Here is a 112,835-nt window from a genome sequence, read left to right as displayed (position 1 = left end):
CCAGCCCCAGAGCCGCTGTCCCAGGACATGGTGAACTTCATCACAAACTCAACACAACTTGGAAGGTGAGTGATTGGCTGAGGGTGGGGCTGGGGGGGGGGGGGGGGTTCTGTTTCTCTGTGTTGTTGGGGGGGGGGGTGGCTGTAGAGGGTCGCTGTGATTGGGGGTAGCAGCACATGGCTGTGGGGTGGGGAGTGTTGTGGAGGGTGGGGGTAAGGTTGGGGGAAAGGATTGTGTGGGTTTGGGAGGAGTGATTCTGTATGTGGGAGGGGGGGGGGTCGGTTTGCTCTGGGTGGGGGTGCTTGGAACTGATCCGTGATTCTGAGTTTGCTCCTGTTTTACAGGCTGGTCATAATTTCCAGAATGTTCCTTTCAGTTACGTGAAGCAATTATGTGGAACATTCCTCAATGGACCTCAACTGCCTTTAAGGTGAGGCCAGACCGAGAGAGAGACCAGTGATCTTATATTCATTGCTAACATGGGCCTGACTGTCTGGGCCAACATTTATTCCTCATCCCTAATCGCTCTTAAAAAGCTGGCGATGAGCTGGTTTATTAAATCGCTGTAGGTACATCCACAGTGCTATTAGGGAGGAAGTTGTGGGATTTTGACCCAGTGGCAGTGAAGGAATGGCTGATGCATTTCCAAGTCAGGATGGGGAGTGAGGTGGAGGCGAACCTCCAGGTTGTGATCCTTCCATCTGTTTGCTGTTCTTGTCCTTTTCGATGGAAGTGGTCACGGGTTTGGAAGGTGCTGCCTAAGGAGCCTTGGTGAGTTCCTGCAGTGCATTTTGTAGATGGTTCACACGGCTGTCACTGTCCATCAGTAGTGGAGGGATTGAATGTTTATTGACATGGTGCCAATCCTGGATGGTGTTGAACTTCTTGAGTTATTGGAGCTCCACCCATCCGGGCAAGTGGAGGGTATTTCATTATACTCCCTGTGCCTTGCAGATGGAGTCAGGAAGTGAGTTCTCATTGCAGTATTCCTAGCCTTTGACTTGCTCTTGTAGCCACAGGATTTATAGGGGGGTATTCCAGTTCCGTTTCTGGTCAGTGGTAAACCCAGGAGGTTGATAGTGTCCAGGAGGTGGGGTAATAGAGATACTGCTGTCCAGGGGTTGGTGTATTGGGAAGGGAGGCTGAAGGTTATCTGGTTCATTCCCCTCTCTCCCGCCAGACTTAGGGCCTAGATCAGAAGGGACCTTTGTTAGGGCCTTGGATCAGAGGCCTAAGATTCGACCCCAATGAGTTTTTTATTTTAGCATAAATGTGAGGAAAGAAAACTTTACTCCAGGAGTAATTACACTGACAAACCAGGGATCTTTTATCAAAACAAACTTTATTAATAACACAGTTTAACTATAACAAATTAACTTTGAACCATTGAACAATCTTTAAAGCTGAAAAGATACAACTCTAATTTTTAATTTATCATTGTTTCAGTTCCAAATAAAAACATTCTTCTCACAGATTTAAACCCCACTTTAAATATAGTTAGCAATCACAAATATACTTGCTATATTGAACGTAAGCACCCTTGGAGTTTTCAGAGATATATAGAGCCCTCAGAAGCCTGCAAAATTCTCCTAACTTCAAACAGAACAGCCAGATCCAGGGCTACACATAAACCATAAGATCACATGACCCTGTTACTCACTTTAATCTGGCATCTCAGGGAAAATTAAGGAAACAAAAGTCCATTAACTCAATGAACATAACTATGCTGAATTGAGTAATTATTCTGCTTTCCCAGCATTTGAGCTGTTTCCTACCAGACATATTAACTACCTATACAAAAAGGCTGAATTTTAAGACATTGTCCTGATACATAAAAGACATGCAATATATATAAATAATTTACAGACCTTCAAAGAGTACAGATCTGTTGAGAATTAATCTCCAACACATGAGTAGAGTGAATGTTGGACCCTTAGAGGATGAGAGGGGGGATTTAGTGGTGGGAGATGAGGAAATGGCTGAGGCCTTAAATAAGTTTTTGGCTCTGTCTTCACGGAGGAGGACGCGAATAGTTTGCCAGATATTAAAGATAGAAGGATGGTAGGAGTTGAGGGCCTGAATGTGATTACTGTCACTAGAGAACATAACATAAGAACATAAGAAATAGGAGCAGGAGTAGGCCATCTAGCCCTTCGAGCCTGCCCCGCCATTCAGTAAGATCATGGCTGATCTGTCGTGGCTCAGTTCCACTTTCCCGCCCTCTCCCCATAACCCTTAATCCCCTTGCCTACCAAAAACCCATCTACCCGCGTCTTAAAAATATTTAGCGAGGCAGCCTCCACCACTTCAACGGGCAGAGAATTCCAGAGATTCACCACCCTCTGAGTGAAGAAGTTCCTCCTCAACTCCGTTCTAAACTGCACCCCCCCCTTATCTTGAGGCTGTGCCCCCTAGTCCTACTGTCCTTTCTGAGCGGGAAGAGCCTCTCCACTTCTATCCTATCCATCCCATTCATCATGATCTTATGAATGCCATGATCTTATTGAATAGCGGGGCAGGCTCGAAGGGCTGAATGGCCCACTCCTGCTCCTATTTCTTATGTTCTTATCATCTTATATGTCTCAATAGAGAGGTAGTGCTTGATTGACTAACGGGACTGATGGTGGACAAGTCCCCAGGACCGGATGGAATGCATCCCAGGGTTCTGAAGGAAATGGCAGAGGTGATAGTGGATGCTTTAGTGATTATTTACCAAAATTCACTGGATTCCGGGGAAGTGCCGGAAGATTGGAAAACGGCTAATGTTACGCTGTTGTTTAACAAAGTTAGCAGGCAAAAAGCAGGGAATTATAGGCCAGTTAGTTTAACGTCTGTAGTTGGAAAAATGCTCGAATCTGTCAAAGAAGAAATAGCGAGGCACCTGGAAAGGAATGGTTTGATAGAGCAGACGCAGCACGGATTTGTTAAGGGGAAGTCGTGTTTGACGAATTTATTGGATTTCTATGAGGATGTGACTAGTGCGGTAGACAGAGGGGAACCGGTGGATGTGGTGTTTCTCGATTTCCAGAAGGCGTTTGATAAGGTGCCTCACAAAAGGTTGTTGCAGAAGGTTAGGGGGCATGGAGTTGGGGGTAAGGTGTTAGCGTGGATAGAGGATTGGTTGTCTAATAGGAGGCAGAGAGTGGATGTCAATGGGTGCTATTCTGATTGGCGGTTGGTGACTAGTGGAGTGCCGCAAGGATCGGTGCTGGGGCCTCAGCTATTTACCATTTATATAGATGATCTGGAGGAGGGGGCTGAGTGTAGGGTAACGAAATTTGCTGATGACACGAAGATGAGTGGAAAAGCAAATTGCGCGAAGGGTGTGGAAAGTCTGCAGAGGGATCGGGATAGGCTGAGCAAGTGGGCGAGGACCTGGCAGATGGAGTACAATGTTAGCAAGTGTGAGGTTATCCACTTTGGCAGGAATAATAGTAGGAGGGATTACTATTTAAAGGGCAAAAAGCTGCAGCATGCTACGGTGCAGAGGGACCTGGGGGTCCTTGTGCATGAGTCGCAAAAACCCAGTCTGCAGGTGCAGCAGGTGATCAAGAAGGCGAATGGAATGCTGGCCTTCATAGCGAGGGGGATAGAATATAAAAGCAGGGAGGTCTTGCTGCAACTGTACAGGGCACTGGTGAGGCCGCAGCTGGAGTACTGTGTGCAGTTTTGGTTGCCACACTTGCAGAAGGATATTTTGGCCTTGGAGGGAGTGCAGAGGAGGTTCACTAGGCTGATACCGGAGATGAGGGAGTTGGACTATGAAGAGAGACTAAATAGACTGGGTCTGTACTCGTTGGAGTTTAGAAGGATGAGGGGGGATCTTATAGAGATGTATAAGATAATGAAGGGGATGGATAGGGCAGAGGTAGAGAGATTCTTCCCGCTGAGAAAGGACAGTAGGACTAGAGCGCACAGCCTCAGGATAAGGGGGGGGCAGGGGGTGCAGTTTAGAACGGAGTTGAGGAGGAACTTCTTCACTCAAAGGGTGGTGAATCTCTGGAATTCTCTGCCCGTTGAAGTGGTGGAGGCTGCCTCGCTAAATATATTTAAGTCACGGGTAGATAGGTTTTTGACAGACAGGGGAATTAAGGGTTATGGGGAGAAAGCGGGAAAGTGGAACTGATTCACTTCAGATCAGCCATGATCTTATTGAATGGCGGGGCAGGATCGAGGGGCTGGATGGCCTACTCCTGCTCCTATTTCTAATGTTCTTATATTCTTATGACTAAGTCATCTTGTCCCTCCATTTCTAATGCCTCTTCCAAAATGTGAAGCTCCCACTCTCCTACCCCCATATCTACTCTCTAATACAGAATCACAGAATTTTTACGGTGCAGAATGAGGCCATTTGGCCCATCATGTTGCCGATTCTCCAAACGAGCATTGTGACTAAGTGCCATTCCCCTGCCTTTTCCCCTGTATACCTACACATTGGTTCTATTCAAATAATCATCTAATGTGCCCTTCAAAGCCTTGATTGAACCTGCCTCCACCACACCAGGGAATCGGGGGAAATCTCTCCACTGGCTGGAGTCATACCCAGCACAAAGGAAGATAGTTGTGATGGTTTGAGGTCAGTCATCTCAGCTCCAGACATCACTGCAGCAATTCTCAGGATAGTGTCCTAGACCAAACTTCAGCTGCTTCATCAATGACGATAGCTCCGAGAAAACTACGGTGGTAATAGTCGGTGGAATTTAACTTTCCCAACATTAACTGGAACAGTAATGTTATTAGGGGCTTGAATGGAGAGAAACTTGTTGAGTGTATTCAGGAGGAATTTCTCATTCGGTATGTGGATGGCCGGACTGGAGAGGGGGCAAAACTTGACCTCCTGTTGGGAAATAAGGAAGGGCAGGTGAGAGAAGTGTTAGTGAGGGATCACTTTGGGACTTGGGCCATGATTCCATTAGTTTTAAGATATCTGTGGAGAATGATAGGTCTGTCCCAAAAGTTAAAATTCTAAATTGGGGCAAGGCTAAATTTGATGGTACCAGGCAGGAACTTTCAAAAGTGAATTGGGGGGGTCTGTGGGAAGGCAAAGGGATGTCTGGTAAGTGGGAGGCTTTCAAAACTGTGTGAACCAGGGTTCAGGGTAAACACATTCCTTACAGAGTGAAGGGCAAGGCTGGCAGAAGTCAGGAACCCTGGATGACTCGGGATATTGAGGCCCTGGTCAAGAGAAGAAAGAGGCACATGACATGTTGTGGTTGTATTATAGACCACCCAATAGTCAGCGAGAATTGGAGGAGCAAATCAGCAGAGAGATAACTGACAACTGCAAGAAATAGAAAGTTGTGATATTCGGGGATTTTAATTTTCCACATATAGATTGGGACTTGCAAACTGTTAAAGGTTTAGACGGAGTAGAGTTTGTAAAATGTGTTCAGGAGAATTTTCTACATCAGTATATAGAGATGCCAACTAGAGAGGATGCGATACTGGATCTCCTATTGGGAAATGAGTTAGGGCAGGTGATGGATGTGAGTGTGAGGGAACACTTTGGATCCAGTGATCATAATGCCATTAGTTTCAACCTGATCATGGATAAGGATAGATCTGGTCCTCGGGTTGAAGTTCTGAACTGGAAAAAGGCCAAATTTGCTGAAATGAGAAGGGATCTGGGAAGTGTGGATTGGCACAGGCTGTTCCCTGGTAAGGATGTAAATGGAAAGTGGGAGGCCTTTAAAGGAGAAATTTTGAGAGTGCAGAGTTTGTGTGTTCCTGTCAGGATTAAAGGCAAAGTAAATAGGAATAAGGAACCTTGGTTCTCGAGGGAGATTGTAACACTGATTAAGAGGAAGAGAGAGTTGTGTGAAATGTACAGGCAGCAAGGAACAGATCAGATGCTCGAGGAGTATAAAATGTGCAAGGAGCTACTTAAGAGGGAAGTCAGGAGGGCTAAAAGAAGACATGAGGTTGTTTTGGCAGACAGAGTGAAGGAAAGTCCAAAGAGCTTCTATAGGTATGTTAGGGGCAAAAGGATAGTGAGGGATAAAATTGGTCCTCTTGAAGACCAGAGTGGTAGACTGTGTATGGAACCAAAAGAGATGGGGGAGATACTGAATGGGTTTTTTGCATCTGTATTTACTGAGGAAACAGGCATGGAGTGTACGGAAACAGGGCAAACAGGTCGGGAGGTCATGGAACCTTTACAGATTAAAGGGGAAATTTGCCGATGATACAAAGATTGGAGGTGTAGTGGACAGTGAGGAAGGTTTTCAAAGCTTGCAGAGGGATTTGGACCAACTAGAAAAATGGGCTGAAAAATGGCAGATGGAGTTTAATGCAGGCAAGTGTGAGGTATTGCACTTTGGAAGGACAAACCAAGACAGAACATACAGGGTAAATGGTAGGACACTGAAGAGTGCAGTAGAACAGAGGGATCTGGGAATACAGATACATAATTCCCTAAAAGTGGCGTCACAGGTAGATAGGGTTGTAAAAAGTGCTTTTGGTACATTGGCCTTTATAAATCGGAGCATCGAGTATAAAAGTTGGAATGTTATGGTGAGGTTGTATAAGGCATTGGTGAGGCTGAATTTAGAGTATTGTGTACAGTTTTGGTCACCTAGTTACAGGAAGGATGTAAATAAGGTTGAAAGAGTGCAGAGAAGGTTTACAAGGATGTTGCTGGGACTTGAGAAGCTGAGTTACAGAGAGAGATTGAATAGGTTAGGACTTTATTCCCTGGAGTGTAGAAGAATGAGGGGAGATTCGATAGAGGTGTATAAGATTTTGATGGGTATAGATAGAGTGAATGCAAGCAGGCTTTTTCCACTGAGGCTAGGGGAGAAAAAAACCAGAGGACATGGGTTAAGGGTGAAAGGAGAAAAGTTTAAAGAGAATATTAGGGGGGCTTCTTCACGCAGAGAGTGGTGGGAGTGTGGAATGAGCTGCCGGATAAAGTGTAAATGCAGGATCACTTTTAACATTTAAGAAAAACTTGGACAGGTTCATGGATGAGAGGGGTGTGGAGGGATATGGTCCAAGTGCAGGTCAGTGGGACTAGGCAAAAAAATGGTTTGGCACAGACAAGAAGGGCCAAAAGGCCTGTTTCTGAGCTGTAATTTTCTATGGTTCTCTGGCACAGGCAGCTGGGATCAAGTAAATCCTTTGAAGAGTGTAGAGGGTTGTAGGAGTAGAATTAAGAGAGAAATCAGGAGGGCAAAAAGGGGACACGAGATTGTTTTGGCAGATAAGGCAAAGGAGAATCCAAAGAGCTCCTACAAATACATAAAGGGCAAAAGAGTAACAAGGGAGAGAGAAGGGCCACTTAACGATCAACAAGGTCGTCTATATGCAGATCCACAAGTAATGGGTGAGATCCTAAATGAATAATTCTCTCAGTATTTACTGTTAAGAAAGGCATGGATATGAGGAAACTTGGGGAAATAAATAGTGATGCTTTGAGGAGTGTATATATTACAGAGAGGGAGGTGTTTCTTGATTTTCAGAAGGCGTTTGATAAGGTACCTCACAAGAGGTTATTACAGAAGGTCAGGGGGCATGGAGTTGGGGGTAGGGTGTTAGCGTGGATAGAGGATTGGCTGTCAAATAGGAGGCAGAGAGTGGGGGTCAACGGGTGCTATTCGGATTGGCGGATGGTGACTAGTGGAGTGCCCCAGGGGTCGGTGCTGGGGCCTCAGCTTTTTACCATTTATATAGATGATCTGGAGGAGGGAACCGAGTGTAGAGTGTCGAAATTTTCTGATGACACCAAGATTGGTGGAACAGCAAATTGTGCGGAGGGTGTGGAGAGTCTGCAGAAGGATCTAGATAGGCTGGGCGAATGGACCAGGAACTGGCAAGTGGAATTTAATGTTGGCAAGTGTGAGGTGGTCCACTTTGGTAGGAATAATGGTAGGATTATTACTTACGTGGCGAAAAACTGCAGCAGGCGACGGTGCAGAGGGACCTCGGGGTCCTTGTGCATGAGTCGCAAAAACCCAGCCTGCAGGTGCAGCAGGTGGTCAGGAAGGCTAATGGGATGCTGGCCTTCATAGCGAGGGGGATTGAATATAAAAGTAGGGAGGTCTTGCTGCAGCTGTATAGGGCATTGGTGAGGCCGCAGCTGGAGTACTGTGTGCAGTTCTGGTCGCTGCAGTTACGCAAGGATATTTTGGCCTTGGAGGGAGTGCAGAGGAGGTTTACTAGGCTGATACCGGAGTTGAGGGGGTTGAGCTATGAGGAGAGGTTGAATAAACTAGGCTTGTACTCGTTAGAGTTTAGAAGGATGAGGGGAGATCTCATTGAGATGTATAAGATGATGAATGGGATGGATAGGATAGAGGTGGAGAGACTCTTCCCGCTCAGAAAGGACAGTAGGACTAGGAGGCACAGCCTCAAGATAAGGGGGGGGGCGGTTTAGAACGGAGTTGAGGAGGAACTTCTTCACTCAAAGGGTGGTGAATCTCTGGAATTCTCTGCCCGTTGAAGTGGTGGAGGCTGCCTCGCTAAATATTTTTAAGACGCGGGTTGATGGGTTTTTGATAAGCGAGGGGATTAAGGGTTATGGGGAGAGGGCGGGAATGTGGAACTGAACCACGACAGATCAGCCATGATCTTATTGAATGGCGGGGCGGGCTCGAAGGGCTAGATGGCCTACTCCTGCTCCCATTTCTTATGTTCTTATGTGCTGGAAGTCTTAAAGTACATCAAGGTAGATAAATCCCCGGGGTCTGATGAGGTATATCCCAGGACACTGTGGGATGTTAGGAAGGAAATTACAGGTCCTCTAGCAGAGGTACTCGGTGAGATGCCTGAAGATTGGAGAGTGGCAAATGTTGTTCCTTTATTTAAAAAAGAGCTCCAGGGAAAAGCCTGGGAACTACAGGCCAGTGAGCATCATATCTGTAATGGGTAAATTGTTGGAAGGTATTTTGTGAGACAGGATCTACAGGCATTTAGAGACACAAGGACTGGTTAGGGACAGTCAGCATGGCTTTGTGAGGGGAAAATCATGTCTCACAAATTTGATTGAGTTTTTTGAAGGGGTAACAAAGAAGATAGATGAGGGCAGTGCAGTTGACGTTGTCTACATGGACTTTAGCAAGACCTTTGTCAAGGTACCGCATGGTAGGTTGTTGCATAAAGTTAAATCTCACAGGATCCAGGGTGAGGTATCTAAATGGATACAAAATTGGCTTCTTGACAGAAGCCAGAGGGAGTTTTTTTTCAAACGGGAGGCCTGTGACCAGCAGTGTTCCTCAGGGATCAGTGCTGGGCCCACTGTTATTTATCATTTATATTAATGATTTGGATGAGAATATAGGAGGCATGGTTAGTAAGTTTGCAGATGACACCAAGATTGGTGGCATAGTGGACAGTGAAGAAAGTTAACTTGGATTGCAATGGGATCTTGATCAATTGGGCCAGTGGGCTGACGAATGGCAGATGGAGTTTAATTTAGATAAATGTGAGGTGATGCATTTTGGTCGATTGAACCAGGGCAGGACTTACTCAGTTAATGGTAGGGCATTGGGGAGAGTTACAGAACAGAGAGATCTCGGGATACAGGTTCATAGCTCCTTGAAAGTGGAGTCACAGGTGGACAGAGTGGTGAAGAAGGCATTCGGCATGCTTGGTTTCATTGGTCAGAACATTGAATACAGGAGTTGGGACGTCTTGTTGAAGTTGTACAAGACATTGGTAAGGCCACACTTGGAATACTGTGTACAGTTCTGGTCACCCTATTATGGAAAGGATATTATTAAACTAGAAAGAGCGCAGAAAAGATTTACTAGGATGTTACTGGGACTTGGTTGTTTGAACATAGAACACAGAACCTTCGGCCCTCGATGTTGCACCAACCTGTGAAACCAATCTAAAGCCCATCTAACCTACACTATTCCAATATCATCCATATGTTTATCCATTGACCATTTAAATGCCCTTAACTTTGGCGAGTCCACTACTGTTACAGGCAGGGCATTCCACATCCTTACTACCCTCTGAGTAAAGAACCTACCTCTGACATCCGTCCTATAATTACCACCCCTCAATTTAAAGCTACGTCCCCTCGTGTTAGCCATCACCATCCGAGGAAAAAGGCTCTCACTGTCCACCCTATCCAATCCTCTGATCATCTTGTATGCCTCAATTAGGTCACCTCTTAACCTTCTTCTCTCTAACAAAAACAGCCTCAAGTCCCTCAGCCTTTCCTCATAAGACCTTCCCACCGTACCAGGCAACATCCTGGTAAACCTCCTCTGCACCCTTTCCCGTGCTCCCACATCTTTCTTATAATGCGGCGACCAGAACTGTACACAATACTCCAAGTGTGGCCGCACCAGAGTTTTGTACAGTTGCAACATGTCCTCACGACTCCGAAATTCAATCCCTCTGCCAATAAAAGCTAACACACTGTACGCCTTCTTAACAACCTTATCAACCTGGGTGCCAACTTTCAGGGATCTATGCACATGTACCCCGAGATCTCTCTGCTTATTCACACTACCAAATATCTTACCATTAGCCCAGTATTCTGTAATCCTGTTACTCCTTCCAAAGTGAATCACCTCACACTTTTCCACATTAAACTCCATTTGCCACCTCTCAGCCCAGCTCTGCAGCTTATCTCTGTCCCTCTGTAACCTGCAACATCCATCCACACTGTCCACAACTCCACCGACTTTAGTGTCATCCGCAAATTTACTAACTCGTCCTTCTGTGCCCTCATCCAGGTCATTTATAAAAATGACAAACAGCAGTGGCCTCAAAACAGATCCTTGAGGTTCACCACTAGTAACTGAACTCCAGAATAAACATTTCCCATCAACCACCACCCTCTGTCTCCTTACAGCTAACCAATCTCTGATCCAAACCGCTAAATCACCCTCAATCCCATGCCTCCGTATCTTCTGCAGTAGCTTACCGTGGGGAACCTTATCAAACGCTTTACTGAAATCCATATACACCACATCAACTGCTTTACCCTCATCCACCTCTTTGAGAAGGTGATCAAAGAACTCAATAAGGTTTGTGAGGCACGACCTACCCTTCACAAAACTGTGTTGACTATCCCTAATCAAATTATTCCTTTCTAGATGATTATAAATCCTATCTCCTATAATCCTTTCCAAAACTGTGCCCACAACAGAAGTAAGGCTCACTGGTCTATAATTCCCAGGGTTGTCTCTACTCCCCTTCTTGAACAAGGGGGCAACATTTGCTATCCTCCAGTCTTCTGGCACTATTCCTGTAGACAATGACAATCTAAAGATCAAAGCCAAAGGCTCTGCAATCTCCTCCCTAGCCTCCCAGAGAATCCTAGGATAAATCCCATCTGACCCAGGGGACTTATCTATTTCCACACTTTCCAGAATTGCTAACACCTCCTCCTTATAAACCTCAATCCCGTCTAGTCTAATAGCCTGTATCGCAGTATTCTCCTCGACTACATTGTCTTTTTCCTGTGAATGCTGACGAAAAATATTCATTTAGTGCCTCTCCTATCTCTTTGGACTCCACGCACAATTTCCCACTGCTGTCCTTGACTGACCCTAATCTTACCCCAGTCATTCTTTTATTCCTGACATACCTATAGAAAGCTTTAGGGTTTTCCTTGATCCTGCCTGCCAAAGACTTCTCATGTCCCCTCCTGGCTCTTCTTAGCTCTCTGTTTAGATCCTTCCTGGCTAACTTGTAACTCTCAAGCACCCTAACTGAACCTTCACGCCTCATCTTTACATAAGTCTCCTCCTTCCTCTTCACAAGCAATTCAACTTCTTTAGAAAACCACGGTTCGTTTGCTCGAGCACTTCCTCCCTGCCTGACAGGTACATACTTATTGTGATTGGTACGTGGGAGGCCTTCAGAGGAGAGATTTTGAGAGTGCAGATTTTGTATGTTTCTGTTAGGATTAAAGGCAAAGTGAATAAGAATAAGGAACCTTGGTTCTCAAGGAATATTGGAACTCTGATAAAGAAGAAGAGAGAGATGTATGACATGTGTAGGCAATAGGGAACAAATAAGATGCTTCAGGAGTATAAAAAGTGCAAGAAACTACTTAAGAAAGAAATCAGGAGGGCTAAAAGACATGAGGTTGCTTTGGCAGTCAAGGTGAAGGATAATCCTAAGAGCTTCGACAGGTATATTAAGAGCAAAAGGATAGTAAGAGATAAAATTGGTCCTCTTGAAGATCGGAGTGGTTGGCTACGTATGGAACCAAAAGAAATGGGGGAAATATTAAATGGATTTTTTGCATCTGTATTTACTAAGGAAACTGGCATAGAGTCTATGGAAATAAGACAAACAAGTAGGGAGGTCACGGAACCTTTACAGATTAAAGGGGAGGAGGTGCTGGCTGTCTTGAGACAAATCAGAGTAGATAAATCCCCAGGACCAGACAGGGTATTCCCTCGGACCTTGAAGGAGACTAATGTTGAAATTGCAGGGATCTGGCGGATATATTTAAAATGTCGGTGTCCACGGATGAGGTGCCAGATGATTGGAGGATAGTTCATGTGGTTCTGTTGTTTAAAAAAGGCCCAAAAAGTAATCCAGGAAATTATAGGCCGGTAAGTTTGATATCAGTAGTAGGTAAATTATTGGAAGGAGAACTAAGAGATAGAATCTACAAATATTTGGATGGACAGGGACTTATTAGGGAGAGTCAACATGGCTTTGTGTGTGGTACGTCATGTTTGACCAATCTATTGGAGTTTTTGAGGAAGTTACCGGGAAAGTGGATGAAGGGACGGTGGTGGATGTTGTCTACCTGGATTTCAGTAAGGCCTTTGACAAGGTCCCGCATGGGAGGTTAGTTAGGAAGGTTCAGTCGCTAGGTATAGATGGGGAGGTAGTAAATTGGATTAGACACTGGCTCAATGGAAGAAGCCAGAGAGTGGTTGTGGAGGATTGCTTCTCTGTGTGGAGGCCTGTGTCGAGTGGTGTGCCACAGGGATCGGTGTTGAGTCCATTGTTGTTTGTCATCGATATCAATGATCTGGATGATAATGCGGTAAATTGGATCAGCAAATTTGCCGATGATACAAAGATTGGAGGTGTTGTGGACAGTGAGGAAGGTTTTCAAAGCTTGCAGAGGGATTTGGACCAACTAGAAAAATGGGCTGAAAAATGGCAGATGGAGTTTAATGCAGGCAAGTGTGAGGTATTGCACTTTGGAAGGACAAACCAAGACAGAACATACAAGGTAAATGGTAGGACACTGAAGAGTGCAGTAGAACAGAGGGATCTGGGAATACAGATACATAATTCCCTAAAAGTGGCGTCACAGGTAGATAGGGTCGTAAAGAGTGCTTTTGGTACATTGGCCTTTATAAATCAAAGTATTGAGTATAAGAGTTGGAATGTTATGGTGAGGTTGTATAAGGCATTGGTGAGGCTGAATTCAGAGTATTGTGTACAGTTTTGGTCACCTAGTTACAGGAAGGATATTAATAAGGTTAAAGGAAGGTTTACAAGGATGTTGCCGGGACTTGAGAAGCTGAGTTACAGAGAGAGATTGAATAGGTTAGGACTTTATTCCCTGGAGCGTAGAAGAATGAGGGGAGATTTGATAGAGGTGTATAAGATTTTGATGGGTATAGATAGAGTGAATGCAAGCAGGCTTTTTCCACTGAGGCTAGGGGAGAAAAAAACTAGAGGACATGGGTTAAGGGTGAAGGGGGAAAAGTTTAAAGGGAATATTAGGGGGGCTTCTTCACACAGAGAGTGGTGGGAGTGTGGAATGAGCTGCCGGATAAAATGGTAAATGCGGGGTCACTTTTAACATTTAAGAAAAACTTGGATGGGTTCATGGATGAGAGGGGTGTGGAGGGATATTGTCCAAGTGCAGGTCAGTGGGACTAGGCAAAAAATGGTTCGGTGCAGCCAAGAAGGGCCAAAAGGCCTGTTTCTGAGCTGTAATGTTCTATGGTTCTATGGTTATCAAGGACACGTAGTAGCTGTTCCTTAAACAAGCTCCACATTCCAGTTGTGCCCATCCCTTGCAGTTTCTTTCCACTTCCTATGTATCCTAAATCTCACCTAATCGCATCATAATTTCCTTTCCCCCAGCTATAACTTCTGCCCTTCGGTATATACCTATCCCTTTCCATCACTAAGGTAAACGTAACCGAATTGTGGTCACTATCACCAAAGTGCTCACCTACCTCCAAGTCTAATACCTGGTCTGGTTCGTTACCCAGTACCAAATCCAATGTAGCCTCACCTCTTGTTGGCCTATCTATATACTGTGTCAGGAAACCTTCCTGCACACATTGGACAAAAACTGACCCCTCTAAAGTACTCAATCTATAGCGTTTCCAGTCAATATTTGTAAAGTTAAAGCCCCCTTGTCAACTACCCTGTTACTTTCACTCCTATCCAGGATCATCTTTGCAATCCTTTCCTCTACATCTCTGGAACTTTTCGAAGGCCTATAAAAAACTCCCAGCAGGGTGTCCTCTCCTTTCCTGTTTCTAATCTCAGCCCATACTAGCTCAGTAGACGAGTCCTCATCAAACGTCCTTTCTGCCACCGTAATACTGTCCTTGACTAACAATGCCACACCTCCCCCTCTTTTACCATCTTCCCTGATCTTACTGAAACATCTAAATCCCAGAGCCTGCAACAACCATTCCTGTCCCTGCTCTATCCATGTCTCCGAAATGGCTATAACATCAAAGTCCCATGTTAGCAATGGGACGTTATAAGGAGAGGCTGGATAGACTGGGACATTTTTCCTTGGAGTGTAGGAGGCTGAGGGGTGATCTTATAGAGGTCTATAAAATAATGAGGGGCACAGATCAGCGAGATAGACAATATCGTTTCCTAAAGGTAGGGGAGTCTAAAACTAGAGGGCAGAGGTTTAAGGTGAGAGGGGAGAGATACAAAAGTGTCCAGAGGGGCAATTTTTTCACACAGAGGGGGTGAGTGCCTGGAACAAGCTGCCAGAGGCAGTAGTAGAGGTGGGTACAATTTTGTCTTTTAAAAAGCGTTTAGACAGTTACATGGGTAAGATGGGTACAGAGGGATATGGGCCAAAGGAGAGCAATTGGGACTAGCTTAATTATTAAAAAAAAGAGTGGCATGATAAGTTGGGCTGAAGGGCCTGTTTCCATGCTGTAAACTTCTATGAGCTGCGAAAATCGGGATTGATTGGATGCCAGTTGCGACTCCTGTTACATTTCCTGGTCCATTGCGCTCCTCGAGCAGCACAGCTGGCCTGGGAAAGTCACTCCTGTTGTCTTTGAAGTATGTCTGTCTGTGTGTCTTCTCTTTGTGTCGGTGTGTGTGTCGGTGTGTGTGTCGGTGTGTGTGTCGGTGTGTGTGTCTGTGTGCGTGTCAGAGTGAACACATACATTGGGGTGTGAGCGCACGTGTCTCTGTGTGTCGGTGTGCGCGCATGTGTATGTTGAGGTGTGCGTGCTCATCAGTGTGTGTGTGTGAATGTGTCTATCTGTACACAGATATGTCTGTGTCTGTGTGTATGTGTTTGTCGAGACTGGGACACTGCACAAAAATCCAAGCATTTCTCATTGATTATTGCTTGTACTCCAGACCTCCAATGATTTCTGCCTTGAACCTACCGAAAAACTTTGACTCGCGGAAGCAGTGGCCAAATTGTCCGACCATCAAGGAGATCCGTGACCAGGGATCGTGTGGATCGTGCTGGGTAAGGAGTAACATAGACAGCAGCTGCAACACTCTCACTTTATATTGTTGCAATCCCCCGATATCAATAACTTTTAAAAACAGAAAGACCCACAAGCCAACTGAAAGGAAACTGCTGAACAAGATTTCACTTTTTAAAACTTTTACTTAAACAGAGCAACTAAAATGAACATAATTCAAACTCTAATTTTCAGGAAAATTATCAAATAAAAAGGTAAATTTTGTTTTAGTTAATAAAGCAAATAAGCACCTCATGTAGTTAAAAATTGAGGAGATTGTAGTTTAGTGACTATACATGTGACTGTACCAGGAATGCAGAGATTGGGGACAATAAATTAATTAATAAATCTGGAATAATAAAATTGGGCTCAGTAATGGTCACAATAACTATCATAAATTTTGTAGAAACCCATCTGATTGACTAATGTCCTTTAGGGAAGGAAATCTGCCATCATTAACTGGTCTGGCCTACGTAGGACTTCAGATTCACAGCAATGTGGTTGACTCTTAACTACCCTCTGAATTGGTCCAGCAAACTGCTCAGTTCAAGAGCAACAAATGCTGACCTTGTGAGTAACATCTCGGCAATAACAATGGCATCCGAGGGCTTCAGGTGAAATACACTCGCTGGTGAATGTGACTCAGATTGGATGGAAAGTGAGGGATCCTCAAAAGGAGTTTTGTGTGCAGCTTATTGGTTTGATTTGATTTGATTTATTATTGTCACTTGTATTAACGTACAGTGAAAAGTATTGTTTCTTGTACACTATACAGACAAAACATACTGTTCATAGAGAAGGAAACGAGAGTTATAGTTAGGGTGCAGAGAAAGATCAACCTAATGCAAGGTAGATCCATTCAAAAGCCTGACAGCAGCAGGGAAGAAGCTGTTCTTCAGTTGGTCGGTACGGGACCTCAGATTTTTGTATCTTCTTCCTGAAGGGAGAAGGTGGAAGAGAGAATGTCCGGGGTGCGAGGGGTCATTAATTATGCCGGCTGCTTTGTTGAGGCAACGGGAAGAGTAGACAGAGTCAATAGACGGGAGGCTGGATTGGGCTACATTCACAAACTTTAGCAGTTCCTTGCAGTCTTGGGTAGAGCAGGAGCCACATTTGGAGTATTGCATGCAGTTCTGCTCACCACACTATCAGAAGGATGTAGAGGTCTTGGAGAGAGTGCAAAGAAGGTTCACTAGGGTGTTGCCTGGTCTCGAGGGTGTTGGCTATGAGAAAAGGTTGAATAAACTAGGATTATTTTCACTGGAATAACAGAGGCTGAGGGGAGACCTGATAGAGGTCTACAAATGACGAGAGGCACAGACAGGTTGGATAGTCCGAGGCTTTTTCCCAGTAGTTGCTCTCTACTTTACTTTTCCATTATCTGCCTCCCTTTATAGGAAGTTATACTAGCATTTTTCCAATCCACTAGAACCTTTCCCACATACAGGAAATTTTGGAATATTGTAACCAACGGGTCCACTATTTCCACTGCCACTTCCTTTAAGATGCGAGGAAGTAGCCTATCAGGTCCTGGGAACTTGTCTACTGCAGTAATTCAGCCAAACCCAGTTTCCAAGGAAAAGGTAATGCCTGTGGTTTACATTCAGGATCCTGCAACAACAGTTGGGGTAAAAACCTTCACTGCTGGCCTCTTCCCATCGGGTAACATTCCGCTCACTCAATAAGGCGGCTCAAACCCTACAAAGGGCACAAGGAGATCAATTTATTATCCCTGTGGCCTTCATGGTTGTCATAACATCCCTAACCCCTTAGGTCTATGTCTCTCCAAGCACCCCCCACTGTGAGGGGGTCTGTTCTGTCACTTTTGCAGACGTCTATTGAAGGCAGGACTGGGTCAGGCGTGTAAACCGAACAAGGGACCTTCTCTTTTGGAGAGATCATCACAGGGTTACTGAAGCAGGATTCTCCTCAGTTCCACTTCAGTCCAGAGGCCCACTTCTTCACATTCCATCTCCAAGTCCATACTTTTGCTGTTTGGAGGGGCTAACGTACAGTCAACTACAAGCTGAGGCCTGGCATTGGCAGTAGTTATTTCCATAGCCGTTGATGGGGTAGCTCAGGCAAGGACACCCTGGTCCTGTGATGGTCTATGTGCTTCAAGGTTTTACCCTGAAAGTTGACCTTGCAAGATACTGGTCCTGTTTTCTCCATGATGATTCCAGGGACCCATGTGAGATCTCCCCAGAGTTTCTCGTGTGACCAGATCACCTGCTCAAACGTTCTTCCTGTCCTCGCAGATTAGCCATTTTTTTCTTGGTTTTTCTGTTGGGATTTCACTCATCCTGCCAGGTTTAGGAGCAGCAGGCTCGATCTGTCTCACCAACAGCTCCACTACGGCAACAGCTGGTGTTGGAGGGAGGGTTTCAGATATCTGGACCATTGGGGTCTCTTCTGGGGCAGATGGGGCCTGTACAAGAAGGACGGGTTGCATCGAAACCAGAAGGGCACAAACATTCTGGCTGGGAGGTTTGCTGGTGTCACACGGGAGGATTTAAACTAGTTTGGAGGAGGATGGGAACCAATGCAAAGGTGAATTAGCTGAAGGGGAACCAGAGAGTAGGGCCTGTAAGACTCAGAGAAACAGCAGGCAGGGTGGGATTGCTAATCAGAGAGGGTCTGGTGGACTGAAGGGCATCTGTTTCAATGTGAGAAGTTTGACAGGTAAGGGAGATGAACTTAGAGCTTGGATTAGTGCGAGGAACTACAACATTGTTGCATTAGAGACTTGGTTAAGGGAAGGATAGGATCGGATCGGCAACTTAACATTCCAAGATACAGATGTTTCAGGCAGGATACAGGGGGATATAAAAGGGGTGGGGGAGTTGCACTACTAGTTGAGAATATTACAGCTGTACTCCGGGAGGACATCTTGCAGGGCTCATACACTGAGGCAATATGGGTAGAGCTCAGGAACAGGAAAGGTGTAGTCACAATGTTGGGGGTTTACTATAGGCCACCCAACTGCCAGCAGGAGATAGAGGAACAGATATGTTGGCAGATTTTAGCAAGGTGTAAAAGTAACAGGGTTGATGTGGTGGGAGATTTTCATTTAGAACATAGAACATTACAGCACAGTACAGTCCCTTTGGTCTTCAATGTTGTGCCGAGCTTTGTCCAAACCCAAGATCAGGCTATCCCACTCCCTATCATTCTGGAGTGCTCCATGTGCCCATCCAATAACCATTTGAAAGTTCCTAAAGTGTCTGACTCCACTATCACAGCAGGCAGTGCATTCCACACCCCAACCACTCTGATAAAGAATCTACCTCGGACATCCCTCTATTATCTCCCACCATGAACCTTATAGTTATGCCCCCTAGTAACAGCTACATCCGCCCAAGGAAATAGTCTCTGAACATCCACTCTATCCCCCTCATCATCATCTTATAAACCTCTATTAATTCGCCTCGCATCCTCCTCCGCTCCGAAGAGAAAAGCCCCAGCTCCCTCAACCTTTCCTCATAAGATCTACCCTCCAAACCAGGTAGCATCTGGGTAAATCTCCTCTGCACTCTCTCCAATGCTTCCACATCCTTCTTATAGTGAGGTGACCAGAAAACTCAACACAATATTCCAAATGTGGCCTCAGTAGCGTCTGGTACAGTTGACCATAACCCCACGGCTCTTAAACTCAAACCTCCTGTTAATAAACATTAACGCACTATAAGCCTTTGTCATGCCTTTATCCACTTGAGTGTCAACCTTCAGAGATCTGTGGATATGAACCCCAAGATCTCTCTGCTCCTCCACATTCCTCACAACCCTGCCGTTGACCCTGTAATCTGCATTCAAGTTTGTCCTACCAAAATGAATCACCTCACACTTATCGGGGTTAGAACATAAGAAATAGGAGCCTATTTCTTATGAGCCTGCCCCACCTTAATTAACCTCAGTGGAAAAAGCCTGCTTGCATTCACTCTATCGATACCCATCAAAATCTGATACACCTCGATCGAATCTCCCCTCATTCTTCTACGCTGCCGTGTGATCCTATCCCTCTCCATTGCAATAATGAAAGACACTGAATTGTGGTCACTATCTCCAAAGTGCTCCCCCACAAACAAATCTAACACTTGGCCCGGTTCATTACCCAGTACCAAGTCCAATGTAGCCCCACCTCTTGTCGGCTTATCCACATATTGTGTCAGGAAACTCTCCAGCACACACTGTACAAAAAGTGTCCCATCCGAATTATTCAACCTATAAAGGTTCCAATCAATATTTGGAAAGTTAAAGTCACCCATGATAACTACCCTGTGACCTCCACACCTATCCATAATCTGCTTTGCCATTTCCTCCTCCACATCTCTATTACTATCTGGGGCCTATAGGAAACTCCTAACAATGTGACCGATCCTTTCCTATTTCTAACTTCAGCCCATATTACCTCAGTAGGCAGATCCCCCTCGAAATGCCTTTCAGCAGCTGTTAAACTCTCTTTGATTAACAATGGGAGTCCTCCACCTCTTTTACCACCTTCCCTACTCTTACTGAAACATCTATACCCCGGAACTGCCAACAACCATTCCTGTCCCTGTTCTAACCATGTCTCTGTAATGGCCACAACATCATAGTCCCAAGTACCAATCCAAGCTCCAAGTTCACCTTCCTTATTCCTGATACCCTTTGCATTGAAGTAGATACACTTCAACCCACCATCCTGTCTGCCTGTACACTCCTGAGACCTTGGTACCTTCCTCAATACCTCACTACCCTCAACACTGGCTTCTGGACTACAGCTCATTTTCCCATCCCCCTGACAAATTAGTTTAAACCCCCCCTGAAGAGCCACAGCAAATTTCCCTCCCCGGATATTAGCACCCCTCTGGTTCAGGTGCAAACCGTCCTGTTTGTACAGGTCCCACCTTCCCCAGAATGTTCTCCAATTATCCAGGTAACTGAAACCCTCTCTCCTACACCATCCCTGCAGCCACATATTAATCTGCACTCTCTCTCTCTGTTCCTCAACTCACTAGCACATGGCACCAGCAACAAACCAGAGATGACAACATGCTTTGTCCTGGCTCTCAGCTTCCACCCTAGCTCCCTAAATTCCTGTTTTAAATCCCCGTCGCTTCTCTTACCTCCATCGTTGGTGCCGATGTGCACCATGACCTGTGACTGTTCCCCCTCCCCCTTAAGGATCCTGAAAACACGGTCCGAGACGTCACGGACCCTGGCACCTGGGAGGCAGCATACCATAGAGTCAACAGTCAGAGAGGTTTACAGCATAGAAACAGGCCCTTCGGCCCAACTTGTCCATGCCACCATTTTTTTTAAAAACCCAAAGCTAATCCCAATTGCCCGCATTTGGTCCCTATCCCTCTATACCCATTGTACCCATGGAACTATCTAAATGATTTTTAAAAGATAAAATTATACCCGCCTCTACTACTACCTCTGGCAGCTTGTTCCAAACACTCACCACCTTCTGTGTGAAAACACTGCCCCTCTGGACACTTTTGTATCTCTCCTCTCTCACCATAAACCTCTGCCCTCTAGTTTTAGACTCCCCTACCTTTGGGAAAAGATATTGTCTATCTCGCTGATCTGTGCCCCTCATTACTTTTTAGATCTCTATAAGATCACCCCTCAGCCTCCTAGACTCCAGAGAAACATGCCCCAGTCTATCAGCCTCTCCTTATAACTCAATCCATCAAGTCCCGTAACATCCTAGTTAATCTTTTCTGCACTCCTTCTAGTTTAATAATATCCTTTCTATAATAGGGTGACCAGAACTGTACACAGTATTCCAAGTGTGGCCTTACCAATGTCTTATACAACTTCAACAAGACGTCCCAACTCCTGTATTCAATGTAGGAGAGAGGGTTTCAGTTACCTGGATAATTGGAGCACATTCTGGGGAAGGTGGGACCTGTACAAACAAGACAGTTTGCACCTGAACCAGAGAGGCACCGATATCTTAGGAGGGAAATTTGCTGCGGCTCTTTGGGGGGGGTTTAAATTAATTTGTCAGGGGGATGGGAAAATGAGCTGTAGTCCAGAAGCCAGTGTTGAGGGTAGTGAGGTACCAATGAAACCAAGCATGCCGAATGCCTTCTTCACCACTCTGTCCACCTGTGACTCCACTTTCAATGAGCTATGAACATGTACCCTCAGGTCTCTCTGTTCTGTAACTCTGCCCAACGCCCTACCATTAACTGAGTAAGTCCTGCCCTGGTTCAATCTACCAAAGTGAATCACCTCGCATTTGTCTAAATTAAACTCCATCTGCCATTCCTCAGCCCACTGGCCCAATTGATCAAGATGCCGTTGCAATTGGAGATAACTTATGGAGGACATGCCACTGTCTACATAGAAGAAGTAGAAAGGGTCGAGAGCTTCAAGTTGCTCGGTGTCCAGATCACCAACAACCGGCCCTGGTCCCTCCATGCTAACACAATAGTTAAGAAAGCCCACTAACACTTCTACTTTCTCAGGAAGCTAAGGAAATTCGGCACGTCCACTATAACTCACCAATTTTTACAGATGCGCCATAGAAAGCATTCTTCCAGACATATCACAGCTTGGTATGACTCCTGCTCTGACCAAGACCATAAAGAACTTGGGAAAACGGGATCAAAGGTTATGGGGAAAAAGCAGGATTAGGCTATTGAGTTGGACAATCAGCCGTGATCGTGATGATTGGCGGAGCAGGCTCGAAGGGCCAAACGGCCTTCTCTTTACTCCTATCTTCTATGTTTCTACGTAAATAGCTGTGAATGAAGCCCAGTCCAGCTTTGTAATCCACTGTAATCCAGCCTCCCATCCACTGATTCCCTCTACACTTCCTGTTGCATCAGAAAAGCAGCCAGCATAATCAAGGACTCAACGTAACCCAGACATACTGTCTTCCACCTTCTTCTGCTAAGGAAGGATATAGAGGTCTCAGGTCACATACCAATCGACTCAAGAACAACTTCTTCCCCTGCTGCCATCAGACCTTTGAATGGACCTACCTTATATTAAAGTTGATCTTTCTCTACACCCTAGGTGAGACTGTAACATGACATTCTGCATCCTCCCCTTTCCTTCTCCCCACCCCCCCCATGTACTTTATGAATGGTATGCTTTGTCTGTTGAGCATGCAGGAAACAATACTTTTGACAATAATAAATCAAATCAATTCTGTGCTGGAAGGCTTGAGAGTCAGCAGATACTAATTTAAGGTGCCTGGCAGTGAATCGTTTGGATCTGGAATGGACTCCCCTGGGGGCTTGGTGGAGGCAGGTTCATTTCCTGACGTGGAAATGGCAAAGTACCTGAAGAAAGAATAACATACAAGGTTGCAGGGGAAGGGCTGGAGAATGAACCAGCCCTTAGAGAGAGCCAGCATGGTTTTGTCAAGTTGAATGGCTTCCTAAATTGCAACCAGTTACATTCAGCAAGATTCCTTCTGCGGTGTGGAACTAAGGGCATTTTCAGTGAGAGTACATCACACCCCTCTGTTGAAACCAGAGCATTTAGTCAGATTCTCACCACTTGAGTATACTGCCGAATCATCCCTTTCACAGCCTCCATGTTGGTTGCTTCCAACATCAGAGTCACAGCCTGACCTTTCCGGATCTTCACCACACCACGGAAAACCTGTGGGTTGTTATAACAGGCAGCCAACGTGGCAATAGCCATCACCTGAAACATACAGGCAGACTGTCAGACACATGCAGATCCAACATGTGAACATAACAGAGGCTTATGGAGATATGTAGCACACAGGTGACAATAGCCATCACCTGAACCATATATTAAAGTTTGTGCTCCTTGGTCAGTGTAGAGTCAAGGACAGAACTCAGAAAGCAGCAAGCCTGAAAGGATGAATCCCACACAAGAACATTTTCAGAACTGTACATTCTTGTGCTTTCAGGAAGCAATGTTACGGTAAACGCAAGCCTCACGATCTCAACATTGAATAATCACTACATCGATTTGCAGATGTCTAACTTGTGTGCATAATATTTATTTAGAACGAGCGTTTGAGTAAATCGAATTTGAAGATTGTATTAAAAAACCTGGAGGAATGTAGTGATTGAAGTGTCTGTATCCTTAGGGCAACACAACAAAAGAGAGTCACCTGGCTTTAGGGACCAATGGGAAGCGAGAGCGAGTGATCACCCCAGAGGGTGGAATCCTCTCTTGGGTAGATTACACCTGGAAACCATGTAGTCAGCTTGGAAGGACTGCAGCTGCTCCACATTTCACTTTAATCAACAAATTTTGTTTCTATCACAGTTTGAAGTCTCTTGATGAGACCTGGGATGCCTCCAAATAACATGAACCAATGTCTTGGCAATCCTTGTCAATATTTAATTTTTGTTCACTGTTATAAAGAGATAGCAGGCAAGGCCAGTGATTGGAGTTACAATTCAGATCATCTGTATCTCAGTGAATATCAGGAATACTGATCTTTGTCTCGGGTTGAGTTTCTTACCAGATGCTGGTTTCTTCCTCAGGCCTTTGGAGCAGTGGAAGCAATGTCAGACCGAGTCTGTATCCATTCAAAAGGACAGGTCAATGTGGAGATCTCAGCTGAGGACCTCCTGACCTGCTGCAAACTAGAATGTGGCAATGGGTAAGTGTATCGGTACAATGAGAGGAATGACATATTTCAGGAATGGAACATAGAACATAGAACACTACAGCACAAACAGGCCCTTCAGCCCACGAGTTGCGCCGATCACATCAACACCTACCAATCTATAGACCTATCTATAACCCCCAATCCCATTAAACCCCATATACTCATCCAGAAGTCTTTTAAAAGACCCCAGCGAGTTCGCCTCCACCACCACTGACGGCAGCCGATTCCATTCACTCACCACCCTCTGAGTGAAAAACTTACCCCTAACATCACTTCTGTACTTGCCTCCCCGCACCTTAAATCTGTGTCCTCTCGTAGCGACCATTTCAACCCGGGAAAATAGCCTCTGAGAATCCACCCTATCTATTCCTCTCAACATTTTATAAACTTCTATCAGGTCGCCTCTCAACCTTCGTCTCTCCAGGGAAAAGAGACCCAGCTCCCTCAACCTAACTTCATAAGGCATGCCTCCCAGTCCAGGCAACATCCTTGTAAATCTCCTCTGTACCCTTTCAATAGCTTCTACGTCTTTCCTATAGTGAGGCGACCAGAACTGCGCACAGTACTCCAAATGAGGCCTGACGAGGGTCTTATAAAGTTGCAGCAGAATAAAAACTTCCTAAGCCTGGATAGTGCTGATATAAAATTGTATTATTTGCCTGGTGACTGGGAATGTCTAGATTGGCAACAATATATTCATACATAAGGTACAGTATGTGTTAACAATCCAGCTTCCTCTACACTGTCCCCCCATCAAACACTCCCAGGACAGGTACAGCACAGGGTTAGATACAGAGTAAAGCTCCCTCTACACTGTCCCCATCAAACACTCCCAGGACAGGTACAGCACAGGGTTAGATACAGAGTAAAGCTCCCTCTACACTGTCCCCCCATCAAACACTCCCAGGACAGGGACAGCACGGGGTTAGATACAGAGTAAAGCTCCCTCTACACTGTCCCCCCATCAAACACTCCCAGGACAGGTACAGCACAGGGTTAGATACAGAGTAAAGCTCCCTCTACAGTGTCCTCCCATCAAACACTCCCAGGACAGGGACAGCACGGGGTTAGATACAGAGTAAAGCTCCCTCTACACTGTCCCCCATCAAACACTCCCAGGACAGGTACAGCACGGGGTTAGATACAGAGTAAAGCTCCCTCTACACTGTCCCCCATCAAACACTCCCAGGACAGGTACAGCACAGGGTTAGACACAGAGTAAAGCTCCCTCTACACTGTCCCCCCATCAAACACTCCCAGGACAGGTACAGCACAGGGTTAGATACAGAGTAAAGCTCCCTCTACACTGTCCCCCCATCAAACACTCCCAGGACAGGTACAGCACGGGGTTAGATACAGAGTAAAGCTCCCTCTACACTGTCCCCCCATCAAACACTCCCAGGACAGGTACAGCACGGGGTTAGATACAGAGTAAAGCTCCCTCTACACTGTCCCCCCATCAAACACTCCCAGGACAGGTACAGCATGGGGTTAGATACAGAGTAAAGCTCCCTCTACACTGTCCCCCCATCAAACACTCCCAGGACAGGTACAGCACGGGGTTAGATACAGAGTAAAGCTCCCTCTACACTGTCCCCCCATCAAACACTCCCAGGACAGGTACAGCACGGGGTTAAATATATTATCCTCCTATTTAAAGGCCCAGCTTCTGGGGCCTGGGCACAATCTCTGATCTCAGATAATCATTGTCTTCCAGCAGGTATTTCCAGTATCACCAAGTGTTTGCTGACTCCATAGTTCTGTGTAATGCATGTGGAAAAGTGGTGCCCACTCTTGGCAACCATAACACAACACTCCGAGCTGTCAGGAACATGTGATCCTCAAATATGGGTGGAGGTGTAACCCATCGTGACAAGCCTTACAGGGAGGTCATTGGAAGATGCACTGAGTTTAAATTAATTCCAGTGTGTCCTCGACACAAAAATGGCAAGGTCCACCTTCAGTCAGTGTAGAAGCCTCAGGTGGATAAGTAGCCTGCAGAATCAGAACTCAGTCACATAGAAACGTAAGGCAGAATTTTCCCTTTTTCTGCAGAGTGTGGCAGTGTTCTCCAAGCTGCTTCTCCCAATGGCAGAATTCTCACCATCTTGCTCAGAAGGGTGGGTCCCACAACATCAAACTAGTGGGCCTGGGTCACCATTTTTAAATACCACAATAACTTCCCGGAAGTCAAAGGACAAAGAAAATTCCAGCACAGGAACAGGCCATTCGGCCCTCCAAACCTGCACCGACCGTGCTGCCCCCGACTGAACTAAAACCCCCTCCCCTTCCAGGGACCATATCCCTCCATTCCCATCCTATTCATGGATTTGTCCAGATTGTCCTTTAACATCACTATTCTATCCGCTTCTGCTCCCTCCCCCTGCAGCGAGTCCCAGGCACCTGCCACCCTCTGTGTAAAAGAAATCTTGTCTTGTACATCTCCTTTAAACCTTGCCCTTTGCACCTTAAACCTGTGCCCCCCTAATAATTACTCTTCCACCCTGACTATTTACTCATCCGAGTCCCTCATAATCTTGTAGATTTTTATGAGGTTGTCCCTCAATCTCCGTCGTTCGAGTTTTTAAACTCAATGTCCCGGCTGATTTAGGTAAGCATGCCATATGCCTTCATGGCTAACTTACCTATCTGCATTGCCACTTTCAGTGACCTGTGTACCTCTACACCCAGATCCCTCTGCCTATCAATACTCTTGAGGTTTCTGCCATTTACTGTATATTTCCTATCTGTATTAGACCTTCCAAAATGCATTACCTCACATTTGTCTGGATTAAACTCCATCTGCCATCTCTCCGCCCAAGTCCCCAACTGATCTATATCCCGCTGTATCCTCTGATGGTCCTCATCGCTATCCACAAATCCACCAATCTTTGTGTTATCCGCAAACTTACTAATCAATCCAGTTACATTTTCCCCAAATCATTTATATATATTACAAACAGCAAAGGTCCCAGCACTGATCCCTGAGGAACATCACTTGTCACAGCCCTCCATTCAGAAACACCCCCTTCCACTGCTACCCTCTGTCTTCTTTGACCGAGCCAGTTTTGTATCCACCTTGCCAGCTCGCCTCTGATCCCAATCGACTGCACCTTCTGCACCAGTCTGCCAAGAGGGACCTTGTCAAAGGCCTTACTGAAATCCATGTAGACAACATCCACTGCCCCACCCTCATCAATCATCTTCTTCACTCTCTCGAAAAACTTGATCAAGTTAGTGAGACACGACCTCCCTTTCACAAAACCATGTTGCCTCTCACTAATACACCCACTTATTTCCAAGTGGGAATAAACCCTGTCTCGAAGAATCATTGAACATAGAACACTACGGCACAAACAGGCCCTTCGGCCTACAAGTTGCGTTGATCATATCCATACCTACCAGGCCTATCTATCACTCTCAATCCCATTAAATCCCATATACTCATCCAGAAGTCTCTTAAAGACCCCAGCGAGTTCGCCTCTACCACCACTGACGGCAGCCGATTCCATTCACTCACCACCCTCTGAGTGAAAAACTTTCCCCTAACATCACTTCTGTACTTGCCTCCCAGCACCTTAAACCTGTGTCCTCTCGTAGTAACCATTTCAGCCCTGGGAAATAGCCTCCGAGAATCCACCCTATCTATTCCTCTCAACATTTTATAAACTTCTATCAGGTCACCTCTCAACCTTCGTCTCTCCAGGGAAAAGAGACCCAGCTCCCTCAACCTATCTTCATAAGGCATGCCTCCCAATCCAGGCAACATCCTTGTAAATCTCCTCTGCACCCTTTCAATAGCTTCCACATCCTTCTTGTAGTGAGGCGACCAGAACTGCGCACAGTACTCCAAATGAGGCCTGACAAGGGTCTTATAAAGTTGCAGCATTACCTCCCGACTCCTAAACTCAATCCCTCGATTAATGAAGGCCAGTACACCATACGCCTTCTTGACCACATCCTCCACCTGTGAGGCTGATTTAAGAGTCCTGTGGACCCGGACCCCAAGATCCTTCTGCTCTTCAACACAGCTAAGACTCCTATCCTTGATATTGTATTCCTGCATCCCATTGGTCCTGCCAAAATGGACCACTACACATTTATCCGCGTTGAAGTCCATCTGCCACTTCTCCGCCCAGTCCTGCATCCTATTTATGTCCTGCTGCAACTTTTGACATCCTTCCAGACCATCCACAACACCACCAACCTTCATATTGTCGGCGAACTTACTAACCCATCCCTCCACTTCCTCATCCAGGTCATTTATGAAAATGACAAACAGCAAGGGTCCTAGAACAGATCCCTGGGACACTCCACTAGTGACTGACCTCCATTCAGAAAAAGACCCATCCACAACCACACTCTGCCTTCTGCAGGCAAGCCAGTTCTGGATCCACAAGGCCAAAGGCCCTTGGATCCCATGCCCTCTCACCTTCTCAAGAAGTCTTGCATGGGGGACCTTATCAAACGCCTTGCTGAAGTCCATGTAAACCACATCCACCGCTCTTCCTTCGTCAATGTGTTCAGTCACATTTTCAAAGAACTCAACTAGGCTCGTAAGGCACAACCTGCCCTTGACAAAACCATGCTGACTATTTCTGATCATTCTAAACTTCTCTAAATGCCCATAAGTCTTGTCCCTCAGAATCCTGTCCATCAACTTACCAACCACTGAGGTCAGACTCACCGGTCGGTAATTTCCCGGGCTATCCCTGTTCCCTTTCTTGAAAATAGGAACCACATCTGCAATCCTGCAATCCTCTGGAACCTCTCCCGTCTCCATCGATGACACAAAGATCACCACCAGGGGCTCTGCAGTCACTTCCCTCACCTCCCACAGTAACCTGGGGTACATCCCATCCAGTCCTGGTGACTTATCTATCTTGACAGAATTCAAAAGTTCCAACACATCCTCTTTCTTAATATCCACCACTATGTAAGGCTCACTGCTGGCCTGTAATTAGCTGGATTATTCTTGCTACTCTTCATAAACAAAAGAACAACATTGGCTATTCTCCAATCCTCTGGGACCTCCCCTGTATGAATCTGACAACACCAGGTTCATGACTACTATCGTCACCTCCCCTGTAGCCAGTGAGGATACAAAGATTTCTCTCAAGGCCCCCGCAATTTCCTCCCTTGCCTCTCTCGGTATTCTGGGGTATACCCCATCAGGCCCTGGGACTTGTCTCCCTTAAATGTTTTTTAAGAACCCCAATACCACCTCCTTTTTGATCTCAACATGACCCAAATTATCTACACGTTCTTTCCCAGACTCATCATTCACCAAGTCCTTCTCTTTGGTGAATATTGACGCAAAGTACTCAGTTAATATCTTGTCCACTTCCTCTGGTTCCATGCATAGATTCCCTCCCTAGTGCTTGAGTGGGCCAACCCTCTCCCTTGCTACCCTCTTGTTTTTTACGTCTGTATGAAAAGCCTTGGGATTGTCCTTAATCCTGCTGGTCAGTGCTTTTTCGTGACCCCTTTTGGTCCTTCTTACTCTTTGTATTCCACACCTGCTTCATGTGTTCTCAGTCTCCTAGCTTTAACAAATGCTTCCTTTTTCTCTTTGACTAGGCTCACAGTATCTCTCGTTATCCAAGGTTCCCAAAACTTGCCATACTTATCCTTCCTCCTAACAGGAATGTGCCAGTCCTGAATCCCTATCAACTTATACTTGAAAGCCTCCCCCACATGCCAGGTGTTGATTTACCCTCAAACATCTGCCCCCAATCTACATTCTTCACTTCCTCCCTAATATTGTTATAATTAGCCTTCCCCCAATTTAGCACCTTGAGGACTACACTTATCGTTATCCATTAGTACCTTAAAGCTTACTGAATTGTGGTAACTGTTCCCAAACTGCTCCTCTACTATTGACCACCTGGCTAGGCTCATTCCTCAATGCCAGGTCTAGTATGACCCCTTCCCAAACTGGACTGTCTACATACTGTTTCAAGAAGCCCTCGTGGATGCTCCTTACAAACTTTGCCCCATCTACACCCCTAGCACTAAGTGAGACCCAGTCAATATGACAAAATGAAAATCTCCCACCACATCAACCCTGTTACTTTTACACCTTGCTAAAATCTGCCAACATATCTGTTCCTCTATCTCCTGCTGGCAGTTGGGTGGCCTATAGTAAACCCCCAACATTGTGACTACACCTTTCCTGTTCCTGAGCTCTACCCATATTGCCTCAGTGTATGAGCCCTGCAAGATGTCCTCCCGGAGTACAGCTGTAATATTCTCAACTAGTAGTGCAACTCCCCCACCCCTTTTATATCCCCCTGTATCCTGCCTGAAACATCTGTATCTTGGAATGTTAAGCTGCCGATCCGATCCTATCCTTCCCTTAACCAAGTCTCTAATGCAACAATGTTGTAGTTCCTCGCACTAATCCAAGCTCTAAGTTCATCTCCCTTACCTGTCAAACTTCTCACATTGAAACAGATGCCCTTCAGTCCACCAGACCCTCTCTGATTAGCAATCCCACCCTGCCTGCTGTTTCTCTGAGTCTTACAGGCCCAACTCTCTGGTTCCCCTTCAGCTAATTCACCTTTGTGTTGGTTCCCACCCTCCTCCAGGCTAGTTTAAACCCCCCCCCCCCCGGTTAACTCGGGCTCTGCTGTGCCGTGAGGAGGAGGAACTGACGGATATGGAGGAATATTGCGGGAGAAAGCTGACCAATCAGAAATGTACCCCTTTCTGGCCCAAGTTCCCCTGATCTCGGCACCCCCCGAACTCTTCAAAATGTACAGAACACATCAGCAAGTTGGGTGTAAGTATCGTGGGGTGACTGCCCCCGCCCCCAACCCCCCAGCGCCCCCGCTCCCCCCCCCCCCCCCCCCGGGCAATACCCAGCATATTTAATGACTCATTCATTGCTCCTTTTGCACCATCTCCTCTCTGACACCTTCTCCTGTCAGACACTCTCCGGGTTCTGCTCTTTCTGCCTCTCCTTGAAATGTGTGAGTTCTATTTCCACCGTCACCTTTTCGAGGGTAATTACGAGTGAGCATCAAATGCTGGTCCAGTCAGTGATTCTCACATCCCATCAATAAATAAACACCTTCGTCCAGCTTCTTTCCTCAGCCTCTGCATTTGCAACTCATCAGGTTTTCCCCCTCAAATGAATTTCCCCCAAGGGATTTTCCCCTGAGTGATTTTCCCCTGAGTGATTTTTCCCCTCGAGTGATTTTTCCCCTCGAGTGATTTTCCCCCTGAGTGATTTTTCCCCTCGAGTGATTTTCCCCCTGAGTGATTTTCCCCTGAGTGATTTTTTCCCCCGAGTGATTTTCCCCCTGAGTGATTTTCCCCTGAGTGATTTTTCCCCTCGAGTGATTTTTCCCCTCGAGTGATTTTCCCCCTGAGTGATTTTTCCCCTCGAGTGATTTTCCCCCTGAGTGATTTTCCCCTGAGTGATTTTTTCCCCCGAGTGATTTTCCCCCTGAGTGATTTTCCCCCTGAGTGATTTTTCCCCTGAGTGATTTTTCCCCTCAAGTGATTTTCCCCTGAGTGATTTTTCCCCCGAGTGATTTTTCCCCTCGAGTGATTTTTCCCCTCGAGTGATTTTCCCTCTGAGTGATTTTTCCCCTCGAGTGATTTTTCCCCTCGAGTGATTTTCCCTCTGAGTGATTTTCTCTGAGTGATTTTCCCCTCGAGTGATTTTCCCCTGAGTGATTTTCCCCGAGTGATTTTTCCCCTGAGTGATTTTCCCTCTGAGTGATTTTCCCCTGAGTGATTTTCCCCCGAGTGATTTTCCCCGAGTGATTTTCCCTCTGAGTGATTTTCCCCTGAGTGATTTTCCCCCGAGTGATTTTCCCCGAGTGATTTTCCCTCTGAGTGATTTTCCCTCTGAGTGATTTTTCCCCTCGAGTGATTTTTCCCCTCGAGTGATTTTCCCTCTGAGTGATTTTCTCTGAGTGATTTTCCCCTCGAGTGATTTTCCCCTGAGTGATTTTCCCCGAGTGATTTTTCCCCTGAGTGATTTTCCCTCTGAGTGATTTTCCCCTGAGTGATTTTCCCCCGAGTGATTTTCCCCGAGTGATTTTCCCTCTGAGTGATTTTCCCCTGAGTGATTTTCCCCCGAGTGATTTTCCCCGAGTGATTTTCCCTCTGAGTGATTTTCCCTCTGAGTGATTTTTCCCCTCGAGTGATTTTCCCTCCTGAATCTCACTTCATACAAGTTCCCTGATTCACGGTTGTGATGCCACCTTGATCACTTCTGTCTTGTTAATCACCGTCTCTGAGCCTTTCCTGATTTTTCCTTCCTTTCCCTTTTTCCAATCCAATTTTCTTTAATCCACTCTGGAAAATCTCGAATTCTCTTCCCCGTAAATTCTCAGCCTCTCAGGGTTTTGTTCCAAGTGACATTTCTTCAGTTGTTGATTCACTCAATGTCACAGTGACCGTCACCTTTCACTTTCTGACCCCAAAATATTCATCATTCGGCCCATCAGATCTTACTGACCATAATCCTGTGGCCGCCCCCTCCTCCCCCCCCCCCCCCGCCGCTGTATTTACCCTGTTAATGCCCCTGACACTAGGGTCAATTTAACACGGCCAATCCACTTAACCTGCACATTTTGGAATTTTTGTTAACATTTGTGTGAAGAACTGTGGAATGTTTTACCATGTTAAATGCACAATACAAATGCAGTTTTACTGTTGTCTAACTTTGGTTTGCTTTTCACCAGTTGCAACGGTGGTTATCCATCTGGAGCCTGGGAATTCTGGACTAATCATGGTCTGGTATCTGGAGGGCTTTACCAGTCACATATAGGTCAGTGTCTGAGTGTAGGCACAAGTATCGTTACTCAGGGGCAGTGCTCAATGTTTGTGTGAGTCAAGGCCTGGGGCTGAAAGTACTTGGTCATGGATTAGTGTAGTTAGATGTCGGGGCCTGGGGTCGAGGGGAGGTTGGATCCTGAGGTGGAGGGCATGTCAGGGTCTGGGGTCAAGGGGGTGTTGTGGGCCCGGGGAGGTCAATGCCTGGAATGGAGGGGAGGTCGGGGCCGAGGGGAGGTCAGTGCCTGGGGTGAAAGCATCTGCAGATAGTACAAAGTTGGGTGGGAGGGTGAGCTGTGAGGAGGGTGAGCTGTGAGGGGGGTGAGCTGTGAGGGGGGTGAGCTGTGAGGGGGGTGAGCTGTGAGGGGGGTGAGCTGTGAGGAGGGTGAGCTGTGAGGAGGGTGAGCTGTGAGGAGGGTGAGCTGTGGAGAGGGTGAGCTGTGAGGGGGGTGAGCTGTGAGGGGGGTGAGCTGTGAGGGGGGTGAGCTGTGAGGAGGGTGAGCTGTGAGGGGGGTGAGCTGTGAGGGGGGTGAGCTGTGAGGGGGGTGAGCTGTGGAGAGGGTGCAGAGATGTTTCAGTGTGATTTGGACAGGCTGAGTGTGTGGGTATCTGCATGGCAGATGCAGGATAATGTGGATAAATGTGAGGTTATCCACTGGTAGCAAAAATAAGAAGGCAAATTATTATTTGAATGGGTGTAAATTGGGAGAGGGGAGAGTGCAGAGGGATCTGGGTGTCCTTGTGCAACAGTCACTGAAGGTAAGCATGCAGGTCGGGGAGTCTAAAACGAGAGGCAGAGGTTTAAGGTGAGACGGGAGAGATACAAAAGTGTTCAGAGGGGCAGTGTTTTCACTCAGAGGGTGGTGAGTGTCTGGAACAAGCTGCCAGAGGCAGTAGTAGAGGCGGGTAGAATTTTATCTTTTAAAAAGCATTTAGACAGTTAGATTGTTACGATGGGTATAGAGGGATATGGGCCAAATGCGAGCAATTGGGATTAGTTTAGGGATTTAAAAAAGGGGCAGCATGGAGATGTTGGGCCAAAGGGCCTGTTTCCATGTTGTAAACCTCTCTGACTCTAGGTACAACAGGCAGTAAAGAAGGCAAATGGTATGTTGGCCTTCACTGCGAGAGGTTTTGAGTACAGGAGCAGGAATGTGTTGTTGCAGTTTTACAGGGGCCTTGGTGAGGCCACACCGAGAATATTGTGTGCAGTTTTGGTCTCCTTTTCTGAGGAAGGATGTTCTTGCTCTCGAGGGAGAATGCAGTGAAGGTTTTTTACCAGGCTGATTCCGGGGATGGTGGGACTGACGAAGGAGCTGAGAATGATTTGGTTAGGATTGTATTCGCTGGAGTTTAGAAGAATCAGAGGGGAATCTCATAGAAATCTATAAAATTCCAACAGTACCAGACAGGGTGGATGCAGTGAGAATGTTTGTGATGGTGGGGAGGAGTCCAGAACCAGGGGTCACAGTCTAAGGATATGCAATAAACCATTTAGAACAAAGATGAGGGGAAATTTCTTCACCCAGAGCGGTGAACCTGTGGAATTCATTACCACAGAAAGCAACTGAGGCCAAAATATTGTATATTGGATATGGGGAAGAAAGCAGGATCAGGCTATTGAAGTGGATGATCAGCCATGATCATAATGAATGGAAGAACAGGCCTGAAGGGCCAAATGGCCTCTTCTGTGTTTCTATGTGCATAAGATTTCATCACTGGTTTTGCTTTGACTCCCAACCCTTCTATAGGTTGTCGTCCATACTCAATTCCTCCTTGTGAACACCACGTTAATGGCTCTCGTCCAGAGTGCAGGGGGGAGATTGAGACTCCCAGATGTTCCAAGACATGTGAGGTTGGTTACACCCCAGACTACAGTAGTGACAAACATTATGGTAAGTAAAGCCAGAAAGGAGACAGTAACAGTCACGGGACTGTCAGATACATCAGGATTAGAACGCACCAAATGTGGGATGTTTGACTAGTATTTGCATTAGTGTTTGTGGGGATATGCATGTCTATCTGTCTATGTCTGTATTATTCTGGGTGTTCCAGATGCTATTGCTTCAAGTTTGGAGTAATTGAGCAGACTCTCTTCTTTAGGCAGTATTTCGTACGGTGTTAGTTCGAATGTTACTCAGATTATGATGGAAATTTACAAGAACGGACCAGTTGAAGCTGCTCTGTTAGTCTACACTGATTTCCTGCACTACAAATCAGGTAGGATTCCGACCTTTAATGGTCTTTGCTAAAGAGGAAAGTGACCAATATTTTTGGAAGAATCAGTCTGCGGAGTGACCTGTGGTTCTACGATGGCCTCGTCCTGTCATTCACTGGATTGTTCATCTTCCTTTCCAGGTGTTTACCAGCATAAGGTTGGGGAGTCAATGGGTGGTCACGCCATCAAAATTTTGGGCTGGGGTGAGGAGAATGGAACCCCCTATTGGTTGGTTGCTAACTCCTGGAACACAGACTGGGGGGATAATGGTGAGTGACATTTCATACTTTAGATATACTCTGCAACAAGAGGCATAGGCTCTGATAGGCTCCCTGTTCACTCTCAATATGTTTCATTGGTGTCTTTGTTTTACAGGTTTCTTCAAGATTTTGCGCGGCAGCAATGAGTGTGGAATTGAATCAGAGATTGTAACTGGAATCCCCCGCAGCTACAGCCAGACAAACTACTCCTGAGATGCTGCTCCCCTCACACATTCCTCAATCGTGAGGCTCTGAACATGTAATCAATACATTGATGGTGTTAACCAGCCTGTGGCACGGGAATGCTGACAGTTCATTGCTGCCTAACTAACCAGAGGGTTTGCATCTCCGGGTCAGAAAACCTCAAAGCATAGAACCACCAAACTCAAATTATCTCAGTCTGATTTTAACAAGCTCTCTACAATACACAGGAACTGGATCTCAGCTGTGACAATCTCTTTTGCTTATCACTGTGTTTCTTCTACCATTTCTGTACTTACTGTGCTTTTGGAAATGTGTTGATGCTCACTAACACACTATTTTAAACTCAAAATACATTTATCCAAATAAAAGCTTTTGAAATTTCATATTGCTTTGATTGAAATTATTTTGAAAAGTAACAATTGCAAAAACCAGTAGCCAAGAAAAAATGCCCAAAGTACATTGGCTCAGATATGGTACCTGGACTTAGATAGCACCATAATCCAAATTGGCACAGTGACTCAGTGCATGTTGTGAGGCAGCATACTAACCACTGTGCTACCATGTCACAGAGTGCCACAGTGGTTAGCACTGCTGCCTCACAGTGCCAGGTACCCTGGTTCAATTCCTAGCTTGGGTCACTGTCTGACTGTGGAGTTTGCACGTTCTCCCCATGTCTGTGTGGGTTTCCTCTGAGTACTCTGGTTTCCTCCCACACTCCAAACGTGTGCTGGTTAGGTGGATTGGCCACATGAAATTACCCCTTAGAGTCCAAAGATGTGCTGGTTAGGGGGATTAAGTGGGGTAAATAAGTGGGGTAAAGGGATAAAGGAGCGTGGGCTTGAATAAGCGGCTCTATCACAGATTTGGTGCAGACTCGATGGGCTGAATAACCTCTTCTTCATTGTAGAGATTCTATGAAATATTGCTGAAATTGTTTTTAAATTGTTTAAATCCTTATTTTGAACACAAGGAATTTCAGTTATTGAGTGAAAAACAGACAGAATGAAAATTTCCAGGAAGCATTTTGAGTGGCAGCTAAGCTGTAAAAGGAGCTCCAGAGACCCGAAAGGGAATTTACACCGATACAAATCAGGAGAAAGGTGAGGCCATTTGGCCCCTCGTACTTCCTCTGCTGTTCAACATAATCATGGCTGCTCTGATTGTAACCTCAGCCTTATATTCCTGCCAAGCCCCGATTACCCCAACCCCTTGTTAATCTGGAATCTATCTCACTCCGTCTTTATAATATTTTGAGACTGTTTCCACTACTTTTTGAGGAACAGAATTCCAGAGGCTCATGACCTCTGAGAGAAAGAAATTCTCCTCATCTCTTTCTTAAAAGAGTGACACATATTTAAACAAGCCCTGTTTCTAGATTCCCCAACAAGAGGAATCATTCTCTCCACATCCATCCTGCCAATACCCCTCAGATCTCAAAAGTTTTGATCAAGTCGCCCCTTATTCTTCTAAACTCTAGCAGATACAAACCTAATCTTCATAAGACAACCTGCCCATTTCACATATTAGTTTCATAAATCAACCATGATCTTAATGAATGATGGAGCAGGCTCGAGGGGCCAGATGGACGAACCCTGTTCCTAGTTTTTATGTTCTTAAATATTTTCTGAACTGTTTCTACTGCATTTACATCTTTCCTTAAATAAGGAAACCAACACTATGCACAATAATCCAGATGTGGTCTCACCAATACCTGATACAACTGGAGCATAACCTCCCCACTTTTATAATCAATTCCCCCTCACAAGAAACAATAGCATTCTATTAGCTTTCCGAATTATTTACTATACCTGAATTCTTGCCTTTTGTGATTCATGCACTAGGACACTCAGATCCCTCACCATTTAGGTATTAAGCTTTTTTATTTTGTCAAAATAGACAAATTTTCATTTACCCACATTATATTCAATTTGTCGGATTTTTGCCCACTCACTTAACCTGTTAATGTCCCTTTGTAGCCTCCATGCATCCCTTTCACAATTTACTGTCCTACCTACCTTTTGTGTTGTTGGCAAATTTAGCGACCGTATCATTGGTGCCTTCATCCGAGTCATTTATGTAAATTGTAAAAAGGTACTGATCCCTGTGACACATATCCTGCCAACCTGAAAAAGACCCATTTATGCCAACTCTGTTTCCTGTTAGCCGCCAATCTTCGATCCACGTCAATGTTACCCATATAATATAAGCTTTTATTTTCTGCAATAACTTGATGTGGCATCCTTGTTAAACGCCTTCTAGAAATCAAAATTCAGTACATCCACTGGGTTCCCCTTTATCCACAGCATTCCTGTGACTCCTTCAGAGAATGCTAATAAATTGGTAAAACATGATTTCCCTTTCACAAAACCATGTTGACTCCACCTGATTATGTTGAGTTTTTCTCAATGCCCTGATATTACATCTTTAATAATGGCTTCTAATATTTTCCCTACAACAGATGTTAAGCTAACTGGCCCAAAGCTCCCTGCTCTCTGTCTCCCTCCCTTTCTGAATAAAGGAGTTACATTAGTTACATCTGGTGAACTGGTGCAGCAACAATAATCTCTCCCTCAATGACAACAAATGAAGCAGATTGTCATCGACTTCAGGAAGTGTAAAGGAGAACATGTCCCTGTCTACATCAACGGGGACAAAGTAGAAAAGGTCGAGAGTTTCAAGTTTTTAGGTGTCCAGATCACCAACAACCTGTCCTGGTCCCCCCCATGCTGACACTATAGTTAAGAAAGCCCCACCAATGCCTCTACTTTCTTAGAAGACGAAGAAAATTTGGCATGTCAGCTACAACTCTCACCAACTGTTACAGTTACACTTTCTGGTTGTATCAGAGCTTGGTGTGGGTTCCTGCTCTGCCCAAGACCACAAGGAATTACAAAAGGTCGTGAATGTAACCCAATCCTTCACGCAAATCAGCCTCCTATCCATTGACTCTGTCTACACTTCCATCTGTCTTGGCAAAGCAATCAGCATAATCAAGGACCCCACGCATCCTGGACATTCTCTCTTCCACCTTCTTCTACTGGGAAAAAGATACAAAAGTCTGAGGTCATGTACCAACCCACTTCTTCCCTGCTGCCATCAGACCTTTGAATGGACCTGCCTTGCATTAAGTTGGTCTTTCTCTACACCCTAGTTATGACTGTAACACTACATTCTGCACTCTCCCATTTCCTTCGCTATGAATGGTATGTTCTACATAAGAACATAAGAAATAGGAGCAAGAGTAGGCCATCTAACCCTTCGAGCCTGCCCCGCCATTCAATAAGATCATGGCTGATCTGAAGTGGATCAGTTCCACTTTCCCGCTTTCTCCCCATAGCCCTTAATTCCCTTGTCTGTCAAAAACCTATCTACCCCTGACTTAAATATATTTAGCGAGGCAGCCTCCACCTCTTCAACGGGCAGAGAATTCCAGAGATTCACCACCCTTTGAGTGAAGAAGTTCCTCCTCAACTCCGTTCTAAACTGCCCCCCACTACTTATTTTGAGGCTGTGCCCTCTAGTCCTGCTATCCTTGGTAAGCGGGAAGAATCTCTCTACCCTATCCATCCCCTTCATTATCTTGTAAATCTCTATAATACCCCCCCTCAGCCTTCTAAACTCCAATGAGTACAGACCCAGTCTATTCAATCTCTCTTCATAGTCTAACCCCCTCATCTCTGGTATCAGAAGGTGGTGAACCTTCTCTGTACTCCCTCCAAGGCCAATATATCCTTTCTCAAATGCAGCGACCAAAATTGCACACAGTACTCCAGCTGCGGCCTCACCAGTGCCCTGTACAGTTGCAGCAAGACCTCCCTGCTTTTATATTCTATCCCCCTCACTATAAAGGCCAACATCCCATTCGCCTTCTTGACCACCTGCTGCACCTGCAGACTGGGTTTTTGCGACTCATGCACAAGGACCCCCAGGTCCCTCTGCACCGTAGCATGCTGCAGCTTTTCGCCCTTTAAATAGTAATCCCTCCTACTATTATTTCTGCCAAAGTGGATAACCTCACACTTGCTAACATTATACTCCATCTGCCAGGTCCTCACCCACTCACTCAGCCTATCCAGATCCCTCTGCAGACTTTCCACACCCTCCGCACAATTTGCTTTTCTCTCATCTTCGTGTCATCAGCAAATTTCGTTACCCTACACTCAGCCCCCTCCTCCAGATCATCTATATAAATGGTAAATAGCTGAGGCCCCAGCACCGATCCCTGCGGCACTCCACTAGTTACCAACCACCAATCAGAATAGCACCCATTGATACCAACTCTCTGCCTCCTATTAGACAACCAATCCTCTATCCACGCTAACACCTTACCCCCAACTCCATGCCCCCTAACCTTCTGAAGCAACCTTTTGTGAGGCACCTTATCAAACGCCTTCTGGAAATTCTGGTCGGTCTGTATAGTGCTCAAGAAACAAGACTTTTCACTGTATGCTAATACATAGAACCACAGAAAACTACAGCTCAGAAACAGGCCTTTTGGCCCTTCTTGTCTGTGCTGAACCATTTTTTTGCCTAGTCCCACTGACCTGCACCCGGACAATATCCCTCCACACCCCTCTCATCCATGTACCTGTCCAAGTTTTTCTTAAATGTTAAAAGTGACCCCGCATTTACCACTTTATCCGGCAGCTCGTTCCACACTCCCACCACTCTCTGCGTGAAGGAGCCCCCCTAATATTCCCTTTAAACTTTTCCCCCTTCACCCTTAACCCATGTTCTCTAGTTTTTATTCTCTCCTAGCCTCAGTGGAAAAAGCCTGCTTGCGTTCAGTCTATCTATACCCATCAGAATTTTATACACCTCTATCAAATCTCCCCTTGATCTTCTATGTTCCAGGGAATAAAGTCCTAACCTATTCAACCTTTCTCTGTAACTCAGTTTCTCAACTGAGTAAATAATAAATAAAATAAAATCAAGTATCGGTTATCTTCCAATTGAATGGGATCTTCCCCTAATCTATGGGATTTTGGAAAAGTAAAACCAATGCAACAACAATCTCACTTCTTTCAAAACCTGCAGGTGAAGTTCATCCAGACCCAGGGACAGCCAACCCAACAATTTGCTCAATGCCTTTTCCATACTGGTTGTAATTTTCCTGAGCATGTCTCTCCATTGAACCATAGAATTCCTTCAGTGCAGAAGGGGGCCTTTGGACCATCGAGTCTGCACTAACTGTCTGAAAGGGCATATTACCCAGTCCACATCCCACCTCCTGCCCTATCCCCATAATCCCATTCATTTACCAGCCTAATTAACCTAACCTACACAGACTAAGGAGTAATTTAGCCTGGCCAATCCACCTAACCTTAACATCTGTGGACTATGGAAGGATATCGGAGCACCTGGAGAAAACCCATACAGACGGAGAATGTGCAAAATCCACACAGGTAGTCACCCAGTGCCAGAATCGAACCTGGGTCCCTGGCATTGAGGCAGCAGTGCTCACTGCTATGCTTCCTTTCCATTTCCTGATTTACATCCTGTAGTGTTACTTGTGTCCTCTATAGTGAAGACCAATGCAAAATGTTTGTTTCCTTCATCTGCCATAATTCTGTTTTTCGTTATAGAACATAGAACATAGAACATAGAACACTACAGCACAAACAGGCCCTTTGGCCCACGAGTTGCGCCGATCACATCAACACCTACCAATCTATAGACCTATCTATAACCCCCAATCCCATAAAATCCCATATACTCATCCAGAAGTCTTTTAAAAGACCCCAGCGAGTTCGCCTCCACCACCACTGACGGCAGCCGATTCCATTCACTCACCACCCTCCGAGTGAAAAACTTACCCCTAACATCACTTCTGTACTTGCCTCCCCGCACCTTCAATCTGTGTCCTCTCGTAGCGACCATTTCAACCCGGGGAAATAGCCTCTGAGAATCCACCCTATCTATTCCTCTCAACATTTTATAAACTTCTATCAGGTCGCCTTTCAACCTTCGTCTCTCCAGGGAGAAGAGTCCCAGCTCCCTCAACCTAACTTCATAAGGCATGCCTCCCAGTCCAGGCAACATCCTTGTAAATCTCCTCTGTACCCTTTCAATAGCTTCTACGTCTTTCCTATAGTGAGGCGACCAGAACTGCGCACAGTACTCCAAATGAGGCCTGACAAGGGTCTTATAAAGTCGCAGCATTACCTCCCGACTCCTAAACTCAATCCCTCGATTAATGAAGGCCAGTACACCATACACCTTCTTGACCACATCCTCCACCTGCGAGGCCGATTTAAGAGTCCTGTGGACCCAGACCCCAAGATCCTTCTGCTCCTCAACACTACTAAGACTCCTGCCCTTGATAGTGTACTCGTTCATCCCGTTGGTTCTGCCAAAATGGACGACTACGCATTTATCCGCGTTGAAGTCCATCTGCCACTTCTCCGCCCAGTCCTGCATCCTATTTATGTCCTGCTGCAACTTTTGACATCCTTCCAGACCATCCACAACACCACCCACCTTCGTGTCATCAGCGAACTTACTTACCCATCCCTCCACTTCCTCATCCAGGTCATTTATGAAAATGACAAACAGCAAGGGTCCTAGAACAGATCCCTGGGGCACTCCACTGGTGACTGACCTCCATTCAGAAAAAGACCCATCCACAACCACTCTCTGCCTTCTGCAGGCAAGCCAGTTCTGGATCCACAAGGCCAAAGGCCCTTGGATCCCATGCCCTCTCACCTTCTCAAGAAGTCTTGCATGGGGGACCTTATCAAACGCCTTGCTGAAGTCCACGTACACCACGTCCACGGCACTTCCTTCATCAATGTGTTATCAATCCCCCAGGGCCAAATTAACTTTTCTTATTTAAATATCAATGGAAACTTTTACAATCCGTCTTTATGTTACTAGCCAGCTTTCTCTCCTACTCTACTTTTTCCATCCTTATCAATCTTTTTGTCATTGTTTGATAATTATATTCTTTCCAATCCCTCCCTCAATGTCAACAAAACAAAAGAGATTGTCATTGACTTCAGGAAGCGTAAAGGAGAACATCCCCCGGCTACATCAATGGGGACATAAGAACATAAGAACATAAGAAATAGGAGCAGGAGTAGGCCATCTAGCTCTTCGAGCCTGCCCCGCCATTCAATAAGATCATGGCTGATCTGTTGTGGCTCAGTTCCACATTCCCGCCCTCTCCTCATAACCCTTAATCCCCTCGCTTATCAAAAGCCCATCAACCCGCGTCTTAAAAATATTTAGCGAGGCAGCCTCCACCACTTCAACGGGCAGAGAATTCCAGAGATTCACCACCCTTTGAGTGAAGAAGTTCCTCCTCAACTCCGTTCTAAACCGCACCCCCTTTATCTTGAGGCTGTGCCCCCTAGTCCTACTGTCCTTTCTGAGCGGGAAGAGTCTCTCCACCTCTATCCTATCCATCCCATTCATCATCTTATACGTCTCAATGAGATCTCCCCTCATTCTTCTAAACTCTAACGAGTACAAGCCTAGTTTATTCAGCCTCTCCTCAGAGCTCAACCCCCTCAACTCTGGCATCAGCCTAGTAAACCTCCTCTGCACTCCCTCCAAGGCCAAAATATCCTTGCGTAAGTACGGCGCCCAAAACTGCACACAGTACTCCAGCTGCGGCCTCACCAATGCCCTATACAGCTGCAGCAAGACCTCCCTACTTTTATATTCAATCCCCCTCGCTATGAAGGCCAGCATCCCATTTGCCTTCCTGACCACCTGCTGCACCTGCAAGCTGGGTTTTTGCGACTCATGCACAAGGACCCCGAGGTCCCTCTGCACCGTCGCCTGCTGCAGTTTTTCGCCATGTAAGTAATAGTCCTTCCTACCATAATTCCTACCAAAGTGGACCACCTCGCACTTGCCAACATTAAATTCCATTTGTCATTTCCTGGCCCATTCGCCCAGCCTATCTAGATCCTTCTGTAGACTCTCCACACCCTCCGCACAATTTGCCTTTCCGCCAATTTTGGTGTCATCAGCAAATTTCGACACCATACACTCGGTTCCCTCCTCCAGACCATCTATATAAATGGTAAATAGCTGAGGCCCCAGCACCGACCCCTGGGGCACTCCACTAGTCACCATCCGCCAATCCGAATAGCACCCACTGATCCCCACTCTCTGCCTCCTATTTGACAACCAATCCTCTATCCACGCTAACACCCTACCCCCAACTCCATGTCCCCTGACCTTCTGCAATAACCTCTTGTGAGGTACCTTGTCAAACGCCTTCTGAAAATCAAGAAAGACCACATCCACCGGCTCTCCTCTATCCACCGCCCTAGACACATCCTCATAGAACTCCAGTAAATTTGTCAGACACGACTTCCCTTTAACGAAACCGTGCTGCGTCTGCTCTATCAAGCAATTCCTCTCAAGATGCCTCGCTATTTCCTCCTTGATGACGGATTCTAACATTTTATCTACAACAGACGTTAAACTAACCGGCCTATAATTCCCCGCCTTTTGCCTGGCACTCTTCTTAAACAACGGTGTAACATTAGCCGTTTTCCAATCTTCTGGCACTTCCCCGGAATCCAGCGACGTCTGGAAAATAACCACCAAGGCATCCACTATCACCTCCGCCATTTCTTTCAGAACCCTCGGATGCATTCCATCCGGTCCTGGGGACTTGTCCACAATCAGCCCCTCCAGTCTGTCGAGCACCTCCTCTCTAGTAACAGTAATGTCATTAAGACCCTCCAGTCCTACCACCTTTCCATCTCTAACACCCGGCAAATTATTCACGTCCTCCTCCGTGAAGACAGAAACAAAAAAGTTATTCAAGACCTCAGCCATATCCCCATCCCCTACCACTAAGTCCCCCCTCTCATCCTCTAAGGGACCAACGTTCACCCTAGCCAGCCTCTTCCTTTTTATATATTTATAAAAACTCTTGCTATCCTTTTTTATATTAAGTGCTAGCCCAGCTTCATACTTTCTCCTACCCTTCTTTATCAACTTCTTTGTCAATCTTTGTTGACATTTAAACCTCTCCCAATCCTCTTCTCGCCCACTGCTCTTAGAACATAGAACATAGAACATAGAACATTACAGCGCGGAACAGGCCCTTCGGCCCACAATGTTGCGCCGACCAGTCTTATTTTTAAAAAAAAACATTGACCCACTAACCTAAACCAATCCCTTTTCGTCCATAAACCTATCCACCAATCTCTTAAACACCCCCAAACTAGGCGCATTTACAACTGCAGCAGGCAGGGCATTCCAATCCCTCACCACCCTGTGGGTAAAGAACCTGCCCCTGACATCCGTCCTATAACTACCCCCCCTTAATTTAAAGCCATGCCCCCTCGTGCTAGATTTCTCCATCCGAGGAAACAGGCTATCACCATCCACCCTATCTAAACCTCTAATCATCTTATATGTTTCTATAAGATCCCCTCTTAGCCACCTTCTTTCCAGTGAAAACAACCCCAAATCCCTCAGTCTCTCCTCATAGGACCTCCCCTGCATACCAGGCAACATCCTGGTAAACCTCCTCTGCACCCTCTCCAAAGCCTCCACATCCTTCCTGTAATGTGGGGACCAGAACTGCACACAGTACTCCAAGTGCGGCCGCACCAGAGTTGTGTACAGTTGCAACATGACGCTGCGACTCCTAAATTCAATCCCCCTACCAATAAACGCCAAGACGCCGTACGCCTTCTTAACAACCTTATCTACTTGATTCCCAACTTTCAGGGATCTATGTACACATACACCTAGATCCCTCTGCTCCTCCACTCTATTCAAAGTCCTCCCGTTAGCCCTATACTCAACACATCTGTTATTCCTACCGAAATGGATTACCTCACACTTCTCCGCATTAAACTCCATCCGCCACCTCGCGGCCCAGCTCTGCAACCTGTCCAAGTCACCCTGCAAACTTCGACACCCTTCCTCACAATCTACCACACCTCCGACTTTGGTGTCATCAGCAAACTTACTAATCCACCCAACTATACCCTCATCCAGATCATTAATAAAGATTACAAACAGCAGTGGCCCCAAAACAGATCCCTGAGGCACACCACTCGTAACCGAACTCCATGATGAATAATTACCATCAACCACCACCCTCTGTCTCCTATCTGCTAACCAATTCCTGATCCAAGTACCTAAATTACCACCAATCCCATACATCTGCATTTTCTACAGAAGCATACCATGGTGAACCTTATCAAACGCCTTACTAAAATCCATATATACCACATCTACTGCCTTACCCCCATCCACCTCTTTGGTCACCTTCTCAAAGAACTCAATAAGGTTAGTAAGGCACGACCTTCCCGCTACAAAACCATGCTGACTATCTCTAATCAATTCATTACTCTCCAAATAACTATAAATCCTATCCCTAATAATTCTTTCTAAAACCTTGCCCACTACAGAAGTAAGACTCACTGGTCTATAATTCCCAGGGAAGTCTCTGCTCCCCTTCTTAAACAATGGGACAACATTCGCTGTCCTCCAATCTTCCGGTACTATACCAGAGACCAACGACGACCTGAAGATCAGAGCCAGTGGCTCTGCAATCACCTCTCTTGCCTCCCATAGAATCCTAGGGTAAATCCCGTCTGGACCAGGGGACTTATCTATTTTCAACCCATCTAGAATATTCAACACATCCTCTGTATCAACTACAATACTTTCTATTTTACACCCCTTCACCCCAGTGACCTCCTCAGCTACATTCATATCGTCCTGCGTGAACACCGAAGAGAAATAATGGTTCAATGCCTCTCCAATCTCTTCCGGTTCCACACACAACTTCCCCCTACTGTCTGTAACTGGCCCTAATCTTGCCCTAACCAACCTTCTGTTCTTGACATACCTATAGAACGCCTTAGGATTCTCCTTAATCCTATCAGCCAAAGTCATCTCATGCCCTCTTCTAGCCCTTCTTAACTCCCTCTTCAACTCCCTCCTAGCCAATCTAAAGCTTTCTACTGCACTACCCGAGCCCTCAAGTCTCATCCGAACATAAGCCTCCTTCTTCTTCCTAACCAACAAATCAACTTTTTTTGTGCACCACGGTTCCCTAGCCCTACCAATTCCTCCTTGCCTGACAGGGACATACCTATCACAGACCCACAGTAGCTGCTCCTTGAAAAAACTCCACATTTCAGACGTTCCCAGTCCCTGTAATCTCCTAGTCCAACCAACGCTTCCTAATTCTCTCCTAATGGCCTCATAATTACCCTTCCCCCAGCTAAAACTACTGACCCGAGGTTCATGCCTATCCCTTTCCATCACTAAGGTGAACGTAACCGAATTGTGGTCACTATCACCAAAATGCACACCAACTTCCAAGTCTAGCACCTGGTCTGGCTCATTTCCCAGCACCAAGTCCAATATAGCCTCACCTCTAGTTGGCCTATCTACATATTGAGTCAAAAAACCTTCCTGCACACTTTGAACAAAAACTGACCCCTCTAACGAGCTAGAGCTATAGCAATTCCAATCAATGTTAGTAAAGTTAAAATCCCCCATAACAATTACCCTATTACTTTCACTCCTAACCAGGATCGTCTCTGCAATCCTTTCCTCAACCTCTCTAGAACTTTTCGGAGGTCTATAAAAGACTCCCAACAGGGTGACCTCCCCTCTCCTATTTCTAATTTCTGCCCATACTACCTCAACAGACAAGTCCTCATCAAACCTCCTTTCTGACACTGTGATATAGTCCTTGACCAATAATGCTACTCCACCCCCCCTTCTACCTCCTTCTCTACTCCGACTAAAGCACTTGAACCCCGGCACCTGCAACATCCATTCCTGACCCTGCTCTATCCATGTCTCTGAAATGGCCACAACATCAAAGTCCCAGGTACTGATCCACGCTGCAAGTTCATCCACTTTATTGCGAATACTCCTCGCGTTAAAGTATATACATTTCAAACCTCGGTCCGCCCCACCCCCACAATGCCGTGCAATGCCGTCCCCTTCTATGCCCCCCTCACTTTCACCCCCTCTACCCAGGATCCCACCCCCCCTCTGAATCAGTTTAAACCACTCCGCATAGCCTTCACAAATTTACCCCCCAGGATATTTGTTCCCCTCTGGTTCAGATGTATACCATCACTCTTATAGAGATCCCACCTTCCCCAGAATGAGCCCCAATTGCTCAAGTAATTAAACCCCTCCCTCCTGCACCATCCCCTCAGCCACAAGTTCAAACTTTCCCTCTCCCTATTCCTCTCTAAACTATCCCGTGGCACAGGCAAGAGTCCAGAGATAACCACTCTGTTTGACTTGGCCTTTAGTTTCCATCCCAACTCCATGAAACTCTGCTTAATATCCCCTTCCCTTAGCCTCCCTATGTCATGTGTCCCCACATGAATTATAACTTGGGGTTGATCACCCTCTCCCCTAAGAGTCCTGAATACCCTTTCTGACACATCCCGGACCCCAGCCCCTGGTAGGCAACACACCAGCCCTGAATCCCTACCCTTACTACCAACTCTCCTATCCGTCCCCTTAACTGTAGAGTCCCCAATCACGAGGCCCAATCTCTTGCATCCCCTAGACACCTGAGCTTTTACAATAGGCTCACCCCCAGAGTCCTGCTCCCTTTGGCTATCCCCAGTTGATTCCTCCTCAACTGTAGCCTCCAGGACCGAAAACCTATTTTGGAGGGGAACAGCCCCAGGGGATTGTCCCCCCACATGCTTCTTTCCCCTCCTCTTGACATTGACCCAAGACTGATTACTAGGAGTGACTATTTCCTTAAAACTCCTATCAATGTCTCTCTCTGCCTCACGAATTATGCGGAGCTCATCTAATACCTCCTCCAGCTCCTTAACACGCTCCTCCAGAAGCTTCAATCTAAGACACTTCCTACAAGTAAAATCCCCTGAAACACTACTGGAGTCCCTCACCACATACATCCCACAGGAGATGCAGCACACTGCCCGAACTGCCATCCCTGAAACAGGTAACAGCAAAAAAAAAAGTAAAAAATATAAAAAAAAACTTCCCCCACACTTATAATTAGGTTAGAGGAGGTGGGAGGGTGGGATTCTCTACCAGTGTAGAGAATCGGGTATCCTCTCTGGACTAATTTATAGGGTTAGAGGCCTGAAAAAAAAACTACAACTACCGGTCGACGCCCTAGTGACGACTTCCGGTTTCTAACTAATTTTAAAAAAAACCGCCGAAAAACTCGCAACTGAAACTAGAATTAAACAGTTAAGCAAAATAAACAGAAAAAAAAACGCACCTTTTTACTGCCTCCTTACTCGCAAAAATCGCTGCCTCTCGACTCTGCTCCAATGGAACAATGAGCTACTCTAAATTCCTCCGCTTTTAATTTAACACTTTCCTTCACCTCCTTCGTTATCCATGGCTTATTACCTCTCCTCCTACTGTCCTTTTTGACCATCGGAATAAATTTCTGCTGAGCACCAAGAAAGATCTCCTTAAAGATCCTCCACTGCTCCTCAGCAGACCCTCCCTCCAACGCACTCCCCCAGTCCACATTCGCCAATTCTTCTCTCATCCTACCGTACTCCCCTCTGTTCAAACAAAGGACACGTGTCCGGGAACCCACTTTCTCCTCTTCCATCTGCATCAGAAACTCCACCATACAATGATCACTCTCCCCAAGAGGATCCTTCACCACAAGGTCCCTAATTCTACCCGCCTCATTACATAGCACCAGATCCAAGATAGCTCGCTCCCTCGTCGGCTCCAACACACACTGTTCGAGGAAACTATCCCGGCAGCATTCCAAGAACTCCTCCTCGAGCCCACCGCATCCAACATGGGTCGACCAATCAATATGTAGATTGAAATCCCCCATAACTACGGCCGTTCCATTCCTGCACGCCGCACTTATTTGTGCGTTAACAGCCCGCCCCACCTCCAGATCATTATTCGGGGGCCTATAGACGACACCCACCAGCGTCTTCCTCCCTTTGCTGTTCCTAATCTCCACCCACAACGATTCCACTTTCTGCTCCTTGGCTCCAATATCATCCCTTGCTACCACCCTGATGCTATCCTTAATCAGCAGAGCTACGCCCCCCCCTTTTCCCTCCTGCCTATCCTTCCTAAACACTTGATACCCCTGTACATTCAGCTCCCAGTCCCTGTCACCTTGCAGCCACATCTCTGTAATGGCCACCAGATCATATCCATTTGTGTCGATCTGCGCCACCAGCTCATCCACTTTATTCCGAATGCTTCGTGCATTCAGATAAAGTGCCTTCATCCCAGCCTTCACCTGGACCCTATTTGCCGTAACACCACCAACCATACTCACGCCCCCTACTCCCTCTATTATTGGGACATCCTTGGCCTCTTCCCTTACCTGTACCCTCTCCTTAACTTTAGACCTCGTAATGTCACCTACCCTCGCACCCTCCCCCCCCTAATTAGTTTAAAGCCCTGTCTACAGTCCTCTTTACTCGATTCGCCAGCACTCTGGTCCCAGCACGGTTCAGACCAACCCCATCCCGCCCGAACAGGTCCCACCTATCCCAATACTGGTGCCAATGCCCCATAAATTCAAACCCATTCCTCCCACACCAATCCCTGAGCCACCCATTCACTTCCTTTATCCTGTCAACCCTACGCCTGTCTGCACTCGGTTCAGGCAGTAGCCCAGAGATAACCGCCTTGTCGGTTCTACTTTTCAATTCCATTCCCAGCTTTTCATACTCCCTCCCCAGATCCTCAGTTCACATTTTGCCTACGTCGCCGGCACCCACATGTACCACAACGACCGGGTTCTCACCCTCCCACTCCAGGTTCCTCTGCAGCCCAGATGCGACATCCTGGACCCGAGCACCAGGCAGACAACACACCCTTCTGTGCACTTTGTCATTGTGATAAAGGACAGTGCCAATACCCTTAACCACACTATCCCCAATCACTACTACGTTCCTTTTCACCTTCTCTTTGCCTATGTCCTGCTGCATCACTGTACCGTGTGCAGTTTGCTCACCGACCTCACCTCCCTCGTCCTCGTCCAGACTGGAAGCAAGAACCTCAAACCTGTTATGCAGATTGAGAGGCTGAGGCCTCCGCTCCCCACCCTCCTTCCTCCTCTCCCCACCCCCCTTCCTCCGCTCCCCACCCCCCTTCCTCCTCTCCCCACCCCCCTTCCTCCTCTCCCCACCCTCCTTCCTCCTCTCAGCAGCCCCCTCTTGTTCCTGACCCTTAGAGTTAGCCAGTCCAGGGGGGATGGATGTCACTTGCACCCCATTGACAATGGCACCCTCTCTCCCCCTGATGAGCCTCAGTGTCTGTAGCTCAGAGGCCAGCTCATCTACCTTGAGCTGGAGCTCCTCCAGCAACCTGCACTTACTGCAGACATGGTCACTGGGATGGACCCTGGGGTCCACCAGCTCCCACATCATACAGAAACAACACATCACATGCCCCTCCATCATTCACTGTAGTAGTATTGAAAATTTCCACACGAACTCACCTGGCCCTTTTTCTCTCCAGCTCTTTTGATATTAAGCCCTAATAGCTCACTCTGCTTCCCCCTCACTCTGCTTCCCACTCACTCTGCTGCCCCCTCACTCCGCTGCCCACTCCAACGCTGCCCGCTGTCTATACCAGGCCTCCTTTTAAACCTGGCGCTGATTTAAAGCTTACTGGCCCACAACTCCCTTCTAACCACTCCCTCAGAATTCTTAAAGCGGTAAATACAATAAAATAAATGCTTTAAACAGTTCTACAAAGAACAAAGTGCTTTAAACTTAAATTTTAAATTTTAAACTTTAAATTTAAATGGCGGGGCAGGCTCGAAGGGCTAGATGGCCTACTCCTGCTCCTATTTCTTATGTTCTTACGTTCTTAAACTTATTTAAACAGCTTTTTAACAGGTAAAATCTTGTCTCTCTCTCTGCTCCTTCACTCGTCTGCTCCAGCAAACGAAGTAGAAAGGGTTGAAAGCTTCAAGTTTTTAGGTGTCCAGATCACCAACAACCTGTCCTGGTCCCCCCCATGCCGACACTATAGTTAAGAAAGCCCCACCAACGCCTCTACTTTCTTAGAAGACTAAGGAAATTCAGTAGGTCCTCTCACCAACTTTTCAAAATGCAGCATTGAAGCATTCTTTCTGGTTATATCGCAGTTTGGTATCGTTCCTGCTCTGTCCAAGACCACCAGAAACTACAAAAGGTGTGAATGTATCCCACTCCATCACGCAAACCAGCCTCCCATCCATTGACTCTGTCTACACTTCCCACTGCCGTGGCAAAGCAGCCAGCATAATTAAAGACCCTACACACTCCAGAATCCCCTCTTCCAACTTCTTCCATCAGGAAAAAGATACAAAAGTCTGAGGGCACATACCAATGACTCAAGAACAGCTTCTTTCCTACTGCCATCAGGCTTTTGAATGGGCTTACCTTGCATCAAATTGATCTTTCTCTACACCCTAGCTATGACTGTAACACTACATTCTGCACACTCTCATTTCATCTCTATGGACGGTATGCGTTATATAGCGCGCAGGAAACAATACTTCCCACTGTACACAAATACATGTAACAATAATAAATCAAATAGAATCAAATCCTAGAATGGTTCAAAATTGAAAAGGAGAAAGTGTTGAATAGACTGTTGGTACTGAAAGTTGGCAAGGCACCAGGATCTGATAAGATGCATCCAAGAATATTAAAGGGAGTGAGAAAGGAAATTGCAGAGGCACTGGCCATAATTTTCCAGATTTCTCTAGATTCCGGGGATCAGAGGACTGGAGTTTTGTCAATGTTACACCCTTGTTCAAAAAAATTGGAAGGATAGCCCAGCAAATACAGGCCAGTCCATTTAACACCAGTGATGGGCAAGCTTTTAGAAATTATTTGGGATAGAGTTTGGTGGTCACATGGGAAAACAAGGGTTGATTAAAAAGAGCCAGCATGAATTTCTAAAGGGAAGATTGTGTTTAACTAATTTGCAGGAGTTTTTCGAGGAGGTAATTGAGAGAGTAGATGAGGGTATTGATGTTGGTGTGGTGTACATGGACTTTCAGGAGTGCCACACAACAGACTTGTGAGAAAAATCACAGCTCATGAAATAATAGGAACAGTAGCAATGTGGATGCAAAATTGGCTGGAAAATAGGGAGCAGAGAGTAATGGTCAACAGATCTTTTGTGGGTTGGAGGAAAGTTTGGTGTTCCCCAGGGGTCAGCATTGTTTTTTCTGATATATTAATGATCTAGACTTGGTGTGTACGGGACAATTTCAAAGTTTGCAGATGACACAAACCTTGGCGGTATTGTAAACTGCAAAGAAGACAATGTTGAGCTTCATAAAGACAAAGACAAGTTGGTGGAGTGGGCAGATAGGTGGCAGATGGAGTTCAATGCGGAGAAATGTGAAGTGATGCATTTTGGTAGGAAGAACATAGACAATGGAAAATAAAAGGTAAAATTCTGAAGAGCATGCAGGAGCAGAGGGACCTGGGTGTCTAAATGCAAAGGTCATTAAAAGAGGCAGGACATGTGGAGAGAGCAGTTTTTAAATCATTTAATATTCTGGACTTTGCCAATAGAGGTTTAGGGTACAAATGTAAGGAGATTATGCTGAATCTTAACTAGTGTATTGAGTACCTTGTTTATGTATTAAGATGGATAGAAAACTGGTTGGCAGGCAAAAAATCAAGATTAGGAATAAACGGGTCTTTTTCCAAATGGCAGACAGTAACTAATGAGGTATGGCAGGATTTGTGCTGAGACCCGAGTTATTCACAATATATATCATGATTTAGATGAGGGAACAAAAATGTAAGATCTCCAAATTTGCAGCTGACACAAAGTTGGGTGTGGGGATGAGCTGAGAGGAGGATACAGATATCCTTCAGTGTGATTTAGACAAGTTGAGTGAGTAGGCAACTGCATGGCAGATGCATTATGTGGATAAATGAGAAGTAGTCCACTTTGGTAGCAAAAACTGGAAGGCAAAGGCTATAACTTGAGAGGGGAATTGCAATGAGACCTGGGTGATCTCGTACACCAGTCACTGAAGGTAAGCAGGCAGGTATGTTGGCCAGGGGATTCGAGTACAGAAGCAGGGATGTTTTTCCGCAATTGTGCAGGATCTTGGTGAGGCCACACCTGGAATAGTGTGTGCAGTTTCGGTCTCCTTATCTGAGGATGTTCTTGCTATGGCGTGCAGTGAGTGGAGGGAGTGCAGAGGAGGTTTACTAGGCTGATACCGGAGTTGAGGGGGTTGAGCTATGAGGAGAGGCTGAATAAACTAGGCTTGTACTCGTTAGAGTTTAGAAGAATGAGGGGAGATCTCATTGAGACATATAAGATGATGAATGGGATGGATAGGATAGAGGTGGAGAGACTCTTCCCACTGAAAAAAGACAGTAGGACTAGGGGGCACAGCCTCAAGATAAAGGGGGGGCGGTTTAGAACGGAGTTGAGGAGGAACTTCTTCACTCAAAGGGTGGTGAATCTCTGGAATTCTCTGCCCGTTGAAGTGGTGGAGGCTGCCTCGCTAAATATTTTTAAGACGCGGGTTGATGGGTTCTTGATAAGAGAGGGGATTAAGGGTTATGGGGAGAGGGCGGGAAAGTGGAACTGAGCCACGACAGATCAGCCATGATCTTATTGAATGGCGGGGCAGGCTCGAAGGGCTAGATGGCCTACTCCTGCTCCTATTTCTTATGTTCTTATGAAGGGTTGATGATGTGGGTATGCCGGCGTTGGACTGGCGTAAACAGACTTTTTACTTATGAAGGGTTCCCAGACTGAGATGGTCAGACTGATGTATGAGGAGAGATTGGGTCAGTTCAGGAAATCCCTACAGTGCAGAAGGAGGCCATTCAGCCCATTGAATCTGCACCAACGACAATCCCACCTAGGCCCCAGCCTGCCACTGCATCCCATGATACTAAGGGGGAATTTAGCATGGCCAATGCACCTAACCCACACATCTTTGAAGTGTGGGAGGAAACCAGAGCACCCGGAGACATGAGGAGAATGTGCAAACTCCACACAGAGAGTGAGCCAAGCCAGGAATCGAACCCCGGTACCTGGAGCTGTGAGGTAGCAGTGCTAAATACTGCAACATTGTGGTTATATTTGCCAGGGGAGATCTCATAGAAACTTACAAAGTTCTAATAGGATTAGATAAGGTAGATGCAGGAAGGTATTGGAGTCCAGAATCAGGAATAATACTTGGAGGATACAAATATTCCATTTAGGACTGAGATGGGGAGAAATTTCTTCACCCAGAGTGGTAAGTCTGTGGAATTCACTGCCAAAATATCATATGCTTTCAAGAAGTTACATATAACTCATGGGGCAAAAGGATCAAAGGATGAGGGGTGTGGGAAGAGGAGCAGGAACAAACTATTGAGTTGGATGATCAGTCATGACCATAATGAGAACATAAGAGCTAGGAACAGGACTGGGCCATTTGGCCCCTTGAGCCTGCTCCACCGTTCAATAAGACCATGGCTGATCTTTCTGTGGACTCAGCTCCACTTACCCTCCTGCTCACCATAACCCTTAATTCCTTTACTGTTCAAAAATCTATCCTTGCCTTAAAAACATTCCATGAGGGAACCTCAACTGCTTCACTGGGCAGGGAATTCCACAGATTCACAACCCTTTGTGTGAAGAAGTTCCTCCTCAACTCAGTCCTAAATCTGCTTCCCCTTATTTTGAGGCCATACCCTTTAGTTCTAGTTTCAATAATGAATGGTAGAGCAAGCTCAAAGGGCCAAATGGCCTATGTCTACTCCTATTTTCTGTTTCCAAACTTTAGCTAGAATATTGTGTACAGTTCTGAGCACCATACTATGTTGTTGGTCCATCGTCATTGATGAGGGACCTCGACACCATTAGACATTTTGAGGCTGGTTGCGGTGTGTCCGAAGATGACTGATCAGGGCCAATTCGGGCACGGAATGTCCTGCCATATATTGGACAGATTTGTGTAGACACTAGTTGTTGCACTGGTGGATCTGGACTTGCACAGCTCGCACTTAAGTTGTGCTTCAGCAATGCACCTTGTTTTGTAAGTTTGAAAATCCTTGTGGATGGGGCAGTGCCAGGTCGGGCGGTTTTGTGCCAGCGTTTCCCAGGTGGTCATGTCAATGTCAACCGACTTCAGGGAGGTCTTGAGTGTGTCTTTGAAACATTTCTTCTGCCCTCCATGCGAGCGTCTTCCAGCAGAGAGTTCCCCAAAAAGGAGCTGCTTGGCTTTGCGCTCGTCTGACATTCGGATGACATGACCTGCTCACCGGGTCTGTGCTCTCATCAGCAGTGTGTGGACTGATGGTAGACTTGCTCTAGAGAGAACTTCAGCATCTGGTATTTTGTTTTGCCGTTGGATGCATAATATTCTGTGAAGGAAAATCATGTGGAAATGATTGAGCTGTCTTGCATGCCTTCGATACGCAGTCCACGTTCCACAGACATACAGGAGGGTAGTGAGTCCATGGCGCTGTAGACCTTCAGTTTTGCTGCTGGGCTGATTCCTCGATGTTCCCATATAGTGGAGCACAGTCTACCAAAAGCAGAACTTGTCTTTGCTATTCTGCAGTTAACTTCTGTATCAGTAGTCACTGCTTGGGAGAGGATGCTGCCAAGATAAGTGAACTAGTCCACTGCCTGTAGTTTCTGCCCTTTGATTGTGATTATGGGTTCTGTGTACGGTGCATGAGGAGCAGGCTGGTGCAGGACTTCAGTCTTTTTAATGTTAAAGATGAGTCCAAAGTTGTCACAAGCCGTGGAAAATTTGTCCATACTGACTTGCATCTTTGGCTGCGAGCCAGTATACAGGACGCAGTCATCGGCAAAAAGGAAGTCTCTCAGAACAGTCTCCTACACTTTGGTAATAGCTTGAAGTCTCCTCAGGTTGAAGAGCTTCCCATCCACTCTGTACTTGAGGCTGATTCCAGCAACACTGTCCTGGAAGGCATCATTCAGCATGGCAGTAAACATCATGCTGAACAATGTGGGTGCGAGCACACAGCCCTGTTTGACGCCATTGGTGACTGGGAATACCTCAGAGGATTCTCCGCCATCTAGTACTCTGGCCATCGTGGAACTGGCGTACCATCTGAATGAATTTGGGGGGGGCAGCCAAACCTTGACATGATTCTCCACAGGCCTTGTCGGCTGACAGTGTCGAAGACTTTTACGAGGTCAACAAAGGTTGTGTAGAGCTCGTGATTCTGCTCCTGACATTTCTCCTGAAGTTAGTGCGCAGCAAAAATCCTGTCAGTAATTCCGCGACCTTTGCGGAAGCCACACTGTGACTCTGGAAGCAGGCCCAGCTCCAGATGAGTGACCAGACGGTTTAGCAGGACTCTTGTGAGGGATTTTCCTGTGATGGTGAGCAGTGAGATTCCTCGGTGGTTGTTGCATACTTGCCGATTGCCCTTCCTCTTATAGAGGTGTACGATGGAAGCATCTTTAAGTTCCTGAGGAATAGACCCTTGCTTCCAAAAGGACTGGAACAACTCGGTGAGCTTCTCGATAAGTACAGGACCAGCAGCTGCTTCGTAGATCTCTGCGGGTTTGGCACCTGCCCCTGGGGCTTTGCCACTGGATAGCTGGCTGACAGCTTTCGTGACTTCGGCTACTACCGGTGGGACATCCATGGTGCTGTTGATATCAACCTGGGGAATCCTGTCTATTGCCTCATCGTTAATAGATGACGGTCGGTTGAGGACGGCTTCAAAGTGTTCAGCCCATCTCTGCAGGATCCAAGCCTTCTCTGTAATGAGAGTTGTACCATCTGTACTCAGGAGGGGGGAACTCCTGAGAGATTGAGGTCCATAGAGAGTGTTGAGGGCTTCATAGAACCGTTTCAAGTCGTTTCTGTCAGCGTAACCCTGTATTTCACCTGCCTTGGTGCTCAGCCAGGCATCCTGCATTTTACGCAGTTTATTCTGGACTATCCCACGAGTGCTGGTAAAAGCATTTTTCTTGGCTGCTGATGATGGGTCGTTCTGACAGGCCCGATGAAGATGGTGCTTTTCAACAAGTAGATCCCGTATCTCCTCATCATTCTCTCCAAACCAATCATGCTGATTGCAGGTGGAGGGCCCCGAGTGTCTTCATCGCAGATGTATGGACAGCATCCCTGAAGCATTCCCAGTCGTCCTCAGCGCTGCCTGCGAGGTGTAGGTCAGCAAGCTTGATTTCTAAGTCTTCAGCCAGTGCTGAAGCTACGCTGGGGTTCTTTAGCTTGGCCACATTGATTCTTTTCATAACCTTGCTTCCTTGAGGTAGCCTCTTGGATCTGATGCGGAGCCTCATTTTGGAGACAGTGAGCCTGTGATTTGTCCAACAGTCAGCACCACACATGCCCTTGGTCACTCTGACATCCTGCTTGTCTTTTCTCCTGACAATGACATAGTCGATAAGATGCCAATGCTTTAGAGCGGGGGTACATCCAGGAGGTCTTGTTATGGGTAGGCAGACGGAAGGTTGTGTTGGTGATGAGGAGGTCGTGTGCTGCACAGATCTTCATTAAGAGTAGACCGTTACTGTTACACTTGCCCACTCCATGCCTCCCGATGACTCCCTGCCAGATTTCCACCCTAAACACATTAAAGAAACCATCCCCTACAGACAAGCCCTCCGTATACACAAGATGTGCTCAGACGAGGGGGATCGCAACAGACACCTCCAGACGCTGAAAGATGCCCTCATAAGAACAGAATATGGTGCTTGACTCATCGATCGACAGTTCTGACGCGCCACAGCGAAAAGCTGCACTGACCTCCTCAGAAGACAAACACAGGACACGGTGGACAGAGTACCCTTCCTCGTCCAGTGCTTCCCCGGAGCGGAGAAGCTACAACATCTTCTCTGGAGGCTTCAACATGTCATTGATGAAGACGAACATCTCGCCAAGGCCACCCCCATACCCCTACTTTTTGCCTTCAAACAACCGCACAACCTCAAACAGACCATTGTCCGCAGCAAACTACCCAGCTTTCAGGACAACAGTGACCACAACACCACACAACCCTGCCACAGCAACCTCTGTAAGATGTGTTGGATCATCAACACGGATGTCATCATCTCACGTGAGAATACCACACACCAGGTACACGGTACAAACTCTTGCAACTCGGCCAATGTTGTCTATCTGATACGCTGCAGGAAAGGATGTCCCGAGGCTTGGTAGATTGGAGAGACCATGCAGATGCTACAACAACGGATGAATGAACACTGCTCGACAATCACCAGGAAAGACTGTTCTCTTCCTGTTGGGGAACACTTCAGCGATCACAGGCATTCGGCCTCTGATCTTCGGGTAAGCGTCCCTCAAGGCGGCCTTCGCAACACACGACAGCGCAGAGTCACTGAGCAGAGACTGAAAGCCAAGTTCCGCACACATGAGGACAGCCTCGACTGGGATCTTGGGTTCATGTCACACTATTTGTAACCCCCATGACTTTCCTGGACTTGCAAATCTCAATAACTGTCCTGTCTGGAAACAATATGCATCTCATTAACCTGTGCTTAAAGCTCTCTCCACTCACATTGTCTGTACCTTTAAGAACTGATTAGCTGTAAGGACTCACATTCCAATCATTATGCATGTAAACTGAGTTTGTGTCTTTGCGCCCTGTTTGTGATCAGAACTCCCAGCCACCTGAAGAAGGGACAGCCTGTTCTGAAAGCTTGTGGCTTTTGCTACAAATAAACTTGTTGGACTTTAAGCTGGTGTTGTGGGATTTGTGTTTTACCCCATACTATAGGAAGGATGTGAACATATTGGAAAGAGTGCAGAAAAGTTTACAGGATTAGTCCAGGAATGAAAAGCTTCATGCTTCGAGGGGTTGGGATTATTCTTCTTGGAGAGAAGGCTAAGAGATTTGATAGCGATGTTCAAAATCATGAAGGGGGCTGGACAGATCGGGAGAAACTGTTCCCACTTGTATAAGGATCAAGAACGAAAAGATTTAAAGTGATTTGCAAAACAAGCAAACAGGATAAGAAAAATCTTCCACAGAGTGATTTGGATCTGGAATGTTCTGCCTGGAAGCATAGTGGAGGCAGGTTCAATTGAGGCATTCAAGAGAGCTTGAATAATTGCTTGAATAGAAAGAATGTGCAGGGGTACAGGGAAAAGGCAGAGGAATGCCACTGAGCCTTGACACTTATTTGGAGAGCCGGTGCAGATATGATGGGCCAAATGGCCTCCCTCTTAGCCATAACAATTCTATAATTCTGCTGGTGATGAAATAACTCAGCCTGAGTCAGAATGATCAGGGGATGGTTTTGTGTTATAACAGTGCCATTTGCAGTGACATTCAGGATTTTAGATCCCAACTGTTTGTTTCCTCTCACTATTTGGAGATCTTTCAGTTCCCTCTTAAGAGCAGGTGCAATCGAAGAGGCTTAGTGTTGCTTTTGTGGCTCAGTCCCCCTGGCAGACAAACACTGAAAATTTTAAACTGTTGGCCCCTCAGCTCTATTTTAATCACATACCACGTTTAAACAAATAGAGAAGTTTCTGTTCATGAAACATGAACATTGCTGGCAGTCTGGCATTTATTACTCATCCCTAGCTGCCCTTGAATGTTTTGTTTGGCCATTTCAAGGAGCTGTTAACAGTCAACCACATTGCTGTGGATCTGCAGTCAGATGGAAGAGACGGCAGATTTCCTTCTCTAAAGGACATTGGTGAACCAGATGGGGGGGTTTCACAACACCGATAACTTGCATAGTCGTCATTACTGAAACTACTTTTATATTCCAAATTTACTAATTTAAATTTCACTGGCTGCCATGGTGGAATTTGAACTCATGTCACCAGAGCATTAACCTGGGACTCTAGATTACTATTTTAGAGGAATTTAGAAGAGTGTGAGGAGATCTCATAGAAACTTATAAAATTCAAACAGGATGAGCTAGAGTAGATGCAGGAAGAATGTTCCCAATGGTGGGGGAGTCCAGAACTAGGGGTCATAGTCTGAGGATAATGTGATGCCACTGTTTAAAAAAGGAGGTAGACAAAAGGTAGGTAACTATAGGTCAGTTAGCTTAACTTCTGTAAGAGGAAAATGCTTGAATCTATCAAGAAATAGCAAGACATCTGGATATAAACTGTCCCATTGGTAAGATGCAGCATGGGTTCATGAAGGGAAGGTCATGTTTGACTAATTTGGTGGAATTCTTTGAGAACATTACATGTGGAGTAGACAATGGGGAACCTGTGGATGTGTATCTGGATTTCCTGAAAGCATTTGACAAGGTGCCGCACCAGACTGCTAAAAAGATAAAGGTGCAGTGTTACGGGTAATGCATTGGCATGGATAAAGGATTAGTTAACTAACAGAAAGCGAAGAGTGGGGGTAAATGGGTGCTTTTCTGGTTGACGATCAGTGACTAGTGCCTCAGGGATCTAGGACCGCAATTGTTTACGATTTACATAGATGGAGTTGGGGACATTCACAGATGACACTAAGATGGGTGGCAAAGTGTGCAGAGGGCGCTGGAAGTCTGCAAAGGGATATATATGGTCTAAGTGAGTGGGTGAGGACCTGGCAGATGGAGCACAACATTGGTAAATGTGAAGTCATACATTTTGGTAGGAATAACAGCAAAATGGACTATTATTTAAACGGTAAAAAATTGCAGAATGCTGCTGTGCAGGGGGGCCTGGGTGTCCTTGTGCAGGAATCTCAAGGAGTTGGTTTGCAGGTGCAGCAGGTAATGAAGAAGGTAAATGGAATTTCGTCCTTCATTGCCAGAGGGATGGAGTTTAAAAACAATGAAATTGTAGCTGTATAAGGTGCTGGTGAGGCCACACCTGGAGTACTGTGTACAGTTTTGGTCTCCTTACTTGAGAAAGGACATATTGGCACTGGAGGGGGTGCAGAGGAGATTCACTAGGGTGATTCCGGAGTTGAGAGGATTGGCTTATGAGGAGAGATTGAGTAGACTGGGGCTATACTCATTAGAATTCAGAAGAATGAGGGGAGATCTTATAAGATTATGAAGGGAATAGATAAGATAGCAGCAGGGATGTTGTTTCCGCCGGCTAGCGAAAATATAACTGGGGGGCGTAGCCTCCAAAATTTAGGATCGAGTTGAAGAGGAACTTCTTCACACAAAGGGTTGTGAATCTGTGGAATTCCCTGACCAGTGAAGCAGTTGAGGCTACCTCATTGAATGTTTTTAAGGCAAAGGTAGATAAATTTTGAACAGTAAAGGAATTAAGCGATATGGTGAGCAGGCAGGTAAGTGGAGCTGAGTCCACAAAAAGATCAGCCATGATCTTATTGAATGGCAGAGCAGGCTCGAGGATCCAGATGGCTAATCCTAGTTCTTTATAAGGGGTAAACCTTTTAGAACTGAGGTGAGGAGATATTTCTTCACCCAGTCGGTGGTGAACGTGTAGAATTCATTACAGGATGTAGTTGAGGCCAAAACGTTGTCAGATTTGAAGAAGAAATTAGATATAGCTCTTAGGGCTAAAGGGATCAAAGGATATTTGGGGCTGGGGGGTGGAAATCAGGATATTGAATTCGATGATCAGCCGTGGTCAAAATGAATGGCGGAGCAGGCTGGAAGAACCAAATGGTGTATCCCTGCTTCTAGTTTCTAAATTACATAACCAATTAAAATAAATCAACAGATTATGGGACAAATGAAAGAGGCAACCTGTAGAGGGATACTGCCTTAAACAAACAACAAATGAAACTGAAAACAAACAAAAGTGTAATGGAGAGGTTTGAGAAGACACCTCTATCCGCACCAGGCACGGAAAGTCTCAGTTGTATTCCTAGACTCCACACACACTCTCTCCAGGGACACTCGGCCCCGAATGTAGCCACGGTACAGGGGCAGACAGTCAGGTCAGTCAACCCCCTGGATCACCCGCTGTCCGGACCCTGTTGATGGTAAGTTTTGCCAGGCCAGAGCAGGTTCACAGGGAAGTTTTTAAGGGATAAAGATTTTTAAAAAATTGAGAATGGAATGCAGTCTAAAACAACCTCAGTAAACGCAGTCCCCGCACTTCACAAAACCGGGCAGGTATTTTGAGATCTGTGAACCAAAGCAATCTGCAGTTGTGTGGGACTGCTGCATGCAACACCCTCCACACCAATTCTCTGATGTTAAGGGGGTGGATTTCTATGTAGAGGGACCTCCACTCAGGACATCCTCCTCCAGACAGCTCCAAGGCATGTCTGGAAAGGGTACAATCTCAGAATCTTGCAGCACAAAGAGAGGCCATTTGGCCCATCATGTCTGCACTGATCCATAACTTGTATGCTAGGCTGTTTCAAATGCTCATCTCAATACTTTTTAAATGAGGGGGATTGAATATAAAAGTAGGGAGGTCTTGCTGCGGCTGTATAGGGCATTGGTGAGGCCGCAGCTGGAGTAGTGTGTGCAGTTTTGGTCGCCGTACTTACGCAAGGATATTTTGGCCTTGGAGGGAGTGCAGAGGAGGTTTACTAGGCTGATACCGGAGTTGAGGGGGTTGAGCTATGAGGATAGGCTGAATAAACTAGGCTTGTACTCGTTAGAGTTTAGAAGAATGAGGGGAGATCTCATTGAGACGTATAAGATGATGAATGGGATGGATAGGATAGAGGTGGAGAGACTCTTCCCGCTCAGAAAGGACAGTAGGACTAGGGGGCACAGCCTCAAGATAAAGGGGGGGGGCGGTTTAGAACGGAGTTGAGGAGGAACTTCTTCACTCGAAAGGTGGTGAATCTCTGGAATTCTCTGCCCGTTGAGGTGGTGGAGGCTACCTCGCTAAATATTTTTAAGACGCGGGTTGATGGGTTTTTGATAAGTGAGGGGATTAAGGGTTATGGGGAGAGGGTGGGAATGTGGAACTGAGCCACGACAGATCAGCCATGATCTTATTGAATGGCGGGGCGGGCTCGAAGGGCTAGATGGCCTACTCCTGCTCCTATTTCTTATGTTCTTATGTTTTGCAGAAACTTTACCATCTGCCGTGAGGGGGATTCAAACCCAAGTCCCCTAAGCATTACCCCGGGTCTCCACATTACCAGCCCAGCGACAGCATGACAATACCACTATACCACCATCTTTTAGCGTTCCTCTTGGTTTTAATAGTGGATGCAAGACACAAAAGGCAGTGACAGATAAAGAACAGTTACTGAAACACACATGTAAACTCATTTATTAAATTCTGAAAATTTGACCATCAGCAAGGTTATGTAAAATGCCTAATCACCAGGAATGGAAGCTTCCCTTAATCACGGATAGGCAGCCCAACATCCACCAAAACTGACAGCAGTTGGAGGGGTGAGGGCATGGGCACAGACAACTTCACAGAGGAGTCCGCACGCACACACACATTTCAGGTGTTGGTTTCGCCTCTCAGACACGAAAGATCATCGTGGGTTGAGAGGAGCCTCATGGTAGTGAACACCCATCAAACACTCCCAGGACAGGTACAGCACGGGGTTAGATACAGAGTAAAGCTCCCTCTACACTCTCCCCCATCAAACACTCCCAGGACAGGGACAGCACGGGGTTAGATACAGAGTAAAGCTCCCTCTACACTGTCCCCGTCAAACACTCCCTGGGTAGGTACAGCACGGGGTTAGATACAGAGTAAAGCTCCCTCTACACTCTCCCCCATCAAACACTCCCAGGACAGGTACAGCATGGGGTTAGATACAGAGTAAAGCTCCCTCTACAGTGTCCCCATCAAACAGTCCCGGGGTTACATACAGAGTAAAGCTCCCTCTACACTCTCCCCCATCAAACACTCCCTGGGTGGGTACAGCACGGGGTTAGATACAGAGTAAAGCTGCCTCTACACTCTCCCCCATCAAACACTCCCAGGACAGGTGCAGCACAGGGTTAGACAGTAAAGCTCCTGCTACATCGTCTCCATCAATCACTCTCAGGGAAGGTACAGAGTTTTCAATCTTTTGGCTAAGGGGCAGTCTTCTACAGAGTTTGCTCCATTCCATTAGAAATCTGACAGTAATGGAAAGCTCCTGCAAGCTCTTCCTTTGACAATGTGCTCAGTTTGAACACCAATGTGTGTCCTGCCACAGGACACAGCTGGGGTCCTGAGCTGGAACTATCAGTTTGTAGTCTAGATTTACTGCATTGATCGATCAAGAATGAATCCTTTGAGGAGACTGTTGGCTGAGTATCCTCTTGAAGTGAGCGCGGCTGTGGTCACAGAGTCCTCTTGTTCCCCATGTAGAATGAGAACTAGCCCAAGGTAGAGATAGAAGAAAAATTTTTCATTGCCCATGCACGTACTTCTCTGAGCTGCAAGTCAGGGTCTGCCAGTACTGCCAGCTAACGGCAGCCAAGAACATGGCCAAGGAAAGGTAGATTGGTGAAAGGTGGCTGCGGGACATCAGTTCTCCATCACACTGACTCAGAGATTCCACCTTCACCACGATCTGCTGTGTCCTGACTCCAGAGCTCCCTGCACCTGGGGCTTTTTGTCCAATCTGAAACAAAACAAGAGGGGGCAGGTATTAAGACCACTGCTTTTCTTGACAAATATTAAACATGGGCAGAGAGGCACAACTACAAAATTTGCAATGACAAAACTTGAAGCATAGTGAATCACAGGGAGGATCATGATATACTTCATGAGGAAATGGAGATGCTTCTGGGAGCGGAGCTGACTACAGCTAGGTAATGGTAGGAGTATGAATACTTACCTCGGATTCGTGGCTGTCATGCCGGGACGCGCAGAGACACAGGCAGCCTTGAAGCTCTCCACCCTTTCTACTTCATCCCAGTCTATCCAGCCTCTCCTTATAACTCAATCCATCAAGTCCCAGTAACATCCTAGTAAATCTTTTCTGCACTCCTCGTAGTTTAATGATATTCTTTCTATAAGAGGGTGACCAGAATTGCACACAGTATTCCAAGTGTGGCCTTACCAAAGTCTTGTACAACTTTAACAAGACGTCCCAGCTCCTGTATTCAATGTTCTGACCGATGAAACCAAGCATGCCGAATGCCTTCTTCACCACTCTGTCCACCTGTGACTCCACTTTCAATGAGCTATGAACATGTACCCTTAGATCTCTCTGTTCTGTAACTCTGCCCAATGCCCTACCATTAACTGAGTAAGTCCTGCCCTGGTTCAATCTACCAAAGTGAATCACCTCGCATTTGTCTAAATTAAACTCCATCTGCCATTCCTCAGCCCACTGGCCCAATTGATCAAGATGCCGTTGCAATTGGAGATAACTTATGGAGGACATGCCACTGTCTACATAGAAGAAGTAGAAAGGGTCGAGAGCTTCAAGTTGCTCGGTGTCCAGATCACCAACAACCGGCCCTGGTCCCTCCATGCTAACACAATAGTTAAGAAAGCCCACTAACACTTCTACTTTCTCAGGAAGCTAAGGAAATTCGGCACGTCCACTATAACTCACCAATTTTTACAGATGCGCCATAGAAAGCATTCTTCCAGACATATCACAGCTTGGTATGACTCCTGCTCTGACCAAGACCATAAAGAACTTGGGAAAACGGGATCAAAGGTTATGGGGAAAAAGCAGGATTAGGCTATTGAGTTGGACAATCAGCCGTGATCGTGATGATTGGCGGAGCAGGCTCGAAGGGCCAAACGGCCTTCTCTTTACTCCTATCTTCTATGTTTCTACGTAAATAGCTGTGAACGAAGCCCAGTCCAGCTTTGTAATCCACTGTAATCCAGCCTCCCATCCACTGATTCCCTCTACACTTCCTGTTGCATCAGAAAAGCAGCCAGCATAATCAAGGACTCAACGTAACCCAGACATACTGTCTTCCACCTTCTTCTGCTAAGGAAGGATATAGAGGTCTCAGGTCACATACCAATCGACTCAAGAACAACTTCTTCCCCTGCTGCCATCAGACCTTTGAATGGACCTACCTTATATTAAAGTTGATCTTTCTCTACACCCTAGGTGAGACTGTAACATGACATTCTGCATCCTCCCCTTTCCTTCTCCCCACCCCCCCATGTACTTTATGAATGGTATGCTTTGTCTGTTGAGCATGCAGGAAACAATACTTTTGACAATAATAAATCAAATCAATTCTGTGCTGGAAGGCTTGAGAGTCAGCAGATACTAATTTAAGGTGCCTGGCAGTGAATCGTTTGGATCTGGAATGGACTCCCCTGGGGGCTTGGTGGAGGCAGGTTCATTTCCTGACGTGGAAATGGCAAAGTACCTGAAGAAAGAATAACATACAAGGTTGCAGGGGAAGGGCTGGAGAATGAACCAGCCCTTAGAGAGAGCCAGCATGGTTTTGTCAAGTTGAATGGCTTCCTAAATTGCAACCAGTTACATTCAGCAAGATTCCTTCTGCGGTGTGGAACTAAGGGCATTTTCAGTGAGAGTACATCACACCCCTCTGTTGAAACCAGAGCATTTAGTCAGATTCTCACCACTTGAGTATACTGCCGAATCATCCCTTTCACAGCCTCCATGTTGGTTGCTTCCAACATCAGAGTCACAGCCTGACCTTTCCGGATCTTCACCACACCACGGAAAACCTGTGGGTTGTTATAACAGGCAGCCAACGTGGCAATAGCCATCACCTGAAACATACAGGCAGACTGTCAGACAAATGCAGATCCAACATGTGAACATAACAGAGGCTTATGGAGATATATAGCACACAGGTGACAAAGATAAAAGTCAGGTAGATTCTGCACGACTCTCCTCACTCACCAACCTATACTTGATTGGAGAATGCCTACCTGTGGTATAGCACAGAAGTTGAAGACACTCTGATTGTGGAGCCGAGACAAGTACTTAATAACATCTGGGACATGTTGCAGGGCGTTGGTTATCAGCTCATTCAAGCACTGCAGTGCTGCCTGAATATTTGGGGGTTTGGTGAAGTCAGACAGTTTCTCTGCGTACTTGCTCCAGACCTGAAACACACAACAGGCAGCAGTACCAGTAACATTGTGCCTCAACAACTGGACAGCATAGGAAGCTGTGACAAAAGGTCACAAGGAATGTCTGGCCAGAAAGACTGGGGTAAACAGGATTCAGCCAGCTTTAGAAAATATGAAGGAAATGAGTAAAGCCTAGCATCCGAGGGAAAGGGGGATAGGGAGCTCAGTCACTGAAAGAATTCTGGAAACCATGGCCTTCATCCTTGCCATAAAATACAGCTAGTTCAAAACTGCAGAGGTGAGGTGGTGAAACTTGGACAGACTGGCTGCAGGGAGCTAGATTTCAGTTCAACTTTCAGGGAGAAAAGCAAAACAGGGCTTTTCCCACACCCCAAATCCAAAGGAACTGGTGTAGGAAGGGTATACTGGACAGATCAGTGTTTGGACTGCACCCCATGAAATCCTTGCCTGTCCTGCCCCTACCCTCTGACTGATAAGTTAACACACTCACCTCTTGCGGCCAGAACTCCCGGCCTTCCTGCTGGTCCTCCAAATAATCCCGAATGATGTTGGTTTTCTGCAGGAAAAGGCCCATGGAGTTGGCCAGCTCAGTGTCTTGCCCAACAACTGGATCCTCCAGCTCAGAGGCTGAGAAGAGACGAGATAAGCCAATTCCAACAAGCCCTGCCACATAGTGACAGTACTGAAAATAAAAATGCAAAAAGAACATTCAGCAGGGCTCACAGGAACAGAGTCAAACATGCCACTTCCATTATCCAGTGCACTCCACTGCTGGAGTATATGGCTGCATCATTATCCATGTTCAAACATTCAAACCTTCTGCAACAATCAGTTGATCTATCCAAGGCGCAGACAGGAGTAACACAGAACTTATGAAACTGAGGTGACCATTTTGCCCTTTGAGTTTGCTCCGCCATTCAATAAGGTCAAGGCCAATTTCCACCTCAACTTCACCTTCCTGCACTATACCCATATTCCTCAATTCCTTCAGTACCTAAACAACTATTGAGCTACTGTCATACATACATACCACCCGTCACAGCCTGTGGTCTAACTGAAAACTCACCAGCAGATTGTGGCTTTGTGGCAATGTCACTGGACTAGTATCCAGGAGTCTAGGCTAATGTTCTGGGGACAAGGGTTCAAATCCCATCACAAGGGAAAGAAATCTGTCATTCTTATCTGGTCTGGCCTACATGTGATTCTGGACCCATAGAAAAGTGGTCAACTCTTAACTGCTGCCTGGAATGGTGTGGCAAACTACATGGTTCAAGGGGAAGTCAGGGATGGACAAAAACGCTGTCCTTGCCAACGAGACCTGCACCACATGTAAAAAAAAGAAAGGCTGTACCTGAACATAAACTTCACTGAAAAAGATCATACCATCCTCACTCACCACACCCAACACTCTACAACATTCCATATGACACACAGAAACACAAAATAGGAGCAGGAGGAAGCAATTCAGCCCTTTGAGCCTGCCCTGCCATTCATTTCAATTATGGCTGACAGCCTGATTCCACCACCCCTCACTCCCCCAGTATCCTTCGATCCTCTAAGTGCTACACCTAACTACTTGTTGAAAACATATGTTTGGGCTCAATTACTTTCTGTATTAGTTACTTCCACAGGCCGACCACTCTCTGGGTGAAAAAATTTCTCCTCATCTTAGTCCTAAATGATTTACCCCATATCCTTACACCTCCAACATCGGGAATATCTTCCCTGCGTCTACCCTGCCTAGCCCTGTTAGATTTTATAGGTTTCTATGAGATCCCCCTCATTCTTCTGAACTCCAACAAACACACTAACTGACTTGCTATCTACTCATACACCATCAAAAGCATCCTTCCTCAGATAAGGAGACCAAAACTGCGCACAATATTCCAGATGTGGCCTCACCATGGCCCCGTATAATTGCACAAAGACACCCCTGCTCCTATACATAAAACCTACCAATAGCCAGACTGTTTTGCCTTACCATGTCCCACTCCTTGATAGATCCAACTTTTTTTTCCAAAAATTCAGCCATTCCAACTCCCATTTTCAGGCAGATATTTGCAATCACATCCTGATAGACCTTGGCCAATGAGCGGAACTCCAAGGATACCTAGGTCAGATAGCAATAGTGGAAACCAGAATTAGAAGTGGCCTAGAGACAGAATCATAAAAGCAATGAGCGTCAGAGTGCGCCGGACCCGCTCCCCACCAAGTGTCAGAGCGCGCCGGACCCGCTCCCCACCAAGCGTCAGATCATAAGGAAAAGAAGCAGAAGTAGGTCAATTGACCCACAGATTCTGCTTGGCCATTCAATAAGATCATGACTGGCACCAGTATTGGGGAAGAGGAGACCTGTTCCGATAGGACGGTCTTCATATGAATCAATGAATCATCGTACAATCAGAGTCCTGGCAAATTTCATAACTAGGGCTGTGGATAAGGCTTTAAACTAAGGGCAGTTTGCAGGGGGGGCGGGGGAGGTGGTTGTCTGCACCTTTAAGGCTTGAATAGCTGTAAAGACTCACACTCTGATCAATATTCAGTAAGCTGAGTGTGTGCCTTTATATGCTCTGTTTGTGAACAGAACTCCCATTCACCTGATGAAGAAGAAAATCCCTGAAAGCTAGTGGCATTTGCTACCAAATAAACCTGTTGGACTTTAACCTGGTGTTGTGAGACTTCTTACGGCAGGGAGGGTCTCAGAGGACTGGAAATTAGCTAATGTAACACTGCTATTTAAGAGAGGGAGGCCTCAGATGGGAAGTTATAGGTTTGTTAACCTGACTTCAGTCATTAGCAAGATTTGAGAGTCCGTTATTAAACATGAGATTGTGGAGTACTTGGAAGTGTATGATAAAATAGGACTGAATCAGCATGGCTTTGTCAAGGGGTGGTCATGTCTGACAAATCTGTTTGAGTTCTTTGAGGAGGTAACAAGGCAGTTAGATGAAGGAGAACCAGTGGACGTGATTTATTTAGATTTCTAGAAGGCCTTTGACAAGGTGCCGCATATTCAATGCTAGAATCCATCATCAAAGAAGAAATAACGAGGCACCTGGAAAAGAACGGCTCGATCAAGCAGACGCAGTACGGACTCGTGAAGGGGAAGTCGCGTTTAACGAGTTTATTGGGTTTCTATGAGGATGTGACTAGTGCGGTAGACAGAGGGGAACCGGTGGATGTGGTGTTTCTCGATTTCCAGAAGGCGTTTGATAAGGTGCCTCACAAAAGGTTGCTGCAAAAGGTTAGGGTGCACGGAGTTAGGGGTAAGGTGTTAGCGTGGGTAGAGGATTGGTTATCTAATAGGAAGCAGAGAGTCGGAATCAATGGGTGCTTTTCTGGTTGGCAGTTGGTGACCAGTGGAGTGCCACAGGGATCGATGCTGGGGCCTCAACTGTTTACCATTTACATAGATGATCTGGAGGAGAGGGCTGAGTATAGGGTAACAAAATTTGCTGATGACACGAAGATGAGTGGAAAAGCAAATCGCGTGGAAGGCGCGGAAAGTCTGCAGAGAGATCTGGATAGGCTGAGTGAGTGGGCGAGGACCTGGCAGATGGAGTATAATGTTAGCAAATGTGAGGTTATCCGCTTTGATAGAAATAATAGTAGGAGGAATTATTATTTAAAAGGCGAAAAGCTGCAGCATGCTACAGTGCAGAGGGACCTGGGGGTCCTTGTACGCGAATCACAAAAACCCAGTCTGCAGGTGATCAACAAGGCGAATGGAATGTTGGCCTTTATAGCAAGGGGGATAGAATATAAAAGCAAAGAGGTCTTGCTGCAACTGTACAGGGTACTGGTGAGGCCGCAGCTGGAGTACTGTGTGCAGTTTTGGTCGCCGCATTTGAGAAAGGATATATTGGCCTTGGAGGGAGTGCAGAGAAGGTTCACTAGGCTGATACCGGAGATGAGGGGGTTAGCCTATGAGGAGAGATTGAATAGACTGGGTCTGTACTCATTGGAGTTTACAAGGCTGAGGGGGGATCTTATAGAGATATATAAGATAATGAAGGTGATAGATAGGGTAGAGGTAGAGAGATTCTTCCTGCTTAGAAAGGATAGCAGAACTAGAGGGCACAGCCTCAAAATAAGGAGGTGGGCAGTTTAGATCAGAGTTGAGGGGGAACTTCTTCACTCAGAGGGTAGTGAGTCTCTGCCCATTGAAGTGCTGCAAGCTACCTCACTGAATACATTTAAGTCACAGGTAGATAAGTTTCTGATAGACAAGGGAATTAAGGGTTATGGGGAGAAAGCGAGAAAGTGGAACTGATCCACTTCAGATCAGCCATAATCTTATTGAATGGCGGGGCAGGCTCGAAGGGCTAGATGGCCTACTCCTGCTCCTATTTTTTATGTTCTTATGAGACTGTTAAATAAGAGCCCATGATGTTAAAAGTAAGATCCTGGCATGGATAGAGGATTGGCTGACAAGCAGTAGGCAGAGAGTGGGGATTAAGGGGTCTTTTTCAGGATGGCAGCCTGTGACTAGTGGTGTGCCTCAGGGATCGGTGCTGGGACCACAACTTTTCACAACATACATTAAAGATTTAGAAGAAGGAACTGAAGGCATGGTTGCTAAGTTTGCAGATGATACAAAGATATGTAGAGGGACAAGTAGTATTGAGGAAGCAGGGGGGTTGCAGAAGGACTTGGATAGGCTAGGAGAGTGGACAAAGAAGTGACAGATGGAATACAATGCGGAGAAGTGTGAGATTATGCATTTTGGAAGGAGGAATGGAGGCATAGACTATTTTCTAAATGGGGAAATGCTTAGGAAATCAGAAGTACAAAGGGACTTGGGAGTCATTGTTCAAGATTCTCAAAATTACTGGGCAGGTTCAGTCAGCAGTTAGGAAGGCAAATGCAATGGTAGCACCCATGTTGAGAGAGCTAGAATACAAGAGTAGAGATGTATTTCTGAGGCTGTTTAAAGCTCTGGTCAGACCTCATTTGGGGTATTATGAGCAGTTTTAGGCCTCGTATCTAAGGAAGGATGTGCTGGCGTTGAAAAGGGTCCAGAGGAGGTTCACAAGAACGATCCCTGGCATGAAAAACTTGTCGTATGGGGAATGGTTGAGGTCTCTAGGTCTGTACTCATTGGGAGTTTAGAAGGATAAGGGGTGATCTTATTGAAGCTTACAGGATATGCGAGGCCTAGGTAGAGTGGACGTGGAGGGGATGTTTTCACTGATAGGAAAAGCCAGAACCAGAGGGCACAACCTCAGGTTAAAGGGACGGTCCTTTGAAACAGAGATGAGGAGGAATTTCTTCAGCCAGAGAATGGTGAATCTGTGGAACTCTTTGCTGCAGAAGGCTGTGGAGGCCAGGTCATTGAGTGTCTTTAAGAAGAAGGTTCTTGATTAATAAGGGGATCAGGGATTATGGGAAAGGCAGGAGAATGGGAATGAGAAAAATATCAGCCACGGTGGAATGGCGGAGTAGACTCGGTGGGCTGAGTGGCCTAAATCTGCACCTCGGTCTTATGATCTGATTATCATCTTAACTCCACTTTCCTGCACGTGCCCCATAATGCTCAAATACAGGAATTGGGATGTCTTGTTGCATTGTACAAAACATTGGTAAGGCCACACTTGGAATACTGTGTCCTGGTCACCCCATTGTAGAAAGGGTATTATTAAACCAGAAAGAGTGCAGAAAATATTTATTAGGATGCTACCGGGACTTGATGATTTGCGTTATAAGGAGGGGCTGGATAGACTGGGACCTTTTACTCTGGAGTATAGAAGGCTGAAGGGTGATCTTATCAGCGGTCTATAAAATAATGAGGAGCGTAGATCAGCTAGATAGTCAATATCTTTTCCCAAAGGTAGGGGAATCTAAAACTAGAGGACATAGGTTTAAGGTGAGAGGGGAGAGATACAAAATTTTTTCACACAGAGGACGGTGAGTGTCTGGAACAAGCTGCTAGAGGCAGTAGTAGAGGCGGGTACAATTTTGTCTGTTAAAAAATATTCAGGTAGTTACATGGGTACGATGGGTAGAGAGCGATATGAGCCAAATGTGAGGTTGGTAGCTTCGAGGCTTTTTAAAAAGGGGTGGCATGGACAAGTTGGGCCAAAAAGCCTGTTTCCATGCTGTAAACCTCTATGATTCTATAACTCAATTGTCTGTCAAAAATCTATCGAAATCAGCTTTGAAGCTATTCAGTGTCATAGCTTCCACTGCCCCAAAGAAAAGGAATTCTATAGACTAACAAACCTCCAAAGAAGTTCTTCCTCATCTCCAACTCAAATGATATCCCATATTTGTAAACAAGACCTTAAATTTCCCATGAAGAAAAATCCTCCCAACACTGAATCTGCCAAGCCCCGTCAGAACATTTAAAATCATAGAATCATGCAGTGCAGAAGAGACCCTTCGTCCCATTGAGACAACACTGACCCATTAGAAACTCCTGAACTTCCACCTAATCCCATCTGACTTTGAGCCTCTCTCTCTTCGTGACTGACCCTTCAACTGACGGGAATAGCTGCTCCTTATCCATTCTATCTACATCTCTCAATCCCATAATCACCCCCTCCAGTGCAATCACATCTTTCTAATAATATGGCGACCAGAACTATATACAGTTCGCTAACTGTGGCCTCACCAAAGTTCTATGCAATTCCAACATGGCCTCTCCGCTTTTGTAATCTACGCCTCGATTGATAAAGGTGTGTCCCAAATGACTTCATCACCGCCCTACTAAATGCCCTTCTGCTTTCTGCGATCCATGGGCAAACACACCAAGATCCTTTTGTTCCACAGAACTTCCTAGTGTCCTATCATTGAATAATTTCTTGTCAAATTACTCCTTCCAAAGTGTATCACCTCACACTTTTCAGGGTTAAATTCCATCTGCCATTTATCCACCCGTTTCACCATTCCGTCTGTATCTTTCTGTAGCCCAAGACACACTGCCTCACTGTTAACCACTTGTCCAATCTTTGTGTCATTTTATGTTTCAATAAGCTCACTCTCATTCTTCTGAACTCCGATATGTAAAGGCCCAGCCTGCTCAACCTCTCCACGTCAGACAACCCCTTCCTATCAGGAATCAGCCCAGTGAATTTCTTCTAAACTACCTCCAATGCAAGTATAGTCCTCTAAATAAGTTGAACAAAAACGTACGTAGTGCTCTAGTGGTGTGGTCTTATAAAGCTGTACCAAAACTTCACTATCTTTATACTCCACCATCCTTCCATTAAAACCCAACATTTCTACGGTTCTATGGACAATGGAAAGTTACAGCACAAAAAGGAGGCCATTCAGCCTGTCTTGCCCGTGCCAGCCCAAGGATACCCAGCTGCCTTTTCTAATCCCACATTCCTGCACCTGGCGCATAGCCCTGTAGCTTACACAGCTTAAGGCGCAGATCCAGAAACTTAAGAGTTTAGGTTCTCTGTCTCCACCGTCAAATCGAGCAGCGAATTCTAGACACTTCCTAATTATTTGTTTTACGTGCATGCTAACTTTGTCCTACATGTTCTGCAATGCCTCTTCATTTAAATACTATTCTCCTTCTCCATTACAGCTGCCAATTTTAACGCCAACTCATTTACCCATCCCTCTACAGACTATTTGTATCCTCTTCACAACTTCCTTTCCTGGCTATCTTTATCAGCTGCAAATTTGGTGACACTACAGCCTGCCTCTTCATCCAAATTATTAGTACATACGGTAAACAGTCGAGGCCTCAATATTGATCGCTGTAGAGTTCCACTAGTTACAGTTTGTCAACCTGAAAATGACCCGTTTACTCCAACTGTCAGTTTCCTGCAAAGTAGTACTTTATCCATGCTTATATACAATAAGAACTAGGAGCAAGAGAAGGCCATTTGGCCCTTCGAGCCTGCTCTGCCATTCAACAAGATCATGGCTGATCTTTTCATGGAATCAGCTCCACTTAACTGCCAGCTCACTATAACCCTTAATTCCTTTACTGTTCAAAAATATAGATAGATGATGAGTTCTTATCTTGTGCAGCAACATTTTTATCACCAGCTTATCAAAGGCCTTTTGGTATTTCAAATCCAGCACCTATACTCATATCAATGGGCACGTGGGACCCATCCCCCACCCCACAGAGTCAGGGCACGTGGGACCCATCCCCCACCCCACAGAGTCAGGGCACGTGGGACCCATCCCCCACCCCCTAGAGAGTCAGGCACGTGGGACCCACCCTCCCCAGAGAGAGTCAACAAAGAATGACGAAGAAGTTGATAAAGAAAGGAAGGATAAACTATGAAGCTCAGCTAGCGCTAAATATAAAAAAGGATAGTAAGAGTTTTTATAAATATATAAAAAGGCTGGCTAGGGTGAACGTTGGACCCTTAGAGGATGAGGGGGGGGGGGGGGGGGGGGGGGATCCAGTGGTGGGGGATGAGGAAATGGCTGAGGCCTTGAATAACTTTTTTGCTTCGGTCTTCACGGAGGAGGACGCGAATAGTTTGCCGGGCGTTAACGATGGAAAGATGGTAGGAGTGGAGGGCCTGAATGAGATCATTGTTACTAGAGAGGCAGTGCTCGACATACTAGAGGGACTGATGGTGGACAAGTCCCCAGGACCGGATGGAATGCATCCAAGGGTTCTGAAGGAAATGGTGGAGGTGATAGTGGATGTCTTGGTGATTATTTTCCAAACCTTGCTGGATTCCGGGGAAGAGCCGGAAGATTGGAAAACGGTTAATGTTACACCGCTGTTTAAAAAGGGTAGCAGGCAAAAGGCAGGGAATTATAGGCCAATTAGTTCAATGTCTGTCGTAGGAAAAATGCTTGACTCTGTAATCAAGGAGAAAATAGCAAGGCATCTTGAGAAGAATTGTTTGATAGAGCAGACGCAGCATGGTTTCGTTAAGGGGAAGTCGTGTCTGATGAACTTATTGGAATTCTATGAGGATGTGTCTAGTGCGGTAGACAGAGGGGAACCGGTGGATGTGGTGTTTCTTGATTTTCAGAAGGCGTTTGATAAGGTGCCGCACAAAAGGTTGTTACAGAAGGTTAGGGGGCATGGAGTTGGGGGTAGGGTGTTAGTGTGGATAGGGGATTGGCTGTCAAATAGGAGGCAGAGAGTGGGTGTCAATGGGTGCTATTCGGATTGGTGGTTGATGACTAGTAGAGTGCCCAGGGATTGGTGCTGGGGCCTCAGCTATTTACCATTTATATAGATGATCTGGAGGAGGGAACGGAGTGTAAGGTGTCGAAATTTGCTGATGACAAAAAGATAAGTGGAACAGCAAATTGTGCGGAGGGTATGGAAAGTCTGCAGAGGGATCTAAATAGGCTGAGCGAGTGGGAGAGGGCCTGGCAGATGGAATACAATGTTGGCAAGTGTGAGGTTATCCACTTTGGCAGGAATAATGGTAGGAAGGACTATTACTTACAGGGCGAAAAGCTGCAGCATGCTACGGTGCAGAGGGACCTGGGGGTCCTTGTGCAGTTGAGTCGATGGTTAAAAAGAAAAAGGAGGCTTATGTTCGGATGAGATTGGAGGGCTCAGATAGTGCACTAGAAAGCTTTAGATTGGCTAGGAGGGAGTTGAAGAGTGAGTTGAGAAGGGCTAAAAGAGGACATGAGAAGACTTTGGCTGATAGGATTAAGGAGAATCCTAAGGCGTTCTATAGGTATGTCAAGAACAGAAGGTTGGTCAGGGCAAGATTAGGGCCAGTTACAGACAGCAGGGGGAAGTTGTGTGTGGAACCGGAGGAGATTGGAGAAGTATTGAACCAATATTTCTCTTCGGTGTTCACGCAGGGGGACATGAATATAGCTGAGGAGGACATTGGGTTGCAGGGGTGTAAAATAGACAGTATTACGGTTGATAAAGGGGATGTGCTGGAAATTCTTGAGGGGCTGAAAATAGATAAGTCCCCTGGTCCGGATGGGATCTACCCTAGGATTCTCTGGGAGGCTAGAGAGGTGATTGCAGAGCCTCTGGCTCAGATCTTCAGGTCGTCATTGGTCTCTGGTGTAGTCCCGGAGGATTGGAGGATAGCGAATGTTGTCCCATTGTTTAAGAAGGGGAACAGAGACTTTGCCGGGAATTATAGACCGGTGAGTCTTACTTCTGTTGTGGGCAAGGTTTTAGAAAAAATTATTAGGGATAGGATTTATAGTTATTTGGAGTGTAATGAATTGATTAGAAATAGTCAGCATGGTTTTGTAGCGGGTAGGTCGTGCCTTACTAACCTTATTGAGTTTTTTGAGAAGGTGACCAAAGAGGTGGATGGGGGCAAGGCAGTTGACGTGGTATACATGGATTTTAGTAAGGCGTTCAATAAGGTTCACCATGGTAGGCTTCTGCAGAAAATGCAGATGTATGGGATTGTGGGTAATCTAGGAAGTTGGATCAGGAATTGGCTATCAGATAGGAGACAGAGGGTAGTGGTGGATGGTAAATATTCATCATGGAGTACAGTTACGAGTGGTGTGCCTCAGGGATCTGTTTTGGGGCCACTGTTGTTTGTAATTTTTATTAATGATCTGGATGAGGGTATAGTTGGGTGGATTAGTAAATTTGCTGATGACACCAAAATTGGAGGTGTGGTAGATTGTGAGGAAGGGTGTCATAGTCTGCAGGGAGACTTAGATAGGTTGCAGAGCTGGGCCGAGAGGTGGCGGATGGAATTTAATGCGGAGAAGTGTGAGGTAATTCACTTTGGTAGGAGCAACAGATGTGTCGAGTATAGGGCTAACGGGAGGACTTTGAATAGTGTGGATGAACAGAGGGATCTAGGTGTGTGTGTACATAGATCCCTGAAAGTTGGGAATCAAGTAGATAAGGTTGTTAAGAAGGCGTACGGTGTCTTGGCGTTTATTGGTAGGGGGATTGAATTTAGGAGTCGCAGTGTAATGTTGCAACTGTACACTACTCTAGTGCGGCCGCACTTGGAGTACTGTGTGCAGTTCTGGTCCCCGCATTACAAGAAGGATGTGGAGGCGTTGGAGAGGGTGCAGAGGAGGTTTACTAGGATGGTGCCTGGTATGGTGGGGAGGTCCTATGAGGAGAGACTGAGGGATTTAGGGTTGTTTTCGTTGGAAAGAAGGCGGCTAAGAGGGGATCTTATTGAAACATATAAGATGATTAGAGGTTTAGATAGGGTGGATAGTGATAGCCTTTTTCCTCGAATGGAGAAAGCTAGCACGAGGGGGCATGGCTTTAAATTAAGGGGGGGTAGCTACAGGACGGATGTCAGGGGTAGGTTCTTTACCCAGCGGGTGGTGAGGGATTGGAATGCCCTGCCTGCTGCAGTTGTAAATGCGTCTAGTTTGGGGGCGTTTAAGAGATCTCTGGATAGGTTTATGGACGAAAATGGATTGGTATAGGCTAGTGGGTCATTGTTTTTGTAACTGGTCGGCGCAACATCGTGGGCCGAAGGGCCTGTTCTGCGCTGTAATGTTCTATGTTCTATGAGTCGCAAAAACCCAGCCTACAGGTGCAGCAGGTGGTCAGGAAGGCGAATGGGATGCTGGCCTTCATAGCGAGGGGAATTGAATATAAAAGTAGGGAGGTCTTGATGCAACTGTACAGGGCACTGGTGAGGCCACAGCTGGAGTACTGTGTGCAGTTTTGGTCACCGCACCTGCGCAAGGATATTTTGGCCTTGGAGGGAGTGCAGAGGAGGTTCACTAGGCTGATACCGGAGTTGAGGGGGTTGAGCTATGAGGAGAGGCTGAATACACTGGGCTTGTACTCATTAGAGTTTAGAAGGATGAGGGGAGATCTCATTGAGACATATAAGATGATGAAAGGGATGGATAGGGTAGAGGTGGAGAGGTTCTTCCCGCTCAGAAAGGACAGCAGGACTAGAGGGCACAGCCTCAAGTAAAGGGGGGTCAGTTTAGAACAGAGTTGAGGAGGAACTTCTTCACTCAAAGGGTGGTGAATCTCTGGAATTCTCTGCCGTTGAAGTGGTGGAGGCTACCTCGCTAAATATATTTAAGACGCGAGTAGATAGGTTTTTGGTCGGCAAGGGGATTCAGGGTTATGGGGAGAAAGCGGGAAAGTGGAACTGAGCCACTTCAGATCAGCCATGATCTTGTTGAACGGCAGGGCAGGCTCGGAGGGCTAGATGGCCTACTCCTGCTCCTATTTCTTATGTTCTTATGTACGTGGGATCCATACCCCCCCCAGAGAGAGTCAGTGCGCGCGGGACCCGTCCCCCCCAGAGAGAGTCAGTGCGCGCGGGACCCGTCCCCCCCCAGAGAGTCAGTGCGCGCGGGACCTGTCCCCCCCAGTGAGAGTCAGTGCACGCGGGACCCATCCCCCCCAGTGAGAGTCAGTGCGCGCGGGACCTGCCCCCCAGTGAGAGTCAGCACGCGTGAGACCTGCCCCCCAGTGAGAGTCAGCGGAGAATCTGTACCCCAACAGTCAATGTCCCTGGGATCCATGCCCCAACGAGAATTGAAATCAATGCCTCCATCACACTCCTAACACAAGGTTACGTACCGATGGAAAATCCTGTAGTACCTGACGATCCTTCTCCTTACTCTGGTTGTAGCTCCACTCAGGCTGGTACAGGTAGGTGTGGAAGTTCTGCAACATCGGGATCTTCACTTCCAAGGGAATGGACATGTCATCTTCCACTGTATCCAGAGCTCGCAACACCAGGTAGAAGATGCACACGGCCTGACTGCAGAGAAAGCACAGCATGAATGCAGGCCACAGGCTAGGTCCCATCCTGGTTTCCTTTCACCCAACTCCAGCAACCCTAATCCTCTTCACTTCACTCTTAACCTAACCAACCCTCTCCTGCCCACGGCAACTGCTTTGTATCCCAAACTCACCAGAAGCCCAACAGTAATGCACCTTCCCTCAGTGGGCCCTTCTCCCCAGAACCACTCCTTCCCTTCACCAATAATTTGACATTTCTGTGGTATCGCACTAACTGGTTGGGTCCATCCTATGGATGATAGAAGCTCTCTTACATAGAACATAGAACATTACAGCGCAGAACAGGCCCTTCGGCCCACGATGTTGCGCCGACCAGTTAAAAAACAATGACCCTCTAACCTAAACCAATCCCTTTTCGTCCATAAACCTATCCACGGATCTCTTAAACGCCCCCAAACTAGGCACATTTACAACCGCAGCAGGCAGGGCATTCCAATCCCTCACCACCCTCTGGGTAAAGAACCCACCCCTGACACCCGTCCTATAACTACCCCCCCTTAATTTAAAGCCATGCCCCCTCGTGCTAGCTTTCTCCATCCGAGGAAAAAGGCTATCACTGTCCACCCTATCTAAACCTCTAATCATCTTATATGTTTCAATAAGATCCCCTCTTAGCCGCCTTCTTTCCAGCGAAAACAACCCCAAATCCCTCAGTCTCTCCTCATAGGGTCTCCCCTCCATACCAGGCAACATCCTGGTAAACCTCCTCTGCACCCTCTCCAAAGCCTCCACATCCTTCCGAGAATGTGGGGACCAGAACTGCACACAGTACTCCAAGTGCGGCCGCACCAGAGTTGTGTACAGTTGCAACATGACGCTGCGACTCCTAAATTCAATCCCCCTACCAATAAACGCCAAGACACCGTATGCCTTCTTAACAACCTTGTCTACTTGATTCCCAACTTCTATGTGTATGTACACATACACCTAGATCCCTCTGTTCATCCACACTATTCAAAGTCCTCCCGTTAGCCCTATACTCAACACATCTGTTATTCCTACCAAAGTGAATTACCTCACACTTCTCCGCATTAAACTCCATCCGCCACCTCTCGGCCCAGCTCTGCAACCTGTCCAAGTCTTCCTGCAAACTATGACACCCTTCCTCACAATCTACCACACCTCCGACTTTGGTGTCATCAGCAAATTTACTAATCCACCCAACTATACCCTCATCCAGATCATTAATAAAAATTACAAACAGCAGTGGCCCCAAAACTGATCCCTGAGGCACACCACTCGTAACCGAACTCCATGACGAATATTTACCATCAACCACCACCCTCTGTCTCCTATCTGCTAGCCAATTCCTGATCCAATTTCCTAGATTACCCTCAATCCCATACATCTGCATTTTCTGCAGAAGCCTACCATGGTGAACCTTATCAAACGCCTTACTAAAATCCATATATACCACGTCAACTGCCTGACCCCCATCCACCTCTTTGGTCACTTTTTCAAAAAACTCAATAAGGTTAGTAAGGCACGACCTACCCGCTACAAAACCATGCTGACTATCTCCAATCAATTCATTACTCTCCAAATAACTATAAATCCTATCCCTAATAAGTTTTTCTAAAACCTTGCCCACAACAGAAGTGAGACTCACCGGTCTATAATTCCCGGGGAAGTCTCTGTTCCCCTTCTTAAACAATGGGACAACATTCGCTAACCTCCAATCTTCCGGTACTATACCAGAGGCCAACGACGACCTGAAGATCAGAGCCAGAGGCTCTGCAATCACTTCTCTTGCCTCCCAGAGAATCCTAGGGTAAATCCCATCTGGACCAGGGGACTTATCTATCTTCAATCCCTCAAGAATATCCAGCACATCCTCCTTATCAACTGTAATACTGTCTTACCGTAGGTCACCATCCAGTGCCTGAATGACAGCAGCAAAGCTGCGGCTCGTCTGGTTCAAATAAAGGTAGCATTTTTTCAGGGTTTCACTCATTGAGTCCTGGAAAACAGGCACATCAGATTACTGACTTCATCCAATCACTCCTCACACTCTCCAATCCACAAGACACAGACACTTGCTCTACAAAACCAACAACCTGCATTTATGTAGCACCTTTCAAACAGCAAAACATCTCAAAAGACCTCACAGGAGCAATAATCAGGCAAAATCTAACACAAAGCACATTAAGGTAGTATTTGGTCAGATGACCAAAAGTTTGGTCAAGATATAGGATTTAAGGAGCATCGTAAAGGAGGAGATAAAGATTTGGTTTGATTTATTACTGTCACGTGTATTAACAGTGAAAAGAATTGTTTTCTCGCATGCTATAGAGACAAAATATACCGTTCATACAGAAGGAAATCAGAGATTGCAGAACGTAGTGCTACAGTCATAACTAGGGTGCAGAGAAACATCAACTTAATGTAAGGTAGATCCATTCAAAAGTCTGATGGCAGCCTGGAAGGAGCTGTTCTTGAGTCGGTTGGTACACGACTTCAGACTTTTGTAGACTTTTCCCGATGGAAGAAGGTGGAAGAGAGAATGTCTGAGGTGCGTGGGGTCCTTAATTATGCTGGCTGTTTTGCCAAGGCAGCGGGAAGTGTAGACAAAGTCAATGGACGGGAGACTGATTTGTGTGATAGATTGGGCTACGTTCATGACCTTTTGTAGTTTCTTGTGGTCTTGGGAGAGCAGGAGCTATATCAAGCTGTGATACAAATCAAAAAGAATGCATCTGTATGGCACATCTGTAAAAGTTGGTGGGAGTTGCAGCCGACACGGCAAATTTCCTTAGCCTTCTGAGAAAGTAGTGTTGGTGGGCTTTCTTAACTATAGCGCCGGCGTGGGAGGGGGACCAGGGCAGACTGTTGATGAGCTGGACACCTAAAAACTTGAAGCTCCTGACCATTTCTACTTTGTCCCCACTGATATCGGCAGGGACACGTTCTCCTTTACGCTTCCTGAAGTCGATAATCCCCTTTGTTTTGTTGACATCGAGGGAGAGTTTATTGTTGCCGCACCAGTTCACCAGGTTCTTTGTCTCATTCCTGCACTCCGTCTCATCATTATTTGAGATCTGACCCACTACGGTGGTGTTATCAGCAAACGTGAAAATCACATTGGTGGGGAATTTAGCCACAGTCATAAGTGTATAAGGAGTACAGTAGGGGGCTGAGAATACAGCCTTGTGGGACACCGGTGTTGAGGGTGATTGTGGAGGGAGTGTTGTTGTTCTCACTGATTGTGGTCTGTGAGTTGGAAGTTCAGGATCCAGTCACAGAGGGAGATGCAGTGAGGTTTAAAATAGGAATTCCAATGCTTAACATGTTTGAAGTTGAAGCAACATCCATAAAACGGTGGAGGGATTAAAACTGGCAAAGTACAAGAGATGTAGAGATGCTGGCGTTGGATTGGGGAAAACACAGTAAGAAGTCTTAGCTTGTGGGATTACTATCAAATAAATTGGTTGGATTTAAACCTGGTGTGAGACCTCTTACTAAAGTACAAGAGGTCAGAATTGGAGGGACACAAGATTGGACAATATTACAAAGATAAAGGCCATGGAGGATTTGAACACAAGGATGAAAATTTGAAGAACTGACACACTGGTAGAGCAGGAGCCTGTGTGGATCAGTGAGCACACGGGGTAATGAGTGAACGGTGGGGTGTGGAGATCAGAGTGTCTAGGGTGAGCTTGTGGTGTTGTCAGACTTTTTACTGAGCTTGAACTAGGCAGAGAAGGTGAATGGCGAGCCAGGAAAACCTTGGTCTAGTGAAGTATAGAGTAAAAACTGTCCGGGTGCGGGATCTAGTTTGTGAGCAGTGTTGTTGGGCCTGAGGCAGTGGCCTGTAGACACAGACCCCACCAAGCAGGAGGCAGGCTCCGGCTCAGGCCTCACCTACCAGGGAGGCGGCTGTGAAGAACTTTCTGGGAGTTGCCACATGCAGGAACTGCCCACTGGCGATGTCCCGTCGGAGGCAACACGAAAGGCACAGCGAGCTCTGCCGGCAGCGAGACACTTGGCACGGGCAGGCGGTGCAGAGCAGAGTACGGGGCTGAGGCACAGCCGTGCGCCGGGAATCACACTGCATGGCCCGCACCGCCAAAGGCCACACACTCCTGGCTGCACAGTACATGTCGCACCCCGGGCCCTGAGCTCCGCTCCCCGCACTTCCCTCCGGCTCATTCCCACACAACACAACACAACCCACCCAATCAGAGCGCCGGCCCACACAGACCAGAGCCAATCAGAGCGCCGGCCCACACAGACCAGAGCCAATCAGAGCGCCGGCCCACACAGACCAGAGCCAATCAGAGCGCCGGCCCACACAGACCAGAGCCAATCAGAGCGCCGGCCCACACAGACCAGAGCCAACCAGCACACAGAAGCAGAGAACCGTCCAATCAGAGCGACGAGCCAGAGAGCACAGAACCAATCAGGGCGCAGGCCCCAGCGAGCAGAACCAGAGTGCAAAGCCAATCAGAGAGCAGGCCAGGGAAGGACAAGGTAGTGGAGATGTTGGCAGCCTTCACAATGGATACATGTCCAGGTCCGGACAATTGTGTCCCAGACTGCTGTGTGATTGCAGGGGATCCAACCCACATTTTCAATTCCTCCCTGACACAGGGGAGGTGCCAGAGGACTGGAGAATAATATGGCTCTATGTTTTAATAAATAAGCAGAAATAAGCCAGGGAACAACAGACCTGTGAATCTCACGTCAGTGGTAAGGAAACTTCTGAAAGAGAGGCAAAGCATGATCAGGGAGAGTCAACATGGCTTCATCAGAGGAAGATCATGCGTAACAAATTTAAATGAATTTTTGGAAGTGGTGACTAGGTGTATAGGTGAAGGTAGTGCAGTCGATGTTGTTTATATGGATTTCAGCAAAGCCTTTGACAAGGTAAATAAGGTAAATTCACATGGTAATTTGGCTCAGTTGTAGGAGACAGAGGATGATTACAGAAAGCTGTTTTAGTGAATGGAAGCCAGTGGCATACCACAGGGGTCTGTGTTGGGCCTGTTAGTATTCGTCATCTACATAAGTTACATTGATGATTATGTGAAGAGTAGGATTAGTAAATTTGCGGATGACAGAGATTGGACGAGTGATTAACTGTAAGGCGGAGTGTCTTGGGCTATAAAAGGATATAGACGGAATGATCAAATGGGCAGATCAGTGGCAGATGGAATTTAACTCTGTAAAGTCTGAGGTGATACACTTTGAAAGGAGTAATTTGACAAGAAAGTACTCAATGAATGGTAGCAGACTGGAAAGTTGTGTGGAACAAAAGGGATCTTTGTGTGTTTGTCCACAGATCTCTGAAAGCAGAAAGGTATGTTCGTAGGGTGGTGAAAAAGGCGTATGGCACACCTGCCTTTATCAATTGAGGCACAGATTATTAAAGCAGGGAAGTCGTACTGTACCCAAACGAGAAAATGCTGGAAAATCTCAGCAGGTCTGGCAGCATCTGTAAAGAAGGAAATGCGCTGATGTTGAGTCCAGATGACTCTTTGTCAAAGAGAAAGGAGCACATATTTATATTGTGGGATGAGGGAATGAAAGATGAGTCATCACGTTGGAGTTAGAACAAAGAAAATTACAGCACAGGAACAAGCCCTTCAGTTCCCCCCAAACTAGATAATTGGGACCTCTTTAGGGGCAGGTGTGACCTGTACGGTAAAGACGGGTGGCACTTAAATCTCAGGGGGACTAATATCTTGGTGGGAAGACTGGCTAAGGCTACCGGGGGGACTTTAAACTAGAAAGGATGGGGGGAGGGAATTGTGATGGGGAGACTGGGACGGAGGAGGTTAGCTCCCAGGTAGGGGAGGACTGCGGGCAGTATGAGAGGGAGGTTAGACAGGGGGTGGAGAAGGGTAATGCCCAGACTGAGGGGCTGAAGTGTATATATTTTAACGCCAGGAGTGTAGTGAATAAGGTAGATGAGCTTAGGGCGTGGATTGCTGCTTGGGAATGTGATGTGGTGGCCATTACGGAGACTTGGATGTCTCGGGGACATGACTGGGTACTTCAGGTGCCAGGATTCAGATGCTTCAGGAAGGACAGGGAGGGTGGCAGAAGAGGTGGTGGAGTGGCACTGTTGATCAGGGACAGTGTCATGGCTGCAGAGAAGGAGGATGCCGTGGAGGGACTATCTACAGAGTCTCTGTGGGTGGAAGTTAGGAACAGCAAAGGGTTGAAAACTTTGCTGGGTGTATTCTATAGGCCGCCCAATAGTGACAGGGAAGTTGAGGTGCAGATAGGGAAACGGATTCTTGAGAGATGTAGTAGTAACAGAGTTGTCGTGATGGGAGACTTCAATTTCCCAAACATCGACTGGAATATCCCTAGGGTAAGGGGTTTGGATGGGGAGGAGTTTGTTAGGTGTGTTCAGGAAGGTTTCCTGACACAGTATGTGGATAAGACCACGAGGGGAGAGGCTGTACTTGACCTGGTGCTGGCTAATGAACCAGGACAGGTGATGGATCCCTCGGTAGGAGAGCATCTTGAGAATGGTGATCATAATTCTATCTCCTTCACAATTGCATTGGAACGAGATAGGATCAGGCAGGCTAGGAAGGTGTTTGTCTGGAGTAAGGGGAAATACGAAGAAGTCAGGAAGTTACTAGGACAAATAAACTAGAAGGAGGCGTTCTTAGGGAAAAGTACCGAAGGAAGGTGGCGGATATTCAAGGAATGTTTGTCTGGAGCTCTGCATGACAACGTTCCGATGAGACAAGGGGGTTTTGGTAGGTTGAGGGAACCGTGGTGCACGAAGGCTGTGGTGAACCTAGTCAGGAGGAAAAGGAAGGTGTACAAAAGGTTCAGGGAACTAGGAGATGTTAAGGATCTTGAGGAGTATAAGGACTGTAGAAGAGAGCTTAAAAGGGAAATTAGGAGAGCCAGAAGGGGTCATGAGAAGACCTTGGCGGGTAAGATTAAGGAGAATCCCAAGGCCTTCTATAAATATGTGAAAAGTAAAAGGATGAGAAGAGAAGGGATAGGACCTATAAAAGGTGAAGGGGGAAAGGTCTGTGTGGAACCAGAAGAAATGGCAGAGGTGCTTAATGAGTACTTTGCCTCAGTATTCACAGTGGAAACTGATCTGGGAGATTTTGCTAAGGATTTGCGGCAGATGGAAAAGATTGAGTATGTGGATATTAAGGAGGAGGATGTGTTAGAACTTTTGAATTCTATCAAGATAGATAAGTCGCCGGGACCAGATGGGATGTACCCCAGGATATGTGGGAGGCGAGGGAAGTGATTGCAGAGCCCCTGGTGATGATCTTTGCATCGTCAATGGAGACGGGAGAGGTTCCGGAAGATTGGAGGATTGCGGATGTAGTTCCTATTTTCAAGAAAGGGAACAGAGATAGTCCGGGAAATTACCGACCGGTGAGTCTGACCTCAGTGGTTGGTAAGCTGATGGAGAGGCTTCTGAGGGACAAGATTTACGAGCATTTGGAGAGGTTTGACATGATCAGAAATAGTCAGCATGGTTTTGTCAAGGGCAGGTCGTGCCTTACGAGCCTAGTTGAGTTCTTCAAAAATGTGACTGAACACATTGACGAAGGAAGTGCAGTGGACGTGGTGTACATGGACTTCAGCAAGGCGTTTGATAAGGTCCCCCATGCAAGACTTCTTGAGAAGGTCATTGGTGAGGCCGCAGCTGGAGTACTGTGTGCAGTTTTGGGCGCCGCACCTGCGCAAGGATATTTTGGCCCTGGAGGGAGTGCAGAGGAGGTTTACTAGGCTGATACCGGAGTTGAGGGGATTGAGCTATGAGGAGAGGCTGAATAAACTAGGCTTGTACTCGTTAGAGTTTAGAAGAATGAGGGGGGATCTCATTGAGACGTATAAGATGATGAATGGGATGGATAGGATAGAGGTGGAGAGACTCTTCCCGCTCAAAAAAGACAGTAGGACTAGGGGGCACAGCCTCAAGATAAGGGGGAGGTGGTTTAGAACGGAGTTGAGGAGGAACTTCTTCACTCAAAGGGTGGTGAATCTCTGGAATTCTCTGCCCGTTGAAGTGGTGGAGGCTGCCTCGCTAAATATTTTTAAGAAGCGGGTTGATGGGTTCTTGATAAGAGAGGGGATTAAGGGTTATGGGGAGAGGGCGGGAAAGTGGAACTGAGCCACGACAGATCAGCCATGATCTTATTGAATGGCGGGGCAGGCTCGAAGGGCTAGATGGCCTACTCCTGCTCCTATTTCTTATGTTCTTATTTCTTATGTTCTTAAGGTGAGAGGGCATGGGATCCAAGGGCCTTTGGCCTTGTGGATCCAGAACTGGCTTGCCTGCAGAAGGCAGAAAGTGGTTGTGGATGGGTCTTTTTCGGCATGGAGGTCAGTCACCAGTGGAGTGCCCCAGGGATCTGTTCTAGGACCCTTGCTGTTTGTCATTTTCATAAATGACCTAGATGAGGAAGTGGAGGGATGGGTAAGTAAGTTCGCTGATGACACGAAGGTCGGTGGTGTTGTGGATGGTCTGGCAGGATGTCAAAAGTTGCAGCAGGACATAAATAGGATGCAGGACTGGGCGGAGAAGTGGCAGATGGACTTCAACGCGGATAAATGCGTCATCGTCCATTTTGGCAGAACCAACGGGATGAACGAGTACACTATCAAGGGTAAGAGTCTTAGTAGTGTTGAAGAGCAGAAGGATCTTGGGGTCCGGGTCCACAGGACTCTTAAATCGGCCTCGCAGGTGGAGGATGTGGTCAAGAAGGCGTATGGTGTACTGGCCTTCATTAATCGAGGGATTGAGTTTAGGAATCGGGAGGTAATGCTGCAACTTTATAAGACCCTTGTCAGGCCTCATTTGGAGTACTGTGCGCAGTTCTGGTCGCCTCACTATAGGAAGGACGTAGAAGCTATTGAAAGGGTACAGAGGAGATTTACAAGGATGTTGCCTGGACTGGGAGGCATGCCTTATGAAGTTAGGTTGAGGGAGCTGGGACTCTTTTCCCTGGAGAGACGAAGGTTGAGAGGCGACCTGATAGAAGTTTATAAAATGTTGAGAGGAATAGATAGGGTGGATTCTCAGAGGCTATTTCCCCGGGTTGAAATGGTCGCTACGAGAGGACACAGATTTAAGGTGCGGGGTGGCAAGTACAGAAGTGATGTTAGGGGTAAGTTTTTCACTCAGAGGGTGGTGAGTGAATGGAATCGGCTGCCGTCAGTGGTGGTGGAGGCGAACTCGCTGGGGTCTTTTAAAAGACTTCTGGATGAGTATATGGGATTTAATGGGATTGGGGGTTATAGATAGGTCTATAGATTGGTAGGTGTCGATGTGATCGGCGCAACTTGTGGGCCGAAGGGCCTGTTTGTGCTGTAGTGTTCTATGTTCTGTGTTCAAACCTGCACAGACCATGCTGTCTGACTTAACTAAGACTGCCTATCCTTCCAGGGACCACATCCATTTATTTCCATCCTAATCATGTATTTGTCAAGATGTCCCTTAAAAGCCACTCCGTATCCGCTTCCACTACCTCCCCCGGCAACAAATTCCAGGCACCCACTACTCTGTAAAAAATCTGCCTCGTACATCTCCTTTAAACTTTGCACCTCGCACCTTAAACCTATGCCTCTTAGTAATTGACTCTTCCACCCAGGGAAAAAGCTCTGACTACCCACTCTGTCCATGCCTCTCAACCTTATAGACTTTTATCAGGTCTCCCCTCAACCTCCGTTGCTCCAGTTTCTCCAACGTCTCTTCATAGCTAAAGCCCAGGCATCATGCTGGTAAATCTTTTCTGTACCGTCTCCAAAGCCTGCACATCCTTCTGGTAGTGTGGCAACCAGAGGGTTAGATAGGGTGGACAGTGAGAGCCTTTTTCCTCAGATGACGATGGCTTACACGAGGGGTTATAGCTTTAAATTAAGGGGTGGTAGTTATAGCACAGATGTCAGAGGCAGGTTCTTTACTCAGAGGGTACTAAGGGTGTGGAATACCCTGCCTGCAGCAGTTGTGGACTCGCCAACTTTAAGGGCGTTCAAATGGTCAGTGGATAGGTATATGGATAACATTGGAATAGTTTAGGTTAGAGGGTCATTAGATTGGTTCCACTGGTCGGCGCAACATCGAGGGCCGGAGGGCCTGTACTGCGCTGTAATGTTCTATGTTCTAGAATTGAGTACTATATTCCAAGTGCGACCTAACTAAGGTTCTATAAAGCTGCAATGTGACTTGCCAATTTTTAAACCTAATACTCCGGCTGATGAAAGCAGCATGCCATATGCCTTCTTGACTACCTCTTCCACCTGCATTGCCACTTTCAGTGACCTGTGTACCTGTACACCTAGGTCCCTTTGCCTATCAATACTCTCAAGGCTTCTGCCATTTACTCTATATTTCCCATCTGTATCAGACCTTCCAAAATTATGAATTTGTCCAGATTAAACTCCATCTGCCATCTCTCTGCCCAAGTCTCCAACTGATCTATATCCTGCTGTATCCTCTGATGGTCCTCATTGTTATCCGCAAATCCACCAACCTTTGTGTCGTCCGCAAACTTACTAACCAGTTACATTTTCCTCCAAATCATTTACATATATTACAAACAGCAAAGGTCCCAGCACTGATCCCTGGGGAACACCACAAGTCACAGCCCTCCATTCAGAAAAGCACCCTTCCACTCCCACTCTCTGTCTTTTTTGACCAGGCCAGTTTTGCATCCACCTTGCCAGCTCACCTCTGGTCCCATGCAACTTCATCTTTTGCATCAGTCTGCCATGAGAGACCTTGTCAAAGGCCATGTAGACAACATCCACTGCCCTACCCTCATCAATCATCTTCGTCACTTCCTCATTGTATAGAACTTTGAGGTGACAGCAATAGTTACGATCGCCACATTTTCAGAAGGATTTATTTATTAGTCACAAGTGAATAAAATGCCTTAGGATTCTCCTTAATCCTGTCTGATCTTATTGAATGGCAGAGCAGGCTCGAGGGGCTAGATGGCCTACTCCTGCTCCTATTTCTTATGTTCTTAAGGTGAGGAGCATAACAGGTAAGACAGACAAACTTAGGGCCTTAATGCTTACACGAAATTTGGATGTGGTTGCGCTGACGGAAACTTGGTTAAAAGGAGGACAGGACTGGCAGCTGAATATTCCGGGGTATAAGTGTTTTAGGCGAGACAGAGGAGGGACTAAAAGAGGTGGAGGAGTAGCAATATTAGTTAGGGAGCATATTACAGCAGTGCAGGGGGTGGACAGTTTAGAGAGGTCGTGTAATGAGTCGCTGTGGGTGGAGCTCAGAAACAGGAAGGGTGCAATCACTATGCTGGGGGTGTACTACAGGCCACCCAACAGCCCAGGGGAAGTGGAGGATTGGATATGTAAGGAGATTCTGGATAGGTGCAAAAAAAAAAGGGTTGTTGTAGTGGGAGACTTTAGTTTTCCTGGTATAGACTGGAAAGTGCTTAGGGCTCAGGTCTGGACAGTGAGGAATTTGTAAAATGCACACAGAAAGGTTCTTTGGAACAATATGTAGATAGCCCAACTAGAGAGAGGGCTATACTGGACCTAGTACTGGGTAATGAACCCAGTCAGGTTGTCAAAGTTTCAGTAGGGGAACATGTGGCAAATAGTGACCACAATTCTGTTAACTTTAGGATAGTAATGGAAAAGGATGAGTGTTGTCCTACAGGTAGGGTGCTGCACTGGGGTAAGGCTAACTATAGCCGGATTAGGCAGGAATTTGTGGCCATTGATTGGGAGAGGCTGTCTGAGGGTAAATTCACATCTGGTATGTGGGAGTCTTTTAAGGAGCAGTTAATGGCGCTGCAGGACAGGCATGTGCCTGTATAAAGGAAGGATAGGAAAGGTAGGATTTGAGAGCTGTGGATAACCAGGGAAATTGAGGATCTGATCAAAAAGAAAAGAGAGGTGTACGTTAAGTCCAGGCAACTAAAAACAGACAGAGCACTAGAGGAATATAGAGAAAGTAGGAAAGCACTCAAATGGGGAGTTAGAAGGGCAAAAAGGACTCATGAAATGTTCTTGGCAGACAGGATTAAGGAGAATCCTAAGGCATTTTAGTCATATGTTAGGAACAAAAGAGTTGTCAGAGGGAAAAAAAAAATCGGACCTCTCAGGGACAAAGGAGGGGAATTATGCTTAGAGCCCAAGAAGGTAGCGGAGATCCTACATGAATACTTTACATCAGTGTTCACAAAGGAGAGGGATATGTCAACTGGGAGTGTCTCAGAGGGAAGTGTTGACCCGTTAGAGAAAATCTCCATTACAAGGGAGGACGTGTTAGGTTTGTTTTTAGGGAATATTAAAACTGACAAATCCCCAGGGCCTGATGGCATCTATCCTAGACTGCTCAGGGAGACAAGAGATGAAATTGCTGGCCTCTGACAGAGATCTTTGTCTCTTCATTGGACACAGGTGAGGTCCCTAAGGATTGGAGGATAGCGAATGTGGTACCGTTATTTAAGGGAGCAAGGATAACCCGGGTAACTAAAGGCCGGTGAGCTTGACGTCCGTGGTAGGGAAATTGTTGGAAAGGATTCTTGGAGATAGGACGTATGCACATTTAGAACGGAATAATCTCATTAGTGATAGACAGCATGGTTTTGTAAGAGGGAGGTCATGCCTCACAAATTTGGTGGAGTTTTTTGAGGAGGTGACAAAAACACTTGACGAGGGAAGGGCCTTGGAGGTCATCTATATGGACTTTAGTAAAGCGTTGGACAAAGTCCCTCATGGCAGGTTGATGCAAAACGTTAAATCTCATGGGATAAAAGGAGAGGTGGCTAGTTGGGTAGCGAACTGGCTTGGCCACAGAAGACAGAGAGTAGTAGTGGAAGGGTCTTTTTCCAGCTGGAGATCTGTGACCAGTGGCGTTCCGCAGGGCTCTGTACTGGGACCTCTGCTATTTGTGATATATATAAATGATTTGGAAGAAGGTGTAACTGGTGTGATCAGTAAGTTTGCGAAGTTGAGGGGGTTGAACTATGAGGAGAGGCTGAATAAACTAGGCTTGTACTCGTTAGAGTTTAGAAGAATGAGGGGAGATCTCATTGAGACGTATAAGATGTTGAATGGGATGGATAGGGTAGAGGCGGAGAGGCTCTTCCCACTCAGAAATGACAGTAGGACTAGAGGGCACAGCCTCAGGATAAAGGGGGGGCGGTTTAGAACGGAGTTGAGGAGGAACTTCTTCACTCAAAGGGTGGTGAATCTCTGGAATTCTCTGCCTGTTGAAGTGGTGGAAGCTGCCTCGCTCAATATTTTTAAGACGCGGGTTGATAGGTTTTTGGTAGGCAAGGGGATTAAGGGTTATGGGGAGAGGGCGTGTGAGGGATGGTAGCGGTAGTGTAATTTTTGAGTCAAGCCATCTGGGGCGGAAACCATGACAGAACCGTTAGTGTAACCTGAGGGGTTAAACGCTAAGACCAGCAGATGATGAAACACGCAGAAAAAGAAGAAAAAAACATGAGACTGGCAGGCGCTCGGGGTCTTCAGCATAGCCTAAAAGAGATTTACACCATATAAAATAAATGGGTAAGCAATTTACGGGACAATGAAAAAGAGTTAGCTGAATTGATGAGAGGTAAAACGATTTAAGCCTTAAAAGGGGTGATTGGATTAGAGTTAATGGGATGTCAACAAGGGAGGAGATCACTCAGTAAAGAGATTAAGGAGTGGTACCCAATAAAGAAAGGAGGGCTGTCCTATTGTTATCTAGGAAAAATGTATATAAACTAAGATTGTGTAAAGCAAGGTGTGTGTACCCACGGGACGGCACCCTTTCTTGCAAGATCGAATAAACCGACAGTTAGCTGAACTCATCCGTGTATTTGATTCAAGGGGGGGAATCATAAAGTGAGTATCTGACCGTTTCTCACAATTGGGGGCTCGTCCGGGATCTGGAATTATAACGGGGGTTTCCCTCGACTAGACCAAATCGATGGAATAAGACGCGTCTAGTGTATATTTACACGTAAAAACGTCGTTTTGGTCTGGGAGGAGGGGAATCTGAAACCACTCAGTTGAGATAATTCTGGACCCTGGAAATCACACGGATGACTTCTATACACTAGGACTGCTAGGACTGTGACTGAAATCTGTGAGGGGGTATACACATCATTGGAAGAAGTCGGACAACTCCGTGCACGGATCAAGGTAAGAAATTTCTCTCCCGGGAATTCGGCTGATTAAGGGTGAGAGTCATTTTCTTCCTTGACGACTTTATGGTTATGACAGTTTGATCTGAGGGCACAAATAAATTAACTTGTGTCCAAGACGACAACTGAAGACTAACCATGGGAGGTAAACCGTCCAAGAGTAAGGATGGGAAACCGGGAAATAATAATGATGAAAAGGGAATACCCCCCGACAGTCCTCTGGGGATACAGTTAGAAAATTGGGATGGGGACCGAAAGACTAAGGACTTAAAAAAGAAGGTTATGATAAAATATTGTTGTTTTGTGTGGACGAAGGAACCAATCCGGAAACCATCTGTATTGTGGCCAAAATATGGATCGGATGAGGATTGGGTCTGTCAGATATTAAATTTATATGTTAATAGTAAACAACCCTTTAACCCCGAGGAAAGTAAGTACGCTGCCTGTTGGGTGGGCGCGATGAGTAGATCGCCACAGCCAGTCTCCCTGTATCCAATGATCCCACAGAGCAGACCGGGGCAATGGGACCCTCTTGACAACCTCCCGCCGCCACCCCCTCCTGTACCAAATGTACCCCCTGCATATCAACCAAATAATAATGGGGCCCAAGGGCCCCGAGGGGAAGATCTCATAAATCTTGAGAACGGCACAGGAGGCGGACCCCCAGTTGAGGGTCTGCGAAGGTCCGAGAGGTTGGTAATAAAACAGTCCCTGGAACAACAGCAGAATAATGGGGCTTCAGCGCCCGAGGTGGAAATGCACCCTCTCAGGGAGGTTCCCTTCGGACAAAGAGAGACAGGGTTCGTGGTGGTGCCTCTTAACTCGGCAGACATCCGACAACTTAGGAAGGAGTTGCCCCCTCTCCTAGAGGACCCTGTCGCGGTAGCGACACAACTTGACCAATTCCTGGGTCCAAGCATGTATACTTGGGGGGAACTCCGGGCCATAATGAGCATATTATTCAACTATGATGAAGGAGTTATGATCCGAAATAGGGCCATGGAAATTTGGGATAGGGATCACCAACAGCAAGAACAACTCAGGGGAGATCAAAAATACCCTCTTGAGGATCCAAATTGGAATCATAATACCCAGGAAGGGCGGACAAACATGTCGGATCTCCGGAATCTTATAATTCGGGGGATCCAGACATGTGTCCCCAAGCAGCAGAATGTGGCAAAAGCATTTGATATTAGGCAAGGAAAAGATGAATCACCCAGCATGTTCTTAGACAGACTGAGGGAGTCTGTCCGCAAATATTCAGGAATCGATCCTGATGATGAAATTGGAAAGGGAATGCTAAAAATTAATTTTGTAACGAAATCCTGGCCAGATATCCAGAGAAAACTACAAAAGATTGAGCATTGGAGTGGGAAGGACATGGCGGAATTATTGCGGGAAGCGCAGAAGGTCTTTGTTCAGAGAGAGGTTGTAAAGGAAAAGCAGAAGGCAAAGATGATGGTGGCAGCCGTTAGGGAAGTATGTAAGTCCACCGGGATAACGGATGAAGGATATACAGTAGGTAGAGGAAGGTCAAGGGGAGGTTGGAAGGAAGGGGGGGCCAGGAGGGGCCGAGGTAGAGGACGAGGAGAATTTTACGGTGGTGACCGGCCCCGGGCGGCCGAGCGTTACCACTGTGGGAAACCGGGACACTTCAAAAGAGAGTGTCCTGAATTTAAGAAGGAACGAGAAGGGATTTATGAAATGGAATGTGAGGTTGATTAGAGGGGTCAGGGGAGAATTGGAAAAAGGACCTACCAAGAACCCCTGGTAAATTTAAAGGTGGGTCCACAAAAGGAGGATGTTACATTTTTAGTCGACACGGGGGCAGGCAGATCCTCAATCCCAATCTATCCTACAGGAGCCAATTACCAAACTAAAATGTTGAACATATCAGGAGTAAAGGGAGGGGTATTTAGGGCGAAACTATTTGAACCACAGGTACTACAATGGGAGGAAGAGGAGCTTTTAGCAGAGCTCCTCCACCTCCCTCATCTCCCCTATGGTCTGTTGGGGCGGGACCTGATAATCCGCTTCGGGCTCCGAATAAATGTAGGGGACGACGAAGACCTGGTGGTAACTATGTCATACCTTAGCGAGGACCGACTCACGGGTATAGACTCTAGAGTATGGACGGCCAAGGGAAACAGAGGGCGACTCTCGATTCAGCCTGTAAAAATTGATCTTAAGCCCCAGAGCCCCTCTGTCAAGATACGTCAGTATCCTATCTCCCGGGAAGGGAGACAGGGCCTGAAAGAAGTGATGAAAGACCTGATAAGTGATGGGCTGGTGGAACCATGTATGTCGAGATATAACTCTCCCATTTTGCCAGTCCGAAAGTCTGACGGCAGTTACAGAATGGTCCAAGACTTGAGGGAAATCAATAAGATTGTACAGGTACGACACCCGGTGGTGCCGAACCCATACACTATACTGGGGCGGATACTCCCAGAACATGAATGGTTCAGTGTAGTGGATTTAAAGGACGCCTTCTGGGCCTGCCCGTTGGACGAGGCCAGTAGAGACTTATTCGCCTTCGAGTGGGAGGACCCTGACACGGGCAGGAAGCAGCAATACCGCTGGACAGTGCTTCCCCAGGGGTTCACCGAATCGCCAAATTTGTTTGGTCAGATTTTAGAGCAGGTATTAGAGGGACTGATCCTTTCCCCAGCCCTAAAACTCATACAGTATGTGGATGACCTCCTGTTGTCTGGACCCACAGAAGCGGAGGTCGTAGCGGGAACAAATACCCTTCTGAATTATTTGGCAGGACAGGGACTAAGGGTGAGCCAGAAGAAGCTCCAATATGCAGAAAGAGAGGTTAAGTATCTGGGACACTTGATAAGCCAGGGACAGAAGAGAATAAGTCCGGAAAGGGTGAGGGGAATAGTTGAACTGGGACTCCCGGGAACTAAGAGAGAGCTACGAATGTTTTTGGGACTCTTAGGTTATTGCCGATTATGGATAGACGACTATGCCCCCCTAACCAAGGGTCTGTACCTAAAACTTGTAGAGGGGGCTCCTAACAAAATCCAGTGGGACGAGAAAGAGGAGGAACTAATTGAGACCCTGAAACAGAAATTGATGACCGCGCCAGTCTTGAGCTTGCCAGATTTCAGTAAGGCATTCAGACTCTTTGTAAATGCCAAACAGGGAACCGCCCTCGGAGTTTTAACCCAAGATTGGGGGGGAAAAAGGAAGCCAGTGGCATTCTTATCAAAGATACTGGACCCAGTTTCCCGAGGCTGGCCAGAATGTGTCCAGGCGGTGGCTGCCACGGCCAAATTGGTGGAAGAAAGTAGGAAGCTGACATTTGGGGCACCCTTGACGGTCATTACCCCCCACCAGGTTAGGACTATTTTAAATCAGAGGGCTGGGAGATGGCTGACGGACTCAAGAATCTTGAAGTATGAGGCCATTTTGCTAGATCGGGACGATCTTAAGATAGAGGTCAATTCCTGTCAGAACCCAGCTGAATTCCTCTGGAAGGGGGAAGAAGGCGAGGGACTCGAACATTGCTGTTCGGACATAATAGATCTCCAGAGTAAGGTAAGGGAGGATCTGAGGGACTCCCCTCTTCACACTGGAAAGCGATGGTATATAGATGGATCCTCCCGGGTGGTAAACGGAAAAAGGCATAATGGATACGCGATCATTAGTGAAGCTGGCTGGAATTTGGTAGAAAGGGGGCGACTGCCTAATGTCTGGTCTGCCCAGACATGTGAATTATATGCTCTACACCGGGCTCTCAAGGGCTTAGAGGGATTGATAGGGACCATCTACACCGACTCCAAGTATGCGTTCGGGGTGGTACACACTTTTGGAAAAATTTGGAAGGAAAGGGGAATGATAAATAGTAGGGGAAAAGAATTGATACATGAGGAATTGGTTACTAAAATATTAAAAGACCTGCTGGGGCCACGGGAAATTGCTGTGGTCCATGTAAAAGGACACCAGAGAGACAATGGGATAGAGACAAAGGGGAACCAGTTGGCGGACGAACAAGCAAAATTGGCAGGGACGGAGGAGGAGATAGTGGACTGCTTGGTCTGGGTGCCCCAAGTGTCTGAAGTAATAGAAACACCAGCATTTAGCGAAAAGGAAGAAGCCGAGCTAAAATCACTTGGGGGTCAGAAAGATGAAAGAGGGAAATGGACATTACCTGATGGTCGACAACTATTAAACCGACCGATGACCAGAGACATAATTAGTCATCTCCATCGGGGAGGACACTGGGGGACACAGGCGATGTGCGATGCATTTCTGCGTCAGTACGCACATCCCGGTTTATACACTGTGGCTAAGCAAGTCACGAAAGATTGTGTAATTTGTCGGAAGATAAATAAAAAAGGACTGAGACAGAATACGAAGCAAGGAGGGAGAAGCCCAGCCTATAGGCCCTTCGAGTATATCCAAGTGGATTATACCGAACTCCCCCCCATAGGGCGCCTGAAATATCTTTTGGTAATAGTGGACCACTTGACAGGGTGGGTTGAGGCGTACCCAACCGCCATAGCCTCGGCGACACAGGTTAGCAAGGTCCTTCTCGAACAAATTATCCCACGATACGGACTCCCCCGGGCCATCGATTCAGACCAGGGGAGCCAGTTTACGTCCACTGTCCTACAGAACATAGTGCGGGCAGTGGGGGTAAGCTGGGATTTCCACACCCCTTGGCATCCCCCGTCCTCGGGCAAGGTGGAAAGAATGAATCAGACTATTAAAAAACAGCTGACAAAACTCAGGACAGAGACCGGGTTGCCCTGGACCAAGTGCCTTCCCCTTGCCTTGCTGCAAATACGAACGCAGCCACGGCGGGACTTGGGGGTGTCCCCATACGAAATAATGTTCGGTCTCCCCTTTAATGGGCCAAAAGGGGAACTCCCCACATTCGAGTCCCGCGATGTATTTGTGCATAAATATGTTGAGGTCCTGGGGTCTGCTCTATCTCATTTACGCCAACAGGGACTCCTGGCACAGACACCACCTCTCGAGTTTGCGATACACACCATCAAGCCAGGGCATTGGGTCCTAATCAAGAACTGGAAACTCCGGACTTTAGAACCGATCTGGGATGGTCCTTACTTAGTACTTCTGACCACGGAAACGGCTATCCGCACGGCTGAGAAAGGCTGGACGCATTACACTCGAGTGAAAGGACCGGTGCCAGAACCAGCAGAAGAAGTGCCTACTCCTGGCCACCACACCGCGAAGAACTGATTGGACTTGATTTTTGATATGTCAATTTGGGCAATATACGGCAATAGCGGGATGTTACTAATAATATGTTTACTCTATGGGGGCATAGGTGCTGGGCAGGCGGCCCAAGTGTACTCCCTTACTATAATCCAATCACCCCAGGCACAGGTAATTGAGATCGACCTCTGTCGAATGGTACCCTGCAAAGACAACCTTACGGGGCAGAAGAGATACCAGGGGAGGGAAATAGAATTACTTGTCTTCGATAAGAACCCAAAGTGTACTAAAAATGAACAGGGGAAAGTAGAATCTTGTCAAGTAGGGGGGTTAAATGAAGACGTTAAGTTAAGGATTCGCGAGAAAGTATCACTGGTTCCACGGAAGATCTTTCCCAGAGACTGTAAGCTAAACCAATGTAACCCCCTCTACCTCACCATAAAAAAGTCAGACGACGGTGGGACAGAGGGCCTCGACGGACAAGTTTTTGGGGTCAAGATCAAGGAACACACAGGGAGGGTGGGGGCGGCCCTGTGTTGTGTGCGGGTTACAGTCAAAAATGCCGAAACCAGGAACTCCTCCGCCCCTAGCCGGGGAGTCTCGGGAGAAGTCAGGGTAGTGGAGGTAAAGGATTTAAGAGAGACCATTGAAATAGAAACGGGATTCAGGGAAGCGAACACCTGGATAGAATGGGTCAAATATACGGTACAAAGTGTCGGAAAAGGTAACTGTTATGCGTGCACCAGTAGCCGGCCAACTCCCCAGGTGGTCCCATTCCCGCTGGGATGGGATAAAGAACCAGCTGAAATGGAGTGTATGGTGAAACTGTATCAAAACAGAGAGGCTTGGGGAGACCCCACTTGTCGCTCCTTGAGCCTGACATTTCCCCCAATCAAACTGAACAGGGCGTCTCAACCCCCCCCCTTTTTCCGGAGTAACGGGGATACATCACACCTGTATCACCCGGACTGGGGATGGATTGGACAGGGAAGTGGGAAGCTTCGATAGGTGTGGAACAGTTAAGGAAGTCAGCGACACCACCGAGGGAGGAAACTACTCCCAAATCCAGGTACCTAGAGCTGATCTATGGTGGTACTGTGGAGGGAGGACTTTGAGACCCGTTTTACCTCAGAAATGGAAGGGCACTTGTGCACTTATCCAATTGGCCGTACCCTTTACCCTGGCATTTGAACATCAGGGACCCCGTGGAAAAGAACGAGGGAAAAGGAGCCTCCCGGGTTCTTTTGATGAACGAATATATCTGGACGCCATAGGGGTCCCTAGGGGGGTCCCTGATGAGTACAAAGCCAGGAGCCAGATAGCAGCAGGATTTGAATCCCTGTTCTGGTGGGTGACTGTCAACAAGAATGTAGATTGGATCAACTATATCTATTATAATCAACAGAGGTTTGTTAATTATACCCGAAATGCGATAAGCGGGATAGCGGAACAATTGGACGCAACCAGCAGAATGGCCTGGGAAAACAGGCTAGCCCTGGACATGATTCTAGCAGAGAAAGGGGGGGTATGCGTCATGATAGGAACTGAATGCTGCACCTTTATCCCAAATAACACAGCTCCCGATGGGTCAATTACCCGAGCCCTCGAAGGGCTAATGACCCTAGCTAATGAACTAGCTGAGAACTCGGGTACAGACCTAGATCTCACTAGGTGGTTGGAAGCTTGGTTCGGCAAATGGAAAGGAGTAGTAATGTCCGTCCTTGTCTCTTTCATGGTAACGGCAGGGGTATTGGCCGCCCTAGGGTGTTGTATCATCCCTTGTGTTCGGGGGTTGGCTCAGCGGCTAATCGAAACAGCCCTGACTAGGGGGGATGTCCTGAATGGAAAAGTGATAAATATGAATTTAGAGACGGAAGAGAGGATAAGCCTCTTAGGCGATAAAACTCTGGATGAACAGGCCCTCGACCTGCTGGAACGCCTGGAACACCAGAAGAATGTCAAAAATTACAAAGCGTAAGAAAAACAGGGGGGATTGTGAGGGATGGTAGCGGTAGTGTAATTTTTGAGTCAAGCCATCTGGGGCGGAAACCATGACAGAACCGTTAGTGTAACCTGAGGGGTTAAACGCTAAGACCAGCAGATGATGAAACACGCAGAAAAAGAAGAAAAAAACATGAGACTGGCAGGCGCTCGGGGTCTTCAGCATAGCCTAAAAGAGATTTACACCATATAAAATAAATGGGTAAGCAATTTACGGGACAATGAAAAACAGTTAGCTGAATTGATGAGAGGTAAAACGATTTAAGCCTTAAAAGGGGTGATTGGATTAGAGTTAATGGGATGTCAACAAGGGAGGAGATCACTCAGTAAAGAGATTAAGGAGTGGTACCCAATAAAGAAAGGAGGGCTGTCCTATTGTTATCTAGGAAAAATGTATATAAACTAAGATTGTGTAAAGCAAGGTGTGTGTACCCACGGGACGGCACCCTTTCTTGCAAGATCGAATAAACCGACAGTTAGCTGAACTCATCCGTGTATTTGATTCAAGGGGGGGAATCATAAAGTGAGTATCTGACCGTTTCTCACAGGCGGGAATGTGGAACTGAACCACGACGGATCAGCCATGATCTTATTGAGTGGCGGGGCAGGCTCGAGGGGCTAGATGGCCTACTCCTGCTCCTATTTCTTATGTTCTTATGACATGAAGATGGCTGGACTTGCAGATAGCAATGAACATTGTTGGAGAATGCAGCAGGATATAGATAGGCTGGAAAATTGGGCAGAGAAATGGCAGATGGAATTTAATCCAGATAAATGCAAAGTGATGCATTTTGGTAGGACTAATGTAGGGGGGAACTGTACAATAAATGGCAGAACCATCAAGAGTATAGACACACAGACGGACCTGGGTGTGCAAGTCCACAGATCCCTAAAGGTGGCAGCACAGGTGGAGAAGGTGGTGAAGGAGGCATATGGCATGCTTGCCTTTATAGGACAAGGTATAGAGTATAAAAATTGGCGTCTGATGTTACAGCTGTATAGAATGTTGGTTAGGCTACATTTAGAGTACTGCTTCCAGTTCTGGTCACTGCACTACCAGAAGGACGTGGAGGCCTTGGAGAGAGTGCAGAGAAAGTTTACCGGGATGTTGCCTGGCATGGTGGATCTTAGCTATGAGGAGAGATTGGGTAAACTGGGGTTGTGCTCCCTGGAAAGACGGAGGTTGAAGGGAGACCTAATAGAGGTGTATAAAATTATGAGGGGTATGGATAGGGTGAACAGTGGGAAGCTCTTTCTCAGGTCGGAGGTGACAAACACAAGGGGTCACAGATTCAAGGTGAGAGGGGTGAGGTTTAACTCAGATATCAGAGGGATGTATTTTACACAGAGGGTGGTGGAGGCGAACACGCTGGGATCGTTTAAGACTTATCTGGATAGTCACATGAGCAGGCTGGGAATGGAGGGATACAGAAGAATGGTCTAGTTGGACCAATGAGCAGCGCAGGCTTGGAGGGCTGAAGCACCAGTTTCCTGTGCTGTATTGTTCTTTGTTGAGTTTCTAATGTGTCAGTGCAGATTTGATTTGCTGAAGGGCCTCTTCTGCACTGTATGATTCTATGATTCAATCAGAGACCCCAGCTAGTGAGCCCAGGGAGCAAGGCCAGTGAGCCCAGAGCCAATCATAGAATAGGGCCACAATGCCCAGAGAGCAGTGCCGGAGAGCCCAGGGATCAAAGTCAGAGAGCCTAGGGTCAGAGAGCAGAGCCAGAGAACCTCAGAAGGCTAGCTAGTTGTAGGGAGCTGACTTTTGTCACTCTGCCCACATGATGTAAACATGATGTGAATGTGTAGTTAACTCTGCAGTTAACACTTCTACAGAATTCAACTGGATCTTCAACATTCATTGCAAATTTAATAATTCTGGATTATAGCAGTAAACAAAACAGGAACAACTTGAGACACCAGCAGCTACAGGGATACAGACCAAGAGCTGAAATATGGGATTTGCTGGAGCAGGCTTGATGGGCCGAATGATTTGCTTCTGTTCCTAATTTGTATATTCATACTATTAACCTGGATAACTCTTCTTCAGCCACCAAGAAACAACTGTGTCCTTCTGTGTCATTAACCTTCCTTTGTTTCTAAAACTATAATTCAAAGTTTTTAAATGTTAATTGCTAACAGCAAGTCTCTTTTTCATTGTTAATATTGTTTGTGATCATAGAATCAGAGTGCAGTTCGTTTGTGTCAAACATCCACAAGTATTGAAAATTGAAGTTGGACCAAGACTACAGATACCTTTTAAAATCATTCAGCCTCATGATGGCTCTTTGGTAAAGCTATCTAATTTGTCCCATTTCCCTGCTCTTTGCCCATAGTCCTGTTTAATTTGCTTTCACCACTCTGTCAGTCGGTCCATTCCAAATCAAACAATCTGCTGTGAAAAAACTCCCTCATGTTACCTCTAGTTGTTTTACCATTTATAATAAATCTGTATCCTCTGGTGACCAATCCCTCTGCCAATTTCTCCTTGTTTAGTTTAGTAAAACCATTCATGATTTTAAACACATTCATCAATTCTGTTTTTGCTTTGAGAATAGGTTTACCAGTCTCTAAATTACTATCTCCCCGAGTTACAGAGGGGGGGATCTGGCTAAGGATAGTTTTTCAAGCTGGAGGCCTGTGACCAGCATTGTGCCTCAGGGGTCAGTGCTGGGTCCACTGTTATTTATCATTTATATTAACGATTTGGATGAGAATATCGGGAGCATGGTTAATAAATTTGCAGGTGACATCAAGATTGGCGGCATAGTGGACAGTGAAGGAAGTTATCTCCAACTGCAACGGGATGTTGATCAATTGGGCCAGTGGGCTGACAAATGGCAGGTAGAGTTTAATTTAGACAAATGTGAGGTGATGCATTTTGGTAGATTGAACCAGGGCAGGACTTACTCAGTTAATGGCAGGGCGTTGGGGAGAGTTACAGAACAGAGAGATCTCAGGGTACATGTTCATAGCTGCTTGAAAGTGGAGTTACAGGTGGACAGAGTGGTGAAGAAGGCATTCAGCATGCTTGGTTTCATCGGTCAGAACATCGAATACAGGAGTTGGGATGTTTCGTTAAAGTTGTACAAGACATTGTAAGGCCACATTTAGAATACTGTGTACAATTCTGGTCAGCCTATTATAAAAAAGATATTATTAAACTTGAAAGAGCGCAGAAAAGATTTACAAGGATGCTACCAGGACTTGATGGATTGAGTTATAAGGATAGACTGGGACTTTTTCCTCTGGAGCATAGGAGGCTGAGGAGTGATCTTATAGAGGTCTATAAAATAATGAGGTGCATAGATCAGCGAGATAGTCAGCATCTTTTCCCAAAGGTAGAGGAGTCTAAACCTAGAGGACATAGGATTGTGTCGAGGGGGGAGAGATACAAAAGTGTCGAGGGGGGAGAGATACAAAAGTGTCGAGGGGGGAGAGATACAAAAGTGTCGAGGGGGGAGAGATACAAAAGTGTCGAGGGGGGAGAGATACAAAAGTGTCGAGGGGGGAAATTTTTTTCCATACAGAGGGCTGTGAATGTCTGGAACAAGCTGCCAGAGGTGGTAGTAGAGGCGGGTACAATTTTGTCTTTTAAAAAGCATTTAGATAGTTCCATGGGTACAATGGGTATAGAGATAGAAATGTGGGCAATTGGGATTAGTTTAGGGTTTTAAAAAAAGGCAGCATAGACAAGTTGAGCTGAAGGGCCTGTTTCCATGCTGTAAACCTCTATGACTCTATAACTGAAGTTTCCCATCCCTGGAACCATTCTTGTAAAACTGTTCCTCACTCTCTCCAACACGTTCATATCCTTTCTATAGTGTGGCATCCAGAAACGTGCACAATATTCCAGCTGAGGTCCAACTAGCATGTCACAAGTTCAACATAACCTCTGTGCTCGTATATTCTATGCCCCATTACATAAGAACATAAGAAGTAGGAGCAGGAGTAGGCCATCTAGTCCTTCGAGCCTGCCCTGCCATTCAATAAGATCATGGCTGATCCGAAGTGGCTCAGTTCCACTTTCCCGTTTTCTCCCCATAACCCATCTACCCGTATCTTAAATATATTTAGCGAGGTAGCCTCCACCACTTCAACGGGCAGAGAATTCCAGAGATTCACCACCCTTTGAGTGAAGAAGTTCCTCCTCAACTCCATTCTAAACTGCCCCCCCCCCACTTATCTTGAGGCTGTGCCCTCTAGTCCTGCTGTCCTTTCTGAGCGGGAAGAATCTCTCTACCTCTACCCTATTCATCCCTTTCATTATCATATTTACAAGGATGTTGCCTGGATTGGGAGGCATGCCTTATGAAGATAGATTGAGCGAGCTGGGACTCTTCTCCCTGGAGAGACAAAGGTTGAGAGGTGACCTGATAGAGGTTTATAAAATGTTAAGAGGAATAGATAGGGTGGATTCTCGGAGGCTATTTCCCAGGGCTGAAATGGTCGCTACGAGAGGACACAAGTTTAAGGTGCTGGGAAGCAAGTACAGAGGAGATGTTAGGGGAAAGTTTTTCACTCAGAGCGTGGTGAGTGAGTGGAATCGGCTGCCGTCGGTGATGGTAGAGGCGAACTCGCTGGGGTCTTTTAAAAGACTTCTGGATGAGTATATGGGATCAAATGGCATTGGGAGTTAGAGATGGTAGGTATAGATGTGATCGGCGCAACTTGTGGGCCAAAGGGCCTGTTTGTGTTGTCGTGTTCTATGTTCTAAAACGTCTGCAAAGGGACATAAATTAGTTACGTAAATGGCCAAAACATTTGACAAATGGGATACGAAATGGGAAAATGTGAGGCTGCCCAATTAGGCAGGAAGAATAGAAAAGCAGATTATTATTTAAGAACATAAGAAATAGGAGCAGGAGTAGGCCATCTAGCCCTTCGAGCCTGCCCCGCCATTCAATAAGATCATGGCTGATCTGTTGTGGCTCAGTTCCACTTTCCCGCCCTCTCCCCATAACCCTTAATCCCCTCTCTTATCAAGAACCCATCAACCCGCTTCTTAAAAATATTTAGCGAGGCAGCCTCCACCACTTCAACGGGCAGAGAATTCCAGAGATTCACCACCCTTTGAGTGAAGAAGTTCCTCCTCAACTCCGTTCTAAACCGCCTCCCCTTTATCTTGAGGCTGTGCCCCCTAGTCCTACTGTCTTTTTTGAGCGGGAAGAGTCTCTCCACCTCTATCCTATCCATCCCATTCATCATCTTATTTAAATGGAGCGAAGCTGCAGAACGCTACAGTACAGAGGGACATGGGGGTCTGTGTACCTGAATCACAAAACATTAGCACACACACAGAGCGGGCAGCCACACACAGCTGCAGGGTTTGCCGTATTCAGCCTTTACACAGAGCGGAATCTGGGATACGGCACTGCCCCCCATCCCGCCCCCGCCGCACATTCCCCACACCGGCACTGCCCCCCACCCCGCCCCCGCCCCACATTCCCCACACCGGCACCGCCCCCCATCCCGCCCCCGCCCCACATTCCCCACACCGGCACCGCCCCCATCCCGCCCCCGCCCCACATTCCCCACACCGGCACCGCCCCCCATCCCGCCCCCGCCCCACATTCCCCACACCGGCACCGCCCCCCATCCCGCCCCCGCCCCACATTCCCCACACCGGCACCGCCCCCCATCCCGCCCCCGCCCCACATCCCGCCCCACATTCCCCACACCGGCACCGCCCCCCATCCCGCCCCCGCCCCAGATTCCCCACACCGGCATCGCCCCCCATCCCGCCCCCGCCGCACATTCCCCACACCGGCACCGCCCCCCATCCCGCCCCCGCCGCACATTCCCCACACCGGCACCGCCCCCCATCCCGCCCCACATTCCCCACACCCACTCCTCCCCCACCCGCCCCCGCCCCACATTCCCCACACCCCCTCCTCCCCCACCCGCCCCACATTCCCCACACCCCCTCCTCCCCCACCCGCCCCCGCCCCACATTCCCCACACCCCCTCCTCCCCCACCCGGCCCACATTCCCCACACCCCCTCCTCCCCCGCCCCACATTCCCCACACCCCCTCCTCCCCCACCCGTCCCCGCCCCACATTCCCCACACCCCCTCCTCCCCCACCCGGCCCACATTCCCCACACCCCCTCCTCCCCCCCGCCCCACACCCCTTCCTCCCCCCCACCCCCGCCCCACACCCCTTCCTCCCCCCCACCCCCGCCCCACACCCCCTCCTCCCCCCGCCCCCGCCCCACATTCCCCACACCCCCTCCTCCCCCACCCGCCTCCGCCCCACATTCCCCACACCCCCTCCTCCCCCACCCGCCTCCGCCCCACATTCCCCACACCCCCTCCTCCCCCACCCCACATTCCCCACACCCCCTCCTCCCCCACCCCTACCCCTCACATCCCGCCCCCCCTCCTCACACCTCGCCGCCCCCCCCGCCCCCCTCCTCACACCTCGCCGCCCCCCCGCCCCCCCTCCTCACACCTCGCCGCCCCCCCGCCCCCCCTCCTCACACCTCGCCGCCCCCCCGCCCCCCCTCCTCACACCTCGCCGCCCCCCCGCCCCCCCTCCTCACACCTCGCCGCCCCCCCGCCCCCCCTCCTCACACCTCGCCGCCCCCCCGCCCCCCCTCCTCACACCTCGCCGCCCCCCCGCCCCCCCTCCTCACACCTCGCCGCCCCCCCGCCCCCCCTCCTCACACCTCGCCGCCCCCCCGCCCCCCCTCCTCACACCTCGCCGCCCCCCCGCCCCCCCTCCTCACACCTCGCCGCCCCCCCGCCCCCCCTCCTCACACCTCGCCGCCCCCCCGCCCCCCCTCCTCACACCTCGCCGCCCCCCCGCCCCCCCTCCTCACACCTCGCCGCCCCCCCGCCCCCCCTCCTCACACCTCGCCGCCCCCCCCTCCTCACACCTCGCCGCCCCCCCCTCCTCACACCTCGCCGCCCCCCCCTCCTCACACCTCGCCGCCCCCCCCTCCTCACACCTCGCCGCCCCCCCCCCCTCCTCACACCTCGCCGCCCCCCCCCCCTCCTCACACCTCGCCGCCCCCCCCGCCCCCCCCCTCACACCTCGCCGCCCCCCCCGCCCCCCCCCTCACACCTCGCCGCCCCCCCCGCCCCCCCCTCACACCTCCCCGCCCCCCCCTCACACCTCCCCCCCCGCCCCCCCCTCCTCACACCTCCCCCCCCGCCTCACACCTCGCCCCCCCGCCCCCCCCTCACACCTCGCCGCCCCCCCCTCACGTCCCGCCCCCCCCGCCCGCCCCCCCCTCACGTCCCGCCCCCGCCCCCCCCTCACGTCCCGCCCCCGCCCCCCCCCGCCCCCCCCTCACGTCCCGCCCCCGCCCCCCCCCGCCCCCCCCTCACGTCCCGCCCCCGCCCCCCCCCGCCCCCCCCTCACGTCCCGCCCGCCCCCCCCTCACGTCCCGCCCCCCCCCCCCTCACCTGCGGACAGCGGGAGCGGCTCCCCGTTCCCAGTTTGTATTTGATAAGATTCAGCAGCTCCTCCGGGTGCCCCAGAGATCGCAGGAAATCCATGTCTCCCCCGGGTTCCGGGTCTGTCTCTGTCCCCGGTCTCTTCGCTCGGACGCCGCTGTCTCTCCCTCTCTCGCGCTCCCAGTTACCCGGGTAACCGTCGCCTCGGACCAGCTAGCGACAACCAATCAGAGAGTGAGACGAACATGACGTAAATCCGCCAGTGAGAGATCATAGCCAATCAACGAACAGCTCAGGTCACATCATCCCCACCCCATTCCAGTCCCGTAACAAGCGGTCGAAACGCGCAGTTACCGTAATTACTGCAGTAAAAGCTCAGACAGTGAGCAGCCTGTTTCTCCTGTGAGGGTTGTACTGGAGCTGGATGAACTTCAGATCCTTTGGGAGGCAGAGGTGGTCATAGATAGAAGCTTCAGGATGTAGTTACTCCAAAGAATGATGATAATTGGGTGACAGTGAGAGGGGCTGGGAGGAAGCAGCCAGTGTGGGGATCCCCTGTGGTTGTTCCCTTTGGCAACGAGTATACCACTTTGGATATTGTTGAGTGGGATGACCTACCAGTGGTAAGTTGTGGGGACTGGATCTCCAGCATTGATTCCAACCCTGTGGCTCTGAAGTGAAGGGGTGAGAGCAGGAGAGCCATAGTTATTGGGGACTCATTATTTAGAGGGACAGATAGGAGTTTCTGTGGCAGCAAAAGAGATTCACGGATGGTACGCTGCCTCCCAGGTGCCAGGTGCCAGGGTCCGTGACGTCTCGGACCGTGTTTTCAGGATCCTTAAGGGGGAGGGGGAACAGTCACAGGTCATGGTGCACATCGGTACCAACGATGGAGGTAAGAGAAGCGACGGGGATTTAAAACAGGAATTTAGGGAGCTAGGGTGGAAGCTGAGAGCCAGGACAAAGCATGTTGTCATCTCTGGTTTGTTGCTGGTGCCACGTGCTAGTGAGTTGAGGAACAGGGAGAGAGAGTGCAGATTAATATGTGGCTGCAGGGATGGTGTAGGAGAGAGGGTTTCAGTTACCTGGATAATTGGAGAACATTCTGGGGAAGGTAGAACGTAGAACATTCCAGCGCAGTACAGGCCCTTCGGCCCTCGATATTGCGCCGACCAGTGGAACCAATCTAATGACCCTCTAACCTAAACTATTCCAATGTTATCCATATGCCTATCCACTGACCATTTGAATGCCCTTAAAGTTGGCGAGTCCACAACTGCTGCAGGCAGGGCATTCCACACCCTTACTACCCTCTGAGTAAAGTACCTACCTCTGACATCCGTCCTATAATTACCACCCCTCAATTTAAAGCTATGTCCCCTCGTGTTAGCCATCAGCATCCGAGGTAAAAAGGCTCTCACTGTCCACCCTATCCAATCCTCTGATCATCTTGTATGCCTCAATCAGGTCACCTCGTAACTTTCTTCTCTCCAATGAAAATAACCTCAAGTCCCTCAGCCTTTCCTCATAAGACCTTCCCACCATACCAGGCAACATCCTGGTAAACCTCCTCTGCACCCTTGGGGATGTATTAACAATTTTGAAAAACCTGAAGGTTGATAAGTCCCCTGGGCCAGATGGGATACATCCCAGGATACTTTGAGAGGCAAGGGATGAGATTGTGGAGCTTTTAGCTTTGATCTTTGGGTCCTCACTGTCCGCAGGGATTGTGCCAGAGGACTGGAGAGTGGCAAATGTTGTTCCTCTGTTTAAGAAAGGAAACAGGAATGACCCTGGTAATTATAGGACAGTTAGTCTTACTTCGGTGGTCAGTAAGTTAATGGAAAGGGTCCTGAGGGATAGGATTTATGACCATTTGGAAAGATGCAGCTTAATCCGGGACAGTCAGCACGAATTCATGAAGGGTAAGTTTTGCCTCACAAATTTGATTGAATTCTTTGAGGAGGTAACTAAGTGTGTGGATGAAGGTAGAGCAATTGATGCCGTACATGGGTTTTAGTAAGGCGTTTGATAAGGTTCCCCATGGTAGGCTCATGAATAAAGTTAAGAGGTGTGGGATAGAAGGAAATTTGGCCGATTGGATAAGTAACTGGTTGTCTCACAGAAGACAGAGGGTGGTGGTGGAGGGAAAATTTTCAGACTGGAGGCCAGTTACCAGCGGTGTACCACAGGGATCAGTGCTGGGTCCTCTGCTATTTGTGATTTTTATCAATGACTTGGAAGAGGGGGCTGAAGGGTGGGTTAGTAAATTTGCTGACGACACCAAGATTGGTGGAGTAGTGGATGAGGTGGAGGGCTCTTGTAGGCTGCAAAGAGACATTGATAGGATGCAGAGCTGGGCCGAAAAGTGGCCAATGGAGTTTAACCCTGATAAGTGTGAGGTGATTCATTTTGGTAGGACAAACTTGAATGCGGATTACAGGGTCAACAGCAGGGTTCTGAGGAATGTGGAGGAACAGAGAGATCTTGGGGTTCATATCCACAGATCTCTGAAGGTTGCCACTCAAGTGGATAGAGCCGTGAAGAAGGCTTATAGTGTGTTAGCATTTATTAACAGGGGGTTTGAGTTTAAAAGCCGTTGGATTATTCTGCAACTGTACAGGACCTTGATGAAACCACATTTGGAAATATTGTGTGCAGTTCTGTTCACCTCACTATAAGAAGGATGTGGAAGCATTGAAAAGACTGCAGAGGAGATTTACCAGGATGCTGCCTGGTTTGGAGGGTAGGTCTTATGAGGAAAGGTTGAGGGAGCTGGGGTTTTTCTGTTTAGAGCAGAGGAGGATGAGAGGCAACTTAGAGGTTTATAAGATAATGAGGGGGATAGATAGTCTCTGAATGTCCACTGTATTTCCTCGGGTGGATGTCGCTGTTACTAGGGGGCGTAACTATAAGGTTCATGGTGGGAGATATAGGAGGGATGTCCGAGGTAGATTCTTTACTCAGAGAGTGGTTGGGGTGTGGAATGCACTGCCTGCTGTGATAGTGGAGTCAGACACTTTAGGAACTTTCAAGTGGTTATTGGATAGACACATGGAGCACACCAGAATGACAGGGAGTGGGATAGCCTGATCTTTGTTTTGGACAAAGCTCAGCACAATATCGAGGACCGAAGGGCCTGTACTGTTCTACGTTCTAACACCAGCAGCAGCCAGGCTTCCAGTTCAGCTGTAGAGCAAGGTCAGGCAAAGGTCACACAAATGATAGAGCAGGAATCAGAGTCCTAGAGGTTTACAGCATGGAAACAGGCCCTTCAGCCCAACTTGTCCATGCTGCCCATTTTCTTTAAAAATCCCTAAGCTAATCCCAACTGCCTGCAATTGGCCCATATCCCTCTATACCCATCTTACCCATGTAACTATCTAAATGCTTTTTAAAAGATAAAATTGTACCCACCTCTACTACTATCTCTGGCAGAAACTCTCCATCCTCTGTGTGAAAAAATTGCCCCCTGGACACTTTTGTATCTCTCCCCTCTCACCTTAATTCTATGCTCTCTAGTTTTAGACTCCCCTACCTTTGGGAAAAGATATTTACTATCTACTTTGTCAATACCCCTTATTATTTTATAGACCTTAAGGTCACCCCTCTAGGCTGAGGGGTCCAGAGGGGTCTCTATGCTCCAGAGAAAAATGTCCCAAACTATTCAGCCTCTCCTTATAACTCAATCCATCAAATCTCAGCAGCATCCTAATAAATCTTTCACTTATCTTGGCAGGACCTTCTCCCAAGCAATGACTATTGATACAGAAGTTAACTGCAGAATAGCAAAGGCAAGTTTTGCTTTTGATAGACTGCGCTCCACTGTATGGGAACATCGAGGAATCAGCCCAGCAACAAAACTGAAGGTCTACAGCGCCGCAGTACTCACTACCCCCCTGTATGCCTGTGAAACA

The 112,835-nt window shown here is 47.1% G+C and overlaps 2 protein-coding genes across 5 annotated transcripts; one reads left to right on the top strand and one right to left on the bottom strand.

Annotated features, from left to right (window-relative positions):
• Nucleotides 1-15: 15 nt before the first annotated feature.
• LOC145351206 (cathepsin B-like) lies at nt 16-36,080 on the top strand. Its single transcript, XM_080200906.1, is given in 10 exon segments — nt 16-40; nt 43-65; nt 345-430; nt 15,511-15,625; nt 24,095-24,213; nt 32,925-33,010; nt 34,767-34,910; nt 35,119-35,235; nt 35,374-35,502; nt 35,609-36,080. Coding segments are annotated over 10 exon segments (930 nt in total). The 5' UTR covers nt 16-27; the 3' UTR covers nt 35,707-36,080.
• Nucleotides 36,081-63,773: 27,693 nt separating this feature from the next.
• Nucleotides 63,774-109,084, bottom strand: fdft1 (farnesyl-diphosphate farnesyltransferase 1). 4 transcript variants are annotated; one of them, XM_080200903.1, is made up of 8 exons: nt 108,928-109,084; nt 82,067-82,164; nt 79,980-80,163; nt 69,510-69,638; nt 68,019-68,210; nt 67,364-67,540; nt 67,049-67,201; nt 63,774-65,105 (listed from the first exon to the last, which is right to left on the bottom strand). In XM_080200903.1, the coding sequence occupies exons 1-8, from the start codon at nt 109,018-109,020 to the stop codon at nt 64,890-64,892; spliced, it is 1,242 nt and encodes a 413-aa protein (XP_080057029.1). In that variant the 5' UTR covers nt 109,021-109,084; the 3' UTR covers nt 63,774-64,889. The 4 variants fall into 4 exon arrangements, with proteins under 4 accessions (XP_080057029.1, XP_080057028.1, XP_080057031.1 ...); XM_080200902.1 differs by lacking the exon at nt 108,928-109,084 and adding an exon at nt 84,070-84,343; XM_080200905.1 differs by lacking the exon at nt 108,928-109,084 and adding an exon at nt 82,519-83,848.
• Between the last annotated feature and the right edge of the window lie 3,751 nt (nt 109,085-112,835).

This window comes from Carcharhinus amblyrhynchos, chromosome 12 (genome assembly GCF_965287045.1).
Source record: "Carcharhinus amblyrhynchos chromosome 12, sCarAmb.v2.hapA, whole genome shotgun sequence".
Lineage (NCBI taxonomy): Eukaryota > Metazoa > Chordata > Chondrichthyes > Carcharhiniformes > Carcharhinidae > Carcharhinus > Carcharhinus amblyrhynchos.
The sequence above is the reverse complement of the archived record's forward strand: the minus strand, read 5'-3'. Positions and strand labels throughout refer to the sequence as shown.

Coding starts and splice junctions, on each gene's coding strand:
- fdft1 (XM_080200902.1), bottom strand. CDS start 84,303: ATGTACTGTGCAGCCAGGAGTGTGTGGCCTTTGGCGGTGCGGGCCATG. Junction 82,165..84,069: donor TCTTCACAGCCGCCTCCCTG/GTAGGTGAGGCC, acceptor CCTGTTTTCCAG/GACTCAATGAGTGAAACCCT. Junction 69,639..79,979: donor TACTACAGGATTTTCCATCG/GTACGTAACCTT, acceptor TATCTGACCTAG/GTATCCTTGGAGTTCCGCTC.